Here is a 136,274-nt window from a genome sequence, read left to right on the forward strand (position 1 = left end):
AACTACCATCAGCCTTACCCACAACAACTAACGGACTACTATAGGGTGAAGTCGACGGTTCAATTATGCCCCAATTTAACATTTTACTTATTTCCGTGGCCATCCTCTCCTTCTGGGCCCATGGTATGGAATAAGCTGCCTTACAGTAAGTTTGGTGGGGGTATACTTCCATGTGATATACATAATCCTTGATAACGCCGGGCTTAACATCAAACACTTGCACAAATTCATTTAGTTCAGATTCTAATTCCCTTTTCTGTTCTTCCAGCAAATACTCAGACTCGTTAGTCTTGGTTGAAATTAATTCTCGCATCTCGGACACAGCATTACAATCTAAAGAGTACAAACAGCTATTTTGACATAAATACAAAACTTTTGCTTTCGATTTAATAAAACTTACTTTGCTATTAAGGTTCAGCTAATACTCTACCTTCCGGATTAACGGTATGGTAATTGTCTTTCCAAGATTGCTTAAGATACATTAACTGCCTGCGAAGTCGAGCATTGCGTCTTTTACCCGCAAAAAATCAATACCCCAGATACAATTATGTGACAGGTGGGGAGCTAGCGAGAAGGCACATTCTATTAGCTCTCCTTGTACTTCCACCTCCACTAGTACTCGAGACTTAATCACGATGGACTTTGTTCCCAACACTCCTGATAAAGTACAATTAGACACCGGTAAAACTGGCAATTTCTCCTTAGTTATTAAGTATTTATATAGCCCAGTACTCATAACAAAAAAGCTGCTCCTGTGTCCAACAAAATCTCAATTTCCTCGCCACAGATCCGTACATTCACTACGGCCTGCACAACATACACCAAGCTACCCTGAATTTTTCGTGGATTGTCCAATAACTCCTGGCGTACGAGGTGCGGCTGGAAAAAAACCGGACTGATGCTGGAAAAAACATTTATTTACAATTATTTACAATTTCATGTTATCTCCTTCAATGTACTCTCCTCCTCGGTCTCTACACCGCTCCATACGAATTTTCCACTGTTCAAAGCAATGCTGCAGATCATTTTCGGTAAGTCCATTCATTACTTCCGTCGCTTTTTCTTTTACTGCTTCAACAGTCTCAAATCTAGTTCCTTTCAAAGCTGACTTGACTTTAGGGAAAAGAAAAAAGTCACAGGGGGCCAAATCAGGTGAGTAGGGTGGATGATCTAAGATGGGAATATTGTGTTTTGCCAAAAACGTCTTCACTGACAACGCACTGTGAGCTGGGGCATTGTCTTGGTGAAGGATCCATGACTTTTTTCTCCACAAATCATTCCGTTTTCTCCCTACTCGCTCACGTAGGGTAGCCAGGACGCTAATGTAGTAATGCTGATTCACTGTTTGTCCCTCTGGTACCCAATCAATGTGCACAATCCCTTTGATGTCAAAAAAAACAATCATCATTGCCTTGAATTTCGATTTTGACATTCGTGCTTTTTTTTTTGTCGTGGAGAACCAGGAGTTTTCCAATGCATCGATTGGCGTTTAGTTTCGGGATCGTAAGTAAAAAACCACGATTCATCGCAAGTAATAACATTTTGTAAGAAGGTGGGATCACTTTCAATGTTTTCCAGTATGTCAGTACAAATCATTTTCGGCGTTCCTTCTGTTCAATTGTGAAACACTTTGGAACCATTTTTGAACACACTTTGTTCATGTTGAAACTTTCATGAAGAATCTGCCTAACACTTTCCTTGTCAACTCCTGTTAACTCAGACACTGCTCTGATTGTTAAACGGCGATCTTGTCGAACAAGTTTACCGATTTTTTCAATGTTTGCATCAGTTTTTGCTGACAATGGTCTGCCAGTGCGAGTGTCATCACTGGTGTCTTCGCGGCTATCTTTAAATCGTTTAAACCACTCAGACACTTGTGTTCGCGATAAACAATCATCGCCGTACACTTGTTGTAACATTACAAACGTTTCACTTGCAGATTTTCCTAGTTTTAAACAAAATTTGATGTTAACACGCTGTTCTTTCTGTACACTCAACATTTTCCGACTCACAGAGAAAACGTCAACTACTTAAAACAGACGCCACGGGCAGACTGAGTGCAGGAGGCAGATGAAACTCGAGCAGTAGGCGGAGCTAGAGTCACATGACAGGCCACGCGACTTTCAGCCTTATTGCATTCGTTTTATTGTTTCACCAGTACTAGTCCGGTTTTTTTCTAGCCACACCTCGTATATCTTCCCCTTCGTAATATCTCAAGACGCTTATTCTATTATCATTCGAGCCTCCCCAAACTTCCCCAGCCACGCCGGGAAGGCGTAGAGTAGCTGGTTTTAGTTTGTTGCATTACTACCGTTGTGTGCCGTGCCACTTTCATCAAGCACCACAACTCTTACCTTCGATCCTTGACCACGAAATTCAGAGACATTATTATCACCTCGCTCTTCCTGTCTAGACAGTACAGGAGTTGGTACATACTCTGGATTAGCAATAATTGCGTTCGTCGTTGCCCCCCAGCGGCGTGCAGTTCGTTGACTTTCCCAGTTTCTATTGCGTTCGTACGTTGTCTTGTTCCCAATATAATGTTCATGAAGCTTTCTTTTTCGATTCGCTCCTTCCATATTATTCATCTGTGTACGTGAAACATCATGACTATCTCGCTCATATTGGTAATTCCAAATGTCGTGTTTCTGCCATTACATTATTCCCATTTGGCATGTAACGTCCCTTTCCCATTGCATTATGATTATTATTACGCTCATAATAATTCTCCGTCCTGTTTCGCTTAGCATAATTTACATTACTCTTTGGATTTCCATTAGTGTTATCTCCGTTAGTATGATAATCACATCCTCTTCCATTATTGCCATAACGATTTCCCATGAGTTTAGCACTTCCATTATAACATCTAACGAATCAATAACCGCTAAAAAAATGATCTACATCATCTACGGGTACACTAATTAATTTCTCACATAAATGTATGGGCAACTTCCCCATTAATATTCTCAACACTTCACAAGGGCTCATGGGATTGTTCCAATAACGTGTTTTGTTAATATATTTATCAAAATATCTCCTAAGCGTCCCTTTTTTTCGGGTTGAAATACTCAGGCGTATAGATCTGATTTCGTAACCCATCTTGTTTACTCTTTGACCAGTACCTTGCTACAAATAATTGTTCAAATTCGTGGCATGAGCGACACTTTTCAGCGATTTCAGACGCCCACAACGCTCCTTTTCCACTGGTTTTAGACACAATAAACTGTATTTTGTCCCGTTCCCTCCAGGAACATGGAAATGCATTTTTAAAACTATTGATCAATACCATAGGGTGTACCGAGTTACGCTCATTAAAAAATATTTGAAATTGTCTTGACTTAAAAATACTTTGCTCTATTTTAGCTGATTCTACAGCCCCCCTATCTGTACAACTTCTCTCGTTATCCCATTTCTCCTTTTTATTAGTGTTCATTTCCATTCCATTCACCGTACAATTACGATTCCAGTCAGGTGATACCGGTGGACAACTACCTTCACACATTTCATCTCTATAATAAGGGTGACTTACGGGACTATTACTTGTAGTTAACTGTTTATCTACACTCTCCTGCCACATGGGTAATTCAGACATTACTTTTATCTTTAATTATATTAAATTCTTCTTTAAACTTACGTTGTACGGCAGTACTGACAGCCTTAGTAACCTCCGTTTGAATTTCCCCAGATTTTACCTCGATCCATTCAGACATTTCTTCCTCAAACTTTTTTGTTACCTTATGCAAATAATCATCTACGTAATTTTACCCCGAGATTTCCAAGTTCTTTACTTGCTCGCAAACCTGTGCCAAATGTGTGTTCAATTGATTCTGTTCATTATTAATAGCTTCTGCCTTATTCTCTAAACCGCTCACAGATGTCTCTAAGGTGTTCATTTGCTTATTATTAGTCTCAACACTTAAATCTAAGTTCCCCATTTTATCAGACAACAACTTACGACTATCCTTGCTTTCCTTTTCACATTTAGCGACCAAGTCTCGCATCTCTTTCTTGTATTCATTAAGCTGTTCATCAATTTTTGCAAACCTTAAGTCTAACTTTCTATCTACTAATTCCGCCATAGCTCGAGTTTGTTCTGCCATGGCTTGAGCTTGATCTACTTTTCCTTCTGCGAACCTTAAATCTAGGATCTTATTAAATTCTGCTCTAGCTTGAGCTTGTTCTACTTTGGATTCGTCAAACCTTTTCTTTAACAATTGTAATATTAATCCAATGTCAACTGGAGCTGAAAACTCTGTACATTCCTCAGATTGAGTATGTGTTCTAGGCACCTCTGTTACATGTAAACTATCATTATTATTAAGGACACCCGAATCATCAGTCACTGCATTATTACTAGGAATAAAACTAGTTCCAACCGATTCCATAGTATTATTACCTCCAATCTCTTGCAATCGACCAACATCAATCGATAATTCAGTGGGTTCACCCATCGACGGAGTGTCATTGGCAGATCTCAATAAGCAGTTACGCTTCATGGTTCTAACTTTAACCTCGCAATCTACCCAGACAAATGACTACTAAAATTCACTCGACACTTTACCGCAATCTCTAGTTTAACCACTATCCTATTAAGCTAAGTACAATGAGAATCAGGATCTCGAACCAACTGTACTCGATTTATAATACAAAGCCCTCACCACTAGAATAAAGTCAGTATTTCCTACCTTCTTGTCTCTGCGCATGATGTGTTGTAGCGATGTCTCGAGTGGCTGCAGCGCGTCGTCAGCTACCCCTCGCAGAGACGACAGCGCCAACTGTGATCTGCGCGCCGGACGATGTCTCCTGGCCCGCGACATGAAGTCGCCGTTGTAGAACACCGACTGATGTGATGATGACGGCACGTCTCAGCCGTCGGAGTTGCGTAGATCTCTGCTTCGATGGTTTTTTCCCAAAGTATGGCCCTTGAGTGACCACACTGACGCACACGACTTTTCTTCGTAAGACTTCACTTTCTTCCCGACTTCGCGCACTTTCTTACTTCGCCTGACTTTCTTCTGATGCACGCCCCACGTTCAGGTAACACTTTCTTTCTCCCTTCTTCGTGTTTGACTGCTCAATGTCATTCAATATGATCACGACGTCACCCCTCGATTGACGTTAGCACTCGTGGTGTCACCCGCCTTCATACATGGCAGTGGACGTTTGAAAATTCGGGACACTAGCTCAGTGGTCATCAATTGATTTAAATGTTATTCCCGGCTGACTCTTTATTCAATTACTGACACGGGGGTGAGGAGAAAGAACACATCCTGGTGATACCAGCATTATGCGTATTTAGATGTTCGATTAATCTGAATGGTTTGCAATGTTCCAGCGATTCTATTCGAACTCTATGCTGATGTACCGACAAGGACCATTTTCGCAGATAAACATGCAAGTACGTAATGGATGTTCAGTTTCTCAATATAGTTCGTCGCACTCACACATTATACATCCGCTGTAAGAACAATTTCATGCATTTACATTTTTGGTGTCCCACAATATTGGTTGGCTAAATATCATGTAGTCAAGACTACGTAATGAAGCCAAAATCGTGGATAAAACTGAAATGTAGTTTGTTTATTAACACTTTTCTTTTCACTAACTAAATATGAACCGGAATTGGAGGTGATTACACTATCCTTCTTTTCAGTATTAGAATGGTCGATATCGTGCTCTGAATATCCCGAGGACATGCAGCTCTACTGTATGATTAAATGATGATGGCGTCCTCTTGGGTAAAATATTACGGAGGTAAAATAGTCCCCCATTCGGATCTCCGGGCGGGGACTACTAAAGGGGACGTCGTTATCAGGAGAAAGAAAACTGGCGTTCTACGGATCGGAGCATGGAATGTCAGATCCCTTAATCGGGCAGGTAGTTTAGAAAATTTAAAAAGGGAAATGGATAGGTTAAAGTTAGATATAGTGGGAATTAGTGAAGTTCGGTGGCAGGAGGAACAAGACTTTTGGTCAGGTGATTGCAGGGTTATAAATACAAAATCAAATTGGAGTAATGCAGGAGTAGGTTTAATAATGAATAAAAAAATAGGAGTGCGGGTTAGCTACTACAAACAGCATAGTGAACGCATTATTGTGGCCAAGATAGACACAAAGCCCATGCCTACTACAGTAGTACAAGTTTATATGCCAACTAGCTCTGCAGATGATGAAGAAATTGATGAAATGTATGACGAGGTAAAAGAAATTATTCAGGTAGTGAAGGGAGACGAAAATTTCATAGTCATGGGTGACTGGAATTCGTCAGTAGGAAAGTGGAGAGAAGGAAACATTGTAGGTGAATATGGATTGGGGGGAAGAAATGAAAGAGGAAGCCGCCTTGTAGAATTTTGCACAGAGCATAACTTAATCATAGCTAACACTTGGTTCAAGAATCATAAAAGAAGGTTGTGTACCTGGAAGAATCCTGGAGATACTAAAAGGTATCAGATAGATTATATAATGGTAAGACAGAGATTTAGGAACCAGGTTTTAAATTGTAAGACATTTCCAGGGGCAGATCTATTGGTTATGAACTGCAGATTGAAACTGAAGAAACTGCAAAAAGGTGGGAATTTAAGGAGATGAGACCTGAATAAACTGAAAGAACCAGATGTTTTAGAGAGTCTCATGGAGAGCATAAGGGAACAATTGACAGGAATGGGGGAAAGAAATACAGTAGAAGAAGAATGGGTAGCTCTGAGGGATGAAGTAGTGAAGGCAGCAGAGGATCAAGTAGGTAAAAAGACGAGGGCTAATAAGAAATCCTTGGGTAACAGAAGAAATATTGAATTTAATTGATGAAAGGCGAAAATATAAAAATGCAGTAAATGAAGCAGGCAAAAAGGAATACAAACGTCTCAAAAATGAGATCGACAGGAAGTGCAAAATGGCTAAGCAGGGATGGCTAGAGGACAAATGTAAGGATGTAGAGACTTGTATCACTAGGGGTAAGATAGAAACTGCCTACAGGAAAATTAAAGAGACCTTTGGAGAGAAGAGAACCACTTGTATGAATATCAAGAGCTCAGATGGCAACCCAATTCTAAGCAAAGAAGGGAAGGCAGAAAGGTGGAAGGAGTATATAGAGGGTTTATACAAGGGCGATGTACTTGAGGACAATATTATGGAAATGGAAGAGGATGTAGACGAAGACGAAATGGGAGATAAGATACTGCGTGAAGAGTTTGACAGAGCACTGAAAGACCTGAGTTGAAACAAGGCCCCGGGAGTAAACAACATTCCATTAGAACTACTGAAAGCCTTGGGAGAGCCAGTCCTGACAAAACTCTACCATCTGGTGAGCAAGATGTATGAGACAGGCGAAATACCCTCAGACTTCCATAAGAATATAATAATTCCAATCCCAAAGAAAGCAGCTGTTGACAGATGTGAAAATTACCGAACTATCAGTTTAATAAGTCACAGCTGCAAAATACTAAGGCGAATTCTTTACAGACGAATGGAAAAACTAGTAGAAGCCGACCTCAGGGAAGATAAGTTTGGATTCCTTAGAAATATCGGAACACGTGAGGCAATACTGACCCTACAACTTATCTTAGAAGCTAGATTAAGGAAAGACAAACCTACGTTTCTAGCATTTGTAGACTTAGAGAAAGCTTTTGACAATGATGACTGGAATACTCTCTTTCAAATTCTGAAAGTGGCAGGGGTTAAATACAGAGACCGAAAAGCTATTTACAATTTGTACAGAAACCAGATGGCAGTTATAAGAGTCGAGGGACATGAAAGGGAAGCAGTGGTTGGGAAGGGAGTGAGACAGGGTTGTAGCTTCTCCCCAATGTTATTCAATATCTATATTGAGCAAGCAGTGGAGGAAACAAAAGAAAAATTCAGAGTAGGTATTAAAATCCATGGAGAAGAGATAAAAACTCTGAGGCTCGCCGATGACATTATAATTCTGTCAGAGACAGCTAACGACTTGCAAGAGCAGTTGAACGGAATGGACAGTGTCTTGAAATGAGGATGTAAGATGAACATCAACAAAAGCAAAACGAGGATAATGGAATTTAGTCAAATAACATCAGGTGAGGCTGAGGGAATTAGATTAGGAAATGAGACACTTAAAGTAGTAAAGAAGTTTTGCTATTTGGGGAGGAAAATAACTGATGATGGTCGAATTAGAGAGGATATAAAATGTAGACTGGCAATGGCAAGGAAAGCATTTCTGAAGAGGGAAATTTGTTAACATCGAGTATAGATTTAAGTGTCAGGAAGTCATTTCTGAAAGTATTTGTATGGAGTGTAGTCATGTATGGAAGTGAAACATGGACAATAAATAGTTTGGTCAAGAAGAGAATAGAAGCTTTCGAAATGTGGTGCTACAGAAGAATGCTGAAGATTAGATGGGTAGATCACATAACTAATGAGGAAGTATCGAATAGGATTGGGGAGAAGAGAAGTTTGTGGCACAACTTGACTAGAAGAAGGGATCGGTTGGTAGGACATGTTCTGCGGCATCAAGGGATCACCAGTTTAGTATTGGAGGGCAGCGTGGAGGGTAAAAATCGTTGAGGGAGACCAAGAGATGACTACACTAAGCAGATTCAGAAGTATGTATGTTGCAGTAGGTACTGAGAGATGAAGAAGCTTGCACAGGATAGAGTAGCGTGGAGAGCTGCATCAAACCAGTCTCAGGACTGAAGACCACAACAACAAAAACATAACACCTATCAAAATACACACTGCTGAAGGAGTTGTACTGCAGCTACTTCTGATGCCTATGTTGCAGGCTGTGGCCGGTTCTGGTAGTGGAATTACGTACACAGGGAGCTGTGTGCAGATTCTTCAGTACGGTGGTGAGTGCGGAATCAAGAATGCTTACTCAGCAGGAACATTCTCTATTATTCAATGCCTTTGGTGCAATATTTTGATGTCAGCAGGCCAGCAGCCACTCATCGCCAGTGGTCAGTGTAGTGTAACGACGTAAGTTTTTTATTATAACTGATTTTCTTTGGACATATGACCATGTGCAGACTTCGTCACCTACGTCAGTTACAACCCACTTCAAAATGATTTATATTCTTTTTAAATTGTCATAGAATGGTTCTTGAACGAAACTGTAAAACATCAGTTGAGTCGTATGCAAAGAATTACATCACTTGGACCACTTGGTTTTCATAAACTTTTTCGATTTAAATTTCGTTTGTTTCTCCTCAGAAATTATATTGACACACGTTATCTTGATCTAATCGATTTCAGAATCACACATTAAATAAACTTTTGAGATTCAAAGTTTCGATGAACGCTGTCAGAATCAATAATCTTGTCAAATATATTATTAATCCGTTCACATAATTCTTCATAAATAAATCCTCAGAACACGTGTTTCAACTTTAGTAGCATACACTATTTTATTAGCTTCCTACACATACAGATGTGAACTTGACCGTTGACAAACAATGACTGACTTTTCAATAAGATTACGCTCTATATGACGTCATTGTTGTACAAAAAGAGTACAAAAATTCATTTTTAATTTTTAGAAGCACGACGCAACAACTCGGTTCCAGGATCTTCTGTTGCTCCTTGGCTGTCGACCCGCGACGTATAGCGGCCAGTAATTTCCTCTCTGGTCGCGGCAACGTAGATGCTGTCTCCGTTCGTTGCGCCGCCCTCTCCGTACATGAAACACATAAAAAAAATACAAAACTTTTAGATAATTCACAGCTATTACAAATATTAAGAAAAATACATAAAACTAAATTAAACTTATAGTCACCTGCAAACTGGGCTGACATTGGTGGATGGGTGACGCTTAATTTCGTCCCACTACATACCCCACCCACAAGCTCAGTTTGTCAGGTTTTAACCGAAAATAAAACTTTTCAATATACAATATTTAAATGTTAATACATTTTCCTCACATTTTTCGTAATCTAGAGTCCTTGCTCTTAGATACATTTAATCCTTTTAATACGATATTGTTGTGACTATTTGTCATTTACTCTTAATTGTGCTATTATGGTAATTCATAACCGAATATATGGAGATTAGTCCTTTTCATTTAATAGTTGCTAATAAATACTAATTTTAGTACGTTCTTTAACGTTGTTACATTAGGACAGAGCGTTCAAATTGTGATAAATTAGTTTCAGTTTTATTCACTTACTAGAGTTATTCTTTCCAAAAATGTATATTACTAATAAGTTTCGCACAATAACTAATAGTACTATTCACTTTACGTCATTCTTTTCCCTAATGCCTTATTTATGCCTGAGGTCAAGAAGAAATCAAGCAAAACTTTCTTTAGAATCTCGGCACGGCTTTCTTTACCTTCGGACACCTTGTTGGGTAATGGCAATTTATTTAGGAGAAACAAGCGAGAGAGCCCCGTTTGGTGTGTTCTATATTAACACTATTACAACCCTCTATTAAAGGCACTCTGCTACGTTCTCGTGAGCCATATAGCTCTGGACGCCCATGGTCCCTAAAATCATTAACCATCCCCTTTGGTTCCTACTATCCGAGTACATTTAAAATATACAAAATTCCTTTTGACCTAACAGCAAAATTTCTTCCATATAAATCCCCCTTTTGGTTATCTTTCTCTTTTTGAAGTACCAGTAGATTATTGTACAACACTTGTTTAAGCTTTCTGTTTCATTCTTTAAAATAATACGTAACTATCACGAAAAACTTCACATGAATAAACTATGAACGCTCTTCCGTGTGTAACATATACTAAATATTAACTTATTTAGGAATGAAGGGTTTCATTTGATCAACACTATATAATCCTTTAATTACACCTGATGAAGGTTCCATAAGAAGTAACGCTTTGGGATGTACAATCTTATGTACAACGTATGGACCTTCAAAGATAAAGAAGAGTTTTCTACATTCCTTACCGATCTTATAACTTTTAGGATGAGATCGTACTAACACAAGATCTCCTACCTGAAATGAGGGTTCTATAGCATGTTGATTATAACTTTTAATTCTCCGTTCGGCATTTTTTACAATTTGTTCGCAAACTTTTTCGTCTGGGATGCATTGTTGGATCTCATTTACTGGTGGCCAAGGTAGAGCAGCTAGTAAAGGCTCACCTATAATTCGTTTGGATAGACAATTCGTAGACTAACATTTTTCTTTCCTTTATATAATACGGTAACCTACTAATTAGGACTCGTATTAAATGACTTTCAATAATTGGTTCTTCAATTAATTTAGCACGGTTTAAATGCCATTCAAAATAATTCCTATAACCTCCCCACCGTTTAGAATATGGAGGAGGGTCTAACAACTCTAAAGTTAAGTGTTGTTGTTTTCCCCTTGACCAATAGTTTTGTTTAAACTGCTTAACAAAATCATCCCAATCCCTAAATTCAGTTCTATGCACTACTGCCCATTCCGCAGCTTCTGCTTCTAAATGTCCTATTACAAATTGAATGCGTTTTTCATTACTCCATTTAGGAGATAATGATGTTTCAAAAGTTTTTATAAAGATTATAGGGTGAAGTTCGCCTCCTGGTTTGAATACAGGAAATCGACTTGCTACATTTGAATTTGTCGTTATATCATCCAAACATTCTGCGAGAGAAATAGTTGGATTTTGTTTAGATTGCAGAGACGGAGTTGCATCGGATTGGCTTGCCGTGATTTCTTTATTCGTATTGTTGTCGTCCTAGCTAGCAAATTCGATGCGACTGTTGTCTCTGATTACGTTATTGCTTCTACTACTTGAAATGTTTTCATTATTATCTAATTCCGATAACCGTTTAGTAATTTCCTGTATTCTCATTTCTGTATGGGATACGCGATTAGCTAATATCGATTCTTCACTGTGTTCACGATGTGAACGCCCTGTACCTTCGTCAATGTTATTATCTTTGGCAGTCTCAAGGTTACTGCATATTTCAGTAATTAAAAATTTCATGTTTTCGATTTCGGTATGATCTTTTTCTACTTGATGAGTTAATGTCTCTAATTCGACATTATCTATTGAAGAAATCTCTACAGGTTTGGTAGGGACCTCTTTAATAGATTTCAATAATTCTCTGCGAACAGTTTCTGTTTGCATAGAAAATTCATCTCGTAACATATCGTTATTTCTCTGTATTTCATTTACAACTAAGATATTGACACTATCTAGTCTCTCGGTTAAGTCAGTAATATCGTTTCGCATGCGAGCTTTTTCCTCACGCGATTCCTGGATATGTTCTTCTAACCTTTTACAATTATCTACAATCTTATTACTAAGTCCTACTAATTTTTCCTGCATTTCAACTTTAGAAGACTCTATTTTATCACTTAATTCTCGACTGGTTTCATTAAGATATTCCTGTAACCTGTCTGTAGATTTTCTTAGCTCCTCTTTTAATCTAGCAGTAAATTCTTCGTTAGACTGTTTTAATCTAGCTGTAGATTCTTCGTTAGACTGCTTTAATTCCTGTTTTAGTTCCTGTTTTAATCTAGTAGTAGATTCCTCGTTAGACTGTTTTAATTCCTCCTTTAATCTAGCATTAGATTCTTCGTTAGATTGTTTCAATTTAGCGATCGACCTAAATAGGGATCTCATGCTCCTATCGGACATAGACTGCTCTTCGTCTGACATTTCACTTCCCGACATTATTGTAAGATATTAACTAGTTACACACGCAGACTTGTAATCAATAATCCTGTAAAAGCACACTCCCTATGTACAACACTCCACTTCCAACTTGAAACAAACTCACCGGACACTAATATTGTAATTTGTAGTTCTCGATGATCAGTGTGCTGCTATGGGCTGCAGATGTAACAGCCGTCGATGCAGCCGCTGAGATGCTGCGACCCCGTTTCCGCAACCGGCAGGACGCTGAGTCGAACACCGAAAACGTCACTGGCTGCAACCACGCCCGGCACCGCCGTAGACAGGCGAAGCCCTCAGCAACACCTCTAATACCAGCCGGAGGAACGCCCCGCAGCTGACGTACTGGGCCTATTAGTTTAGGGAGAAAAAAGGTTGTCGGGGTTTCCAGCGTTCAGCTGCTGCCCAACAGATGCGCCTTCTCGTGGAACAACTGCGTGACCGTACTGCTTGGCTGCGCTCCGTCAGATGCCCACACCCACGAAGTCGCCGCTGGCTGGTGAAGGCTCCACGAAAACTCGCGTTGACTTCCGAAGGACTCTTGATGTTTTGTTTCGTACCTGTGTGCCTTAGTTGCACACAAGTCCTGTTTCTAAGGTCGCCACGGTGTAGTGTAACGACGTAAGTTTTTTATTATAACTGATTTTCTTGGGACATATGACCATGTGCAGACTTCGTCACCTACGTCAATTACAACCCACTTCAAAATGGTTTATATTCTTTTTAAATTGTCATAGAATAGTTCTTGAACGAAACTGTAAAACATCAGTTGAGTCGTATGCAAAGAATTACATCACTTGGACCAATTGGTTTTCATAAACTTTTTCGATTTAAATTTCGTTTGTTTCTCCTCAGAAATTATATTGACACACGTTATCTTGATCTAATCGATTTCAGAATCACACATTAAATAAACTTTTGAGATTCAAAGTTTCGATGAACACTGTCAGAATCAATAATCTTGTCAAATATATTATTAATCCGTTCACATAATTCTTCATAAATAAATCCTCAGAACACGTGTTTCAACTTTAGTAGCATACACTATTTTATTAGCTTCCTACACATACAGATGTGAACTTGACCGTTGACAAACAATGACTGACTTTTCAATAAGATTACGCTCTATATGACGTCATTGTTGTACAAAAAGAGTACAAAAATTCATTTTTAATTTTTAGAAGCACGACGCAACAACTCGGTTCCAGGATCTTCTGTTGCTCCTTGGCTGTCGACCCGCGACGTATAGCGGCCAGTAATTTCCTCTCTGGTCGCGGCAACGTAGATGCTGTCTCCGTTCGTTGCGCCGCCCTCTCCGTACATGAAACACATAAAAAAAATACAAAACTTTTAGATAATTCACAGCTATTACAAATATTAAGAAAAATACATAAAACTAAATTAAACTTATAGTCACCTGCAAACTGGGCTGACATTGGTGGATGGGTGACGCTTAATTTCGTCCCACTACAGCAGCTCATGACATCCACAACAATACGCTGAGAGAGCAGCAGATGGGCAGCGACATTGCTGATGGTAATCATGTTGTCAGCTTGGTACCTTAAGGCCAAGCCAGCTGGTACCTCTGGCGGTAAGTGCGCAGATCCCATGTCAAACGTGAGGCCCTCTGAGACTGGATGGTGTCAGGTGATGGCACCCACTGGGCAACTTTGCTTTAGAAGATACATTTCAAAGCCTGGAAGCGTCAGAGTTAGCTGACAGCTCATAGTCAGTCATTGTTTATGTTGCTCGATGGTATTAGATGTATATTTGATCGATGACTCATGTAGAAACTTCACCAGTCGAAAGCAAGACACTGAAGGGATGCTACAACCAGCTGAGCTGGCAGCATTTATGCTTCCTCTGGCCAGGTAGGTTCTCAACACGTAGTCAGCTGTGGAAACACTGCAATATGCTATGCCATGTGGCAGTTCAGTCAACTACTGATGGCAGAATGCTGCACTGGAAGTGGCTGCATCAACACCCAGCTGCAGAATTACATAAAGCAGGTGTTCTGCATATCCCTGGACTGGTAGTTTAGGCCTGCCTGAAGCTTGTGCCACAATAAAACAGAAAATTAAAAACAAAGTGCAAATGCCAAGCTCTTCACCAATGGCAACAGGGTAAAAAAGAAATGGTGGGGTGGGAGCAAGGGCTGCCCCTGCCAGGCAATAGAGTGACTGAACATTTAAGAAAGAAAGTTATAAATGAAGATAATGTATGCTTAAAACTAGGAACTTCATCACTTACTCCAACACAAACAACTGGAACATAGCATAGTGAAATAAAACACAGTGTTGGCTGCTGAGTAGTGTTGTCAGCAACCAGACACACTACCATGGCCTCGAAGTATTCAAACATATACTGATTTAGAACTGTGGAGCCCAAATGTAAAATAAAGAAAGAGATACAAAGGCAGTAATAATCATGCAGTCTAAAATCCCTAAAGACAAAAGGGATGCAATACAACGTAATCATTTAGTAGTGCTGTATTAACTTTGTAATCAATATTAATTTTTATAAAAGGGTCAATCTTTATACAAAAGTGAACTTTTATGGTAGGAAAACAATTTCCACCATTCCTTGTTTTATGTGATATTATTAACTTTGCCAATTACAGAGTGAAGCAAAATCTTATAATAACAACCAAAAGTGTCAACAGTGTAGTGCAAATCTTATTAGACTGCCAAAATTTCTATAACATGAGCTATACATTGAAAAATATGCATACTACATTGTAACCTGGCTGAGGTAGTTACACTTGAAAGGCACCACTTCCTATGTAATGGCCTGAGAGAGGTATGGGTACCATATTCCAAAATTATGAAGCTGTAAGCAGTGAGTGGAATACACTGAAGAAAGGTGGATGTTATTTGGTATAAGTAATACTGGTAAACAAGTGTTTCCAAAAGTAGGGCCTGTGGCAAGAGAAACATAAATACTATTGCATAATTGTGAAATAGCTAAGTGCTTTATCTTTCTGGACTATAAAATGGCTTTTGAGCAATTGGTATTACTCATTGCATCACCATATGACATAGGTAATGAACTTATATTCAGATTGATATTTTAATTCTCATTCACATCAATTAAAACATGCAGTACACAAAAAATAATTTAACTTGAAGTATAATTGATGTTTGGTCTTGAAAATTAAATCTAATTGACATAACGTTAGGACTATTTTTGAACAACACAAAGAGATAAAGAAGATGGATTATTGTAACTTTCCATCTGTTGCTTATGTTTTATACTATCTGAAAATTTGTAAATGGTTTAGCAACAACATTTACAGAAGCCACTTATTTTTGGAAGTCTACAAAAATGTCTTATCCTACAGTGGAAGCATGATAATAAATTGAGCAAAAAGGTCCAGGCCACCTATATTAAAAATTCCTCTTTTTTCTCTATTTTTAAAAAAGTCACTGCAGGTTAGTCTAAAACTCTATAATACTCATGTAGACATCTTTTTTCCTAAAGTATTAGAAGGAGAATTTTGAATTACTTGTTAAGGTTTTCATGCAGAAGATTTAGAAAATTTACAAAAAAATTAGCATGCAAGATGACTGAAAAATCGATGTCGGTGTCTTCAGTACTGACAAATCATTGTGAGAAACATGCAATCAAAAGATAAGGCTAACAACTATGACAAGGTTCAGAAGACATTTTTTCATGATGCAGGCTTATAGAGTTAGGTAATAAACTTCGTATTATGAATTTCTGTTTGTTTATGTATTTTTTTATGCTAGCCATGAAGTCAGCTAATATAGGTTCCTGGTGCCATGTGCTTGATTGTGTCCCACCATTTCATAACAGCACTGTGAGAGTGGTGATGGAGAAGGGGAAGGGGGGATAAAGTGGTGTAGGTACTCTGAAAATAGGTATGTAAAAGTGACAGTGCAAGGGATAGTTTGAAAGTGCCTGTGTACTATTTACATTAATGAAGTTGGATACTGTTTTCATTAACAAAGGTGGCAGCTATGTGCCATGAAATTAAAGTAGAGAATATGGAAATGCTGTGTGGGCAAAAACAGTGCATAATGCGCTATGCCATTGGCATCAGTCTGTGTTCTTATGTACCATGAAGTATAAGTAAGCTGTATACCTACTCCCACTGTCAGTATAAATTTCACTGTTGAACAGTGCATACAGAAATTAATAAAGGCATAGTAGCAAATTTAACTTACTAATTAAAAGTAAAGTGGAGTCGTGTCCCATGATCGCTACAGTAATTGTGAAGACTAAGCCTTGAAAAGTGCCAGTAAACCAGGACTCTGGTGAAGTTATGATAGACGCGGCAAATCCAGGGGATAAATAAATGAGATTTTTAAAAATTTCATCGGTACTTTATATATTAGAAAGAGAGAGGCACAATTACACAGGGTACTGCATAAGTTCCACTTAATCAATCTGGTCTTTAGAAAGACAACGCAGAAATGAACATAGTTTGCAATCTGAAAGATTCAATGTATGAACTTTGAGAGGAGAAGTGGAAGGACGTGACATTGTAGAGAGAGAAAAAGTGGATGTATTGCAGATGGCAGAAACAAGGTGGAGAGAAGAAGGATGGTGTGAATTGAGAAACAGGTTTAGGCTGTATTGGAACTGCAGTGAGGACATCAAAAATGGAGTGAGAATAGTTTAGACAAATGGACTGAAAGAGTAAGTAACTGGAATAAATGAGGGAGAATATCATCAAAAGGGAAAACAGTAATGATATCATAAGTGTACGTCCCTCAGACAAGATGTGCTTGAAGAGTTTGAAAAATAATTACAAAAGCTGATAACAGGATAGTGTGTGTCTTCAGTGTGTGCAGTGATATTGTAGAAAGCTCCAAAGAATAAGTCATACATTTTATTTTACAATATAATTGTGTAGATAAAAAATTTACTCACCAAGTGACAGCAGGAGAAAACTCGTAGAAAATTCATGGAGACGTGCAAGTTTTTGGAGCCAGAGGTTCCTCCTTACAGAAAGAAAAGGAAAAAGGATGAAGGAAAAGAACTAGCAAGGTGTTGGAAATGGGGAGCGTTACGGAAAAGTTGCCCAGAACTCTGGGTCAGGGGAAACTTACCGTACAGAACGAGAAGGAAAAACTTTCTCATCCACATTTCTTATGACCATTTAGTGAGCAAATCTTTTATCCATCCAATTATATTTTCAAAAACTGAATGATGCAGCACAACTGTTATGAGACTGACATCACATTTGGAAGAATGGAGTTTCCTTTCTCTGGTCATCTCGCTTTAGTTGTTCCATGGTTTTCCTAAATAATTCCAGGCAAATGTTGGGATAGAACCTTCAACAAGGCCATGGCAGACCACCTGGCATATCCTGGTAAAAACTTCCTTATATATTCTGTGTCTATATACTTGCAAGCTCTTCATTGTGTTTTGATGACAAATGTTACGTCACTGTGTGATGAATCCAGAATGAATATATAAATAATACATAATTGTAATGGGAGACATGAAGATATATGTTAGTGTGCAGAGACATGGGTATGAAAATGTACTTGTAGCAAATCGCTGGGGAAGCAGAAACAGTAGAGGTGAAAAATTATTATAAGATTTTTATGAAAGGAATGTACATATTGAGATTCGTGGTTTGATAAGGGAGAAAGTCATAGGGTAATGTAGTACAGCAGTGATTGTATAAAAAGCAGTAATTGATTATGTATTAGTAGACGAAATGGCAAGAAACGTAGCAGAATAAAGGCAGAGCTATCGGAGGCCGTGATAGTGATCATAATCTCTTAGCAATGAACATCAGAGAAAAGGAGCAGAAAACCAAGAAAGGCAATAAAAAAGAGTATGAAAGCTGAAAGAAGCAAAGTTGAAGCAACAAAAGCAAAGAAAAATTAAAAATAAAATCCCACTGTGTGAGATTCAGAGTGGAGAAGAGTAATGGGGAAGTTTTAAGAGCACACTGGTAGAAGCAGAAGGGGAGGTGTGTAATAACCAGCAACAGAACCTGATGCAAAGAGACACTTCAATGGAAATATGAAGTTAGGAAGCAGTTTTACAGAAGAGTAAGGTGTTTTAGATACATCTTCTGTGTTGATGGGCACTGCAGTTCCATCTATTCAATTTGATGATTGTAAATGTGCACTTACTGTTGCACTGGACCTTCCTTCTGCCATGGATTCCCCTACATTATTTTGTAGTTTATGACAAGGGTGTTTCCTGCCACTGTTTTACATGACAACAGGACCCCATACTATACGCTCTCTAACTTTGTGACATACATTATTGGAATTAATAAATACACTCCTGGAAATTGAAATAAGAACACCGTGAATTCATTGTCCCAGGAAGGGGAAACTTTATTGACACATTCCTGGGGTCAGATACATCACATGATCACACTGACAGAACCACAGGCACATAGACACAGGCAACAGAGCATGCACAATGTCGGCACTAGTACAGTGTATATCCACCTTTCGCAGCAATGCAGGCTGCTATTCTCCCATGGAGACGATCGTAGAGATGCTGGATGTAGTCCTGTGGAACGGCTTGCCATGCCATTTCCACCTGGCGCCTCAGTTGGACCAGCGTTCATGCTGGACGTGCAGACCGCGTGAGACGATGCTTCATCCAGTCCCAAACATGCTCAATGGGGGACAGATCCGGAGATCTTGCTGGCCAGGGTAGTTGACTTAGACCTTCTAGAGCACGTTGAGTGGCACGGGATACATGCGGACGTGCATTGTCCTGTTGGAACAGCAAGTTCCCTTGCCGGTCTAGGAATGGTAGAACGATGGGTTCGATGACGGTTTGGATGTACCGTGCACTATTCAGTGTCCCCTCGACGATCACCAGTGGTGTACGGCCAGTGTAGGAGATCGCTCCCCACAGCATGATGCCGGGTGTTGGCCCTGTGTGCCTCGGTTGTATGCAGTCCTGATTGTGGCGCTCACCTGCACGGCGCCAAACACGCATACGACCATCATTGGCACCAAGGCAGAAGCGACTCTCATCGCTGAAGACGACGCGTCTCCATTCGTCCCTCCATTCACGCCTGTCGCGACACCACTGGAGGCGGGCTGCACGATGTTGGGGCGTGAGCGGAAGACGGCCTAACGGTGTGCGGGACCGTAGCCCAGCTTCATGGAGACGGTTGCGAATGGTCCTCGCCGATACCCCAGGAGCAACAGTGTCCCTAATTTGCTGGGAAGTGGCGGTGCGGTCCCCTACGGCACTGCGTAGGATCCTACGGTCTTGGCGTGCATCCGTGCATCGCTGCAGTCCGGTCCCAGGTTGACGGGCACGTGCACCTTCCGCCGACCACTGGCGACAACATCAATGTACTGTGGAGACCTCACGCCCCACGTGTTGAGCAATTCGGCGGTACGTCCACCCGGCCTCCCGCATGCCCACTATACGCCCTCGCTCAAAGTCCGTCAACTGCACATACGGTTCACGTCCACGCTGTCGCGGCATGCTACCAGTGTTAAAGACTGCGATGGAGCTCCGTATGCCACAGCAAACTGGCTGACACTGACGGCGGCGGTGCACAAATGCTGCGCAGCTAGCACCATTCGACGGCCAACACCGCGGTTCCTGGTGTGTCCGCTGTGCCGTGCGTGTGATCATTGCTTGTACAGCCCTCTCGCAGTGTCCGGAGCAAGTATGGTGGGTCTGACACACCGGTGTCAATGTGTTCTTTTTTCCATTTCCAGGAGTGTAATTACATAATAGCAACAGAGACTGGGAGTTTTTACTCATTTACATCAGGAATCTGAAAGTATGTAAAAAATATGGAGGCACTACCCTTACATGCCAACATTTAAACATTTCTGAGACGGTTTTGAATAAATGAATCATAGAACAGTGGAAAAACAGCTGAAAGGAACAATGTGGCTTCAAGCCAGGAAGGTTCATAGCAGATATTTTCAGCAAGAAAGCTGCAGGAACATCACTGTGGATATGGGAAAGATGTACTGATAGTTTTCCTGGGCTTGGAGAAAGCATACAACCCAATCCAGAAGTATGGTATGGGAGTCACAGAGAAGGAAAGGGGTAGAAAAGCTGTCTGTGCTGAGGATAAAAGTGGGTAGGCGTGACAATGGGAAGAGAAATAAAATGATGGCTGACACAGAGAATAGTCTGAAAAAAAGAAGTCATTTGTTACTTTTTATAGTGGTGATGGGTGACATGACACAAGTGGCAAGAGTGACAAGATGCGAAAGATACTGTTTGCCAGTGATTGTGTGGACGAACTATAACAAGGGATTAGTGAAGTAATTAAATATTTACAAAGAAGTTTTGCAAGAGTATGGCCTAAAATTTATTGCAAAGAAGTGTAAGCTAGTGGTTACAAAAGCTTTAGTCAACACGTCACTGAGTGGGGAGCAGCTGAGAATGGTGGTAAGTTTCAAGCACTGGGTGAGCACAATATAGGAGAAATGATGAAGAGATTAGTGATTGTGCAATGCTAGGTGACAGCTTTGTGAGAGGACTGATGTAGAAGAAAGAAGTTCCCCAGAAAAGTAAGATGACATATACCAAATGTATTAGGTATCAATTCTTTTGTGCACAGTATAAATCTGGGTCATGAAGAAAAGAAAAAAAAGTGAGGTTCATTCATTTGAAATGAAATTTTATAAAAGTCAATTAAGTATAACAAGAATGTAGAAGATGAGAAATGAATGTCTTGGGGAGACAACACGTGAGGAACTTGCTAGAAGAAAAGATTCAAGAAAAAATTGAAATGGTATGGGCATATGAAGAGAATGAAGGGGGAGTAGGATGCCAAGGAAAGTGTGTGTGATAAAGATTGGGGGAGGGGCAAAAGAGCAAGGCCAAGAGATAAGTGGCTAAAAGGAGTGGAAGAAAGTATTCAGAATATTGGACCAGAGAAGTGGTGAGAAGATGGACAGCTTTTTGATCACACAGATTCTGCCAGTGGCAGGAAACTGTACAAGATGATGGTTATTTAGATATTGTCTGTACCTAGTCCATACTGCTCAGAAAAATATAAGAGTTTTTGAAACCACCACACCTAGTTTCAGATTTAAAATAAATCTAGATATGATAATATGCATAGAAGAGTATAGGTATCTTCTACTTTTCGTTAGGCAAGTATCCATGATTTGAGAGGGTGGATGATGTGCCAGCATATAATCAGGGCTTAAGTCATTCAAAGATATACAAAAATTTCTCTAAGACCAGTGGGTAATAGGTGCAATTTCACCTAGTGGAAGGTTACCCACTACACATGACACTGAACATAAATGTATATCAGGTTTCTTGTTAAATCACTACATGTGATAAATTAAGGCAACCCACCGCATTTTTCTGCCTGTATGTGAAGGCTAATGTCAGGAACTACAATACGGATTTTGATATAGTTTCCACTAATAGACAAATTCATTCCAAAGGAAGGTTTGTTTATATAATTTACTACATCAGAGGAGTCATCTGGCCATAGGTAACTAGTGCTAGTTACGTGAAGCCAGAGGGGTCACTAGTAAAATATAAAAAGTAATGCTACTAGTATTCACTGTTCTTTGCAGATTTTTGAGTGGTATGAGGATGTGGAAAATAGTGAGAATCACTTTAAGGACACAAAAAGTTTACTCATAGGATACACAGTCTTCTAAAATTTTTTCATGGTGCACAATTCCCGTCCAAAATTAAAGTAAACTAGTTCCACTGTTCAGATCTGTGGGTGCCAACTGCCTAGGAGGATACTGTCAGGAATAAGATGGATAAAGTCAACATTCTGAGTATTGAAGTACTGGAATATTCAAAGAATGAATGAATATTTTAGGGAAATTGGAGAATCTGAAAATAGTGTGAGCAGGTTAGACTTAGACATGATTGAAGTAGTGGACTGAAATGGAAAGGGACAGGGATTTCTCAACAGACGATTAACAATGGCATTAGAGAATAGTGTGACAGGTTTTGGTATAATTATAAATAGGAATATAGATAACTGCAGAATATTTATGAGTATCATAGTGACTGAATTACTATTTGCCAAGCATCATGTACCAAAAAAGAAAATGTTTAAGGCAGAGCAGGACATCATACTTACAGCAGCAACAGAGTTACAACAGCCAACAGATAACTCAAGAAGTCCTCCAACTTATCAACAAAAAAAGAAAATACAAGAATCTTCTGACTTTACTAATGAGCACCAAATCGTGCCATGCACAGAGTCAAATAACACAGCAGTTCTTTCTGTACAGATGCCACTATGACAACCTACTGGACTGGGGCTTATCTTAAGTTGTCATCTTTTTGGCCATATCAATGCAGCATGTGCTCTGTCATTATGGACAACATTTTTGCTTTGAGCGATATTATGAGTGACAGGACAAAATTTGGCACACTGATTAGTTACTTGAATGAACACACGGATACAGTCAATGATATCATACTTGCCCCACCCTCAGGCAATAAATACAAATTAACTAAAACAACACTCCTCAGCTGCCTCTCCTGCTACCCAATTATTACACCACATCATCTATGACGAAGATTTAAAGGTCAGGACTCCATTGTGACTATGGCGTTGGTTACACACTCAAATCAGATTACACTTCATGCTTGATCATTTTGTATGGACACACTAATGCAACTGGCCATGTTTGCCCACAAGCAAGAGCCATTACATGTGCAACCTAAACTTGTGGACAGGATATTTTACATAATGCAACACTGACAATTTATTAACAATGATGTCAACAATAGCGTCAAACATGACTTGCAAGTACGGGAGGAGCTGAGCCATCCCCCCACCTACCAAGAGCAGAGCCAAACTCGCTCAGCCCCTGCCAACCCTGATGTCACTGTGCCCAGCTGGAGCAAAGACCTTTGTGCCACTACAACAAACCCACTACAACCACCTGCCATGTTGTGTGTGCACAGAACATCCATGTTCATGTCATGTCCATGTCTACACAGAACTGCATCTGCTGGTACCACACACAGTTTGGTAAATCTGCACACAAGTGCAGTCTCTGTGTGACTTCCCAGATGCAGTGCACAGTTTGTGGGAGGCACATCAGACCGTGCAGGATAACTAAGTCACCCAGACACTTTGAATGGCAATGCCAGCTCTCTCCCATCTCCCTCTCATCACCAACAACAGACTCTTCATTCATGAATGCATCGGTGGTCAACAATTCCTAGTAGACTCAAGCTTCGAAGTAAGTACTTTGCCACCCTCTTCTTCATTCCTGATGCCTGCATCCTCAGCCATCCAACCTCATGCAGCAAACGACTCAACAGCCCGAGTTTGTGGATCTCAACCCTGCATTCTGGACCTCAGTTTTGATGACTTTTTGCCTGGAAATTCATTGTCTCCAATGTCGGCGAGCCAGCACTCGGCACAGACTTCCTTCAAGACTTTCATTTGCTTCTTGATCTGCATAACATCATTTTGGCTCACACTGCTAGCAGCCAACCTGTCACAGGTATCATTAACCATGCCCCCTCAGCAACTCAACACAATGGAGCCACCCACTTTGTACATCAACTTCCACCACCCATGGTAATGCTTGATGGTCATCAGTACTTTCAGGACTGCTTTCACCGTGGACCGTATCAGCAAGTACAACAGCTCTCCTGCAACACACGTGATGAATATCCACCTGCAGCATGACATCACACTATTCAGTGCAGAATTCATGACACTGAGCAATAACTCCACATGGTATCTTGAGCAGCTATGTTTGCTGCCTTTGCTCAATTCTGATGACACATTGGCCTTGATGCACCATCATAACCTTCAAGGCTCTTTTGTCAGTTGCAGCAACAACCACAACACTGATCTACTGACATAGAGGTCAGTACTGCACTTTTCACTTGCTCTCCCCCCCCCCCCCCCCCTCCCCCCCCCCTCCCTCTGCATGTCTCCATGCCCTTCCCTGCAAGACTAGTCTCTGCAGTGAACCATTAAAAATGGAACAGTTTACAAGATTATCACAACACCGCCAACCATATAGACTACAGACAGATTTACTCCAGATTGCCAAAGCAGCAGTAGATGAACTCCTACAAGTGGTCATTATACGATCTCCAACAGTTCCTGGGTTTCAACCATGAAATCAGTTTCCAAAAAAGATGGATATATGGTTGTGTGGTGACTGAAGAGTTCCCAACACTCGGACTATACTGGACAACTACCCAGTTCTGAATATCCAGGATTTCACTCATTATTTGGTAAACACCTCTGCATTTAATGTCATTGACTGCAAAACAGCATACCTGGAAATCCCTGTGTGCCCAGATAATAATCACAAAATTGCTATTATTTATTATGTCTTTTAGCTTGTTTGAGTTTATGTCATATGGACTTAAAAAAAAGTGCTCTCAAATATGGAAGCACTCTATTGATGACATGCTATCAAGTTTCTGTTCTGTTATGCCTGTCTGGAGGACATCCTAATTTTCACACCAGATGATGGCTCCCATAACTCGCATCTCACACAATTTCTCAACATGCTTCCTGTCTGCAGAGTTGTGATCAAAGAGGATAAATGTCAACTCTGACAAAAGGAAGTCATTTTCCTTGGTCATGCAGTAAGCACTCCTGGACTTCACTGTACACCACAGAACATAGACCGTACAACAACTACCATTGCCACAGGACTACAAGAACTATGCCAGTTTTTAGGCATGGTAAATTTTTGTCAGAGGCACCACTCACTCAATCCCTCACCAGCAAGAACACTACTGGGAAATGCAAACTCATGTGGATGACGGAGATGCAGTCTGCTTTCAAGCGCATTAAAGACTATATTGTCCTAGCCATTACATTGGTGCACCCCTTCTCTGACTCTCAGCTCATCACAACTGCTGACACAAGTGGTTCTGTTATTGGCACTGCCCTGCAACAAGAGGTTGAGATTTTCTTGTGCAAGTTCTCATCTTTGCTGTGCAAGTGGTAAGCATACAGTTGAGATCTACTAGCAGTCTACAAAACAGTATGTCACTTCTGGCAAGACATCAAAGAATGTCCTCTGATTTTTACACAGACCACCATCTGCTTGCTGACTTTCTGAAACATGCCAAAGGACCCTTACCCTTGACACTTTCAGCATTCGGATTACATTGTACAGTTCACCACCAACATACGTCATCTGAAAGGTGTGGTAAATGTTGTGGCAGATTACTTCTTGTGCATCAATGCCGTATCGTTCCAGTTTGACTACAAACAGTTTGCCAGAGTGCAGCACCAACATCAGCAGTTACAAGATTTTCTCCATGACCCCTCCACTAACCTACTATCAAACTTCAGCTTATCCCAGGTGACACCTGTTCAGTCCTCTGTGACATTTTGCAAAAATGGTCACAGCTTCTTATTTCCCATCTGTTCTGCCACATCATCTTTGGGTAGTTAAATAATGTGGCATATCCTGGTGTATGTCCAACTACATGCCTAGTAGTAGACCATCTCATATGGCCGAGTATGGAGAAGGACTGCAAGCTTTAGACTCATGTCTGTGCCCCATGCCAAAAGACCAAAGTGTCACATGAAGCACAACAAGCTCAGTGATGCTTTGAAAACCCAAACGGAAGTTTTCAACATGTGTATGTTGCCTTTTGGCATCCCTACCTATCTTCAATGACTATCACTACATTCTGTTGGTATCGACTACATCATGCAGTGATGAGAAGCAGTAGGACTTAAGGATACAACAGCTGAGTCCACCACCAAAGCCTTTATTGACATGTGGATTTCACACTTTGACTGTCCCATGTCTATCACAACCGAGCAGGGTCATTAGTTTGAATCCACCCTCTTCCTTTAACTGTGCAACATGGTCAGCCCCCTGCAATTTAGAATGATTGTATATCACCCACAGAGCAATGGACTCACTGAGAGGTGGCAACACACATTAAAGGCTGCTCTCATGTGCCACTGTGGACTATGGACACAGGCATTACCTTGCACACTTTTGGGAGTCCATATGGCACACAAACACCATCTGGGAGCCTCGCTTACTGAAATTCTATGCTGTGAAGCCCTACCCCTACATGCAGAATTGGGCTCAAAGAATCTGTCTGAACTAGTCTCACGAGCTAAGCAAGACACCACTCACCTTCGAATACCTCCCCCTGTTCTGAAATTAACGCATGAAGTTTTCATTCATAAAGGTCCCAAAGATTGTGATATTATGTGACAACACAGTATGAGAAGCTTTGAAACCCCCCAACTGTGACTCTCACAATGTAATTCAAAGGGACGATTGTACCTTTGAGATCCTGCTATACATGAAACCCATGATAGCATCCATTAATCATCTTAAGCTGATGCTGACACTGCAAAAAGTTTTATCGATTGAGGATTCCTGCCAAGCTCGCCTCACTACTTCATCCTACGACTCTCCCACTGCTGCTGATATACCAGATGATGAAAAAGTCAGTATAAATTTGAAAACTGAATAAATCATGGAATAATGTAGATAGAGAGGTACAAATTGACACACATGCTTGGAATGACATGGGGTTTTATTAGAACCAAAAAAATGTCCAACAGATGGCACTTCATCTGATCAGAATAGCAATAATTAGCATAAAAAAGTAAGACAAAGCAAAGATAATGTTCTTTACAGGAAATGCTCAATATGTCTACCATCATTCCTCAACAATAGCTGTAGTCGAGGAATAATGTTGTGAACAGCATTGTAAAGCATGTCCGGAGTTATGGTGAGGCAGTGGCATCAGATGTTGTCTTTCAGCATCCGTAGAGATCTCGGTCGATCACGATACACTTGTGACTTCAGGTAACCCCAAAGCCAATAATCGCACGGACTGAGGTCTGGGGACCTGGGAGGCCAAGCATGACGAAAGTGGCAGCTGAGCACATGATCATCACCAAACGATGCGCGCAAGAGTTCTTTCACGCATCTAGCAATATGGGGTGGAGCACCATCCTGCACAAACATCGTACATTCCAGCAGGTGTTTATCAGCCAAGTTGGGGATGATGCGATTCTGTAACATATCGGCATACCTCTCACCTGTCACTGTAGCAGTCACAAAAACAGAATCATGCATTTCCTCGAAGAAAAAAGGCCCAATAACGGTGGATGTGGTAAATCCAACCCATACTGTGACTTTCTCGTCATGCAATGGAGTTTCCACGACAGTTCTAGGATTTTCAGTAGCCCAAATTCTACAGTTGTGAACGTTGACAGACCCTCGGAGCGTGAAATGAGCTTCGTCGGTCCACAACACTTTACTCAACTAATCGTCATCTTCCGCCATCTTTTGAAATGCCCACACCGCAAATACCCTCCGCTTCACTAAATCGTCAGGTAACAGTTCATGATGCCGATGGATTTTGTACAGATAGCACCGGAGGATACGCCTTAGTGCCAACCAAACAGTAATGTATGGAATGCCAGTGCAACGTGCGACTGCACGAGCGCTGACTTCCCCGTGTATAGACGAACCCGCTACAGTCTTCATTTCTTCCTGAACTGTCTCAGCAGCATTAAGCCTTTTGCTCGGTCGGCCACTACAGGGTCTATCGTCTAAACAACCCATGGCTTCAAACTTCAAAATCATTCTCGCCACAGCTCTATTTGTCAACGGATCTTTACCCGTTCAAATCCCCTTCCTATGGCGATAGGATCGTAACGCTGAACTAGCACATTCCCCATTCAGATAATACAGCTTCACTAAAAGTGCCTTTTCAGGTAACGTCAACATGCTGCAACTGCTGGCGCATCTGATTCTCTCTCTCGTTACAGCTCCTATTATATATGATTGTCATGCACAGTCACTGACGTTTTGCTGTCCAGCGCCATCTGTCGGACATTTTGTGAACTTTGTTTTTTGTTTTGGTTCTAATAAAACCCCATGTCATTCCAAGCTTGTGTGTGTCAATGTTTACCTCTCTATCTACATTATTCTGTGGTTTATTAAGTTTTCAAATTTATACTGACTTTTTGATCACCCGGTACCTCCAACCTTTGAGTTGTGACTTGATGTCCACGACTTTCTCCCTGAAGACCTCAACATCAAGTTGACTGGCAATGACCTTTCCATGGAGGACAACATTCAGACCTCGGACGGCTTTACCACCCGTCATTTCCACAAAACAGTTATGTTACCACAAGGCACTGTCAGCATTGCTCTCTCCTCCTGCTTTTCTCCAGATGGTATTATCACCACCAAGGCCCGACATCTACGCCCACTAAACATGTATCGTCAATGGCACCACCCGCCTCTGGCAATGACCCAGTACAACCTCTAATGCCACCACGCATTTACACTTCAGCTGCCTCTGCCACATGCTGGCAGATCTTCATGAGTATCAGCTGCATCCCATCTCCTCTCAGTGTACATCTTCTCTCAGTGTTGAACCTGCAGCTGTCAACAACACATCTGCTGTCTTCACACAGAGGTACATGGACAACCGTACTGTCTCCACGTTACCTCCACCAATAATCTACGCACCTTCCCATGTTGCTGTCAATGGACCTAGACTACTTGCACAATCTTTCACCTTTGGATTGTCAAATGGGTTTTGAATGCAAAGATGTACTGCTATTGTAATGGCTTTGTATTAAATAAAAGTGTGCTTTCTTTGTTATGAGTATGAGAATATTTAGTGTAATGTTGTGTTAGAAATGATTAACGATAGAAGCTTTATGCAATGTTTGTTTGTTTTCCACTTTTTAGTGTAACTGAAATCTCATACAATGTACCTATAAATTACATAATTTTTAACATTTTTGTGCAGTGACAGCAACTGATATTGTTTATATAAGAATGTACAGCCTACAGTTGCAGGTTAACTTTATCGTTTACCTAGGTTTTAATGTTAGTAATAACGTCTTCTTCAGAACCTGCAAAAAGTTAATATTATAATGTGCTAGTAAATTATATTAGATACAGTCATCCTACAGGATGCAAAGTGTAGTACTTACATAAAATATTATTTAAATGTCTGCCATGTCCTAAGTCAACTTGATGCATAACCATAAGGTTTTGTCTCTTCTATTAAACAAGCTGTAGCAAATTCACTTTAAGCCCATTGTATGGGCCTCATCATGTGACTAGAGACTGTGGACTGCGAGGGCTTCGCGGTTTGCCTCACAGAGGGTGGTGTGCATGCTCGAGACGTATAGAATCAAGCTCTTATCATGCACGTGTCAGATAACATTTTTGCTATGAATTAATTTTATACTTTACTATTGTAAGTTAATTACAGTATCCAGCATGACTATGTTTTACATTCTACTACAGAGCCTTATAAACTGACCATCATATCTCGTATGAACATCTGTAGGAAAGGTTCTATTATTACAGAAACTGTAATGGTCACATGCATTATGTATTATTGTAAACCTAATATAGGGTGGAAGCCTTCGAAGTATGCCCTATTTTTTAGATACAGTTGATCGTTCAGTAAATTGCCTCTATCTGTAGTTAAGTGTGCATAAATTTGTAGTTCCTCAAGCGTGTCAAGTCTATAGCCCTTAACTTCATGATGTAGTAGCTCCATGTCACGTAAAGGTTTAGGTGTATGAGCCATTTGCACCAGATGTTCCGCAAAGGCTGACCCCCGTGTTCCTATGCCCTTTAATGGAAGATGTTCTTTAAACCTTACTGCTATAGCTCTGCCTGTTTGACGTATGTAATAACATAGGCAATCATCACAACTATAGACCTTAATAATTTTATAATTGTACTACATAGTATGAGAGGTGTTCAATAATTAATATAGCACATTTTTTTCTGAAAGCTGGTTGGTTTTGTTGAGGATTTCGATACACCATACTATTTCCCACCCATCGGAGCCAATGTGTTGGTACATCAATAACTTCCTCATCATCCGCTTACGGCTTCCCAGGGCGCGTGCCCTTCAGTGGGACAAACAGATGGAAATCAGATGGTGCAAGATCTGGCCTGGAAGGTGGATGAGGAAGTACAGCCCAGTGAAGTTTCATGAGCTCCTCTTGAGTGTGCAGACTTGCTTAAGGTCTTGCATTGTCATTGTGAAGGAGAAGTTTGTTTGCATTTTTGTAGTGATGAACACACTGAAGTCGTTTCTTTATTTCCTCAGGATAGCACAATACACTTCAGAGTCGATCATTGTACCAGGAGGAAGGAGAGTCCCAGAAGACCGCCGTTGTGCCCTCTATCAGCAGAGGGTATGGCTTTGAACATCTTCTTCAGAGGAGGGGTGGTGTGGCGCCACTCCATGGATTAACATTTTGTTTCCAGTTCAAAGTGATGAACCCGTCCGTGTTTTACAGTTTGTGATGATGTTCGACAAAAAATTGTGAAGATCAGTCTCAAAATGCACATGCAACTCCACACAGATAGTCCTTCCTTACTCTTTATGGTCTTCTGTTAGGCGGCAAGGAACCCAGTAGGCAAACACCTTTGAGTATCCCACCTGGTGGAGGAGTGTGTCAGCATTACCAACACACACTTCCATTTGAGCTGTGAAGTGTTTGACTGTGATCCATTGATCACCTCGAATGAGAGTGTTCACATGTTCCAACATTGCAGGAGTCACAACTCTGCAAATGGGAGATTGTACAGTTTTTGTGCGGCCTCGCTGCGATGATGACAGACGCCTCGTCCAATGACTCACCGTACTTCTGTTTACAATCAGGTCTCCATAGACATTCTGCAAATGCCTATGAATATCTACAACGCCCAGGTATTCTGCCAAAAGAAACTCAATGATTGCTCTCTGCTGGAATGCAATGCCATTACAGATGCCATTTTGAAGGCCACATATCACAATTTTTTTCAACCAAAATTAACTGAGAAAAAAAGGTGTTGTATTTCTTATTTGTGGCCGCGGTTTGAGGTGCTTCAGTCCAGAACTGCGCGACTCCTACGGTCGCAGGTTCGAATACTGCCTCGGGCATGGATGTGTGTGATGTCCTTACGTTATTTAGGTTTAAGTAGTTCTAAGCTCTAGTGGACTGATGACCTCAGATGTTAAGACCAATAGTGCTCAGAGCCATTTGAACCATTTCTTATTGAATATCCCTAATAATGTGAAGTGTATAGGCCAGTAAAGTTTTGACAGTTTATTTATGTACTTCTACCCATTTATATAACCGTTGGTTGCGAAAGCTTGAATTTTGTGTGTATGTTTGTGTTTGTTTGTGTGTCTATCGACCTGCCAGCACTTTCGTTTGGTAAGTCACATCATCTTTGTTTTTAGACACATTTATATAGTTTGACACATATGAACAACAAATTAGAGAAATGGTTAACACCATATCGTTTTATTTACATTTTTTCGGGATGCTTCACTCGTCGATCGTAATTTACTGAAAGCACCAGGCTTACGATTTGTATTTTAAAAAAGTAAAAATTTTATTAGAAATGTTTTACTGAATTTGTAGTTTTCCCAGTATTCGATAATTTTTGTCATAATTTTAAGTTCTTAGCCCATTGTTTGTCACTGCAGTACGGTACCACTTAGGTTGTATAGTTGTAAAGTGCCCATTATACACTGACAGTGCGTCAAAAAATTTTATTGATGAAAAAAGCTGACTAAAAACATAGTTTGGTCGACTAAGAACCCTAGTGATGACCCAAGAATCTTTGCCATGTCTTCATTACGTCATTTAAAACTACATTTACGCCTCAGATGGGATATTACGTATCTACATATTTTATGTGTGTAAGGACAGTAGCTTTGAACTTCTAGATCACAGTAACAGATTACGATATTGCAAAAAGTTTCGAGGTTCGCGGAGAACATCATCTCAAGAACATATGGTAAAAATTTCGACGATTTGCCATGAGTAGAAATGACAGAAGGGGCCATGTGCACAAAAGGTACTTTTCATAACCAAAAATCAAGAGTTTTCCGAGCAACCACCCATGAACAAAATATTATTTTATATGCCACCAAAAGCCCATCCTGGACCGCACAAAATCCAAAAGAACCAAAAGATTTGCTCAATTTTCCTGGTCTGAAGGAAATGTGTGATGTTTAAATTTTGTTACTGTAGCTACTGTAAGATAGCTACACTATGCCCCTTCTTCCGATAAGTATACAATGGGCTATCCATACACTTGACCCTTTACCTTTCTGAGTATCAGTAGAACCAGAGATATGACCGCCTGGAAAATCGTGCTTTCGTGCACGGCATATTGGAACATATTTTTACCTTGCACGATACTGGTGCCATCATGTTTCGTTGTGCACAGTACCAGTATGTTCCAAAAAGTTACTGTGCAAAAATGTGATTTTTCAGGGGTTCCTATCTTGGGTTCTATTGGAGGCCTAGACCAAACAACAGGTAGAAAATGGAGATGCTGGATGAAGAAAATCTGACTTGACCTTGTTAATAGAAAAAAATCAGGATAGCTTTATAGTACTGGTTTGTGGATCTTTTTGTAGATCTACAACAAAAGAAAATTTTGTAAGGGAATTAAAAGTGCATAGAAATAGACACCAATGTTAAGTGTAGCGGACGTCACTGCCTTATAGACGTAATTTAACGATGAGGTGGACAGTTACATGCTTTAGACAAAACACATGCTGAAATTAATCGAAGGTAATCCTGACCAGTAGAACATTAAAGCTGATAATGACAAAGAAGAAGTTAAAGAATCCTGTAATCTAAAAAGTAAAACACGTGATGATCAAAGACAGGAAGAGCTGAGGGAAACAAGGAAGCCATGTTGCATCAAATATTTATATAGAACTGAGAAACCAGTTTCTGAAAGAGTGCATTTAGAGCACAACACTGTGTGGAAGTTAAACCTGTATTGTGGAAATACAGGTGAGAAAAAATTAGAATACCTTAACTTTATTTATTTCTCTTTATTCAGCCAAGGATTATCTCACAATTTTATAGGGATTGTCAAGGTAACACAACGCTGATCAATAGCTCAAAATATAAAACACACAAAATACATTCAAGTGAAACACTTTCTGAGGATGGGACAAGTGGTCTATGAGAACAGGATAGTGGTCTATGAGAATACGACAGGTGATCGACAGTGGCCTTGATGAACGATTCATCTTGGCATTTGCCTAAGTGAGTCACAAAAATCTGAATCAGGATTGCTGGACGGAAGAATGTCGTCCCGAATATGAGGTCGGTATCGTAACAGCTGCTGTGTCTCATATGGTTGGTCGCTGTTCTACAATGTTACTTGGTTTACACACAATTTGTTCAGGTAACGTGTAATATAAAAATTAGTTTAAAATCAATGTTATCACAAGTTAAAGAGCTACTGGTCAAGTGAAGGATGAGGTGAGTAGTACTAAAAACAATAGATGAGGAAAGAAGTCTAGGGAAAATCGTTGCAAGAAGGCTAGGATAAAAGAAAACATAGTTCATCATAGCTGTAATTTGTCATTTATTTGGAGTGCTATTGGCCAGTTTCGAGTTGGGCGCCATTAAAAGCTCATTTGCAGTAACTTATGCACCCCGTTGCATGTGCTGTGACGTGCAGACCAATTTGTCTCCACACCATGTGGAGACGCAAATCAGTATTAGCATGCTCTGTGTCGAATATTATCGAAAAGATGGTAAAATATGTGGAAGATCCACGTATAGTACAACTTGAGAGCGAGGTGATATCCCTTCCCGGCAGATTCACATAATATGTGCGAAGTGTAAATAATACGTTGGTTATATCAACATACAGGTTTTAGTGGGTCTTGACATTCGAGAATAGTTAACTTCACGCTGGCTGTAACGATAACATTATTCTAAACAACTGTATTAAATAAATCGACCTTAACGGTCACTGTAACTTTGGTATTTGTTGTGTCATATCTTTGAAACTTCTTTAATACTCTCTGACAGCTAGCTACTACTTACAGCAGTGATCTCTGACTTACAGGTATACAGGTGTAGAATCTATGAGATTGTTGACAGTGAGTACTTGAGTAGTGTTGTGGGGGATATTTGTGTATTGGTCACGGAGAAAAACATGGAAACCAAACCACAGAAAATGCCCAAAGTGGCAAAAGTGAGTGTTTTCGATCTGTTTTTGAATTACTTGAAAATAAATTTGAGAAACTGAACATTTGCCGTCTGGTATTTAAGTTGTTTAACCAATGTTTACATACGTGTTTGATGTTCAGCATGCGTTTTGCTGTTTCAGGTAAAAAATAAAGCACCAGCAGAAATCCAGATTACAGCAGAACAACTTCTGCGTGAAGCGAAGGAAAGGGATCTTGAGATACTACCGCCGGTACGTCGACAGCGAAATTTGAATTATTACAAATGGTATTCTGTACTGTGTGCGTATTAATAACAAACCATTAATTTCTTTCCTTAGCCTCCAAAACAAAAAATCTCTGATCCAGAAGAATTAGCTGATTACCAGCATAGGAAGCGAAGAGGTTTTGAAGACAGCCTAAGAAAGAACAGGACAGTTATCAGCAACTGGATAAAATACGCACAATGGGAAGAAAGTCAGAAGGAAATCCAAAGGTACCAATGTCGTTATCTTCAGGAAACAACCTGTTTGTTGCATGTGTTAGGGAAATGTGACACAGGACATTCTTTACAGAGAACGATGTAAAAAAAATACCTTCTGTTTCCTGCCCTCAACAGCTTCTTTCCAACGTGCATGTTTTGTGCCTTTAAGCTAGATGCTAATTTACAGCATTCAAGTGAATTACATCATTGTTGCAAGAAATAGTTTTCATTAGTGGGCATCAATTTTTAATACCTATGAACATGTCTGTAGACATATATATTTTAATGTGAATTTTATATTAGCCTACTTTACACTTCTCTGGAGTAATTATTCTAAGACTTTGAATATACTTGTTCTCTCATATTCTGATAGGCACATAAATGTTTGTTTTCAGAGCACGCTCCATTTACGAACGTGCATTGGATGTAGATCATCGCAACATTACCCTTTGGTTGAAGTATACCGAAATGGAAATGCGGAACAGACAAGTAAACCATGCGCGCAATCTCTGGGACAGAGCAGTCACTATACTACCTCGTGCCAATCAGTTTTGGTACAAATACACATATATGGAAGAAATGCTGGGGAACATTGCGGGTACGTGTGTGTGCATGTTTTAGAAATCTATGAAAACGGCTTTTTTTTCTAGTCATGAAAAATTGGCAGTATACTACTGTCTTCATTGAATTTTGTGTTTGTTAGTTAAGAGTTCATAAAGCAATTGTTGTAGTAGGTGCAATATATGTGAAGTTGTGATGGAGTGTACTTTTCACATCAGCATGCCACCAGTGTTGTAAAGTATCATAAGTGCCTGTTCATCAGAGAAGAATGGCAAGTTCATAGTCTCATTCCTGGATAGCATTGCTGCTTTCAATTTTTGATGCAAGTAGAGAGAAATAATATGGAAAATTCCAAATAAATGCTCGATATCCAAGCAGCTCTGGGAAGGAAAAATTCAAACACCGCCTGGTTCTGGAAAAAGGATTATAATGGGCCCACATTGGGAATGAAGATCGGTTCAGGCAGCCATTCCACTCTTGAACAGTTGGTCTGTGATAATCATATCCATTTTCCGGTGCATAAGGCATTTTTTATTCCTGCCAACTAAACATTCTGGAATGATTCACACCACACCACCTTTCATCAGTGTAATACATAGACCATCCAGTGTTGTGGACATGTCTTATTTTCCACAAAAATTCTTCTCTTCTTCTTGCTACCTGATTATTTTTCATCAGCACAGTTCAACCTTCAACTTTTCCTTCACAGCTGTCACTGTTGGAAACTGCTTTTCCACATAAAAGTCATGAATTTTTCTTCTTGTGACTCCCTGTATAAACTCGTCCAAACTTCTGTCGCCTGCCAGAACTCTCTCTCTCTCTCTCTCTCTCTCTCTCTCTCTCTCTCTCTCTCTCTCTCTCTCTCCTTTTTTATTTATTTTTTTTATTAATAAGACATGAAATTTTTCTATATTCTCTTGAAATTTGCTTCACTGTAATTTTGCTTCACCCTACTTTGTACTTTCACTAATAGAGACTTCAGAAGTTCTCTTTACTGGCTGTGATACGGAACTGATTGCACCGTGTTCTTTTTTGGCCTCGAAGTAAGCATGCACACGGATCACAGTAGAGTTTTCCCAACTCTGTAAATGATGCATGGTTTCATACAAGTACAAGATGACTAATCATGTTACACAAAAACGAGCATGATTGTTTCCTGTCTGATAGGAAGCCACAATGTAAACACTGCAGCAATGAGCAGTAAAGTGGAAGCACTGTACAGAGGTCTGGCAACATAAAACATACGAGCATACAGCACAGAGAAATGCCAAAGCAAATAAATTAAAGATGTAGAGTTAAGTGCACAAAAACATAATAGCTGTGAAAGGCAGCAACAGAGCTTGCATTCGTGCTTTTTGTCTTGTAAAAAAGTATCACCATTAGGCAAATTGAAGCAATCTGCACCCACAATTATTAGGACAAAACAGCTAATTGGAAAGGAACGACAATTCGTCTCGAAGTTGAGTATGGTTTTATCTGTAAACTGTGCAAAAGAACTTTTTCTCGTAATTGTCATTGACTTCTATGAATCCTCAAATTTGACACTCACCAAAAAATGGTCAGAAAAGCACACATTCTCTTAAATATTATCGCTTATGCTGCCCCCTTTTCAACTAAAGTGTAATATTTGTATGCCAAATAGAAGTAGACATTTCCATGATTCTGGTGAGGTATAACACATTGATGTTTGTCATGCAATGTGACCAGAAATGTGCTCTAAGTCAGGGGTCAATCATTAAGAAATGGGCAATTTCCAGGAAATCCTCAGCATTTCCATCCTTTCCTAGGCCCTTTCCTTTCAGCAGAAGAATGGACAATCATATACAATGTGAAAACAGATCGAGGCGTAATCATCCTCTTTGCAGACAAAGGTTGCACCAATGTCAAGATGAGTTGTTGTGACTATCTGACATAAGGCATCTGCCACAATTTTGACTACTCCACCTACAAGCTCTGTCAAAGTAATTCTATCATGGAAGTGCAACATAACCTTCAATCCTTACAGGAATCCATAGGACCTTCCCAGAGCCTTTCATCTGAGTCCATCTCCCTCCTCACCCCGACAATGCCTTCTATGTGCTCCCCAAAAACCCACAAATGCAATAACCCTGAATGTTTCATTGTAGCTAGCTGTTGTATTCCCGCTAAAGAATTTCCTCCATTGCTGACCAACACCTCCAGTCAATAGTTCGAAATCTAACTTCCCACATCAAAGATACTAGCCACTTCCTTCACTAACTTTTCGCCATCCCCACTCCTTCGCTTCCTGGATCCCTACTTGTTATTGTACGCCAACATTGCTCATGCCCATGGGCTTGTCACTATCGAATGCCACCTTTCCCAACATCCTTCAGGCTCCAAACCCACTACCTCATCCCTTCTGCATTTTACCAACTATATCCTGACCCACTGCCAAACAGTTTATGGCCTATCTAGGGGAAACCTGCTTAGACTCCCAAAACTCCCAACTCCAGCTCTGGTTCAGGTTCATTGAAAATATCTTTGTGATCTGGACTCAGAACCAAGATGCCCTATTCCTTCACAACCTCAACACCTCATCTTCCATCATCTTCACCTGGTCCTCCGCTACCTAATGTGCCACCTTCCTTAACACTAATTTCAATCTCTTTGATAGTTCTATCCACACCTCTGACCACATTAAACCAAGTAACTACCAGCAGTACCTGCATTTCGACAGCTGCTATCCCTTCCACACCAAAAAATGCTTACCATACAGTGTAGCCACCCATGGAAGATGTATCTGCAGTGATGAGAACTCCCTTGCCCAATATGCTGAAGGCCTCACAGAGGCCTTCACAGGCAGGCAATAACCTCCAAACCTAGTCCACAAATTGATTTGCTGTGCCATATCCTCACATACCCCCCAATCCTCACGCTACCCCCAAGAATCGGCTACAAAGGAACACCCTCACGTCACCCAGTAACATCCTGGACTGGAACAACTGAATTATATCCTTTGCTGTGGATTTGATTATCTCTCTCCTGCCTCGAAATGAGGACCATCCTATCTGAGATCGTTCTCACCTGTCTGTGTTGTTCTGTTGCCCACCCAACCTCCACAATATCATAGTCCATCCGTATGTCACTCTCATTCCCACCCTGTCACTACAGGTATCACAACCCTGTGGCAGATAAAGGTGCAAGACCTGCCCACTCCATTCATCCATCACTTCGTACTCTAATTCTGTCACAGGTCTGTGAAAGCAACCATGTCATATACCAACCATATTCCAAACACTGCAATCAGCTGTCCACCTGTGGATGGGGAGCCACTGCCAGACTGTTGTTAGGAACAAAGCTGACCATCCAGTGAAACAACATGAAGCTGTACATAATTTGCTCAATGTCAAAGGCTGCTTCACATTCAGAATCTTTTAGCCAACACTAGCTTCTCTGAAGTATGCAGATTGGAGCTACCCTTTCAACACATCCTCCGCTCCCATTATCATCTCCCCCTGCGGGTCTGGGGGTTAGAATAGGCCCAAGGTATCCCTGCCTGTCATAAAAGGCAACTAAAAGGAGTTCACACTTTTCGGCCCTATAAGTTCAGATCCCATTTTCTGGTTTGACCTGCCACTTTCCAAATTCTACAGAAGTGCTGGCTATATGGGGAAGGATGCCTTACGTGGTTATCCATACTGCCCTTAAAATTGATTTGCTGAACCTCTTGTCATGGCTTCGCACCTCCACCTGAAATTCAACTATTTGGGCGAGGACACTTTTTCAGGGTATGTCATCTTGTTCCATTGTCTACTGTCCTCTTTTGCCCACATGATAGTATTGGATTTCTCTGCGGCCAATATCCAGCATGGTAGCCAGTCCGTTGTGGTGGGGCCGTCATGTACGCATTTGGTGGTAGCCCCCTGACAACACAGGGATCACACTGCTGATGCCTGAGATGTAAACTCCCCACGTATGGCAAGGAGTAGATGCCTGTCTTCCTGGGGTGTCAGGACTCCCGGCAACAGCCATCATGCCAGGTGGCCTGTGCTGTGGCTGGGAGGCGCCCATGGGGAGAGCCCCTGATCGGAGTGGTTGGCATCAGGGCAGATGACCTGCACTGAAGGGGACTAAGTCATCTCTTTTTGGTGACCGTACGGTGCCAGCAGCCTCTAAGAAGGTCAAGATTGAGTGTAGTGCTGACAGATATGACCCTAAATCGTTTCCCTCGCTCGCTATACCATGGGAGGAACGTAGGACTAAAGAAAGAAGAGAGCCATATTCGCCTCGGTATTTAGTCTGGAGCAGAATGGACGGGGACTCCTTTCTACCTGTGAAGCCTCAATTTTTTGTTGAACATCTTGAGGATAAGGTCGGAGAAGTGACAGCGCTGTCCAAGATGAGAAGTGGTGGAGTCTTGATTCAGACAGCATCTCCAGCCCAATCTCGGGTGTTACTTGCTTGTGAGCGACTGGGTGATATTCCTTTTTCTGTACTCCCCATAAAAGCCTCAACATGGTGCAGGGGATTATTTTTCATCATGACCTCCTCTTGCAGTCTGACGGCGAGCTCCACGCCAATCCAAAATTCATTTCATCCGTCGCGTTTACAGGGGACCCAAAGACAACAGGGTTGCTACCGGTGCCTTCATCATGGCCTTTAAGGGTGATTCATTGCCTGAATAAGTCAAGGTGTTGGTTTACTGCTGTGACATTAAACCATATGTCTCTCCCCGTATGTGGCGCTTTAAGTGCTGGAAAATCGGGCACGTCTTCCCGCTGCACTCCCAACGCCACATGTCAAGACTGCGGACATCCACTGCATCTAGATACTCCCTGTGCGCCTCCTCCCAATTGTATCAACTGTGGAGAGCAGCACTACCCCTGCTGACCATACTGCACAGTACTACAAGAGGAGCGGAAAATCATGGAGTACAAGACTTTGGACCGTTTGACTTAACAATAGGCTATCGTAAATTTGAATGATTACACCCTGTTCGGTTGATATCCACATACGCTACAGCTACATTACCACTGCCATCACAAGTACCGGTTGTACCACATTCTGTGCCATGAACAGTGGCCCCTCCGGGCCTCCAGAATACATCTGCCCCCTTGGTGGTAGAGCGAAAATCTCCTTCCGTAGCCTCCAAAGTACCTACTTCGGGAGCAAGCCTACCCCCCCCCCCCCCCCCCCCCCCCAAAATTGCAGAGGACATCGGTGCCCTCCCTCTAGCTGGAGAAGCAATAGCCTCCTCCGGCTCCTCTCGCCGAAGGGGTCCTTTGGGATCCTCTCTCCCAAGGTTTCCACTAATACCACAGCAGACTCTCGCCAGTGGCTAAGGAGCCAAAAGTTGCTGGACGAAGCGCTTCCCGGTCTTCCTCTGTGCCTGAAGCTACTTCAGAGAAGTCCTCCCAGTAACCCCCTAATGAGAAGTGAGAGGGCAAGCGAACAGAGAAGTCAAAAAGGACCCTCTGGTGGCCCAACACCAACACTCCCTACCGATTCTGCACCTGCGGGTGAGGTAGAGATTTCAGCGTCCCCTGAGGACCTGGATCTCACTAATGCTTCATTCCCAATAGGATGCAGTGAACCTGTGGCCCTTCAAACCCCTCTTGAAGCTGTGGCTGTCAGGATAAGGATGATGCAGGAAATAACTGTCTGCAACATATATCTTCCTGCAGATGGTGCAGTACCCCTGAACGCGTTGGCTGCACTGAATCATCATCTTCCTAAACCTTTCCTACTTTTGGGAGATTTTAACACCCATAACCCCTTGTGGGATGGCACTGTGCTTACTGGCCGAGGTAGAGATGCCGAAACATTCCTGTCTCAACTCGACCTCTGCCTGTTAAATACTGTGGCCCCCATACATTTCAGTGTGGCTCATGGCACTTACTTGGCCATTGATTTATCCCTCTGCAGCCCAGGACTTCTCCCATCTGTCCACAGGAGAGCCCAGAATGACTTGTGTGGTAGTGACCACTTTCCCATCTTCTTGTCCTCCCCCAGTGCCATTCCCCCGGATGTCTACCAAGATGGGACTGGGAAGCTTTCACCTCTGCTGTCACTGTTGAATCTTCCCCTCGTGGTAACATCAATGTGCTAGTTGAGCAGGTCCCTAGAATGATCATTTCTGCGGCAGGAAACACAATCCCTTGTTCTTTAGGGTGCTCCCGGGGGAAAGTCAGTACGTTGGTGGTTGCTGGAAATCGCTGAGGCCATTAAAGAGCATTGGCGAGCTCCACAGCGACATAAACGGCACCCTTCCCTAGAGCACCTAATAGCTTTTAAACTACTCCATGCCCACATTCGCCTGCTTATAAAAAGATGGAAACAGGCGTGTTGGAAGAGGTATGTCTTGACCAATGGGTGCCATACGTCACTTTCCCCAGTACGGATGAACATGAGATGTGTTTGTGGGTACCAGACCCCGACAGGTGTTACTGGCATTAACATCAATGGCGTGTTATCTACTGATGCAAATGCAATTGCCAAGTACTTTGCTGAGCCTCCGTGTCAGAGAATTATCCCGCAGCATTTCACACTCTCAAATGGCAGGTGGAAAGGAAAGCCCTTTTGTTCACTGAATGTCACAGTGAACCCTACAATGTTCCATTTACAGAGTGGGAGCTCCTCAGTGTCTTTCATTGCTCCAACACAGCTCCTGGGCCAGATTGGATCCACAGTCAGATAATCAAGCATTTCTCGCCCAACTACAAGTGACTTCTCCTCATCATCTTCAACCGGATTTGGTGTGATGGTGCCTTTCCATCGCAGTGGCGAGAGAGACCCTTCATTCCAGTGCTCAAACCTAGTAAAAACCTGCTTGATGTGGATAGCTGTCAACCCATCAGCCTCACCAACATTCTTTGTAAGCTATTAGAATGTATGGTAATTCACCGATTGTGTTGGGTCCTGGAGTCACGTGGCCTACTGTCTCCATGCAAGGGTGGTTTCCGCCAGGGTCACTCTACCATTGATAATCTAGTTTCTCTTGAGTCTGCCATTCAAACATGCTTTTCCAGACGCCAACATTTGGTTGCCGTCTCTTTTGATTTACGAAAAGCTTACGACACAACCTGGCGACATCATATCCTTGCCACTTTATATTATTGGAGTCTCCAGGGCCCGCTCCCAATTTTTATCCAAAATTTCCCCTCGCTCTGTACTTTCCATGTCCAAGTTGGTGCCTCTCGAGTTCACCCCATATCCAGGAGAATGGGGTCCCGCAGGGCTCTGTATTGAGTGTGTGTCTATTTTTAGTGGCCATTAATGGTCTAGCAGCAGCTGTCGGGGCCTTCGGTCTCACGTTCTCTGTATGCAGACAACTTCTGCAGTTCGTACTGCTCCTCCAGTACTGGTGTTGCCAAGTGGCACCTACAGGGAGCCATCCCCAAGGTGCAGTCGTGGGCTCTAGCCCATGGCGTCCAGTTTTCCAGTTTTCAGCTGCGAAGTCTTGGTGTCGTACCAATCATCTGGAACCAGAACTTTACCTTAATGACGATCCACTCACTGTAGTGGAGACATATCGATTCTTAGGACTGGTTTTAGATGCCCAATTGAAATGGCTTCCTAATCTTAGTCAGCTGAAGCGTAAGGGCTGGTAGCACCTCAATGTCCTCCGCTGCCTGGGCAACACCAACTGGGGTGCAGATCGCTCTACGCTGCTGCAGTTCTATACAGCCTTGACTATGGGAGTCTGGTTTATGGTTCGGCGGCGACCTCAGCATTGCTTATACAGTGCACCACTGTGGCGTTTGACTGGCAACAGGAGCTTTTAGGACGAATCTGGTAACCAGGTTCCTGATGGATACTGGAGTCCCTCCATTGAAGGTTAGGCGTGCACAACTGCCCGCCAGCTACATTGTGCCCATTCGTAGTTCTCCTGAGCATCCAAATTACCACCTCCTTTTCCCACCCATGGCTGTTCATCTCCCACATTGGAGGCCCAGTTCAGGGCTTAAGATTGTGGTTCACGCCCAATCTCTTCTGTCTGAAGTGGAGTCCTTGCCTTTACCATCTATACTCGAGTCCATTCATGTACATCTCCATGGTGTACACCTAGGCCGTAGCTCTGCTTGGACCTTTCACAGGGTCCTAAGGACTTAGTTAACCCCACAGCTCTCTGCTGTCACTTCCTCTCGATTCTTGACATGTGCCAGGACCATGAAGTGGTTTACACTGATGGCTTGACGGCTGATGGTCACATTGGCTTCACATATGTTCATGGAAGACTTATTGAACAGATGGCTGCGGTGTTTTCACTGAAGAGCTGGTGGCCATATCTCATGCTCTTGAGCGCATCTGTTCATGCCCCGGTGAGTCGTTTCTTCTCTGTACTGACTCCTTGAGCAGCCTACAAGCTATCGACCAGTGCTACCCCCGCCATCCATTGGTAGCGACCATCCAGGAGTCCATCTATGCCCTGGAATGGTCAAGTTGTTCCGTGGTGTTTGTGTGGACTCCAGGCCATGTCGGAATCTCAGGAAATGAACTTGGCGACAGGCTGGCGAAACAGGCTACACAGAAACCACTTCTGGAGATCGGCATCCCCGTAACTGACCTGCGATCATAATTACGCCGCGAGGTTTTTCAGTTTTGATAGACGAAATGGCATAATCTCAGTATGCACAACAAACTGCATGCCCTTAAGGAGACTATGAATCTGTGGAAGGCCTCCATGCGGGCCTCTTGCAGGGACTCTGTGGTTCTCTGCCAGCTCCTCATTGGCCATATTGGCTAACACATGGCTACCTCCTCCGTTGTGAGGACCCAACTTGGTGTCACTGAGGCTCACGTATGACTGTCGTTCACATCTTGCTGGACTGCCCAATTTTAGCCACTCTGCGGCGGACTTTTAACCTTTCTAGTACCCTGCCTTTGGTGTTGGGCAACAATACCTCAACAGGAGATTTAGTTTTACGTTTTGTTCATGAGGGGTGTTTTTATCATACCATCTAAGGGTGGGCATTTAGCCTTCTCTCTGAGGTTGTCACCCTCGGACCATTTTAACTTGTCGCACTTTCTTTGCATTTGTCTCTCTTGGTGGTCGTCTTTTCCCTACATGTGTCCATCTCACCTTGTCTTTTTGGGGTGCACATTTTAATGTGTTGTAGAGTGGCTCGCTCATCCTCTTTTATTATTGTGATCAGCCAGCTCAGACCATATGCTCTAAGGTTTTAATATCTTCTTCTGCTTTTTCTTGTGGTGTACGTTTTCCCCAGTTTTTGTTTGTTCCGTTTGTTTTCTTTTTAGGTGTGTTGGATGATGTTGGATGTTTTTGTACCTTCACCATTGCTTGCATTAGAAAAAAGGGACTGATGACCCTGTAGTTATGTCCCTTTACATCCCAAACCAACCCACCATGCCGCCTTCATGCCGCCTTCACTGTGCACTGCTTCCCTCTGGCCACTTCAGTCATACCATATTATGTACCTGCAACCCCTCCCTTCTGCATTCCTAGGTGGAACACTGGCCACCTCTGTCGCAGCTGCTAGCCATTCATCCACAGTCACTCTTTGTGCGTGCCACCTCCCTCTCCCTCTACCCACCCCACCTCACACTGCCCTCACCACAACCAGTCCACCTGCCACAAAATAGCATTGGCATTATTAGTTCAGCTGGCACCATGTAGGGGCAGAGGCACACACACACACTGTGTGTGTGTGTGTGTGTGTGTGTGTGTGTGTGTGTGTGTGTGTGTGTGTGTGTGTGTGTGTGTGTGCGAGTGCGAGCGCGCGCCCGCGTGTGTGTCCATGTTTGTGCTTGTTTGTTTGTTGCGCTATAGTTCATCAAAGGATAACTCTGAATGCTTTCTTTTGTGTGTGCCTATCTGATTTTTCAGTGAATGGGTCTCCTTTAATCCAAAAGGGCTTACATCACCTCCTTTAATCCAAAAGTATTTACATCACCTTCTCTGCTGACAGTCCTGGCAAGCTCGTTTTTCACTCTACATAAGATATCAGACTCACAGAATATGTGGTACCACTGAGAGTTTCTTTTGTGTGCTGGAGCTTTTATCTGGCATGGTATGAAATTGTCACTGATCTATCACAATTGATTCTCATTTAGCAAATTCGAGGACACAATATACATGCTTCACTCCATTATACACCAAGTTCTGACGGTACTGCCACCATCCTGGTGCACTCTGCTATGCCACGGTACTTATTTCGAATCAGAACTTGAAAACTTGCTCTATCCACTATGTCTTGTTGTTTTAATTTAGTCATCTTCCGAAACCCCAAAGGCAGTTATGAATAACCCATTACTATAGTTTTTGACTTCTTCAGTTCCTGTAAGTGCTTCAGTAATGAAGGATTTACACATATGACAGTGAATCAAAAAGTGAACCCAAAATAAGTGCACATGCGAATAGTACTGAAGGCACCATAAGGAGATCACTGCAAGAGCATTGTCAGTGAATGAACATTTTTGACAATTATTTATTTGAATAATTATTGTCAGACAAGATAGAGTAAGAAGAAAGATTTAGCCGTGCACTTCGTGAAATCTGCAGCAAAAATATGCAAGCCACAATGTAATCCTTTTTTTTAAAATAGAAATGTGTTAAATGATTTATTATGAATTTGTATCTGTGTTTTCTCTGGAAACGAATCCTCAAAAGTGTTACTGTGGTTATCAGTGAACAGAACAGGGAAGGGGGAAATGGTAGCATTATCGGAAATATGCCCCACCACAGGTTTTGAGGCAGTTTGAGGAGTATATAGATGTAGAATGAAATTATAGTGCCACTGAAGCGCGACTATGCCACATTCTGGAGGTGGGCTATTATTACCAGCCAGTGTTATTTACAGCAAGGTATTGAAAAGGAGTCTACCTCTCGCTGGCTGCTGTCATTTAATTGAGGTATTCATCAGTACTGGACTAGCTTTCGACATGGTGCTCTCTACAGTGAGATTTTTTTCTTAATTTCTCATGTCCTCTCACAAAATTTCTAAGAGCTTCCTGTTCTGGAAGAAAAAAAAATGCCATTATAGGAAGTCCACACAGTAATGCCAAGGAATTTAATTTGTTAAAGAAATATCTAAAATATTCATCTTTCAAACATGATACAGTTAAGAGTAATGTGAGACATGGGTTGTTTATTTTAAGTTAAAAGCCTGAGTTCTGTGTCAACTTGTGTGTGTGTGTGTGTGTGTGTGTGTGTGTGTGTGTGTGTGTGTTTTGTAATTACCTTTTTCCTTTACTTATCTTAAAATAGCTTTTGTTAATTTTAATGATGTATCTAATTGTTGGTAATAATGTCCCCTTGAGACCTCGGATCTGGGATGTTTGTATGCATATACACTGTTGAGTCCCATATTTCTGCCCATTGCTTATTTCAGTTTTATTTGATGACATTTTAACAGAAAATTTCTCATTGAAACCTTAGCAGAGACTGACTGTGCCTGCTTAAAGACCTGCATAGGAAGGTTTTTACAAAATATCAGAATACAGAGCAATTACGTACTATATTTAGTAATAGCACAGAAGGTGAGGATAATAGGTAATTTTTATACACATCTTGCGGTAGAGTTAGTTCATTCAAGTATCAACTGTATGTTGTTAAAAAGACATTAATATGACCTATAGTTTGGAATCGATTTGTAGGCATACAGTTACCTAGCAAAGCTCGGCAAGATTTTTCTAGCAGTCCAGTTTTTTAGTCATGATATTTTACTAACTAACTAGTGGTTTTTTAAAAGTAAAGGTGTACATTTTTGGAAACAGAAAAAATAGAACTATTAGAAAAAGATTTTGAAAGATTTATTTTCTAAAGTTTGAATGAGTTTTTGAGTGGTGATATTTCCTGAATCTTAAAATTTAGAAATAACATGCAAGATATTCTTTGCATTGAAAAGAATCTGGACTTTCAAATGACGTATGCCAATCCTAAAACAAATACTTATTAACAGGATTAAATTTTCAAGCACACATGATTTTCGAACATTAAAAAATTTGAATATTTCCTTAAATACATTCTTTTTACACAATCTACTAATATCATTGTCATTAGGCAAGTGTCTGTTGCATTCTGAACAATAAAAATTTTAATATTGAAGTTCATGGGAGCATTTTTTGGAATCGTGTACATGGCCGTACCTGCCTTATATACTAAATATTTGCTTGTTTCAGATTTGTAATGAAATAATTACAGTCAACAAAGATTAATCAGATCACACACATCCTATATGATGTATACAGCTTTATTTATGTATAAACCTTTTACCACTTTGATGAGAAAAACTTTATCACATTGTAACCAACATGATATAATGGATCAAACTTATGTGTATATGTGTGTGAGTAATGCAGTTTTCTTTCTGACTACAGGTGCAAGACTTGTATTCGAAAGGTGGATGGAATGGGAACCTGATGAACAGGCGTGGCTCACTTATATAAAGTTTGAACTGCGGTACAAGGAGATAGATCGTGCAAGGGGGATATATGAGCGATTTGTCTATGTGCATGCAGAAATCAGAAATTGGATTAAATATGCGAGGTAAGAAGAGACAGCTAGGCTGAATTTCTTGCAGAGTATTAAATTTTACCTCTGTGATTAACAATGGAAGCATAGCGCAGTATCTACTAGAATTCCTTAGGTGTGGCATTTCTTAAAAAGACGTTATTAGAAACTTTGAAAATTGAATAAAAGTGATTTCAGAGCAGTTGTGTCAACCCACAATTACTCAGTTAAAGACAGTGCTGCGTGTTAAATACACACTTTTCTCTTCAAGCTAGAAATACTACACAAATACGAGCTGCTCTTGTATAATTTACTGTTTGGTCACAATATTAATACCTTTTGTGTGGTGGCTGTCAGGAATGGCAGGAAGCGTGCCTTGTCCCTGCGTTAGGACTGCCACGGGGGAAGGAGTGTAAGCGGAGGGTAGCACAGACTCCTTCCCTCAGTGCTGACCCCGTCACCCGTGTTCCGTGTTTATACGAAAGCAGAGGTGACACTCATGGAAATGTTGACAGTACTGAGAGACAAATAAGTACAGTATATTTTTGTTAACAACAGTTTTCTCTGCAACTGACAGCACCAGTAAGAACAGTTTTCTTATCGTGGACAAATAGTAATTTGTCAACTGGAGTTGGAATGCATTTCTGTCCATTCTGCATGCTGGACTTGTTGACTAAAACTTACTAAAAAGTTTAGAAACTTCCAATAGTAAGAATTTATTAAGATGGCCGGCCGAAGTGGCCGTGCGGTTAAAGGCGCTGCAGTCTGGAACCGCAAGACTGCTACGGTCGCAGGTTCGAATCCTGCCTCGGGCATGGATATTTGTGATGTCCTTAGGTTAGTTAGGTTTAACTAGTTCTAAGTTCTAGGGGACTAATGACCTCAGCAGTTGAGTCCCATAGTGCTCAGAGCCATTTTTATTAAGATGAAGGTGTATCTGTTCGTCTGAAATACACTTCTTCCATATTGCAGCTTTGTTTCTGAGGCATTTAATTGGTTTATCAAGTTCTCATCATCTCTAGCTGTTTTTCCCTGAGTGAGGAAATATGCAGAATCTTTTTCTTTTCTAATAGTACCCTCATACTAAAACTGACCGAAAGAGGTGTCACTGTTGAGCACACTGGACTCGCATACCGGAGGATGACATGTCAAATACCTGTCCTGCAATCCAGATTTAGGTTTTCCGTGGTTTCCCTAAATTGCTCCAGGCAAGTGCTGTTTCTTTGAAAAGGCCACAGCTGATTTCCTTCCCAATACCTTTGTAACCCGAGCTTGTGATCCTTGTCTACTGACCGCATTGTCGACAGGATGTTAAAATCTAAAGTTATTTCCCTCCTAAAAAACTGGAAAGTAGACAAGTAATAGTAATATGACTTGCACTTCACTACTTACCATGCTGTGGATTACAGAATAAAACAAGTTTTAAAAATGTGAACTCTATCGTCAGAAAAGGCACACATTAACTATTGATTGTCATAGTAGTTGTTGATTGAGTGTGTATTTAGTACCATGAGAGAAAGTTCTTTCTATTGAACAATGCAACAGAACTCATGAGTAAAGTGTAGTATTGGATGCTTTGTTAGACGTTAAATACAAACAGACTATTTACCTGGTGTCCAAATTTACACCTTTTTTGCACATTCTCATGAAATTTAAACATTGAATATTGACACTAGTTTACTGTTCAGCTGGTTAAATAAAACATGCAGCATTCCTTCTTGATTTTGCTATAGAGACAGCTATGTACATAATAATTTTATGTTTAGGTTTGAAGAACAGCATGGATTTATTAGTGGAGCGAGAAAAGTATATGAAAGAGCAGTGGAATTCTACGGTGAAGAAATGATGGATGAGAAATTGTACATCGCGTTTGCCAAATTCGAGGAAGGCCAGAAAGAAGTAAGTATAGCTTTAACATTCAAATTTACATTTTGTCATCAGTAATTGGTACTAAGGAATGTAACACTTAGCCGTGCCTCTATAATTGCCGATATTAATATCGTTGTTACAAGTAAAGTGTGTTTCACAAAGAGCCCACTAACATTGAGATAAAAGAACTTGGCAACAGTGAATGATGTGGTGTTCCATCAAGTGGTGTTTCTGTTGAGAACACCATATGAGGTGGATACACAGTTTGCAGAGTCAGTTCCAGATATCGTCAGCAGGTGGCAACAGTTGCTGCAGTCACCATACAGTGCCTGCCACATAAAAGTCCCCACTGCATCACCAAATGAGCATCAACGGAGTTCCCTGGTGCAGTGTAACGGACAGTTTGTATCTTCCGAAAAAAGTAGATGACACAATCTGTTTCATGGAACAGTGTGTGTTACTGGTGCTTGAAAATCACTGAACAATTCTCAGTCCTATGATAACAAATCTTTGTTTCCAAGATTGCTTTCACTCTGGAAAAGACACGGACATGACTTTTTACTACAGATGTCATTGCTCTGGCAACATGGTGTAAGCATTAGTGGGGAATGTTGGATTCGCACGAGCTATATTTACACCAGACAATATCATGTCAGTTACTGCAGTTATTCCTAGTTGCCGAAAGAGGTCCATGATGAGAGCTGCAGCCGTGTCCCAGTTAACACCATTCAGTACACATTAAATTCAACAGAACACTTTACACTTGCTTCTGCACAAGATCTATGAGCACCAGACCATACCCACCAATGATACGAGGAAGGCACTGGAAATTTTTAGAATGCCATGATTCTTAAAACCAATGAAATTCATTTGTATTTCACAGCTACTGTCGAATATTTTATGAGTTGATTGCCATATAGTTTGTTCAGTAGTTCCTTAATTATCATCTTTTAAAGATTTTGTGTGTACTAAAAAATGAACATGACTGGAGAACACTTGCGGGCTATTATTTTTTACAATTTCAAATCGTGAGTAACTTGACTGCATACGTCCATTCCATACCTGACCTTAATGACAACTCTTTTGCCTCAGATAAAGGCATGTGAGCAGTAGTGGTTAGACATTGTTGAACAAAACAATAGGTCAGTGCCATCTGCCAGAAAAGACATACTTAGCTCCAAATGTTCCAGAGGACCAGTGATGCATAAGGGGAACGAGCGACCGTCTCATCGCACTATTGATAATAAGTACCCCTCACACCTATTACTGACATGACAGGTGGTATCCTTACATTATGTAAAAAAATTCAAACTGCATTATCATTGGAATACCAATAATGACCATTTGTCAGTGTCAACATGATGTAGGTCACTTGAGATCTCATACATATTTTCAAATGAAAATATGTTCATCTCGGTTTAATTGAGAATAAATTTGAATGCCTAACAGTTTCGCTTTATGTGTCAGTAATTTATGTTACAATGAGCTCTCATGTGTTACTAGCATTATAAAGAAGTTTAAGAAATTATGAGACAGAATTACTCCCCAGTACTCACTTCAGGAGGTGATGTGTTTAGTGTTGTTGAGAGACACACATACAAGGTAAAGTGTCAACACTATCCTAGATTTTGGAACTATTAGTTCTTGGTGATAGTGCTTGTTAGGAGAGAACTCACTACAGGTTGAATGGGTCCTCTCATTTTGTGTGAGAGTGAGCTGCTGGTCCTTTTCAGTCTTCTGCGACCTAATCATCTCCTCCTCAAGAAAGGCACTAATTGTTCTGAAAGCTAGAATATTGTTGCCACCATTGCTTTCGTACGTGTGTATAGGAAGATAGTAATATTTACAATTTGAAAGAACTGCCAGTTTGAATACTACTGAACCATCCGTTAATAAGTCATATTTGCAGAATACACACAGTTTATTTATTGAAGAATGGAAAATAGGTAGAAGGAGAATATCCTAGAAGATAGATTGTAGAAAGGCAAACCTATCTTGATAGCATTTGTAGGCTTAGAAAAAACTTTTGACAATGTTGACTGGAATACACTCTTTAAAGTTCTGAAGGTAGCAGGGGTAAAATACAGAGAGGGAAATGTTATTTACAGCTAGTACACAAACCAGATTGTGTTTTGTGAGACGAAGGGCATGAGAAGGAAGGTGTAGTTGAGAAGGGAGTGAGACAGGGTTATAACCCATGCCCAAAGTTATTCAGTCTGTCCATTGAGCAATCAGTAAAAGAAATCAATGAGAAATTTGGGAATGGAGTCGGAAGTTCTTGGAGAAGAAGTAAAAACTTTAAAGCTTGCCAATGACACTTTAATTCCGTTCACAGACAGCAACGAATTTAGAAGAACAGTTAAACAGAATGGATAATGTCTTGAAAGGAGGATGTAAGAAGAACATTATCAAAAGTTAAACAGTGGAGTGTAATCAAATTAAATATGGCAGTGCTGAGTAAGTTAGACAAGGAAATGAGACATTAAAAGTAATGAATGAGTTTTCCTTTTTGGGCAGTAAAATAACTGCCGAAGGCTGTAGTACAGAGGATATAATACACAGACTGGCAGTAGGAAGGAATACATTGAAGGTATACATTTCTGAAATGGGAAAATTTGTTAACCTCTAATATAAATTTAAATGTAGTGAAGTCTTTTTCTCAAGGTATTTACCTGGAGTGTAGCCTTGTATGGAAATGAAACATGGACGATAAACAATTTAGACGATAAGAGAATGTAGACAAATGCCAAAGATTATATGGGTACATTGAATAACAAATGAAGAGGTACTGTTTCAAATTGGCAGAAGAAGAAATTTATGGCCCAACTTGACTAAAAGAAGGAATCAGTGTATTGGGCGGGGGGGGGGGGGGGGGGGGGGGGGATGTAAAGGGAGACCAAAGCTTGGATACTGCTACAGGTCCAAATGTACGTAAGTTGTGGCATTTATGCAGAGATGAGGAAGCTTGCATAGCACAGACTAGTGTGGACAGCTGTGTCAAACCAGTCTTTGGAATGAAGACAAAAACAACAACAATAATATTGGGCGCTAATGACCATAGAAGTTTTGCGCCCTAAAACCACAAAAAAAAAAAAAAAAAAAAAAAAAAAAAAAAACAATAATAGGTCTCTATCAGCAGTATTAATATGGTGTACTTCTGACTGTGCATCTGAGTTGTTTTCATGGAAACGGCTTGGCTGTATGAGGAGTGGCTATAAAATAACAGGACTGATCCTGTCACAGAGTAAGGATGCATGTGCCAAAGGTGAATGAATGCCCAATAGCTGTGAACCATGAAACATTCTCAATCAAATGCAGCATCTCTTGTGTCTGTAGACAAGCCTGTAGCCATGGCCTTCATTTGTGTAAGAGCTGCTGTTTTGTTTCGCCAGAAAAATGGTAAGTGTAATAACAAAGCAAGAATTATTGTGAAGTTTCAAATGAAACTTGGAAAAGGTGCCACTGAGATCTCTCTTTTACTCAGAGAAGTGTATGGTAAAGACTGTTTATTACATAAGTGAGTTTTTGAGTGGGTCAAATGTTTCCAAGATGACCGAGAAGACCTTGAAGATGACTCACCCCCAGGATGCCCTTCAGCATCAAAAATGGAAGAAAATATCGAAGAAGTAGGTAATATGATTTGATATGACCATGGGTTGAGTATTTGATTGAATGCTGAAACTGTAGGAATAGAAAAATAATCCATAATACAGTTTTGCATAACCAGTTTAAGAAGAGAAAAGTGTGTGCAAAACTGGTGCCAAAAGTTCTCATGATCAAACAAAAAGGAGGTCATGATAATGTTTGTAGTGATATTTTCAGTATCACTGAAAATGATCCTAATTTCTAGGGAAGAGTGATAATATGTGATGAATCCTGGTTTTTAACTTGTGATCCAGAGAGTAACAGCCAGTCCATGCACTGAAAAGGTCGAACTTCACCAAGAGTGAAAAAAGCTCAAATGAACAAATAAAATATTCAAAGCAATGACTGTTTTTTTTATACACATGGAATTGTGTATTTTCGCTGGGTTCCTGAAGGTCAAACTACAAATCAACTCCGTGAGAAAATAAGAAAAAAAGACTGAAACTGTCGAAAAACAGATTATGGGCTCTGCATCAAAACTACACACCGTCTCTTAGTGCATTGTCTTTTAAGAGGTTTCTAGCGAAGTGCAGCATCACAATGTCAAATCACCCATCTTATTCACTTGACCTAGCACCTATGTTCCTTACATCTGTTCCTCAAGGTTGTATCTGCGTTAAAAGGAACAAGATTTCAGTCCCCTGAAGCAGTGAAAGAAAAAGTGACTAGCATCATCAAGGTATTCACCAAGGAAGACATCCAGCACTGTTTCCATCAGTGGATAATTTGCATGTAGCATTGTAGGGACGGAAGAGGGGAGTATATTGACGGTGATAATAACTAATGGCTATACTCGAAAGTACAGCATTAAGCAATCATGCTGAAAACAATAAACATTTCACCTTGTGAAGTTAAGTGCTATTTAGCAATTCTCTCTAATAATTTACTAGTCTTCTCATTTGCATGTTGCTCTGATGAAATTGCATAGGAGTGTGTTATTGAAAACGAGTTGAGTCACGAATCTAGTCTGTCTGCCATTACATTTTATTATGGAACAGTAATTAGTGTGTGTGTGTGTGTGTGTGTGTGTGTGTGTGTGTGTGTGTGTGTTTTTTTATGATCGTGTACTTGTCTGTCTTTTCTGTGTATGTGCTTGTTTGCTTAGGGTGGTGAATTTGTCTCTTCTTAGACTGATGCAATTGTGAACCTAGTTTCAACAGAACACGCAGTGTGGTTGATATCAGTTTTTTTTTTTTTTTTTTTTTTTTTTTTTTGTTGCCAGCATGACAGAGCTCGTGTAATCTACAAGTACGCACTGGAGCACATACCAAAAGACCGTGCTCAGGAGCTGTACAAAGCATACACCATCCACGAAAAGAAGTACGGCGACAGGACGGGCATCGAGGATGTGATTGTGAGCAAACGCAAGTTCCAGTATGAGGAGGTGAGGGCATAGTTGCGTGATCTCTTGGGTTTTGTGTGTTCCTCATGCTACATTTAAAAGCTGTACTTTTCCACTTATAGCTGCTAATTATAATCAAACTTGAATTAAATTAGCAGCTTTGAGTGGAAAATTAGGAGCTTTAAAATGTATTTTTAGGCTAATAACCATTCATATAAGAAAATAAATGTAGTAGGCAACAAAATAATACCCCTGACCGAAGGAAACCTACATCTACATGCAAACTCCACAAGGCACCACATGGTGCATGGCGGAGGATACTGCGGACTACTAATAGTCATTTCCTTTCCTGTTCCACTTGCAAACATAGCAAGGGAAAAATGACTGTCCATAAGTATGTGTACGAGCCCTAATTTGTCTTATCTTATGCAAAATGTATGTTGGTGGCAAAAGAGCTGTTTTGCAGTGAGCCTCGAATGCTGGTTCTCTAAATTTCTTCTATGGAGCAACCTCCATAGTGTGTATGTGCTGATTGAACCTGCTGATAACAAATCTAGCAGCAAACCTCTGAATCATGTCAATGTCTTCCTTTAATCCAACCTGGTGGGGATTGCAAACTCTTTACCAGTACTCAAGAATAGGTCATACTAGTGTTCTATATGGTGACTCCTTTAGAGGTGAGCCGCGAGTTACCAAAATTCTCCCAATAAAACAAAGTCAATCATTCGCCTTCCCTACTACTAACCTGATGTGCTCATTCTATTTTATATTGCTTTGCAATTTTGTGCTTCGATATTTAATCAATATGACTCTATTGTTTTTCCTACGCAACCACATTAACTTACATGTCTATACATTTAAAGCTTGCTGCCATTCACCACACCAATTAGAAATTCTGTCTTTAGTTGTCCTGCATCCTATAGTCATTAAATGATGACACCTTCTCATACACCACAGTTTCGTCAGGAGTGTCGCCAATAGCTTCCGGTTTTCTGCCGAGAAGACGGTCTGTATTAACTTCTGGTGCTACAAAGAGTTTCTTCCACCGACCTTACATCTCAGGCCCGTTGCTCTCCCATTCGTGGAAACAACAAATTTTTTAGGTCTTACATTTGACAGGAAACTTAGGTGGTCTCCACATCTGTCATATTTGGCTGCCCGTTGTACCCGTTCTCTAAATGTCCTCCGTGTTCTCGGCAGGAAGTTGTGGGGAGCAGATCGAACCGTCCTCCTTCGCCTATATCGGTCGATCGTCCGCTTAAAGCTGGATTATTGGAGCTTTGTATACTCCTCTGCACGGCCGTCCATCTTACGCCGCCTCAACTCTATACAGCATCGGGGTTACGTCTTGCGATCGGAGTCCCGTCGAGAGCCTTCATGCTGAAGCCGGTGAATTGCCACTAACCTACCGGCGCGATGTACTGCTTTGTTGGTATGCCTGTCGGCTATTGTCAATGCCCGACCACCCGTCTTATCGTTCCTTTTTTGACGACTGTCTCAACTGTCAATACGGGTTGTATGTATCTGCCCTGCTACCCCCCTGGAGTTCGCTTTCGTCGCCACCTTCAGCACCTTGATTTTTCACTCCCTGCAACCTTTCGAGTGGGCGAGAGCAAAACGCCACCTTGGCTCCAGGCTCAGGGTCGCGTTCATCTTGACCTCACCTCACTCCAAAAGGAGGTTACCCCAGCTTCGGTATACCGCTCCCGGTTTGTCGAACTTCGTTCGAAGTTCATTGATATGATCTTCATTTATACAGATGGCTCTAAGACCAATGACGGTTTCGGGTGTTCTTTTATTGTCGGGGCACACAGTTTCAAATACCGACTCCACGGCCATTGTTCGGTCTTCACAGCTGAGCTATTTTCCCTCTACCAGGCTATTCTTTACATCCGCCGCCACCGACATTCTGCTTATGTCATCTGCTCTGATTCCCTGAGCGCGATCCAGAGCCTCAGAGATCCATATCCGGTTCACCCTTTTGTGCACCGGATCCAACGCTCTCTTCAACAGCTGGCGGACGACAGTTCTCCGCTTACCTTTATGTGGGTTCCTGGCCATGTCGGTATCTCTGGGAATGAAACTGCAGATGCCGCAGCCAAGGCTGCGGTCCTCCAACCTCGGACAGCTTCTTGTTGTGTGCCTTCATCTGATTTTAGCAGGGTCATTTGTCAGCGCATTTTATCGCTGTGGCATGCCGATTGGTCTACACTTATTGAAAACGATCTTCGGGCCTTGAAACCTCTCCCCACGACTCTGACGACCTCTTCACACCCTTCTCGGCTGGAGGAGGTCATTTTGGCCCCGTTACGAATTGGACACTGCCGGTTCAGCCACCGCCATCTGCTGACGGTACACCACATTTTAACGTCCTGTCTGAATTTTAATACACTGCGCATTGATCTTGGCCTGCCGTGTACTCTGGATGCCATTTTAGCGGATGACCCAGGAGCAGCTGCTTGCATTCTTCGTTTTATCCACTTGACAAACCTGTGTAAGGACATTTGATTATGCTGTTTTCTTTTAATCCCTTGCCTGTTAATGTGCCTTTTATAGTGTTGTCCTTTGCAGTTGCTGTTTTAACCTTGTGCCTTGCAGTGCGTTCATAACTTAGTCTGGGCGCTAATGACCACCGTAGTTGTGCGCCCTAAAAAAAGAAAGAAAGAAAAAAAAGTCGTCAGCTAACATACATAAATTGCTGCTCATTCTGTCCATCAGATCATTTGTTTGTAGAGAGAATAAGAGTGGTCCTATTGCACTTCCCTGGGGCACTCCTGGTGGTACCCTTGTTTCTCATGGACATTTGCCATTGATGACAGTGTACTGTGTACTATTACTTAAGAAGTCTTTGAGCCATTTACGTATCTGGGAACCTTAAATCTACTGTATAAATTAATATCATAAAACAGTGCTAATAATTTACCTGCCTGGATAGTTGAGCTTGTTTAAAGCACAAGCTTGTGAGATAAGGGGAGGTGAACTGGCCCAGGATTGGATGTGGCCTACAAATTAACTACAGGGGCTGGTGTGCCGGCCAGAATGGATGTGGTTTTTTTTGTGGTTTTCGACATTCACCTAAATAAATGTAGGGCTAGTTCTGCATCCCACCTCAGATAGGCAATTTGCGTATGTTTTGAAAAACAATGCGACACTTACCTGTCTGATTACACCAGACACAGACGGGAGGGATACATGGATTCCTCCCTTGAGAGTTGCTGGCAGTAGCTTTAAACTGCTGATGGGAAAGGTGACTCCATTGTAATTAGAACCTGTATAAATGCTAATGAAATTAGAGAAGAACCATATACCAGTCTGAATCTGGTGTTGGCTGGATAAAGTATAATGGAAAGGAGGAGGAAAGCAGTGCTAATAATGTATGTTATCTATGAATCATTTATTTATTATACCTTTTATGAGCATCTACACTTGTAGTTCACAGAACAAGAAAGCATTGCTTCCCCCTGTGAAACTGTGCACACGTTTGTGATGAACTGGTTGGAACTGACCTAACATCTTTGAACAGCTAATTTACGTTATTGTCTTTTGATTTTAATTGAATAAATTTGATTTTTAATGCTTAAAAACTTTCATTTCATTTATTGTGCCATCAATGAAAATTTGTATTCTTTATACAGATCAGATTTATGGCCTTTTCAGTTCTGTCAGTTATGTTAAGATAGTTATTTATACCAGTGAACAGGCAGCCTATTTCTTTTTTTTTTTGATATGTAGTTAGTGAGGTTTAGTGTGGTTCAATATAAAATACATAGTTCAAGTGACAATATTATGAAAAGAATAGATTGTTACTCACCATATAGTGGAGATGTTGAGTTGCAGACAGGCACAACATTAAGACTGCTAAACAAGTGAGTTTTCTACCAAAAGGCCTTCTTTTAAAGTAGACCAAACACACACACACACACACACACACACACACACACGACTGTTGTCTCTGGCCGCAGAGACAGTCTGGCCTTGGTGGCCAGAGACAGTGGTCATATGTGTGTGAGTTGTGCTTGCATGAATGTCTGTGTGTTGTCTACTTCCCTGATAAGGGAATGTTATCCATGTGAAAATATATCCTCTATATACTGTTCAGTGAGCACTACACTTCATTTCAAACAAGACAATGTTAATAACTGCAAATCCCCATGTCCACTGGGATGACAGTATTCAAATTTAAAGGCAAGTGAACAGCGACCTGCATGAAGCTTGTACACTGTTCTGCGATGACTTTGCTGGGCTAAGAATATTTTTCATGAATGTGTGGGTATCCAGCAGTAAATAAGCCAAATTTAAGAGCTGTCAAATTGAAGTTTTATTGACTGCAGAAACTGCTGCAATACTTAGTTTCTAAATACTGTATTTACTCGAATCTAAGCCGCACTCAAATCTAAGCCACACTCGAAAAATGACACTCGAAACCAAGGGAAAAAAATTTCCCGAATCTAAGCCGCTCCTGAAATTTGAGACTCCAAATTCAAGGTGAGAGAAAAGTTTTAGACCGCCCCTCCAAATCGAAACAAAGTTGGTCCATTGTAACGTGAAACACAATTGAGGTCGAATGGATGAAGATACAGCTGCAGTAGTTTGGTTCAAATCGTAAGCTTAACAGTTAAGCTTTACCAAGTAGCCATTGCTATGTGTCAGGCGCTCCATCCGTATTTATACAGGTACTCTTCCTTTTTCGCATGCTTCATCTGGTTTGAATCGATTGCTTATTTTGCTTTGATCTGATAAGTGCCGTTCTCTTTGTTATAGGGGTTTACGTCACTCTAAACTGAAAATGCATTATTGAACTGTGTCACGCATTGTTTGTCGCATTCTGATAATGAGTGTTTATGACCTGTCGCTGCTCGCGGCATGGCTTGCTTTTGTGCGCGCTACCGCGGCTTACAATAACAACAAAAAGAGAAGAATTGTGTCATAAGCGAAACAATGGCAAGAGACTGCTATTTGTTGTTACTTACACTGCTGCTTTCTTTGATAATGATCAGCAAGAACCAAATAATAGACTGCGTATGATAGATGATGTTCTGAACGAGAGTTTAGTGAAAATTTTTCTCCGTTTGAAAGTCTTTGCAGATGCCTCTTTGGTACATTACATTCTCCCCCCTGCGGGTTCAGGGGTAAGAATAGGCCCGCAGTATTCCTGCCTGTCGTAAGAGGCGACTAAAAGGAGTCTCAACTGTTTCGCCCTTTAATGTTATGGTCCCCTGAGGGGTTTGACCACTCTATTTCTAAATTTTTCCGTTAGTGCGTACCATTTGGGGAAGGACACCTTACGTGGTGCATCTTAAATCCATCTTGCCCTACGATCTGGCACGCCTGATATTTTCATGGAGTTGGACTTACATCGAGCTTCCGGCCACATCCGCTGCAGTGTGTTCCGGATAGCATCCCTTCTCTCCATTGTGCACTTCCGTCTTTGCCCTCGTGATGTACATGGATATTTTGACACCCGACATCCAGCATGGTAGTCAGTCCGTTGTGGTGGGGTCGTCATGTACCCTCTTGGTGGTAGCCCCCTGACTACACAGGGATCACACTGCTGATGCCTGAGCTGCTACCTCCCCACGTATGCCGAGGAGTAGATGCCTATCCCTTTGGGGCATCGGGACTCCCGGCAAAGGCCATCCTGCCGGGTGGTCTTTGCTGCGGCTGGGTGGCGCCCGTGGGGAGAGCCCCTGGCCGGAGTGGGTGGCATCAGGGCGGATGATCCACAATGAAGCGTGGTACATCATCTGTCGCTGGTGGGCCTCCACCAGCAGTCTCTAAGCGATCGAGGTCTAACCTCAATGGAAAGAAATTTGATCAGAGATCATTTCCCTCCCTGGCCACTCCATGGGAGGAACATTTGTCCAAAGAAGGCAGTGGAGATTATTCACCCCGGTACCTCGTGTGAACGTGAGCAGATGGGGAATCGTTTATGTCGACCAAGCCCCATTTTTTTGTGGAGCATTTAGAGGACAAGTTCGGGGAGGTGGAGGGCTTGTCCAAAATGCGCTATGGGTCAGTTCTCATCAAAACAGCATCCTCTGCCCAGTCATGGAGGTTGCTCATTGCGACAGGTTGGGGGATGTTTCCATCACCATCACTCCCCATAAGAGTTTAAACATGGTACAGGGTATTATATTCCACAGGGATCTTCCTTTGCGGTCCGACGATGACCTACGCGCCAATCTAGAACGACGAGGTGTTCACTTCGTCCGGCGCGTCCATCAGGGTCCGAGGGATAATCAGGTAGCCACCGGTGCCTTCAACTTCGCCTTCGAAGGTGATGTTTTACCCGAAAAGGTCAAGGTGATGGTTTACCGCTGTGATGTGAAGCCATATATCCCTCCTCCGATGCGGTGTTTTAAATGCTGGAAGTTCGGGCACATGTCATCTCGCTGTACTTCCGGCATCACATGTCGAGATTGTGGATGTCCTTCGCATCCCAATACTCCATGTGCTCCGCCTCCCATCTGTGTTAACTGCGGAGAACACCATTCCCCCTGCTCACCGGACTGTAGGATATTCCAGAAGGAACGAAAGATAATGGAATATAAGAACCTGGACTGCCTGACCTACACCGAGGCTAAACGGAAGTATGAGCGTCTCCATCCTGTGGCAATGACATCGACCTACGCCGCTGCTGCAACAACGGTTCTCCCATCGTCACTTATCGTTGGCTCTAAGACCTGTCAGAATCCACCGGCCCCCTTGGTTGTGGGGGGGCCCTTCACTCCCTTTTGCTCCTGCTCCATCTTCTTCAGGAGCAACACCCCCCCCCCCCCCCCCAACCATCGGGGACATAAGTTCCCCCTTCCCAGCCGGAGAAGAGTAAGACTTCTTCGGCTACTCTCGCCAGGAGGGGGTCCCTTGGGATCTGCCTTCGCAAGTTCTGACCAGTGGAAAAGTGGACACCCGCAAGTGGCTGAAACAACCATCAGTCCCTGGTCGTAGGGCCTCACGGTCCTCGCCCGTCCCTGAGACTGACCCAGTGAAGCCCTCCAAGCCTGAACCACTGAAGGCACAGCGAGAGAAACAGAAGAAGAAGAAAGTCCCCAAGGCTAACGACATTGCGGTGGCACCCATCCCACCGCTACCTACAAGCACTGCGTCAGAGGACGAGGTGAAGATTCTGGCGTCTGCTGAGGACCTCGATCTTGCCGGTCCCTCAGACGCCATGGAAAGCACTAGCACAGGTGCTCATTCGGAGGCAGCAGGTGACCCAGTGGCGTAATCTGCCTTTCCAGTCCCGTCACGCCTTTCTCAGACATGGACAATACCATCCTCCAGTGGAACTGCAGCGGTTTCTTCCACCATCTAGCTGAGCTCCGCCAACTTATCAGCCTTCACCCTTTCTTCTGCATTGCACTTCAGGAAACTTGGTTTCCAGCAATGCGAACCCCCGCCCTCCGTGGCTATCGGGGTTATTATAAGAACCGGGCAGCTTATGAAAGCGTGTCGGGTGGCGTCTGCATATATGTCCTTAACTCTCTTCACAGCGAGTCTGTCCCTCTACATACCGCTTTAGAGGTTGTCGCTGTTCGGGTGTGGATGCCACAGGCTGTTACTGTCTGCAGTCTTTACCTTCCACCGGATGGTGATGTCGCGCAGCATGTCCTGGCTGCTCTGATAGCCCAATTGCTGCCACCTTTCTTGTTACTGGGCGACTTTAACGCCCATAACCCTCTGTGGGGTGGGTCAGTGGCAACAGGTCGAGGCGCCACCATTGAGCATTTATTGGCGCAGCTCGATCTCTCGATTTTAAATGATTGTGCCTCCACACACTTCAGTGTGGCGCATGGCACATACTCCGCCATTGACCTATCGATCTGTAGCCCTAGCCTCTTACCGTCTGTCCAATGGAGTGTGCATGACGACCTGTGTGGTAGTGACCATTTTCCAATCTTTTGTCACTGCCACGGCGTCACTCTTCTGGGCACCCCAGCAGATGGCCTATGAATAAGGCTGACAGGGACTTGTTCTCCTCCATTGCCGCTATGGAGCCTCTCTCTAGTGACGACATTGATGCGGTGGTTCACTCAGTCACCACCAGCATCGTTACTGCCGCAGAATCTGCCATTCCCAGTTCTTCTGGGTCCCCTCAGCGGCGGACTGTGCCTTGGTGGTCATCTGAGATCGCTGAGGCGATTAAAGATCGCCGGCGGGCGCTACAGCGTCACAAGCGACATCCCTGCATTGAACACCTCATCACCTTCAAACGGCTGCAAGCGCTGGCCCGCCGCCTTATCCGCCAAAGCAAGCAGGAGTGCTGGGAGCGGTATGTGTCCACCATTGGCCTCCATGTCTCTCCATCGCAGGTCTGGGCCAAGATCCGACACCTCTATGGCTATTGGACCCCTGCCAGCGTCCCTGCGCTCTCACTGAATGGAGCAGTTTGTACAGACTCCAACGAAATTGCCAACAGCTTGGCAGAGCATTTTGCTCTTAGTTCCGCTTCTTCCAATTACCCACTGGCCTTCCGCTCCATTAAAGAGCGGATGGAACGTTGGAGCCTTTCTTTTCGCACCCACCACTCTGAATCCTATAATGCTCCATTCAGTGAGTGGGAATTTCACAGCGCCCTTGCCGCTTGCCCTGATACCGCTCCTGGGCCAGATCGCATTCACAGTCAGATGCTGAAACGCCTTTCAGTGGACTGCAAGCGACGCCTCCTCGGCCTTTACAACCGTCTCTGGGTCGCGGGTGAGTTTCCGTCGCAATGGCGGGAAAGCATTGTCATCCCCGTTTTGAAACCGGGCAAAGCGCTTTGGAGGTGGACAGCTACCGCCCCATTAGCCTCACCAACATTCTTTGCAAGCTTCTCGAACGGATGGTGAGCCGGCGCTTGAATTGGGTACTGGAGTCTCGGGGCCTTCTGGCTCCGTCTCAGGGTGGATTCCGTAAAGGCCACTCTGCCACCGACAATCTGGTGAGTCTGGAGTCGGCCGTCCGTACTGCCTTTGCCCGCCGTCAGCACCTGGTTGCTGTCTTTTTCGACATGCGGAAGGCGTATGATACGACATGGCGTCATCACATACTTTCTATGCTTCATGGATGGGGTCTTCGGGGCCCTCTTACGCTCTTTATCCGAAATTTTCTGTCGTATCGTACCTTCCACATGCAAGTTGCGGCCTCTCATAGTTCCTCCCGAGTCCAGGAGAACGGGGTACCACAGGTATCTGTCCTCAGTGTCTGCCTGTTTTTAATCTCAATAAACGGGCTTGCTGCAGCGGTGGGAAATTCTGTCTCCGCTTCCCTGTATGCTGACGACTTCTGCCTTTACTACAGCTCTACTGGCATTGCAGCTGTTGAACGTCAGCTATAGGGCGCTATCCGCAAGGCGCAGTCTTGGGCTGTAGCGCATGGTTTTCAGTTTTTGGCTACCAAGACCCGCGTTATGCATTTCTGCCGGCGCCGAACGGTCCATCCTGAGCCGCGGCTTTATCTTGCCGACGAACTTCTTGCTGTCGTGGAGACCCACAGGTTTTTGGGTGTAGTTTTTGATGCCCGGCTGACTTGGCTGCCTCATATTCGGCAGGTTAAACAGGCGTGTTGGCGGCATCTAAATGCTCTGAGATGCTTGAGCCACACCCGCTGGGGCGCCGACCGATCTACCCTGTTACGGCTCTACAAGGCGTTAATCCAGTCCCGTCTGGATTATGGGAGCCTGGCTTATGGCTCAGCATCCCCATCTGCGTTGCAGGTGCTGGACCCAATCCTCCACAGCGGGATACGCCTTGCCACTGGTGCTTTCCGTACCAGCCCTGTGGACAGCATACTAGTGGAGGCAGGTGTCCCTCCACTGCGGTTACGGCACCAACGTTTGCTAGCCGCTTATGCTGTCCATGTTTTCAGCTTGCCCGGCATCCTAACTATCGGCTACTATTCCCAGAGTCGCACATCCATCTTCCAGAACGTCGACCCAGGGCTGGCAGTACGATCGCGGTCCGCGTCCGAGAGCTTCTCTCCGGGCTTGGGGCCTTACTTCTTCCGCCTCCTTTCAGGGCACCTCTGCGTACACCCCCATGGTGTGTGCCTCGCCCTCTCCTTCAGCTGGAATTGGCACAGGGCCCGAAGGACTCAGTCCCTCCGGAGGCCTTCCGCCACCGCTTTCTTTCCCTCCTCAGGGCTCTGTCATTGCGTACACTGATGGCTCGATGGTTGCTGGTCGTGCCGTTTATGCACTTACTCTAGGGGACCATTCCAAATAACATTCATTGCCGGCTGGCTGCAGCGTGTACACTGGTGAGCTGGTCGCCATCTTTCGTGCCCTAGAGTATATCCGCTCCTGCTCAGGTGAGTCCTTCGTGTTCTGTAGTGATTCCCTGAGCGGTTTACAAGCTCTCGACCAGTGTTTCCCTCGTTCTCGTCTGGTGATGGCTATCCAGGAGTCCCTGCATACTCTTGCCCGTTGCAGCCGCTCTGTGGTCTTTGTGTGGACCCCCGGTCATGTCGGTATCCCGGGCAATGAATATGTTGACCGCCTGGCGAAAGAGGCCATCAGTAAACCATCTATGGACATTGGCCTCACAGAGACTGATTTGTGAGCAGTCCTCCGCCGAAAAGTTTTTGCCCTTTGGGTCGCTGATTGGCGCGATCGGATCACGCCCAATAAACTCCGTGCCATTAAGGAGACAACTGTGTGGCGGTCATCCATGCGAGCCAACCGCAGGGACTCAGTCGTCCTTTGTCGGCTCCGCATTGGCCACTCTTGGCTGACACACAGTTACTTACTGCGTCGGGAGGACCCTCCTCTGTGTCGCTGCGGGGCGGCTTTGACACTGGCCCACATTTTGTTGGCCTGCCCCCTTTTAGCCGTGGTCAGGCAGACATTTGCGCTGCCTGATACACGCTCCCTGCCCTTTTAACTGATGACCCTGCTATGGCTGGCTTAGTTTTACGTTTTATTCAGGCAGGGGGTTTTTATCATTTAATTTGAGTGTTTGTTTTATTTTATTGTTTTGTGTTGATTCTGGCCTTTGGCCTACGGTTTTAAACTGTGTTTTTAATGTGTTCTTGGTGGTTGGCTTTTCCTTTTTTATTCTATGTTCGGCCAACCACCGCCACACTCCGTGTGATTTTAATTTGTTATGTCTGTTCTTTGTCTGAATTTTTCTTGTCCTGCGTTGTCTGTTGTCTCTATTATCTGTTTTTTTACTCTGTGTGGTAGTTTTTAAGTTTTGGAACAAGGGGCCGATGACCATTGCAGTCTGGTCCCTTTAATCCCACAAACCAACCTACATTACATTCTGCATAGAAATTAAAGTCATCTTAGAATTAGAAATCTAGTCAGTTGCCATGCTTCATTTCTGACTGTATCACTATTCAGCATAAGAATAATATGAATATAAACATGACATAATATGTATATTCTTCCGCGTTTGCTGTTGTCTCACTCTAGTTTTGTAGTTTATTAGGCAGATAGGATTTAAATGAGATAGCAGCAAACACGAAAGAATACATGGCATAATGTTTACATTTTTCTACCTTTTCTTTTAATTTATTTACTGATGCAGAGGTTTTGGCGCCAGTATTTATCTTTATGCCTGCAAAGAATACCTGTGTTGCACTACATGTATTTGACGGCAGAAGTTAGTTGTGGCGACACCCACCAGCATTTTTCAGAACTTCCGCTAGTCCTTGCTGGCTCTTTGATCATCTTGTGATAATAAAAGGGAGCTTTTACAAGACTTGTGGGTTACTTTGTTGCTTGGTACTTAGGGATGATTGTGTCTTTTCCAGGGATTTTAGTGTCTTTCATGTTTCAGTCTTTTACGATGATATCAAAAAATTATATTTTGCCATCCTTCTCAAATTTTACAATTGGTTTGATGTCTGTACAGTTGTATGCAAACAGCTCCACCACTTGTGGAAACAGAGCGTTCAGCTAATGATGATTGTGTATGTCCATGGGTTTCTCCATGCTATGCTTGCTCAGAAGAATAATTCTGGAACGTTTTCGCATTTGCTACTCAGCCTCTCTGAAATGACAAAATCCTTGCATGCATTGTTCACTGTCAAAGCAAAAATTTGCTATCTTCTTTAGTATTTTTGGTGTGTATGACTCTCAAGTCACTCGTAGACCACACACTATTTTAGCAGGTGGACTTGCTGTTATGTTCACGTAGCCAAAAGTATTGCAATAAGTGCTGTTGAAATATTATGGAGGTAAGACTGCGTTATCAAGAACTAACAGTTGTCTCACTTGCAAAACTGCACTTACACAAATTTTACAGTGTTATATAGTCTATATGATTAAATATGATTTTTTGGACTTTGTTTTTACATTTGAATAGTGTATTATTGTATTCATCTTATGTAGCAACTGAATTATAGTTTAAAAAAAAATGACTTATAGCACTTTGTCATAGTTTTATGAATAAATGCTGTAAAGGACATGTTATATTGTCGATCTCATTGCCCTGAACATTTTTGGACAGCAAGCATTCTGTAACCCTGAATAAGTGAAATGATTGTCTGATATGTTTATTTTCAGGAGGTGAAAGCCAATCCAACTAACTATGATGCATGGTTTGATTACTTGCGACTAGTTGAGAGTGAAGGAAATTTAGATGTTATTCGGGATACGTATGAGAGAGCCATAGCAAATGTTCCACCTACAAAGGTTAGTATAATGATATATTTTACTGACTGATTTCAGTTACAATTACAGTTCAGTAGAACTGATGCACCAACCCTTTGACTGCTGGAGGTGCACCATCTGCTTGGCGTGCTGAGGCACCGCGGCCTGTGGCATAATCTGACTAAATGCACTAAATGCCCGTCCTTCGGAGTCACCGCCGGGACCGGAGCAACCTATGCTGCCCAACCCACCCTATGGCTGAATACTTAGAGGGCTTATTACGATCCGCCCAAAGCCAGTTTGAATTTTTGGCAACTTTGAGCTGTAATATCTCGGGCAGTAGTTTTGCATAGAAATCAAATATAGCCAAATTTTACAACTTTATGCGTTCTCTTAAGAATAATAATGAAAAGAATTTTACTAGCTGTATTGAGTCTGAAAATTGTAGGTAAAATTGGCCATAACATAAGGACCCAAAAAAATTTCGAAGTTTGGCTTCTTGCATCCCCTGGACTAATGCTATGACGAACGTGAAACTTGACATGTAGTAATCTAACAACACAGTTTTCTTAAATATAAAGTTCATTTCTGTAGCACTTTCCAGTACTGAATGAATTAAATGCAAAATTGCAGATTTTGTAGAAACATAAAAAATGTGGCATTTTCATTCTGATTTTGCTAAAAAAAAAACTACGCTCTATAAAACTTGCCTAGCTGTACAATAGGAATGAAAGTTGGGCGCAAAAATCATGCCCAAAAACAATGTAAACTTCAGATTTGCATATCTCGAACACATGATGAAAATGAAATTTAGGTGAAATAGATTGATATCACAATGATATGGATTAAAAATTTTTATTCTCCTACTGTTTTCCAATAATCTACAAATTAGTCAAAATGATATTGCTTTTTATGAGAAGATAAAATCAGGGTATATTTGATACTACTTTTACAAGTACTATTTTCTGGCAGTGCTTCAAAGCCAGCCTCATTCGAACAAACAATTTTAATCCCCCCACCCTGTCCTGAACAGTGAGTCGAATCTCATCCATATTTGTACTACTAAGGATAAAAGAATATAACTGTCTATGTTACATGTTAATAATTTCAATGTATCGTATGTAGATTAATATATGGGGTTTGCTATACTGGTGCAACATACTCGGTGTAATTACATTTGCCACGGTACAGCTATTGTGCCATCTCAATCACCAAGACCATTCACTTGCCTGTTAACTGCTACATACGAAGCAGTCAGGCATTGTTTGAATAAATTTACACATGTTGCATCTATTTCCCATCTTTCTTTTCGATCTGGGCTTTGGACCAGCACTGGCGAAGTTAAAAATAAATTTATATATTTTTTACATTTTTGCCTTTTCTTTTATTTGTAATTCATTCAAAAGTGTCAATAAATTTTCTCAGATTTAGTTCTCAGTGATTAGTAATGCTTCTTTGTAAGATAAGTCTCAAAGCAGGGTACAACACATAATTGAACATTGCAAGTTTTGCATTGGTATCTAGTTTCCTGATGCACTTTCTGTTTCCTGCAAACCACGCATCTGCACATTAACGTACTTTTCTGCGAATGTTCACTCACGATAACAGCCAGAAAATGTCTCCCTGTGAGTATTTTTCTAGTCTCCCTTATGAGAGAAAGATGAAACTCTGTGAGTGCCATTTTTCGCCGTGTTACCAAACGGTGGAGAGCATGAACATTATAATGTACAAATCCAGAATGTGAAAAAAAAAATTTCGTGTACCATTTCACAGTATTACACACTGATCCCACTGAGCTCAGTAACATGTCACAATGGTCAATTGCACCCATACTCGAAATGCAATCTACAATACATTGTGTTTTCTTTTATTTTTTCGCCAGTATTTCTGGCAGTCTTCTCTGTTTGTGTTGTGTGACTTGTGGTCAACATGGACACCTGTCTCATATCGCACCACTTGATAGCAAGGGTCATGTCATTGGACTTAAACTCAGTTTCTCCTCATTTAAATTTCTTCTGCAGTTTTGGTATGTTGCGCCTGTTCTTACGAACAGTGTCACATGCAGCTGTTCCATGGTTGTGCAGCAAGAGGAACAGGTCTGGGCTGGAGTAGCAATTATCAATATATAGAATATTATCCTATTCCAAATACAGTCCCATAAGAGTTGCCACTACTTCGCCACTTTTTCCTAAATTGTGGAACTCAATTTCTGTTGTGCCTGTACGTACAATAAAATCCAAAATATACCCACTCTTACAGTCACACAGAACAAATGTCTTTATTCCAAATCTACTTCGCTAGGTTGGGTAAAGTGCTTAAAAGATAATCATCCTTTGAACAGCAAGAGACTTTCATCTATACAAAGCTTATGATGTGGATGAAATGAATTACGAAATGTCTTATGAGCCTTGTCAACAATCGTCCTAATTTTAAATAGACTGTTGCCTCCAGTGCTCACACAGTTATCACTGAAGTGTAACATTCTCAGAAGTAGACAAAAACGGTCTCGGGACATAATTTCCCTGAAAACGGGTGTGTTCAAAAGTGTCTCTCTGGACCAATAATCACTTAATTTTAACTTCTTAACTTGCACCATTAGAAGGCAAATAGCAACAAAACAATACATTTCCTCAAATCCAGTGTCTTTCCACTTTGACAGTCGAGAATTCAAAGATTCTGTAGTATTTTGTCTGGTGTAAACGTAAAAATGATTTGTTTTGTCTGCAATAAATTGCAACTGTTCTTCAGACTAAATATTGCAAAAAATGAAAGAATGCTTGGGTCAGTATCTAATTTGCATTTGTGTCCTGAACTCGAGTCAGCAGAGTAATGATTTAAAGGTGAAATCGGTTTCTTTCCAGTCAAATGTGTCACTTAAGCGCACTATTTTCTGAACCGTTTCACTTTCACTTTTTGATTTCTCGGATTCAGAAGAACTGCTGACTGTAATTCTTGCTCTCCCCTCTGATATAAAAGGCTGAAGATTAAAGCTTTGAGATTCTGTTGAAGACTCATAACTGCTAGCAACATCAGATAATTCACACTCACTGTCACTCCTAGTGAGCATATCCAGGATCTATTAATCTGTGCAACAACAGTGATGTGACATCTCTCCTTTAGAACACAAGAAAATTGATGAAAACACGGGAAGCGAAGTCGAATTCTGCAAAGAGGCAATAGAGCATCAGACATACATGCACTCTCGAACAATACAGTCAGACCACTGAACAGCTACTAGAAGAGCAAGGCAAAAAGACAGTTCTGCATGTTTACACATCTGTCGTTCTCAGATAGCTGTGACTCAGCACACTTAAACTCGTCCCTAGCAATGGAAAGGCCGGTGGTACGGTACGCGTCAACGTGTCCTTAGCGCTGTAGGGAAGACCAAGGGCTGCACTTAAACATATTGGGTGCGCCAGGGGAACGGCGAGGCATGACGAGTCAACATATCCCCAGCAGTCAAAGGGTTAATGCATGTATTTCTTGGTTTTAATTGACTTCTGTTCTTCCAGTCCATGGTTTAGAACTGTTAACCATTTAACATCATTATAGTCACTAGAGTGTAATTTGGGCTAGCAGTTAATGATAGACATAAGAATTAAAAAGTGTAAATTGCATATTTTCACATGGAATAGGTTCTCTAACATTCCTTGATTAGCCTTCATGGTCTTGCATTGTGGTATATTCCAGGAGAAGCAATTTTGGCGGAGATATATTTATCTCTGGATCAACTACGCCCTGTTTGAAGAGCTGGAAGCAGAAGATGAAGAACGGACGAGGCAGGTCTACAGGGCATGTCTTCAGTTGCTGCCTCATAAGATATTTACCTTTTCGAAGATATGGTTGCTTTATGCCCAGTTTGAAGTTAGGTGCAAGAATCTGCGGGTGGCGAGGAAAACATTGGTGAGTTCTGACATATTCTCCAGTCACACATTTAAATAACTGGTATGTGATGTATAATGATTATTAAATTTTAATATAGCTTTCAAGCTGTTATCCCAGTTTCTGTTTTTAAAAATATTGAGGATTTATTGAATTTGTGCATTGAATGACTTCGGTGCATAAATTCACACAAGTCCGAAAACTGTGGCAAGTCATTGATACATGAGAAAAATTAAAAAAATAACTAGAATTTTTGTGTTTTGGAAAAGAATTTCAGTTATTCACATGTATCAATGTTAACTTCTTGAAAATAATACCCTTTACCTGTTGTACACATTATTTATTTCAAGTTTCTCCTACCAGTCACTTTTATTTTATTTTATGCTTAATCTAACATAATGCAATGCATTTCGAACATATTCTGTTCATTTTCAAGCGCTAATACATACATACATACATACATACATAGAGAAATGTTACTTAAAAATAAACAGTCTTAAACTAGAATACTTTGTCCATTGTTTTTTAATTTTTTAATGTAGCTGCTGGTGTGGCATTTGGGGGGAAGGAGGGGGCAGTGTATATCTAGAAATCAAAATCAGTGATGTCTTGCTGGTTTTCTTCTTTGTTGTTGACTATGTATATTACAGCCTGTATCGGATGTAGATAGATTTGCTTCAGTTATGTGTTACGAAAATAGTGTGAAAGGTTTTTATATGACAGTTGATCACTTACAATTTCACCCTCTTGCTTCTTCACTTGCATCATTGGTGTAATGGCGGAGCTGTTGTTTGTTATTACACTATTGCACATTATATTTTGTCACTGATTGCCACTGCACAAATTGCTTTGATGTTATACACACAACACAAGATGGCGGACTGTAACATGTGAGTCTGTATCGATTATCAAGGTTTTGTATCGATATTCTTGGTTCTAGTCAATTATTTACGTTGACATTTCTTGAATCTATTGAGTTAGAACTGGCTGAAGACTGTTGAAGAATTTTGAGTTTTTGAATACGGTTATTTCATTAAGAATGTTATCTCCATTCTTTGTGTTATGTATGAAAATTTTCATTTCTTCCGTGATATCCATTCTTTTACTTTTTCCTATTTTGTGTAAAATTTTGAGGTTGTCTTCGATTTTCAAAGGGTGGCCTGTGTCTTTAATGTGTGTTGCTACTGCTGATTTGTTACATATATCAAGGCTGTAGCAGTCTAAATGTTCTTTGAATCCGGTTCTGAAATTTCTGCCTGTTTGGCGAATATAATATTTATTACATTGGCTGCAGGTAATTTTGTAACTGCCATATGCATCAATACATGTATCTGGTGGTTTTATATTGTGAATAAGCTTCCTACTTAGGTTGTTGTTGGTGCTGAAGCTAATTTTTACTTCTGTATTTTTGAATGGTCTCGCTAATTTGTCAGATACTATTCCAAGGTATGGCATTTTTACATATTTGACTGCTGGAGCACTGTCAGTTGTTAGTGTAGTTTGATGTTGTTTGTTCAGTCTATTTTTTATCTGTTGTGACATGGTATTAATTAGAGAAGGGTCATATCCATTGTTTATTGCAGTATATGTTATGGTTTCTATTTCTTGTTGGAGTTATGTATGTTGAAGTGGAAATTTGTGTGCTCTGTACAGCACTGATCTATAAGCAGCTTTTTTGTGGGAGGAGGGATATGTTGAGGAGTTTGGTATAGTGGTGTCATTGCCAGTAGGTTTTCTGTAAACATTGAAAGCTACCTTTTGGTTCTGTTTTGATATTTTTATGTCAAGAAAAGGTATCGTGTTGTCTTCTTCCTGTTCAAGGGTGAATTGAATATTTTTATGTAGTCTATTGAATTTATGAAAGAGGTTTGTCACTTCATCTTCTGTACCATCAAATAGAATGAGGGTGTCATCTACATATCTCTTATGGAATTTAACTTTGCTTGTGATGTTATCATTTAGGGTTAGAATTTAATTTTCTATATGGTTGATAAATATTTCAGCTAATAGGCCACTGAGAGGGCTTCCCATTACCAGTCCTTGGCCCTGCTTGTAAATTTTATTGTTAAAAGAGAAGTCATTATGTGAGAGCACTAGATTAAGTACATCTACAAGTTCTATGATTTCTGGTTTGCTCATTGTCTTGTTTCTCAATAGGTTCATTCTTATTATCTCAACTGTTTCATCTACAGTTATACTGCTGTGAAGGTTGACAATATCTAGGGATAGAAGCTTGGCTTGAGATGGTACCGTCAAATCTTTCAAACTGTTGATAAGTTCATAACTGTTCTTTATGGAATATGATTTTTCAAATGTGTATTTTTTTACAAGTATGTCATTTAGTTCTCTCATTAATTTGTAGGCTGGGCTATTAATTGAGTTCACAATAGGCCTGATAGGTGTGTTGGTTTTATGTACTTTTGGTTGTGCTCTGAGTTTGGGGGCTGTTGGGTTCATCACAATAAGGTCTCATACTTCATTCTTTGTGAAAAGGAAGTTACTGTTGCTGAGGCATTTTCTTATTTTAGCTTGAAACTTTGGTGTGGGGTCAACTTGGACTTCCAGTATATGGTTGTTTGCAAAGAATTTGAGTGTTTTGTGTATATAATCATCCTTAAACATAACAGAAAATAAAGATGATGTGACTTACTGAACGAAAGCTCTGGCAGGTCGATAGACACATAAACAAACACAAACACACACACACAAAATTCAAGCTTTCGCAACAAACTGTTGCCTCATCAGGAAAGAGGGAAGGAGAGGGAAAGACGAGAGGATGTGGGTTTTAAGGGAGAGGGTAAGGAGTCATTCCAATCCCGGGAGCAGAAAGACTTACCTTAGGGGGAAAAAAGGACAGGTATACACTCGCACACACACACATTTCCATCCACACATATGCAGACACAAGCAGACATATTTAAAGACAAAGAGTTTGGGCAGAGATGTCAGTCGAGGCAGAAGTGAAGAGGCAAAGATGATGTTGAATGACAGGTGAGGTATGAGTGGCGGCAACTTGAAATTAGCGGAGATTGAGGCCTGGTGGGTAACGGGAAGAGAGGATATATTGAAAAGCAAGTTCCCATCTCCGGAGTTCGGATAGGTTGGTGTTGGTGGGAAGTATCCAGATGACCCGGACGGTGTAACACTGTGCCAAGATGTGCTGGCCGTGCACCAAGGCATGTTGAGCCACAGGGTGATCCTCATTACCAACAAACACTGTCTGCCTGTGTCCATTCATGCAAATGGACAGTTTGTTGCTGGTCATTCCCACATAGAATGCATCACAGTGTAGGCAGGTCAGTTGGTAAATCACGTGGGTGCTTTCACATGTGGCTCTGCCTTTGATCGTGTACACCTTCCGGGTTACAGGACTGGAGTAGGTGGTGGTGGGAGGGTGCATGGGACAGGTTTTACACCGGGGGCGGTTACAAGGATAGGAGCCAGAGGGTAGGGAAGGTGGTTTGGGGATTTCATAGGGATGAACTAACAGGTTACGAAGGTTAGGTGGACGGCGGAAAGACACTCTTGGTGGAGTGGGGAGGATTTCATGAAGGATGGATCTCATTTCAGGGCAGGATTTGAGGAAGTCTTATCCCTGCTGGAGAGCCACATTCAGAGTCTGGTCCAGTCCCCGAAAGTATCCTGTCACAAGTGGGGCACTTTTGTGGTTCTTCTGTGGGGGGATTCTGGGTTCGAGGGGATGAGGAAGTGGCTCTGGTTATTTGCTTCTGTACCAGGTCGGGAGGGTAGTTGCGAGATGCGAAAGCTGTTGTCAGGTTGTTGGTGTAATGGTTCAGGGTTCCGGACTGGAGCAGATTCGTTTGCCACAAAGACCTAGGCTGTAGGGAAGGGACCGTTTGATGTGGAATGGGTGGCAGCTGTCATAATGGAGGTACTGTTGCTTGTGTGGGGTTTGATGTGGACGAACGTGTGAAGCTGGCCATTGGACAGGTGGAGGTCAACATCAAGGAAAGTGGCATGGGATTTGGAGTAGGACCAGGTGAATCTGATGGAACCAAAGGAGTTGAGGTTGGAGAGGAAAATCTGGAGTTCTTCTTCACTGTGAGTCCAGATCGTGAAGATGTCATCAATAAATCTGTACCAAACTTTGGGTTGGCAGGCTTGGGTAACCAAGAAGGCTTCCTCTAAGCGACCCATGAATAGGTTGGTGTATGAGGGGGCCATCCTGGTACCCATGGCTGTTCCCTTTAATTGTTGGTATGTCTGGCCTTCAAAAGTGAAGAAATTGTGGGTCAGGATGAAGCTGGCTAAGGTGATGAGGAAAGAGGTTTTAGGTAGGGTGGCAGGTGATCGGCGTGAAAGGAAATGCTCCATCGCAGCGAGGCCCTGGACGTGCGGAATATTTGTGTATAAGGTCCACTTGTGTATAAGGTCTACTTGTGCAAATTTAATGGTGCCTTGTTTCTGGAATGCCACTAAATAATATGAAGGTCTTTTCTGATTTCGTACTTTCTTGTGTTGCATCTCTATGCATTGAGTCTGTGAGATCATAACCATAATCTTTGTAACTGATGAAGGCCAGTCCTCTTTGCTGATACACTACTCGTGCTCAATTTGTAATCTGTAAGTTTTGTAACTTAACAAAGCAGTAATTAAGAATGCAACATTTTTTATGATCCCAATCATGCAGCCAAAGCAAATATCTCTGTAATCATCTGCAGCAATTATGTGTGCAGGTATCTGTAACAAATGACTCTAGCCACAGTACCTGTGTTATGTAGATTCTGTCATGGCAGCTGTCTCTTTTTAAATTATCTGTTTGTACCATTCACTATAAAGGTTCCATATCCAAAAACCAATGTGATTACTGAATATGTAATAGTCAGCTCAATCACGGCAAAGTCTCTGGAGTTATGGCAAGACAACTTGTTGCTGTGGTTAGGGAATCGATTCGTTTTAGGCCACGATATGCCAGCATCAAGCATGCACTAGTACATTGCTTACCGTAATCCAAAGCTAAGCATCTCGACAAGTTGTGTACCGAAAAGCACCTTGTGGTATCTGGGGTGGGGCGTTGAATAGACCCAAGGTGTAGCTCCATAAGACACAATGGAAAGGAGTCATATCAGTCAAAGTTTCACATTGAGGACTAGGGTATTATCAGCACAACTGTCAGTTTTAGCTTACATCACTTGTTGGGTGTAGTGACCTCCACATTTCTGAAATTCACAGAAGTGTGAGGCATTTTGGGGAGAAAGCTGTATGTCATGCACAATCTATCGACCGCACATTGTGATTCTCTGCACATAATATTTGAGTGGATTTATGTTCACTTCTGAAATAGTATGCAGTAGCTAATCCATTGTGGGAAAGTGGGCCATCATGTTTCTTAATGGTGGTTTGAGCCCTCTGACAGCACAGGTATCACGCTGCCGATGCCTGGCTGAGCTTCGAACTCCTCATGTATCCAGGATGCCAGGAATTGCTAATATGGTGCGCTTCCATGGATGGACAGAGCCTCTTATTGGAGCGAGTGGCATGAAGGTGAACGATCCCCAATGAAAGGATCAAACTTGCCCATACAGATAGTCATGTCAACACAATCATGTCAGCAGATAGAAAACAAGATATCTACACAGAGACTTAAAATGCCACAGTGTTCCCATCAATGACCATGCCATGGGATGAGAGTCGGGTAGGGAAAATTGAAAGTAGACAGTTCACCCAGTTCATGGTATGCTCCAGAATGGATGGAGAATCTTTTGCAACAATGAAGCTACCGTTTTCCTCGCAATGCCTTGAAAATATTGAGGATAGGTTTGGAGACATTGCTGAAATAGAGAAAATGAGAACTGGATCTCTGCTGATGAAAATTTGAAATTCTAACCAAACGCAGGCACTTCACACCTGTAAAGAACTTGTTGGTATACTCTTCTTATAAAAGACTTAACAGGATTCACAGTGTCATCTTCCATTGGGACCTAATGCCACAAAGAAATGAAGAAACGTGCGCTAATTTAGAGCAGCATGGAGCACTTTCTGTTCATTGGATTCTGAGAGGACTGAAGAATAATAGGGTAGGCACCAGAGCTTTCAACATAGTCTTCGATTGAGTTGTTTTAACTGAGAAAGTTAAGATTATGGTGTATAAGTGTGGTGTGAAGCTGTATTTTCGTCCACCTGTGACACGCATTAGGTGCCAGAGGTTTGACCGCATGTTCTGTCTCTGTACTAATGAGTCTGCTTGTGGGGCATGTGATTAGGATAACACCTGAAGGCAGACCTTGCGTACATCCCCTGACTGGGTAAACTGCCCAGAACACCACCCCCTCATTTGCTGGCAGGTTTTCTTTTCAAAAGGGAGAATAAAATCCAGGAATATAAAATGTTTGACAGTTTCTCATATCAAAATGCTAATAAGAAGTTTGAATGGCTGCAGCCAATCAACATATCGTCAGCTGTTACAAACATTGTGATAAAATCGGCACCTAGCCTAATGATGACAAAGTCTCAGACACCAACTGCTGGCACTACCTATGTCAAAGCCTGTTTTTCATTCAAAGGACAGGACATCAGCCCCCTGGACCCTCAAATCCACAGCACCGGTAGTAACCACCCCACCAGTGCAGCCGGAGATGCCTTGTTCTTCTTTGGCATTGTTTTCCCAATTAATGTTCTTTTAATGGAATTGTAATGGCTTTCATTGCCACCCGACCAAACTCCATTAGCTGATTGCTACTTACTCTGTAGTTGGTGTGGCAATTCTTGATACATGGTTCTACCTCCTTATGCTAAAAATTATGAATCCTACTGTAAAAACTGCATTAACATTCACAGGGCATTTGGAAGAGTCTGTCCACTTGTACATTTGAGTACTTTCATTGTGCAGGTGTGTCTAAACTTCAGATTAAGAGCTGGGGCAGTCAGAGTCTGCATATCTGCTAAGTAACAATACGTAATTTCTGTGAACGCCCCCACTCCCCCCCCCCCCCCCCCAATAAAGATCTATGCCATAACACAAGCTCATGAGCTGGTGGAGCTAGTGGAACAGCTGCCTGCACCATTTCCCCTACTGTGCAACAGCTGTTCACAGTAGTTCCTGGCTGCTTCCTCACTGGTGACATCTGTACTGATCCCATGGTCATTTCTGAATGTTTCAGAAATTTGTCTGTGTGCAGTAACTACTACCCTAATTCTCTGATCTAGAAATGCCTGGCGAGTGAAACTACTTATCCTTCCATGCACAAGGCTTTGAATTATACAGTGTTCCATTTAGTGAAAGGGACTTTCACTCAGACTTTCATATCCCTTCGACAGTTCCAGGTTTTGGTAAGTTCAGCCCTTAGGAACCAATATGTACATGGCAATAGGACCTCTCAGGGATCAGTTTTGAGCATAATCCCCTTTGTCATTGCAGTCAGTGGTTGTCCACACACGTGACAGTATTGCAGGACTCGTGGCCTCACTGCCACTGTATGTGGACGACCTTTGCCTGTGTTATTGTTCTCCATCATTGTGCACGAAGAGCACCAGCTTCAGGGAGCCATAAACAAATACAAAACTGGGCACCGTCATACTTCCCCCCCTCCCCCCCCACCCCCCCATCCTCACACGGAACTTTACTTGAGGTAACTAATTACTTGAAGTTTCTAAAAAATTTTAAATTTTTAGGCCTTTTGTTTGGCAATAAGTATCGGCTAAAGGGAAATTTTATGAGGAAAGTTAATACCCTCAGATTCCTCACACATTTCTACTGTGATTCTACAAATCTTTGATTTCATTCTTCTAGAACAATGGATTTGTTGCTTACTTATCGAAACCACTGTCAGTACTGAGCTTACTAGACTCCGTCCACCACAATGGTGTGTGGTTGGCAACTGGAGCCCTCTGTACAAGCCTCATAGACAGCCTCCTGCTGGAAGCCCGTGTACCACCACTGAGCGTTAGACACCAGCAACTCCTGGCAAACTATGCAATGACAGCCTGACTGGTCCCTAACCATCCTTGTGAATCAACTGTGTTTCACAGCGAACAGTGTAAACTTCATGAATCACCAAAAACTAGATAGACCAGTACAATTGGAGGCTCTGCGCAAGGACCTCCCAACTGTCCTTTTTTGCCTGTGTACATGACATTCCCCCTCTGTGTCCCCTGTGATGTATACCTTGTCTTGTGATTCATAGGGACCGCTTCTGTGGTCCTAAGGAAAATGCAGAACCCACACACTACGAGATGTGTATTCCATTAAGTTTTCCACAACTACTCCAATTTGAAATACTACATCCACATGAATAGATCGAAAGCCAATGACAGAGTTGGTTATGCTTTTGCATACAAAGGGGGACACGAGAAGCATTCTCTGTCAAGTACTTGCAATGTATACACTGCAGAATTTTTTGCCATATCCTGAGCATAGTAATACATCAAAACTCTAAGAACTTTGTGGTTTGTTGTGACTCCATGACAATCTTACAAGAAACATCTTAGTGTTACCCCAGAAGCCTTTCAGTAGCTACCATTTAAGGCCTCTTAGTTGACCTCCACTACTCTGGAACCACTCTGACAGTCACCTGGATATCAAACCATGTGGGTGTACCAGAAAATGAACTCACTGAAAAATTAGCTGAAAAAGCAGCCTCGAGGGAGACACTTGAAATCAGAGTACTAGGCACAGACTTACAATTGAAACTGAGATGTCAAATTTTGGAAACCTGGAATATGGCATGGGAGGCTACAACAATCAATGCTGAATAAGCTGAGGACCGTCTAAGAGACCACCAAGGCATTTTGCACTTCGCTTCAAAATTCTTGGAAAGATGCAGTCATACTGTGCTGACTACACAGTGTCCACACCCGCCTTAATCACAAGTTCCTTTTCATCAGGAGGACTCACCCTCCCATCCCCTCCCCCAAGGCAATTGTGGTAGTCCTCTCATGGTAGCCCTACTTCCAGTGTGTGCTCTGCTCATTGATTTGAGACAAGCTTTGAACTTGTCTTACCTCTCTACCTTCAATATTTGTGAACCTTGGGATAGCAACTAATGAGGTCATATGTTTCCTGAGGGTCTTGACCCCCCTGTATAAGTCCTCATTTTCTACCTAATTTTATTCATTCTGATTCTGATGATCCTTCTAGGTGTATCAGTGATGTTGTATGGGACAAGTGTGGATGGTACACTTCCTGCCAAAGATACCTGCCATGGGGAGCCTTCAGCTGAGGCTGCTTCCCTACCGACATCCATTCCCTATGGCCGGCTACTGTTTCTCGCTGCCTGGGTCTTAGGTCACTTCAACTGATGCTGTAACACAAGCTTGCACACCGTCATGCTTCCTGCATAGTTTATGACCTGTGGCAGGCAGAGCAGTAAGTGATGACACCTTCTGAAACCATTGGGCACTGTGCTTGCCTCAGAGTGGCAACTTGTCTTGAAAACCTGACAAAGGAAACTGAATTTGATGGAAAAGTCAGGAGAACCTAAGATGATTGTGAAAGACTTGGAAAATTCCGAGAGAGACTGGCCAAAGCACGAATGCAAGTATGGGCACTCACTGTGACTTGGAACAGTTGCCAGCAACTCCCTCCCCTCCCCCCACCCCCTCCCCATGCTACTATCCCACTTCCCGACCCCCCCATCCCCCACCCCAACCCAGCCCACTCCACTCTGCCAGTTATTGAGTTCCTCCTCCACCTGCCTAACCCTTCTAGTACAGTAATATGTCCATCTAAATGTTTGTTCAAAGTCCCTTCTTCCAGATTTTTCCAGTTATAATCAGACTAAAATTTGGAAAGTTCACACTTGGACTTCCTGAAGTTGTTTAGCCGCAACAATTATTTTCTCTTAAAACCAAAAACATAACTTGGTAATTTTACTTGTAATTGGGAGTGATTTGAAAATTACATGAAATGCTATAAATATGCTTGACAACGATGCTTGGTTGAAATTACCCAATCTTATGTTTAAATAAACATTATTACAGTGTACTATGGACCATGTTTACTTTATTAGGCCTGGAGGCTGTGGATCCCCACAAATACGAAATTTTTGTTAAGTATGTTTGCCCTGCAAAGATGTTTTGTGAGATATAGGTGTTTTGTTAGGTCAGTTAGGATGGCAAAACCTAATATCCACTGAGTCGTCAAACTGTTGTACTGGGTTTCCTTTCATATTCCCAAACAGCAGTATGTCTTTAAGCAAACTGAAAAAAACATCCAAAAACATCTCTACTCAACCATTGTACTTAAAAAAAAAATAAACAAGGCACATTGCCACATACACAGTGGACTTGTGCTTGAAAAGATGTGAACTATCAATGCCCCAAATCGTGCAATCTGAATGTTTTAATTGTCTTTACAATTACACCCACAACACAATGTGTTTTAATGCATTTTTCCAACAGATGAATGTGATGACACTTTACTGTTGCTATTTCCTGGTGGATTTTTTTCTCACCAAAATAAGATACAGATCTAGCTCATGTTTCTGAATTTCTTTTCTAAGCAAGAATATATATTGTCCGCTGTAGTTACAAAATGAATTGGGACAAAATGAAGGCATTCCTCCATGATGTTGAATGCAACAGCAAGTTGAGCATGTCAGTTGCATCAGTGGTTTCATTCAAAGACAAGAAAACAAATCTTTATTCCCATCTTGCAACTGTGCTGCTACATTGTGTCTCCATTTCCTCAATATAACTGAAAACTGTTCTCCATAAAAGTCAGTCTTTTTTGAGAAGAGGAACGTCACCCAGACAGAAAATGCTCCATGACTTCAAGGACACACTTTTTTCTTTGTTTTAAAAGCTGTGTGACAGCTGAGTTTCATAGCAGCATGATTAAGAATAGTGTGATTTTCTTCCTGTAAATATCGTACAAGGACAGAGTAAAATCAAATGCAAAATCACACAAATCATTATCAATATTAGTAACAATTTAAAAAAATGACATATTTTGATGCACAAGAATACTTGCATCTTTCTCTCAGTTCTGTCTCAGCTCAAGGTGGTCGGTTTGCTTCCTTCAGTATTCTAACTGATGACTAATTTCTCCTGAAATGGTTGTAAATGTCACTTCAGATTACATTTCTTTGCCTCCAATAATTTTATATTACAAAACACACACAGTGGGCTCCTTTGTGTTCCAATAAACAAGTAAATTTCTTCCCACTGTGGATTGAATGGCAAAGATTCATTAGATTTTTGTTTTTCAGACCATGAATCCTCCTCAGCTGTTTCATTCTCAAAAATATGGCTTTTTAGCAAAAATGTAACCTTGACTTGGACAATGCTAACGGCACAAGGTCAACAGATCATTATGCCCTTGAAACTACTGTTCATGTAAGTGCTTTCCAAACGTTCCTGATTATAATGAAAAAATCTAGAAGAAGGGAGAACTTTGAACAAACATTTAAATGTACATATTACTGTATTACAAACTTACAGGCTCTGAGAGAGAGCTTTGACAATATATTTAGTAATTTACATAAATTTTAATTGGATTTTGATATTTTAGCAACTCTTTTTGCAGTGTACATTGAAGAGTTGCTTCCTGAAATACTACTTGACCTCCAGCATAACTGTATGGAAAGAGAGAGATTTTACAATGCAGAATATTTAGCAATAAGTTTCCTCGTGAACAGTACCTTCAGTTGTTTAAAATAGCTGCTCAAGTCTGCAGTATGTTCAGAACCATATACTTGTGTGAAAGTGCTTTTTCAGTAATTAAATCAAGACATAGGAGTAGCTGATGGTCACTTGACTGGAGCCAGTCATATAATGAGCATATGTTTCACTCCAAACATTGAGGCATTAACTTTAATATATGCACAAGTGTGACAACACCACTAAACAACAACTGTAAGCACAAGGCACTGTATGGGCCGATGGTGGTCCCACAGGAGGAAATGAAAACTCATAATGCGTTTCAATCTTAAGCGGAAGCGGAAAGTCCTAAACGGCATAGAGACATACATGGGGGTGAATGTGACACACGACAGGTGAGGGTGCCTGGTGCCCAAGCACACGGAAATAGGAAACCCAAAGGTAAACTGTTCCGTCAGTAGGCCTGCCCATAGCAGTTGTCTGCACTGGTCCACTGTGCTACCGACACAACCTCTATCATGATGTCTGCTGGCAGGGATTCTAATTAACCAAAAGACATTTCAAGAAATTGTTAAGCCTTTTTCAGAAACTGTAGGCCTGCTGTGATCTTCAGGTTCAGTATAAGATTAAATAAAATATGTTAATAGATGCTTAAGAAGTAGCATGTGATCTTACCATGTGCTTTGTGTATGTGTTCAGTTCATCACCATGAAATTAAAAATGTATTTTAACATTTTGAAAGTGAGCGGACTAAAACTAGGAGCTGAAATAGGTATGTGTTTTGTAGTTCTGAAGAGCAGGACAGCCTTAGCTGTTACAAAACCGTTCCCATAAGCAAAATGTGTGTGTGTGTGTGTGTGTGTGTGTGTGTGTGTCGTGTTCTCATGCCAGCTTGCCTATTCCAAGTGCCTGCAAGCCACCAGGTGAACATCTCTCATGCCCATTCCTGTTCTTGGGGTAACTGAACTGTTTGTTGGCAGAAAGAAATGTTTTGAGTACTTCTGTCTGAAGTCACCTGGAGATTCTGTTTTTGAAACAATTGGTTGTGAAATAGTTTAAGGAAACTGTTTACTGCTTGATTACAGCTGCCTCCATCACACTTGCTGGCCTTGGGAAAATTCATTATTGCCCGTGGGTTCACGGTCTAGTTCCCTGACCCGTTTCACTATTGTGTGATGGAGTCTAACCCGTGTGTGACACTATGTCGTGTAGTTGTTAATTTGTCATCAACACAAAAGCAGAGGTCGGTGTTTAATACTATTAAAAAAATAATGTTCCATATTTGAATATGCTTGTTTTGTAGATGAGCATTAGTTCCTTTCTTACCTATTTCAGTGCAAAGTAGCACTGTGCCAACTGTGAAGCTTACAATGACCAAAGTGTGGAGGAAGTTTGGTTTGGAATGTGATCCATTGTTGCTGTCTGTGGATATTATATTGCAGTAAAAGCAAATTATAAGCATATTCTTAAATAGATGAGAAATAGTTTGTAGGAAAAAAGTCTCACACTGACAGGTAGTAGTGAATACCATTATCTCTGATGACTGTTTTATTAAACATGACTTCATTTAGACTATAGTGTAAATATTGTGGTTACATGAAGAATTACGCATAAAGTTAATCAAAGGAAACATTATTGCCTTGTCTCTAGTGAGATACACATGGTCTCAGGTTACTTCTCTTTTCTTTTCTTAATTCCAGTGATTACAGAAAAAGTAATTAAAGCATTTACATTATATCTTTTTAATTACAGGGCATGGCTCTTGGAATGTGTCCCAAGGACAAGCTCTTCCGCGGCTACATCGATCTCGAAATCCAGCTCCGAGAATTTGACCGTTGTCGCATTTTGTACCAGAAGTTCTTAGAATTTGGACCTGAAAACTGTGTCACGTGGATGAAGGTAAAGATTTATATCTATAAAAAATGATTGTTAAACAATGGAAAATCCAGGATGATATTAATAACATAATGAAAAAAATAGTTGCTTCTCATCATATAGCAGAGATGCTGAGTCGCAGAAAGGCACAACAGTGAATGGCCACCGACAAACTGTGGCCAAGAAACAACGGGACCACCCTTTTGCTGAGCAGGCCTCCCAACATTATGTCCTTCATTTCAATGACTGTTTGACAGCCGGTGCCATCTGGATGCCTCCCATCAACATCAGCTTTTCTGTATTGTGCAGGTGGGAACTCTTCCTGAAATGTATCCTATGTTCCCATAACCCTCCTAATCTCAACCTTCATTAGTCATTGTCCTTACCCAACTAGCCCCTTCCCTGTTCCCATTCCAGCACTACACAGCCCTCTATTCCACCAATGCACCCAGTCTTTTACTTCTCTCCTTATCCGCTAACACCCCTCTCCCCTCCCCTCCCCTCCCCTCCCCTCCCCTCCCCTCCCCTCTGTCTAAACTCCTGACTGCACATAGCTGTCCCGCTCTCCACAGTGTCCCTGTGTTCTCCCAGGAGCACTTTACCATCTCCCACCCCTATCCTGCTATCCCTCTCCCTTCTCACCCCGGTCTCCTCCTTACCCCCACCCAGTTGCCTCTCACATAATGCCCTGCTGTGGTCTTGTGTGTGAGTTGTGTTTGTGTGAATGTGGCATATGTGTATGTTGTCCAATTTTGACAAAGGCCTTATTGGCCGACAGCTAAGCTTTTTGTTATGCCTTTCTGCGACTCAGCATCTCTGCTATATAGTGAGTAACAACTATCCTTTTCATTAGATAACTACTGATTTTTGTTTGATAACATTTTGTTTGAAAACTGACAATCCAGAACTGGGTTGGGGTACCTGGATAAATGCATTATTTATGGTAATGGCTTTTCTAGGATGGGGACAACGTGCAAAACAAAATGTCGGGCAATTTATCACCTGTTGATGAATCGTGACTGACACCAAGGTACACTTAAAAGACCAGGTGATCACAGTAGCTTCATAGTTTGCTCATGTATGAACAAAAGATAGACATAGAACAGCCAAAGTTACTGTCGGTACCCAATCTGTAAGTGGGCCTAGTCAATAGCTATCGTTTGACTGCAGGGGATTGACAGCTATAATAAATTTTTGTAGATGTTTGATTATAGTTCCTCACATTCAACAACCATTCCTAAAGATAGTTGTGCCATTGATTTGAGGAACTATTTGTGGACATGAATTAAGTTTTCTTCTTTTGTTCAATTATAGCTTGTCTTTCTCTTGCTGATTTCCTATCCCTCTCTGCTCTACGAGTAATTCCAGCTTTCCATTTATTTAATTTTTTTGCTGTCAACTTTCTCTTATTCTTGGTATATTATGTGTTTCATCTTCCACCATTCAACACTAGCAGACTGTAATAACTTCTTGGAGACACTTAGATTCATTTTTAGAAATAGCTACTTGGGGTCATAACCATCATTGAGAATAGACTGACGAAGGAAGTATAATACTAATATTAACAAATTAAATCTCAGGTGTAGTGTATGTTGTAGGTGACCAAGTGGTGCAGTATTTCAGTGATTAGTTGTGTCAGAACTATCAAGTGTGTGGATGAAGTGACAGTCTGGTGCCTAAGGGACTGCTTGTACCTCCTCACCCCCCCCCCCACCCCCCTCCCTCCCGCCCCTTCTTCCCAGCCAGTGTTCCATATGATCCTAATTACATCAGATGTGGGGTTCCAAGCTTTGCTGAGGTTGTAGCCAGCATTGCAGTTAATTACTTGATCCTTGGTCAACTCTCAATAGGTTTCTTGGTGATGCTGTCTCAGGAATGTGGTGTCAGAGCCAGGACTCTAGTGTTTTCACACTGCATACTATGTGTTTCCAAAAGGCAGTGTTCCGTAGCAGCTGACTTGGACTGCATTAAACAAGTATAATGTTGATGTTTTTGGTAGCAGTTTTCGACTGGGAGTATAGACCATATTGACAAAGGATTTTAGGTAACGTACTTCAACCTTGCAAAATATAAGGTTATCGTTTGCACTTCCCAGTAACACTTGTGGCGTAGGGGTTGTGCAGAACAAAATCTTAAAGTTGTGTTTTGGGATGATGATTCCTATTTTCCCCAAAAACAGCCTTAGTGTATGATAAAAATGCAGTGGCAGTGCTCTGTTCCTGTTCCTCCATTCTTTTTAAGAAGAATGCTTTAGATGTAGTTTGTAGTGCCCATCAGGTTCCACCCCTCTGTTGAATCATACTGGAGAGTGTCAAGAACAGTCTGACACTTCACAAGGCTAGTGTGTACCGTATCTCCTCCAATTATGCCAAATCATACATCAAACAAACTGTATGAGATGGTACTTGAAAGAAACTGAACTTTTTTTTTTTTTTTTTTTTAGCACAAACCTTCAATCCCCTTCAACGTACTATCCACTTGCACTAATACACTTGTGTAATCTTTTAGTCAATTTTTTCAAAACTTTGTTTGTGATATTTGACAGCACCTCCAATGTTTTTTTCTTCACATGAGCAACATCCGCTAAACAGTTTTCTTTCACATCTCTTTTCATTCTAGGAAACAAAAAAAAGTCACACAGGGCAAGGTCGATGAGTATGGGGGGGTTGAGGAACAGGGGTCATACCATTTTTGGATAAGAATTGTACAGGCAGGGCCGTGTGAGCAGGAACATCGTCATAATGGAAAAGTCATCCAACTGCCACAAATCAGGCCATTTCTGCTGCACACTGTTGTGCAATCTTTTGAAAACTTCCAAGTAGAAAGTCTGGTTAACTGTCTGACCCTGGAGAACAAACTCTGAATGGACGGCTGCTCTCAAATTAATTGAGAATCAGAATTGTTTTAATGTTTCATTTAACCTGATGAGCTTTCGTGAGGTGAGGTGAACTTGAAGTCTTCCACTGGCTTGATTGTTGCTTTGATTCAGGATTGTATGCGTAGCACCAAATTTTGTAACCTGTGATAATTTTTGAAAAAAAAGTTTGGATCATTTTGGGACTATTCTTTCAAAGGACAGCATGCTTCCATGCGACCTTGTTTTTCTTCAGCAGTCAGCAGTTGAGGCATGACTTTGGCAGCCACCCTTTTCATTCCCAAATCTTCTGTCACAATTCGCTGCACTGAACTCGAAGTCACTCACGACAGCTCTCCAGTGTCTTCAGTAGTCTGTTGTAGATTTTCATTGATGATTGCATGAATGTTTTCAACATTTTTGTGTGTCTGAGTTGTGGAAGGATGATGAGTATTGGGTTTGTCATCAAGGACAGTCCCAAGGAACCATTCACAGAGTTTATATTGGACAGATGTATTACAAATAAAGGAAAGTCCAGGTTGGAAGAACAATAATAATATGAAAATGATAAGATTGCTGCTCACCACATACAAGAGGGTGAGTTGCGGACAGGTACAATGAAAAAGCTTTCAGTCAAAAGGCCTTCTTTTGAAATAGAAAGTGCAAGTTCGCACACACCAACACACACGCGTACACACACATTTGTCTGCAGCTCAATGCCCGCTCTATATGGTGAGCAGCAGTCTATTCTTTTCATAGGAAATTTCTTGTAGAATGTGAATACTCTGTATTGAAGAACACGGTCCTTTTCATATCACAGATGTATTGCAGCTATAAAGAAAATGTTGAAATATAATTACTTACTAAAGTTAAACAAATTATTTGTTTAAGTCCAGAATAAAATGGTTCCGACATTAGCTTACAGTTAATTTGCTTTATTTCATTGAGTTACTGAGGGATAGGTTTCTTTCGTAACTATGTATTACTCAGTCATAATTACTTAAATTCACATCTGACATGTACTATTTTAACTTGCTCATTAATCCATTAAATACCTCTGTTTTGTAAGCACATCACAGTCACTGTGGATTGCGGGGTCCCAGGTTCGATTCCCAGCCTGGTTGGGGATTTTCCTCTGCCCGTGGACTGGGTGTTAGTGTTGTCCTCATCATTTCACCACCACCACCATTATCATCACATCATCGTCATCATTTGTGACAGTGCCTAGATTGGTCTGTGAAAAAAAATTGGACTATGTAAAAATTGGGACGTTGTACGGGCACTGATAAGTGCGCATTTGAGCGCCCCACAAACCAGTCATAATCATCATCATCATCATCATCATCATCATCATCATATCACATCACAGTCATTGCAGTTGGAAACACAAATAGATAGTATGGCTTACATGTGTGGATCAGCAGTAAGAAAGAAATTTAGAAAGTTGCCTGTACGTTATATGTATGTTTTAAAACCCAAATTTTGGTTTCATTTTAATGTTGCATTCTTTGGGCTCTACTGTGATATCATGTTCAATTTTATGCTTCAGTTGTGTTAGTTCAGGCATATTTCTCTCTATTTTCATGTCTGTACTTTTGGTATCTTCCACTTCTGGCTCTATTCCTGTAGTTATGATCCAAGAAGTTCTACTCTCTATTATTTGAGTAGTAAAAAGTTTCCCATTTGGTTTTATGATGTCATTAATTCGTGTGGGAAACTATAACCACAATTTATTTCCCAATACATGTGTACTGTAGGGTACAAATAACACATCTGTTATTTGTTTATCCTTTAATCTCATGTGCCCCCCCCCCCCTCCCCCCCCCCCCAAAAAAAAAAAAACTAAATGTCATATTGCTTCTTCAGAATGTGAAGTATTAATAGTATGATGGCTATTTTTTTTTCCAAGGTTCACTCAGTTACAAAATTATAACCACAGGGAAAATCTGATGAAGCTTTGCACAGCATCTCTAGTACTCCTGTCGATCACATTGCATCACATAACATTTTTCAGTTCTGATGCATAGTGAGTGTATAAAGTTGTTTAGGACAATAGTGTTTCCAACCAAGTATGAAGTGCTTGCTGTCATTCAGTTTCTTCATGCTGAGGGGTACCACCTGTTATAATGCAGCCCCCATAACATAACTGTCATACATGACAGCAAAATGCTTCAGTGGTGCCAGGAACTTTAAAGCAGGATGTACAGATGTTCATGATGCAGGCGGTCAGGGAAGAAAGTAACTGACAACTAATGATCTTGTTCAGTGAGTGGATCTGGCAATTTTATAAAATTGTCTGTGAAGAGCATTTCATAACAAGCGAAGATTAATGTTGTCATCTGGCATTGTTGTTCTTCATGACCTGCTTGGCCGCACGCTGCAGCTGCAACAAAAAGATCCTAGTGATTTTGGTGAGAAGTGTTTGATCACCTACCATACAGCCAGGACTTGGCAGCACCTCTGATTTTCATCGATTTGCTAACATGAACCACTGGCTGTGAGGACAAGATTTTGGCACACACAATGAGCTACAGACCAGCATAGAGAATTGCACGAAAGAGAGGCAGCTGCCTTTTACAATGATGGTATTGGAAAGTTAGTTGCATTGGCAGCTATGTAAAGAAGTACTTGCAAGTTGTAGCTAAATGTTGCAAATAAAACAGTTTTGATCATCACTGTAGTTTCCATTTTGCGACTGATCACATTTTGGAAAACAAATAGCCCTCGCATATTTCAGTTACTGCATACATTCCACACCCCACCACCCCTCTCCCTCCATCTCTCTCTCTCTCTCTCTCTCTCTCTCTCTCTCTCTCTCTCTCTCTCTCTCTCTCTCTCTCTCTCTGTGTGTGTGTGTGTGTGTGTGTGTGTGTGTGTGTGTGTGTGTGTGTGTGTGTGTTGGAAGAGAAAGAGTGGGCATTATAGCCTTGTATAAGATACTGCCTTACATATGTATATGTGACTAGTGTGTAGTAATTGTCAGTTTGCAGAGCTGGAAACACTCCTCGGTGACATTGACCGTGCGCGGGCTATCTACGAGCTGGCCGTAAATCAGCCCCGTCTGGACATGCCTGAGATTCTGTGGAAGGCATACATTGACTTTGAGGTAGGCCAGGAGGAGATGGGCCGAGCTCGTGAACTGTACGAGCGCCTTCTGGAGAGGACGCTGCATGTGAAGGTCAGTCCAAAATGCTACCCATTAACTTGCAAGCATCCAGCTAGTGCACTTGCAAATCTTATATACTGGACATGGAAATTTGGTAAATCTTTAAGAAGGGCCATCTACACTCTTACTTGAAAGTGAATGTTTGTAACACCTGTCACGCAGTATCGAGGATAGTTAAGCTGATGGAACAGTTGACTTGTTTAGCCAAGGATGTAACTTCAGGCATGCTCCAGGGGAGTGTTCTAGGACCACTACTTTTTACAGTGTATGTTAATTACACAACAGATAACATCAGAAGTTCCCTAAGGCTTTTCGCAGAGACCATTGGTTTTCATAATACGTACAAATGACATAATAAATAATATCAGAAGTCCCGTGAGGCTTTTCGCAGATTATGCTGCTGTATACAGAGATGTCATAACACTGGAAAGTCATAGCAAAATGTGAAAAGACTTGCTGAGGATTCACACAGGGTGCAGAGAGTGGCAGTTGACCGTCAACGTAAACAGTGTAACATATTGGCAATACAGAAACTTTATTGAACTTTATTGTATGGTTACGCAATTGCATAACAATCACTGGAAGTAGTTACTTCTGTAAATATGTGTACAAGATGGTTTAAAGTGGAACAACCACATAAAATGAATCGTGGGTAAGGCAGATGCCATACCAAGATTCATTGGAAGAATCCTCAAGAAATGTAGTCTGTCAACAGTGGAAGTAGTTTACAAAATACTTGTTTGAGCAACAATTGAATATTGCTCATCAGTCTGGGATCCGTACCAGATAGGACTGATAGAGGAAATAGAGAAAATCCAAAGAAGAGCAGCAGGTTTCATTACAGGTTCCTTTCGTAAATGTGCAAATGCATCACATAGGTGCTCAGCAAGTTTCAGTAGCAGTCTCTGCAACAGAGGCATTCTGCATCACAGTATGGTTTACTGTTCAAGTTACATGTGCATATGTTCGGAGAAGAGTCAGCCGATATATTGCTTCTTCCTATATAAATTTTGCAAAAAGACCATGAAGATCAAATTAGAGAGATTTGAGCACACACACAGGCTTACCAGCAATCATACCGAGCGAGGTGGCGCAGTGGTTAGCACACTGGACTCGCATTCGGGAGGATGACGGTTCAATCCCGTCTCCGGCCATCCTGATTTAGGTTTTCCGTGATTTCCCTAAATCTTTTCAGGCAAATGCCGGGATGGTTCCCTTGAAAGGGCACGGCCGATTTCTTTCCCCTTCCTTCCCTCACCCGAGCTTGCGCTCCGTCTCTAATGACCTCGTTGTCGACGGGACATTAAACATTAATCTCCTCCTCCTCCTCCCACCAGCAATCATTCTTTCAGTGAACCATTTGCAACTGGAACAGGAAAAGGGGGAAGTGATACTAGTACACAAAGTACCCTCTGCCACACACTGTAAAGTGGCTTGAGGCGTGAAGAGGAGCTATGTTTTTGTTTCAGCTATCGTCAAATAAATAATAGTTTTTTTACATGACAATAATCTTAATGTTGTAGGTACAAGACTGCAATCAGAGTTTTCCCAGAAAAGAAACACATATCAAATGCTGTAATAGTTAAGTTTTCATTAAAAGCAATGACATCTGGAACAAAAAATCAATTTTATTGAGGCATATAAATGGTAGGTGCAGATTTCATTGAAGCTGCAGATTTCATTGAATTTAAAAACAATCAAGTCTAATATTCCTTCTCAATTCTTTATTGACATTCAAGGGCTTCATCAGCTGCCAACTGAAAAGTAAACTGTCACCTTCCAATCTAGCCTAGTCCTTGTGCAAACCAGACACAACAGATCGGTCTGTCACCCATAATGAGATTCCATATTTGAGACGGATTTATTAATAACTGTTTCAGTATAAAGAATGCGTGAGTGCTGTATGTATCAGTGTGTGGCAAAAGCAGATTGTGGGGGCAGGACCATGCACACAGTGCAAATAATTCACAATTTCTGGCATAAAGATGGTTAACAGCTGATCATTGGCTGCCCCATACGATCCTGACATCTGTTAACTGTGTCAAACTGACCCGGTGATGTGTTGGTAACATCTGCTGTATGCCACACATGAAAGCACAACCAGCACAATTAAGACTCTCAAGTAATGTTGTTATGTTTCACGTTTCCTAATGTGCAGCTGAACTGTTACAGTATGAATATAGTGTACATGAATCAATAGCTTTGGTTCGAAAGAAATCCCTTTGACCAGCAGTGAAAGATTACTGTGATTGAATTCCAGTAATTACTGAATGTGATCAATAACACAGGTCTACTTATTTATACAGTGCAATTATTTCTTAATAACTGTAGGTGATTCTGATATGTTAAGGTATGAAGTGCTAACAGGGTTGCCACAAGTTCTGGAAATGAGGGAATTCCAAAGATGTCAGGAAAATTTAGGAAAAGAAAAGAAAAAAAAACCACAGGAGAAATCTCGTTTTTGTCTCAGTAGATGAAATGGTTTGTTTCCTGGTCACCGGCTGGGTGCAGCTGAGTACGTGCGGCGCTTCCCTACTCCCTCGATCTTACTGCTCCTCCACTTCCTGCCGTTCCCCTCAGCTTGCAGTCAGGGCTGCCACCACTTCTTGCCACTGGCCTAGCAGCTGCTGACAAGAGGTAGGGAGGTGTTAGGAGTGGTTTGTTTGCATCTGATTCTCAGAGATTGTTGATGCAGCAGCCAGAGATGGTGGTCATGTGGGCGTAGTTGTGCCTGAGTGACTGAATGTGTGTATGCTCTTGTTTTCTGACAAAGGCTGTGGCCAAAAATTTAGTTGTGAGAATGTGACTGTCTTTTCTACATGCCTGTCCGCGGCTTAGCGATCATCTTTACGGTGAATTGCTACCTATCCTCATCAGTATTGATTCTCAGAGTATTTTCACAAGTTATCTGTTACATGGATTGATCACCTGGGTCTCATTTCATCAACATGGTGTGTGTGACACATGAATACCTGGCCACATGAGTGGACTCCCATGATGTGTCAAGACTGCAGGCCATTTCTACAGATGTCTATAACGAATCGGGCTTGCCAATCTGAAGCCCGCCATCATTTCCCACTAATGTGCAAGCTCTTCCCATTGGGTCTAGTCCCACTGACCTGTGTACAGAAGTGGTCTGTTTGTGTGTGACACAATGCGGCGGATTTTCGTGGTGTATCGCAGGACCCAGGACTGCAGAGCTCCTCGGCAGGCCAGAGGCCACAGGCAGTGGATTTCAGGAATTGCGACTGCCTCACCAGAAGTACATTGTAGAGTGTGGTGTTTTATAGACATTTTATTTATTCTATCACAGTTTGGCACTTCAAAAATAATTTATATATGAGAAATTATGGATGATAAGAAGAAGAAAATTGTGGTAGTCACTGGCCGTTTGTACGCTATGTACTCATATATTTCTCAAAAGAAAAATCACGCAATACCTGTAAAATAATAGTCATAACACAGTGACTAAGAATCGACAATAACGAACATAGTAGAACCAACATTTTATTGGTGGTCACCTATAGTGTTGGTTTATGCAACTCTTCCCTGCCTTATACACTTCTTTCAAGAGGCCTACTTTTGTCTGAGGTTATTTCTAAGATCAGTGAAGGTATTTTAAATCTGTCTTGCAATTCCAAGGAAATGTGTACTTTTGTCACCAAATGTGTATTGTTTTATTGAAATAAAATAACAACAGTGGTCTGAATGAAACCCATATACCATTTGGCGTGCTTTCTCCGCCTAACAACAGTTCATTACAAAAGATGTCGTTAAGATTTTTGCTCACATGGGGAGACATGCGGTAGTCCTTACATTTTTTATTTATTTATTTATTTATTTTTTCAGTTTATGTCTTTACTTACCCTTGAGATCTCAAAATTTGTTAGGGAAAAATTCTAAAACTTACCTGGAATTCAGGGAACTTCACTTTGGGAAACTTGTGGCAACCATGGCTAAGGGTTTCCCTCTATCACATCAGATATAAAATAATGATGAAGATCCAGAAAATTCATACGAAACACATTCAGCCGAAATAGATCCTAACAGCTGTGGTAACTTAGTGGCCACGTACTTGAAAGTGTTACTGTCTTTTGGTAAGTCTTTAATAAAATGTTTCATAATGCAAAGTTTTATGTGAAGTGGAGGCAGAAGCTTTCCCTGGATACCCTATAGTATTGATTACTACATTTTTCTAATGAGCCAAATTTTCTGAGACCATTGCCTCTTTTTTTGACTGCCCTATTTGCACAGGGAGCATGGGTTCTTGGTGTAGCCACCCTATTGACCAAGGTCATGGAGAGTACCTTCAAATCCTCACATATGTCCCCCTGTATTCTTTGTAATTAGGCTTGTTCACAATAAAGGCTAAAGAATCATTCTTCTCTTTCAAATCTATTGAATATCTAACAGGTATGGAAACACATTTGTTCCCATAGTGGAGGAGGACAGCTGTGAGACTTCTATTTGGAGAATTAATTCTACCATTCTGCATTTTGCTAAGTTCCAAACACATGTATCAGATCAGGAACATCAGAGCAGTATAAAAGGTCATTGTGATGAGAAAAGAAAGGGAAGAATATTTTATTCTGTTTCTTATAACCAAGGGAGAGAAATTCCAGAGCCCAACAAGTTATTTTCATGCAGCCTAGAGATTAACAGCTGTGCAGCATCTTTTAGGAATGACAGGTCTTTAGTCAGATGTACAAACAATTGTGGCCAATGGCAGTCTTGACTTGCATAATCTTCATCAGAAAAGTGACATGTCATGTTCCCTAAAACTGTCAGGTGACAGAGGTACAGGCATCAAATCCATGAGACACAGGACACAATGAAGATCCGGTGTTTGGATAACAGATTTCCTTTTAAAGTTTTCTTTGTCTGTTACAAGAATGAAAGTATTTCATGATTAAACAATGGAAAATCCAGGATGGAATGTAACATCATTATCAAAAGGATAGTTGCTACTCACCATATAGCGAAGATGCTGAGTTGCAGGTAGGCACAACGAAAAGACTGTCACAAAATAAACTTTCTGTCAATAAGGCCTTTGTCAAAAACAGACGACACACACACACACACACACACACACACACACACACACACACACACACACACACGACTGCAGTCTGGCAGCTGAAGCCACACTTTGTGTGTGTGTGTGTGTGTGTGTGTGTGTGTGTGTGTGTGTGTGTGTGTGTGTGTGTGTGCACGCGCGCGCGTGCGTTTGGGTGCGCGCGCACATGCGCGAGTGAATGTTTTGTCTATTTTTGACAAAGGCCTTGCTGGCTGAAAGCTTATTTTGTGGCAGCCTCTTTGCTGCGCCTATCTGCGACTCAGCATCTCCGCTATATGCTGAGTGGCATCTAGCATTTTCATAATATTGTTAATAATTCATGTTTGTGATTTCAAGATTTCCACCGTACCATTGGCACCTCAAAGTACAAAAATTTCAGCCGTTGCTTAGAGCACATGCACAGTCCTTCATCACAACTTGAAGACACTCGATGTTTGGCCCATGACGTGTTGTGATGACTAGTCTTTATGCCAAACTACACAAAACACACTTCAACAAAGTTTGAGATTGTCTGCTGCTGCTTTTTCACTGCAATTTTACTGCAGATGTAGCAGAAGTGGTCACGAGCATTAATATCATCTCTTGAAGCCTTGAAATTTGCAAAAGCCGGTACCAGTCAGTTTATCATCAGTTGTTAAGATTTGCATGAGAAGTGGCCTGCAAAACAAATGTAAGGCTTTGAGATTACTATCTAATATAATTACAGTGTATCCCTTTCAAATCCCTCACATTTCAAAGGCCCAGAAAAAAACCTACACTATTTATGATAATGCAATTGCATCATGTTTCAGCATCTCGGAAGAGTTCATTTAGTAACCATGTGTACACCTCTACATGTGAACCATATGTAATATGAAGCAGCATGGATTCAATTTGTTTCGTAGTTCATTATAGCATGTCCTCAGTCATTGTTGCAATCGCCTCAGTGATGCAACATTTTAACATAAGAATATCATTTGCTCTGGTCACATACACACGGTCTGTCACGAATGTCAGAAGAAATCCAGTGGGTAATGTTTGGTGTAATGTGGTAGCCATGCATTGCATCACCTGCGTCTGATCCAGCAATTGGGAAATTTAATATCTGGGAACTTGCAAACAGCCATCAACCAGTGTGGTGGAGCTTTGTCTTGTTGAAAGATAATGATGATGGTTTGCAAGTCTTGTATCTGAGGGAATATAAGCTGCTCCAACATGTCCAGATGCACTGACCCATTAACTGTGTTTTCTATTAAGATGAACAGTCCAACAATCCTGTCATGTGTTCCTTATCCCACACACCAGATGTTCAGTTTAGGCCTATTACAAACATGTTTAATGACAGCATCCGGGTGCAGTGAGCCCCAAATCCAAATATTATGCTGACCATTCCTGATACATGAAAAAAAGCATCTTTCCAGGAAGCTGGTATTTGTGTCAGTATTCGGCGGCATATCCATAGCAAATTGTTGTTGGCATGGTTTGTTGTTCGACATCAGATATTGCAGAATTTGCACTTTGTAGACATATATAAAGATGTTGATATACTACATAAAACAATGTTGCTCGGGATACCTTAAATTGCGGAGATACCTAAACAGTTGACTTGCATGAACTTCTGAGAAATTGTTGTCTGATGTCCTCCACTGTCCCTTCCTAAACACTATGACATGCACTTAACTGTTTCCACATCAGCTGAATGACATCCATACAACCTACAATGATTTCTTTGCATAGTAATTGGTTATTTTGTTTCTGCTAACAATGCTACTGCGTGTACATGCTGCTGTGGAGTTGCCATTTTCCCTTCATGTGATCATGCTGTGCTCTGGTGACAATAATTAGCACATCTGACAAGGGAGTATAAATTCTTTGAGATCCTCTAGCAATAGTGCATGCAGTGTCATTATCATATCTGTTGCAGTTTGTTCCCCTGGGACTTTGAAATGTGAGAGGTTTGAAGGCACATCCTGTATATGGGTGGCTCTGTAGTAGACTAGAAAATTATATATATATATATATATATATATATATATATATATATATATATATATATATATATACATATATATATATATATATAATGGAAGGAAACATTCCACGTGGGAAAAATTATATATAAAAAAACAAAGATGAGGTGACTTACCGAACAAAAGCGCTGCCAGGTCGATAGACACACAAACAAACACAAACATACACACAAAATTCAAGCTTTCGCAACAAACTGTTGCCTCATCAGGAAAGAGGGAAGGAGAGGGGAAGACGAAAGGAAGTGGGTTTTAAGGGAGAGGGTAAGGAGTCATTCCAATCCCGGGAGCGGAAAGACTTACCTTAGGGGGAAAAAAGGACAGGTATACACTCGCACACACACACGCACACATCCATCCACACATACAGACACAAGCAGACATATATATATATATAGCAAGTTACATTGCAAATGTTCATGAAACAATAATGGCTTTATTATAAAGATTAAATACCTACGTTTTGCACACTTCAAAGAACTTTTCAATTTATATAAATCTCCATGTGATTGAATTGGCACCCAAAAATACAGAAGGTAAACTCCTTACCTTTAAGAAAAGCGATTCATTGTCAACCACTATAAGTGTTGGAGTTAGCTTACATGCAACTGAATGTCAGTGTCAGATATTGTGTAGTCAAAATGACACTGCTCACTGACATTGACAACGCAAAACACATTGAGCAACCTCACTGAAAATACATTTACATCAATGTTGCTTGTTACATGACTCTTTCACTCACATGAACTTGTTCTCAGCTACGCTAATTTAGTTATTCATTTGTTGAGATCACAATCCTACCACGATTTCTTGTGTGTGTGACCTCAACATCCTTACTTTTTTGTGAAACTTTGTTTCTTGTTACCTTTCTTGTCTCTTATTTATAGAAAAACAAATAGAAATAAAGGAAAATTGGCTGTATAAAAGTAAAAACACAGTTGGGAATAAATAATACTAAAATCCAAAAAATATCACTGAAAGTGGTCATAAAATAAAACAATTTATTCCTGTCTCTTCATGTGCATAACGTGTCCTAGTTTTTGTTACATGTTTTGGCACACAGTTATCAGTAATCCACTAGCTTTTAACTGAAATATTATTTTTTATCATGTATGAGACCTTCTGCATCACACAGTCTGCTTCCGGCCGTTATAGGTATGGATGAGCTATGCCCAATTTGAGATGTCGGCTGTCGGAGGTGAAGATCCAGAGGCAGCTGTAGCCCTTGCCCGCCGCGTGTTCGAGAGAGCAAACCAGGCACTGCGGAGTGCCCAGGACAAGGAGGAGAGGGTGATGTTGCTGGAGGCGTGGCGCGACTTTGAGAAGCGTCATGGTGATGCAGACTCTGTAGCTGGGGTGCAGGCGCGCATGCCACGCAGGGTCAAGAAACGGCAGCGTGTGCAGGCTGATGATGGGGTGAGCAGCGTCCTGTTCTTGTAGATACTTTGCTTTTTCATAATTGCATTAAGACCTGTCACACAAATCAATTTCTCTCTCTCTCTCTCTCTCTCTCTCTCTCTCTCTCTCTCTCACACACACACACACACACACACACACACACACACAGAGAGAGAGAGAGAGAGAGAGAGAGAGAGAGAGAGAGAGAGAGAGATGTTCAAAGTACAGGGAGTGGTGAAAATATACTGTTGTGCAACTTTTCATAGTGTGGCTTGGTGGCTTAGTGCTTAAGTTTCTGATTATATACCCACAGGTAGCATTGAATCTCCCATCAGTTCTAGGACACTTTCTGTCACATATTACTTCTGGAGTTTGGAGTCCACATTAAACTGGCATGTTATTTTGTATATTCCAGAATTTGAATATGATTCATTGTTACTCTTTATTTTATGTTAGGTTGTGTTGTAGTTTATTAGATGTAGAAAATCCCATTATTTCTTTGTGGTATTTGTGGACATTTTAAACCTTTTGTAATATATTGCCAGTGTACAGTATGTATGTACATTAATGTTTTGTTTTTATCTTCTTCTGTGGAGTGGTTGTGTGAGGGTCTTGTGTTTACTGTGCCTAGTAGTAAGTCAACCATGAAAGCTGTGTAGTCATTGGCAACTGTAATATTTCCACTTTTTTTATTTCCTGTTGCATGGTCATGTAAAAGATATTTTATTTACCCTGTGCAGCACTGACCTGTGTGCCACTTTTTTTATGAATATTCAGATGACATAAAGTTCCAGGGATTGTGGTGTTAGCCAGGAAAATGTATCTAAATACAAAGATGATGTAACTTACCAAACGAAAGCGTTGGTATGTTGATAGACACACAAATAAACACAAACACACACACAAAATTCAAGCTTTCCCAACAAACTGTTGCCTCATCAGGAAAGAGGGAAGGAGAGGGAAAGACGAAAGTATGTGGGTTTTAAGGGAGAGGGTAAGGAGTCATTCCAATCCCGGGACTGGAAAGACTTACCTTAGGGGGAAAAAAGGACGGGTATACACACACACACACACACACACACACACACACACACACACACACACACACATATATCCATCCACACATATACAGACACAAGCAGACATATTTAAAGACAAAGAGTTTGGGCAGAGATGTCAGTCGAGGCAGAAGTGAAGAGGCAAAGATGATGTTGAATGACAGGTGAGGTATGAGTGGCGGCAACTTGAAATTAGCGGAGATTGAGGCCTGGTGGGTAACGGGAAGAGAGGATATATTGAAGAGCAAGTTCCCATCTCCGGAGTTCGGATAGGTTGGTGTTGGTGGGAAGTATCCAGATGACCCGGACGGTGTAACACTGTGCCAAGATGTGCTGGCCGTGCACCAAGGCATGTTTAGCCACAGGGTGATCCTCATTACCAACAAACACTGTCTGCCTGTGTCCATTCATGCGAATGGACAGTTTGTTGCTGGTCATTCCCACATAGAATGCATCACAGTGTAGGCAGGTCAGTTGGTAAATCACGTGGGTGCTTTCACACGTGGCTCTGCCTTTGATCGTGTACACCTTCCAGGTTACAGGACTGGAGTAGGTGGTGGTGGGAGGGTGCATGGGACAGGTTTTACACCAGGGGCAGTTACAAGGGTAGGAGCCAGAGGGTAGGGAAGATGGTTTGGGGATTTCATAGGGATGAACTAACAGGTTACGAAGGTTAGGTGGCCGGCAGAAAGACACTCTTGGTGGAGTGGGGAGGATTTCATGAAGGATGGATCTCATTTCAGGGCAGGATTTGAGGAAGTCTTATCCCTGCTGGAGAGCCACATTCAGAGTCTGATCCAGTCCCGGAAAGTATCCTGTCACAAGTGGGGCACTTTTGTGGTTCTTCTGTGAGAGGTTCTGGGTTTGAGAGGATGAGGAAGTGGCTCTGGTTATTTGCTTCTGTACCAGGTCGGGAGGGTAGTTGCGGGATGTGAAAGCTGTTGTCAGGTTGTTGGTGTAATGGTTCAGGGTTCCGGACTGGAGCAGATTCGTTTGCCACGAAGACCTAGGGAAGGGACCGTTTGATGTGGAATGGGTGGCAGCTGTCATAATGGAGGTACTGTTGCTTGTTGGTGGGTTTGATGTGGACGGGCGTGTGAAGCTGGCCATTGGACAGGTGGAGATCAACATCAAGGAAAGTGGCATGGGATTTGGAGTAGGACCAGGTGAATCTGATGGAACCAAAGGAGTTGAGGTTGGAGAGGAAAATCTGGAGTTCTTCTTCACTGTGAGTCCAGATCATGAAGATGTCATCAATAAATCTGTACCAAACTTTGGGTTGGCAGGCCTGGGTAACCAAGAAGGCTTCCTCTAAGTGACCCATGAATAGGTTGGCGTACGAAGGGGCCATCCTGGTACCCATGGCTGTTCTCTTTAATTGTTGGTATGTCTGGTCTTCAAAAGTGAAGAAATTGTAGGTCAGGATGAAGCTGGCTAAGGTAATGAAGAAAGAGGTTTTAGGTAGGGTGGCAGGTGATCGGCGTGAAAGGAAGGGCTCCATCACAACGAGGCCCTGGACGTGCGGGATATTTGTGTATAAGGAAGTGGCATCAATGGTTACAAGGATGGTTTCCGGGGGTAACGGATTGGGTAAGGATTCCAGGCGTTCGAGAAAGTGGTTGGTGTCTTTGATGAAGGATGGGAGACTGCATGTAATGGGTTGAAGGTGTTGCTCTACGTAGGCAGAGATACGTTCTGTGGGGGGCTTGGTAACCAGCTACAATGGGGCGGCTGGGATGATTGGGTTTGTGAATTTTAGGAAGAAGGTAGAAGGTAGGGGTGCGGGGTGTCGGTGGGGTCAGGAGGTTGATGGAGTCAGGTGAAAGGTTTTGTAGGGGGCCTAAGGTTCTGAGGATTCCTTGAAGCTCAGCCTGGACATCAGGAATGGGATTACCTAGGCAAACTTTGTATGTGGTGTTGTCTGAAAGCTGACGCAGTCCCTCAGCCACACACTCCCGACGATCAAGTACCACGGTCGTGGAACCCTTGTCCGCCGGAAGAATGACGATGGACCGGTCAGCCTTCAGACCACGGATAGCCTGGGCTTCAGCAGTGGTGATGTTGGGAGTAGGATTAAAGTTTTTTAAGAAGGATTGAGAGGCAAGGCTGGAAGTCAGAAATTCCTGGAAGGTTTGGAGAGGGTGATTTTGAGGAAGAGGAGGTGGGTCCCGCTGTGACAGAGGACGGAACTGTTCCAGGCAGGGTTCAATTTGGATAGTGTCTTGGGGAGTTGGATCATTAGGGGTAGGATTAGGATCATTTTTCTTTGTGGCAAAGTGATACTTCCAGCAGAGAGTACGAGTGTAGGACAGTAAATCTTTGACGAGGGCTGTTTGGTTGAATCTGGGAGTGGGGCTGAAGGTGAGGCCTTTGGATAGGACAGAGGTTTCGGATTGGGAGAGAGGTTTGGAGGAAAGGTTAACTACTGAATTAGGGTGTTGTGGTACCAGATTGTGTTGATTGGAATTTTGAGGTTTTGGAGGGAGTGGAGCTGGAAGTGGGAGATTGAGTAGATGGGAGAGACTGGGTTTGTGTGCAATGAGAGGAGGTTGAGGTTTGCTGGAAAGGTTGTGAAGGGTGAGTGAGTTGCCTTTCCGGAGGTGGGAAACCAGGAGATTGGATAGTTTTTTGAGGTGAAGGGTGGCATGCTGTTCTAATTTGTGGTTGGCCTGTAGGAGGATGCTCTGAATAGCAGGTGTGGATGTGGGAGAGGAAAGATTGAGGACTTTTATTAAGGATAGGAGTTGACGGGTGTGTTCATTGGCTGAGTTGATGTGTAGGTGAAGGATTAGGTGGGTGAAGGCAATGGATTGTTCAGTTTGGAACTGGTATAGGGACTGATGGAAAGAAGGGTTGCAGCCAGAGATGGGAACTTTAAGTGTGAGGCCTTTTGGGGTAATGCCATATGTCAGACAAGCATGAGAAAATAAAATATGCGAGCGTAATCTGGCTAGGGTGAAGGCATGTTTGCGGAGGGAATGTAAATAAAACTTAATGGGGTCGTTGTGGGGGTGTTGTGAGGGTGACATGGTATTAGAAGGTGGAAAGTGTAACATGAGGTTGAAATTAAAATGAAAATAACTGGAGAAAGTAACTGGAGATCTGTTGTGAAGAAAGGGGAAAAAGTGTTGGTTAAAGCTGGGCTATGTTGATCCTGTGGTGAACTTGGGTTGGTAGTCAACGATGTGCACAAAGGTTAGGTGGTTGTGTTGCCGCCAAAACACGTTAAAGGATGGAGAAAATCGGGAAAATTTCGAAAAAACTGCGTGTAAATGTATTAAAAGGAGTGGTTTTGTGGTGTCAGATTATGAAAATGAGGCTAACAATTGTCTGGCGAAGAAATAATGACGTTAAAACCCGTGGGAAGTGGCTAAAAATTATCAGTGATGTGCGAAAAACGGAAATGGAAATAAAGCGAAAGTTATCAGAACTAGATGAAATGGTTGTTTAATAGGTGAAAGGAACTGTCTGTGGACTAGAAACTGTGGATTTTATAGCAGCGGTAGTCTTGAAAGCGGAAAAAAAATTTTTTTGGTTATGGTTTGGAGGTGGGTGACGTATTGTTGAGTATATATAGGCGGGATAAAATTGTATAGTAGATTACAGTAAAAAGGAGAAGGTGAATACAAATTGAAACTACTGGCAAAAACAAAAAGAGAAAATAAGACGACAGAAAAGATTTCGAAATGCAACAGTGACAATAACAAACGTAATTCTTGGGTTCAAATTAATGATATGAATATAATAGAAGGAAACATTCCACGTGGGAAAAAATATATCTAAAAACAAAGATGATGTGACTTACCAAATGAAAGCGCTGGCACATCGATAGACACACAGACAAACACATACATACACACAAAATTCTAGCTTTCGCAACCAACGGTTGCCCAAACTCTTTGCCTCTGTATATGTCTGCTTGTGTCTATATATGTGTGGATGGATATGTGTGTGTGTGTGTGTGCGAGTGTATACCCGTCCTTTTTTCCCTCTCCCTTAAAACCCAAATCCTTTCGTCTTTCCCTCTTCTTCCCTCTTTCCTGACGAGGCAACCGTTGGTTGCGAAAGCTAGAATTTTGTGTGTATGTTTGTGTGTCTATCGACGTGCCAGCGCTTTCGTTTGGTAAGTCACATCATCTTTGTTCTTAGATATATTTTTTCCCACATGGAATGTTTCCTTCTATATATATATATATATATATATATATATATATATATATATATACACCTGCCAGCGCTTTTGTTCGGTAAGCCCCCTTGTATGCCAACCTATTCATGGGTCGCTTAGAGGAAGCCTTCCTGGTTACCCAGGCCTGCCAACCCGAAGTTTGGTACAGATTTATTGATGACATTTTCGTGATCTGGACTCACAGTGAAGAAGAACTCCAGAATTTCCTCTCCAACCTTAACTCCTTTGGTTCCATCAGATTCACCTGGTCCTACTCCAAATCCCATGCCACTTTCCTTGACGTTGACCTCCACCTGTCCAATGGCCAGCTTCACACGTCCGTCCACATTAAACCCACCAACAAGCAACAGTACCTCCATTATGACAGCTGCCACCCATTCCACATCAAACGGTCCCTTCCCTACAGCCTTGGTCTTCGTGGCAAACGAATCTGCTCCAGTCCGGAATCCTTGAACCATTACACCAACAACCTGAAAACAGCTTTTGCATCCCGTAACTACCCTCTCGACCTGGTACAGAAGCAAATAACCAGAGCCACATCCTCATCTCCTCAAACCCGGAACCTTCCACAGAAGAACCCCAAAAGTGCCCCACTTGTGACGGGATACTTTCCGGGACTGGATCAGATTCTGAATGTGGCTCTCCAGCAGGGATACGACTTCCTCAAATCCTGCCCTGAAATGAGATCCATCCTTCATGAAATCCTCCCCACTCCACCAAGAGTGTCTTTCCGCCGTCCACCTAACCTTCGCAACCTCTTAGTTCATCCCTATGAAATCCCCAAACCACCTTCCCTACCCTCTGGCTCCTACCCCTGTAACCGCCCCCGGTGTAAAACCTGTCCCATGCACCCTCCCACCACCACCTATTCCAGTCCTGTAACCCGGAAGGTGTACACGATCAAAGGCAGAGCCACGTGTGAAAGCACCCACGTGATTTACCAACTGACCTGCCTACACTGTGAAGCGTTCTATGTGGGAATGACCAGCAACAAACTGTCCATTCGCATGAATGGACACAGGCAGACAGTGTTTGTTGGTAATGAGGATCACCCTGTGGCTAAACATGCCTTGGTGCACGGCCAGCACATCTTGGCACAGTGTTACACCATCCGGGTTATCTGGATACTTCCCACTAACACCAACCTGTCAGAACTCCGGAGATGGGAACTTGCCCTTCAGCATATCCTTTCTTCTCGCTATCCGCCAGGCCTCAATCTCCGCTAATTTCTAATTTCAATTTGCCGCCGCTCATACCTCACCTGTCTTTCAACTTCATCTTTGCCTCTGTACATCTGCCCCGACTGACATCTCTGCCCAAACTCTTTGCCTTTACAAATGTCTGCTTGTGTCTGTGTATGTGTGGATGGATATGTGTGTGTGTGCGAGTGTATACCTGTCCTTTTTTCCCCCTAAGGTAAGTCTTTCCGCTCCCGGGATTGGAATGACTCCTTACCCTCTCCCTTAGAACCCATATCCTTTTGTCTTTCCTTCTCCTTCCCTCTTTCCTGACGAGGCAACCATTGGTTGCGAAAGCTAGAATTTTGTGTGTATGTTTGTGTGTCTATCGACCTGCCAGCGCTTTTGTTTGGTAAGTTTCATCATCTTTCTTTTTAGATATATTTTTCCCACGTGGAATGTTTCCCTCTATTATATTCATATCATTAATTTGAAGCCAACAATCACGTTTGTTATTGTTATCGTTATTGTTATTGTCACTGTTACATTTCGAAGTCTTTTCTGTCGTCTTATTTCCTCCTTCTGTTTTTGCCAGCAGTTTCACTTTCTATTCACCTTCTCCCTTTTTACCGTAATCCAGTATACAATTTTATCCCGTCGATATACACTCAATAATACGTAAATCACTTCGAAACCATAACCAAAAATATTTTTTTTTTTTTTTCCCGCTTTGCTGCTATAAAATCCACCGTTTCCAGTCCACAAACAGTTCCTTTTAGCTATTAAACAACCCTTTCGGCAGTTTTAATAACTTTTGCTTTATTTCCATTTCCGTTTTTCTCACATCACCGATCATTTTTAGCCGCTTCCCACAGGTTTTAACGTCATTATTTCTTCATCAAACAATTGTTAGCTTCATTTCCATAATCTGCCACCACCAAACCACTCCTTTTAATACATCCTCACGTAGTTTTTTCGAAATTTTCCCGAATTTCTCCACCCTTTAACGTGTTTTGGCGGCAACACAACCACCTAACCTTTATGCACATCATTATCTACCTACACAAGTTCACCACAGGATCAACATAGCCCAGCCCTAACCAACCCTTTTTCGCCTTTTTTCACACCAGATCTCCATTTGCTTTCTAATTTTACCTTCATCTCTCCCCATATTTTTTCATATTTATTTTCATTTTCATTTCAGCCTCGTGTTCCACTTTCCACCTTCTAGTACCATGTCACCCTCACAACACCTTCACAACGACCCCATTAAGTTTTATTTACATTCCCTCCGCAAACATGCCTTCGCCCTAGCCAGATTACACTCCCATATTTTATTTTCTCAGGCTTGTCTGACATTTGGCATCACCCCCAAAGGCCTCACACTTAAAGTTCCCATCTCTGGCTGCAACCCTTCTTTCCATCAGTCCCTATACCAGTTCCAAACCAAACAATCCATTGCCCTCACCCACCTAATCCTTCACCTACACATCCACTCAGCCAATCAACACGCCCATCAACTCCTATCCTTTATAAAAATCCTCAATCTTTCCTCTCCCACATCCACACCTGTTGTTCAGAGCATCCTCCTACAGGCCAACCGCAAATTAGAACAGCATGCCACCCTCCACCTTAAAAAACTATCCAATCTCCTGGTTTCCCACCTCCGGAAAGGCAACTCACTCACCCTTCACAACCTTTCCAGCAAACCTCAACCTCCTCTCATTGCACACAAACCCAGTCTCTCCCATCTACTCAATCTCCCACTTCCAGCTCCACTCCCTCCAAAACCTCTAAATTCCAATCAACGCAATCTGGAACCACAACACCCCAATTCAGTAGTTAACCTTTCCTCCAAACCTCTCTCCCAATCCGAAACCTCTGTCCTATCCAAAGGCCTCACCTTCAGCCCCACTCCCAGATTTAACCAAACAGCCCTCGTCAAAGATTTACTGTCCTACACCCGTACTCTCTGCTGGAAATATCACTTTGCCACGAAGAAAAATGATCCTAATCCTACTCCTAATGATCCAATTCCCCAAGACACTATCCAAATTGAACCATGCCTGGAACAGTTCCGTCCTCCGTCACAGCGGGACCCACCTCCTCTTCCTCAAAATCACCCTCTCCTAACCTTCCAGGAATTTCTGACTTCCAGCCTTGCCTCTCAATCCTTCTTAAAAAACCTTAATCCTACTCCCAACATCACCACTGCTGAAGCCCAGGCTATCCGTGATCTGAAGGCTGACCGATCCATCGTCATTCTTCCGGCGGACAAGGGTTCCACAACTGTGGTACTTGATCGTCGGGAGTATGTGGCTGAGGGACTGCGTCAGCTTACAGACAACACTACTTACAAAGTTTGCCAAGGCAATCCCATTCCTTATGTCCAGGCGGAGCTTCAAGGAATCCTCAGAACCTTAGGCCCCCTACAAAACCTTTCACCCGACTCCATCAACCTCCTGACCCCACCAACACCCCGCACCCCTACCTTCTACCTTCTTCCCAAAATTCACAAACCCAATCATCCCGGCCGTCCCATTGTAGCTGGTTACCAAGCCCCCACCGAACGCATCTCTGCCTACGTAGATCAACACCTTCAACCCATTACATGCAGTCTCCCATCCTTCATCAAAGACACCAACCACTTTCTCAAACGCCTGGAATCCCTACCCAGTCTGTTACCCCCGGAAACCATCCTTGTAACCATTGATGCCACTTCCTTATACACAAATATTCCGCATGTCCAGGGCCTCGCTGCGATGGAGCACTTCCTTTCACGCCGATCACCTGCCGCCCTACCTAAAACCTCTTTCCTCATTACCTTAGCCAGCTTCATCCTGACCCACAACTTCTTCACTTTTGAAGGCCAGACATACCAACAATTAAAGGGAACAGCCATGGGTACCAGGATGGCCCCCTCGTATGCCAACCTATTCATGGGTCGCTTAGAGGAAGCCTTCCTGGTTACCCAGGCCTGCCAACCCGAAGTTTGGTACAGATTTATTGATGACATTTTCGTGATCTGGACTCACAGTGAAGAAGAACTCCAGAATTTCCTCTCCAACCTTAACTCCTTTGGTTCCATCAGATTCACCTGGTCCTACTCCAAATCCCATGCCACTTTCCTTGACGTTGACCTCCACCTGTCCAATGGCCAGCTTCACACGTCCGTCCACATTAAACCCACCAACAAGCAACAGTACCTCCATTGTGACAGCTGCCACCCATTCCACATCAAACGGTCCCTTCCCTACAGCCTTGGTCTTCGTGGCAAACGAATCTGCTCCAGTCCGGAATCCTTGAACCATTACACCAACAACCTGAAAACAGCTTTTGCATCCCGTAACTACCCTCTCAACCTGGTACAGAAGCAAATAACCAGAGCCACATCCTCATCTCCTCAAACCCGGAACCTTCCACAGAAGAACCCCAAAAGTGCCCCACTTGTGACGGGATACTTTCCGGGACTGGATCAGATTCTGAATGTGGCTCTCCAGCAGGGATACGACTTCCTCAAATCCTGCCCTGAAATGAGATCCATCCTTCATGAAATCCTCCCCACTCCACCAAGAGTGTCTTTCCGCCGTCCACCTAACCTTCGCAACCTCTTAGTTCATCCCTATGAAATCCCCAAACCACCTTCCCTACCCTCTGGCTCCTACCCCTGTAACCGCCCCCGGTGTAAAACCTGTCCCATGCACCCTCCCACCACCACCTATTCCAGTCCTGTAACCCGGAAGGTGTACACGATCAAAGGCAGAGCCACGTGTGAAAGCACCCACGTGATTTACCAACTGACCTGCCTACACTGTGAAGCGTTCTATGTGGGAATGACCAGCAACAAACTGTCCATTCGCATGAATGGACACAGGCAGACAGTGTTTGTTGGTAATGAGGATCACCCTGTGGCTAAACATGCCTTGGTGCACGGCCAGCACATCTTGGCACAGTGTTACACCATCCGGGTTATCTGGATACTTCCCACTAACACCAACCTGTCAGAACTCCGGAGATGGGAACTTGCCCTTCAGCATATCCTTTCTTCTCGCTATCCGCCAGGCCTCAATCTCCGCTAATTTCTAATTTCAATTTGCCGCCGCTCATACCTCACCTGTCTTTCAACTTCATCTTTGCCTCTGTACATCTGCCCCGACTGACATCTCTGCCCAAACTCTTTGCCTTTACAAATGTCTGCTTGTGTCTGTGTATGTGTGGATGGATATGTGTGTGTGTGCGAGTGTATACCTGTCCTTTTTTCCCCCTAAGGTAAGTCTTTCCGCTCCCGGGATTGGAATGACTCCTTACCCTCTCCCTTAGAACCCATATCCTTTTGTCTTTCCTTCTCCTTCCCTCTTTCCTGACGAGGCAACCATTGGTTGCGAAAGCTAGAATTTTGTGTGTATGTTTGTGTTTGTTTGTGTGTCTATCGACCTGCCAGCGCTTTTGTTTGGTAAGTTTCATCACCTTTCTTTTTTTTATATATATATATATATATATCTCTTCATGAAACGAGCAGACCATATTGATAGTGTGCTGTGATCCACTGCACTATTCCCACACACCTCACTTAAAGTTTTGTAAATCTCTTGTGGGTTATTTCCATGTAGGGATTTGATTTTCATATAGGAATGCTGGTCACTATGTGTAAGCAGTCTGACTCATTTCAGCTTGCATTTTAAAACTGAATTACTCATGATACAGCCACATGAACGAGCAAACACATATACAACCATCACACACAAACTCTCGTTCACAACTCAACATAAATTTCAGCTTTATCATGGCACTGTAACATTCGCATATGTGCAATGTGCAGGACTTTTGAAATGACCCTATTATGATACCATTGTTAGAACATTTGACTGCTTATAAATGTTACCATTAAATGTAAAATAGTTGCAACTTATGGTTGGCTGGAAGAGTTTCATGAATTCATCAGTCTGTGTGTATGTGAGTTCCACATGTTTCTTTTGGATTACTGCTAGGATTTTCTATATCTTGTCAGTCAAAATGCTTTTGGGACTGGATAAAAAAAAAAAAAGAGAAAAGGTGAGGTGATGGTTTTAATGCCATGTTCTACATGGTCTTCTCCCACGTGAGCAATGCACAGAGCATTCATACACCAATGAGCAACTCTCAAGAAAGTGCTTCATGTTAATCTTGCACATCACATTCGCAACTTCTTTGGTCTTGGCGAACCATCAGGGACCCGTTCTGCTCTTTTCCGTTTTGTGGTAGACTTGTATTGATATTAACTTTTGTCACCTGTGGTGACATTTATCAGAAAAGAATTTTCCATATTTTTTAATTCAAGCAAGTTGTGACAAGTGTCTATATCCAATTGTTCGAGAGTTGAGGGTGTGTAGCATAAACCTCTCTCACAGTTTTCTCTTCTTTAAAATGTTCTGGAGAATGTCTTCAACACTTTATTTAGAGATGTTCAATTCATTGCTGATGTTCAATTCATTGCTCCATTGTGTTTTATGACAGTGTTGACACACTGTGGCTGCATGTCCAGTGCTAGGTGTCCACAACTGACTCATTGAATGCATATCTGTTGTCTATGGTTGTTACAGTTGGAACAATTCTAGAAACATGTAACAGACTACCGAGAACAGAAGAGTACTTAGAATAGTTTTCATTTCCACTCTTCAATTAATTCGCAGGTCTGCTTTCAAACAGTACCGTTTAAGGTTGCCCATTTGTTGTTGAAGTTTATCTTTGCATCAAAAGTGCCAATGTCAGCAACTAAATGAAATGGTTCTTTTTCTGATTTAAGGATCTGAAAACTTCCTCTAAGGCTGCTGAGAATATTTGGTGGCATAGAATGGCTGACCCCTCTTTTAAGGCTGAAATCTTCAGAATCTGAATGAAGTCAAATGGTAGCTGTAACAGTGATTAATATATTCTCCAGTATGCTAACATTGGATCAATCAAGCCTCATTTTTCTGTGGCTGTTAGGATGCATTTTGTGAAACAAAATGTGCCCAAAAATGTTGACATATTACATTGAAAGGGACCATTTTTATCTTGTTTGTAGCAGTTTTGGAGAGGAAGATCTGATTTTCCCTTTTTTTCAGTCTGAGGAAGGTTGGGAGGAGTTCTTCGACTACATCTTCCCCGAAGATGAGGCGACGAAACCGAACCTTAAGCTGCTGGAGATGGCAAAGGCCTGGAAGAGGAAACAAGAACAGCAGCAGCAACAGGAGGAGGCCGAATCGGGAGCAGGGGAAGCAGGGCTTGATGATCCTAACCTGGATGCTGATGACAGCATCAGTGACAGTGACAGTGAAGAAGAGGAGGAACAGGAAGGCGACCAGGACAGCGATGGGCCACGAAATGAATCGTGAAAGTGTTTGCAGGTATGCAGCCATTGACACCTCACAGTGAATGTGAACTTTGCTAGATGATGATGAACATATGCTAATTCGTTATACCTTTCCTTCTTTTTAATTTTGTCTGCCACATTTACTTTGTAAGTGTTCTCTTTGTAGGTGCCACTGAAGGCACTTCTTGGTCTTAGTTTCCCAGAATATTGCCTAGTCATAAGATGTTGAACAAACAATGGTTTAGCTTCATCTGTGTTTATGTGAAACTACCGAAAAGAGTTTTGGGGCGACCTCTTGGCTTGCATAGTTTGCAATGTTTTGATAAAGTACAAAACTACACTGGCTGAAAATGACTTACAAGTTCGTGGTGCCCTCCATCGGTAATGCTAGAATTCAGTATGGTGTCGGTCCACCCTTAGCCTTGATGACAGCTTCCACTCCCACAGGCATACCTTCAGTCATGTGTTCGAAGGTTTCTTGGGGAATGGCAGCCCATTCTTCAAGGAGTGCTGCACTGAGGAGAGGTATCAATGTCGGTCAGTGAGGCCTGGCACGAAGTCAGCGTTCTAAAACATCCCACAGGTGTTCTGTAGGATTCAGGTCAGGACTCTGAGCAGGCCAGCCCATTACAGGGATGTCATTGTCGTGTAACCACTCCGCCACAGGTTGTGCACTATGAACAGGTGCTCGATTGTGTTGAAAGATGCAATTGCCATCCCTGAATTGCTCTTCAACAGTGGGAAGCAAGAAGGTGCGTAAAACATCAATCTAAGCCTGTGCTATGAAAGTGCCATGCAAAATAAGGGGTGCAAGCCCCCTCCATGAAAAACACCACCACACCATAACACCACTGCCTCCAAATTTTACTGTTGGTACTACACCCACTGGCAGATGACGTTCACCAGGCTTTCGCCATACGTACATGCTGCCATCGGATCGCCACATTGTGTACCGTGATTCGTCACTCCATACAATGTTTTTCCACTGTTCAATTGTGCAATGTTTACGTTCCTTACACCAAGTGTGGCTTCGTTTGGCATTTACTGGCATGATGTGTGGCTTATGAGCAGCTGCTCAACCATGAAATCCAAATTTTCTTACCTCCCACCTAACTGTCGTAGTACTTGCGTTGAATCCTGGTGCAGTTTGGAATTCCTGTTTGATGGTCTGGATAGATGTGTACCTATTACACAACAGTCGGCGGCCTCTGTCAGTCAACAGACGAGGTCGCCCTGTACGCTTTTGTGCTGTATGTATCCCTTCATGTTTCCACTTCACTATCAGATTGGAAACAGTGGAGATGGAGATTTAGGAGTGTGGAAATCTCGCATACAGACATAAGAGACAGGTGACTCTCAATCACCTGACCACGTTCGAAGTCCGTGAGTTCCACAGAGTACCCCATTTTGCTCTTTCACTATGTCTATGACTACTGAGATTGCTGATATGGAGTACCTGGCAGTTGGTGGCTGGCAGCACAATGCACCTAATATGAAAAATGTATGTTTTTGGGGGTGTCCGGATACTTTTGTTGATCACGTAGTGTATTTCCTTCTTGCTGTGTTACAGTGTGATTGGTAAACACACACCACTGAATTATGTACTAGGGAAAGTATAATGAAATATAAGACCTAATGATAATTTTTTATTAAAGATGCTGGTATATTGACATGTTCCTTGATAAACCACTTTCAGTGATTACTTTCTCACAGTGGCAGCAGATATTGCACGCTCTAATAAGCAATCCAATTCAGATGAATCTGATTTACTTGTGCAGATACTGCAAGCATCACCAACAGACACTGGTTTCAAAACTACAACCCCTAAGGGGATTCAGAATCCACCATATCATGGAACTCTAGCAATTCTGATTGCTACAATGGTGTTTCTAAAGAGTATTAAAAGATTGTGCGGACTAGATATGATTACCCTTAAGCTACCAAACATGACAGAAAGCACAGGACATCATTGACAACCTGTGTCACAGACATAAAACTAACCTCACAATGGAGAAATGTAAAATGTGGGGATTCCATAAGGATCAGTATGTGCCCCCTTTTGTCTGTAATGTACACAAATGATATTCAAGAAATTTTGAAGGTTGTTTAAAAAACTAATGTTTTCCTTGTACCAATCAAGGATCCAAACTCAACCTTAGCAGACATAGCTCAGATAATGGCTGAAAAGGGGTATAAGTGGATCACAGCTAACAGTTAAAGGATTAATCTCGCAAAGACTCGGTTCTAAACAGGTAATTCTGACCTTTTAGAACAAGAAGTTTAGTCGTACACGAAAAGAAACATTGTGCGTAAAATTCATTAGTGTCCAGCTGGATAACAAGCTAGAGTGGAGTCAACACATGGACAAACTAATCAAGATGCTAAAGTTAATTGTGTTTTCCCCTTACAAGCATTTCTCATTGTGTGGACTTAAAGGCAAGAATTTTACATATTTCCACTCCCTGGTGTTGTATAGAATTATCTTGCGGAGCAGTGCACCTAAAGAAAAGTGTTCATTCTGCAGAAGAGAGCAGCAGTGTGTAAAGTAGATAATACCACATCTTGCAGAAGCCTTTTTAAGGATTCTGGAATTATTGCAGCCACTCCTGAATGGGTTTTGTTGCTGACACAATTAGTTTAATTTGAAATGTAATGTACACAATCAAAATACAAGACACAAAAGTAATTCTCATGTAGTCTTTGCCTCTTTGTCTAGGGTTCAGAGTGGAGTTATGTGCTCTAATGAGAAGATATTCAGCAAGTTTCTGTTTAACACAGAGCAGGACATTGCGAAGCCACACCAACTGAAAAGATGTTATAAACATCCCTCATAAGCCAGTCTGTCTACAAATTATAGATTGAGGCCAAGTTAGTGACATGGCAAGTAGCAGTGTTTGTTCCAAAGCTGCATGAAAATTAGGAATGCGCTGTAAATAGAATTCAGTATTATTTACAGTTATTAAATAGCCGATTTGAAAAATACCATTGTAATCAAGTAACTATTAAGCTACCAACAGTAACTATCTAGTATAAGTGAAAAATAAAAAGGTTGCTGCCTCCTCAAAGTAGCAGCCTCTTTTCTGATTTACTTGATTAAATTGAACTGAAATAAACATGAACCTTGACTCAGTCTGCACCCCTGAAGTTTCTTCTTTTTCTTGATGGGATTGATGGAATGTATGAAAAAGTGTATGCACTGTCTTTAACAGATTTGTTCCATCTTCCCCACAACCTTTTCTATTTGATGCATCCAATTTCAGTTGTTCATAATTTTAGCCGCTAGGTATTTAGTTGAACTAACAACGTTTTTTTTTTTTTAATCGATATATTTTGCATTTCTTTTTGGTGGATTTAGATGTTACAGTATTCAGGATTGTTTGCCACTAAAAGGTCTAGCATATTATCACAAGCATTTACACTTTGTGTGGAGTCCTGAACTAACTCCTCAATAATTCTGGAGAAAACATTTTGTAAAATTTTAAATGATGTTTTATGCCTACCATCGACTTAGAACTTGTATTCTCACCCACTGTGAGGTTAGATTGAAGTCACCACCAACTATTTTTATATGAGATGGCTACATAGTTGAAATGAGTTTTAAATTTTCCTGGAACCTTTCTGCAACTATATCACCCGAGTCAGGGGTCAGTAAAAGAAATCAGTTGATAATTTTTTCCAGTTGTCAAGTACAACCTCTGTACATACTAACCCACACAACTCTCTGTGTACTTCAGTTTCACCAGTAGCAAAAAAGTGCCACAACCAGTTGAAATTAAATCGTCAAATAGAACTGGTTGCTTACGGCCTAATCATGTCAGCTTTGTTTCACTTTGCTGTATGTATTTTTCAGTTAACTGTCATACACATCCAGTTTCAGTCTTGCATTCTCTTTTACTTATAATCTGAGGCTGTGTGTTGTCCTGATTTTGCATCAGCAGCACAATTTTTTTTTTTCCGAAATAGTGGTGAGAAGTAATATGTCATAGATCACCAGGCAACAGTGCTTCTCAGATTTGCTTAGTGATATGAGTTTGTTTCTGTCAACTATATATGGGAGCATTGTCACGGCATTCAATTTGTCACAGTTACCAGTCTCTTCAAATTGCATACTGATATCTTCTGCCAGAATATGAGAACTTTACATTTTTGACTTGAAGATTTCTTCAGTAACCAGCATTCCACACATCCAGATGCTTCATGGTTCTTTTCCTCTTATGATTCACACATTGGTCTTAGTTTATCCCTTTTGTGTAGTTCCTTCCCCCCTCCCCCTCTCCTATATTTAAAACATAGTGTTCACATTCAGCATGACTGTTTTGGCCACGTTGGGTAAAGTAACATTTTGTGACTCAGAGTAAAACATTCTCCATCTTGCACTTGGTAAATAAATCTGAGAGTAACCTAAGTACACCTCTCACAATAACAAATAATACTCAAGAATTTGTAGAACCAATGTTTTTAAGTGACCACCTTCATGAATAATTTACCCATCCTTAGAACTTTATCAATAAATCTCAGTATGGATCATCCTTCCACATTACTAAATTTATGAGATCATTCCACTTCACATCATCTGATCATCTCTTAGAAAGTTGATGATTATGATTAGAAATTGTGTGTCTCTACTTCACAAAAACTGATCCTTTACCATTATATGCAGTCTCACAACTTATGCCAAACTAAATAAATATTTATGACAGAAGCATGCCTGCCTCACAGATGGTTAAAAGGAAAAAATGTGGATATAAATTAAAGAGGACTGAATCTCCAATTTAAAGAATTTTGTCAGATTCTCATGGATAAATAGAATTGTCCAATTTGACATCACTTTTTCCTCTCCCAATAGAGGAATGTAAGAGAAGAAATTGGAACACCACCCCCCCCCCCCCCTTATTTTCTAAATATGTATCAATCTGCATTATTAGTTCAGAATTCAAGATTTTTATTTTTATTTTTCTAGGCACTGAAGAATCGAAGAAAAACTCAACTATAAAGAAAGGCCATGCTGACCTCTTCGGCAGAGTCTTCATGTAATGGAGACCATTGTGCACTGATTGCACGAATTGATGTACAAATTTTATAATGCAGTAAATTTAATGTTATTTATGAACTGAAAAGAAAAGTGTACTGTAAATAAAATTTTATATTTATAGAGTGAAGTGAGACCACATTCATGTAAGGGGCAGCGATAATCCTATTTGTAGTACCTCAAAATCAAAATTTGTCCTAATACCAAAAAAAAGAAAGTGTATGTACAAGGTATGATTCCGAAGTTTCAAGACTGATTCGTTTCGGAGTAGGGGAGCACATGCGGACTGGTTCCGATGGGTGGGGGAAGTAGTGGGGGGTCTCAGGGAATGAACTGACGCTGCGGCAGTTGCCCCCGGAACCCTGGAGAGTGTGCATCGCTTGCAGCGTGAGTGCGTTTCATTGACCTCAGTCGAAAAGTGGGAGAGGCGGAAATGGAGCAGCGTTATGTGATTTAGTTTTGTGTGCAAGTGAACAAAACTGCCACAGAGACACTCTGTATGATTCAAGAGGCCTTTAAGGCAGAAGTCATGTCCCATGCAATGGTTTTCATGTGGCACAAATGTTTCAAAGATCGCCATGGAAATGTTGAAGACGACGACCGCTCTAGGGGGCAATCATCAAGCCGAACGGATCAAAATGTGGAGAAAGTCAGGAACTTTTAAACAATGACTATCGTCTTAGTATGAGTGCTCTGCTGCTTGAGGGATAGAGTTCGCTGTGTACACCTGGCGATCGAGGGCGATTGGATTCTCTGCCACGACAATGCGCCCATTCACATGTCGCGCGCCACCGCCGAAGTTTTGGTAAGGTTAACGTGACAACACGGCCGCGGCCACCCTACAGCCCTGACTTGGCTCCAAGTGACTTTTCCCTCTTCCCCCAAATCAAGACAGGCCTAAAAGGGAAGCTATTTGACTCCATCGACACCATCCAGCAGGCTTCGATGAGAGCTCTTGACAGCATGACAGCATGACACCCGAGGCTTTCCGGAAGGGCTACCAACAGTTGAAGGCGCGCTGGCAGCGCCATGTTGATGCTAAAGGATTATATTTTGAAGAATTTTAGTCCACTGTACTTAAATGTCCAATAAATTTCTAGTTCTGAGTTAACCCTATCCACACTTTAGCGATACAAATGCAATGTGATGTAACACTTTTCCACTCTATAAACAATTGGTGTTTCTCAGTATCTAATATTAAATTGCCAAAAATATGTAATTTTGGAGTATAAAATCCAAGTTTTATTGTTACCAATATTGGCGAAGTTACTAGCATGTCTGTTTGGTCTCTCAGAACAAGCATAATTGGTCCAAGGACATATGTATAAATCAGTTAATCTTAGGTTAGCAAAAAAAAATTAACTCTTGAGTTGAATTCGTAATCTTTCATTCACCTCATTGTTTCACAGGGCAAGTTCAGTTGCAGTTGTCATTTTACATCCTAGTGACACCACAAAAGAATGGATTTTGTTTTGCACAAAATCAAATTAAAAGAGAAATAATAAAGACATTAATGCTCCCATTCAGCTTATGTTCAAAATAAATCTTTTATCTGTAAAGTTAGATTAATGTCAAAAATGTAAATAATCAGTGCAGGTAACTGCTCCATTAAGAATTCTTGGAGGCAGTCAGAAAGTTCAGACAAACACCTAGCAGCAGATCAAGAAAGAGAACTTTAAACTATCTGTAGTTAACAGTTTGGTATATCTTCTTCAACAACCAAAAATAATTGAACATGTCTCATTAAAATACTCTCTGGCCTTTTATAAAATTAACCACACGGCTAGTATTAAATTTTTAACTACCCAATATGTGCCTAACCTGTAGTGTCCATAGGTATTATATAATAATACCTCCAGTTTATATTTTATTTATTTTTGCGTTTTCTGAATGCTGGAGGCATCAGAGTAGACATTTGGTGCATTCTGTTTTGTCACTTGTTCAGACTTCTCTGTGATATCCCTAGGTGGCAGGAGCAGCTTGAAACTGAATGTTAGAAAGGCATGCAGCATGTCAGGACACAAGAAAGATAAATATTCACACATTTAGATTAGAAGCAAATTTATATTTGCAAATGTTTAATTTACCATGTAAAGGTATCTCTACATAGGAACTGCCTTTATTGATCAAAATGATCACCTGGAGATGATATTCCTGATATCTCAAGACCATTACTACAAATGTGTTATTGTTTACTTGGTTATAGTGGTGAGTTCTTCCCTCTTTGCTAAATGTTCTTTTGTGAGCTTTCATTTTTCTGTGTTACATTACATCGTTTCTTTACACATAAATGAATTAGGCATTTATTTTATTACAATAACGAAAAAAATTAACGCATAGTGCACTGTTATTGAATTCCATGTTAAAGAGGGAAAATCTGCTGCTGAAATTCACCTCAGACTTCAACTTGTCTATGGGGATGTCTGTCTGGATGTTAGCAGTTAGGAGATGGGAAAATGAATATCCTTGATGAGCCTCATAGTTATTGCCAGCTAACTGTGTCCACAGAATGCAACAAGGAAAGAGTTGGTGAGCTCATTAGAGAAGATAAGAATGTCACAGTGAATGAAATCGCTGCTAAGCTTCCAGTAGGACACATTGCGGTGCAAGTAATGACTCAAAGTGGAAGTTATTGGAAAGTTTGTGCTCTTTAGGTCTCACATTTATTGACCGAGGACCACAAACTTCAGAGAAGAACCATTTGGCAAAATCTTCTTCAGAAATATCAAAATGAAGTTGATGATTTCTTGACAAGTAATGCGACAGATGATGGAAGCTGTAAATTAACCAGTGTGATGCCAACACTATGAGATGGTGGAGGATATTCAGATAGCAATGTGTCAGTGTTTATGTGCAGCTGGAATGAAGTTCCACTGTGAGTGTATTTTCATAGTTACAGAACAATGGGAAAATAAGTGCAAAGAAATGGAGATTACTTTGAAAAGTGAGAAAGTTTGGATTACAATGACTTACTTGATTTCTCTAAAAAATAAATATGAAGAGATTTAAAAATTATTGTTCACTACTTTCAAAGGTGACCCATGCAAGAGATTGTATAACACTTGTTTCTTATAACAATATGGGGATATAATGTCCAGCTATAAATATGAGGTTTTGAGTTAGAATGAGTACATGGGTGTTGCACGAGGTAGCCACAAAATAAAGTAAGAAAAGTGAGTGGTCAGAGGAAGAGAAATATTATGAGAACATCATCGAACAATGTCAGATAACACACTGTGAGACACACTTGGCACGTGGTGGTAGACAGCACCCAAACACAAAACTAGCAACCATGGTATTACAAGGGAAAGTGAAGCAATCTAGTGGTGAATAGTGTAAGAGTTGCCTGACCATTTGAACATTAACAAATGGTGAATACAGATGAAAATTATGTATTTGAAGCCATTTTGACTATTTTTCGACCATGATTGTCCCAAGAAATATGTAAAGGTTTTTAAAAATTACTGCTACCAGTCACAAACTTTGTTAACTATTGTATTACGTATTTATTTAGCGACATGTTTTGAGGGAATACATCATCTTCAGACTAAATGGCATTACAAAAGCAATTTTACAATAAGGTCATACTGATGTTACATTGTCTTTTCATAAATTTACGAAAAGACAATGTCGCGTATGGGTCACGGATGTGAGTCGATATGCATAAGATGAACATGTAGGAAAGCAACCTAACGTCAGCCAGGGCACTGGGAAGCAGGAGAGGTTTCGTTTTTGTGGCAAGGCGTGCTGGAGCTACATGACCAGCTATGACAGAATGTTCTGGAAGGACGACAGAAAACGGGAGACGTGTGTGATCATGGGGGATTGCATCAGACGAGCCTATATAAGCAGGGCCGCTGGTGCTGCTGGGAGATTCCTTTGACAGTTCCTTCAGATGCTGGGACTTGGTTTCTCATGGCACTTACCTGCACAGGATACATGCAGGATTGCACAACTTATATTGAATGTGTTTGTGCTTCTTAGGGTCCGACAGTGGTCTTATCCTACCTTGTGTTTCGTCTCAGTTTTTTCATCAGAAGTATATGTCTCTTATCCCACCAAGTTCCCTTATCTGCAAAGAATTTCCAGCACCAGTATTTCGAGTTGGACGAGCCACCTCATTACTGGAATTAACATCTAGCTTCCATCCTGATCCGCTTTTGCAGGAAACTATAGACACGACAGACGATCCACACTTTTCGGTGCCAGGTGTGGGGTTGGCACAAATTGGGCATCCCTTCTAATGGGTGTTGACTTTTTGTGGAAGCCTTAGCCTTGCTGTTCTTACACACAGTACTGGGATTAACCAGGCCACGGATTTGAGGAACAGGTGTAGGACGATTTTAACTTTTGACAGTACTCAGCCCGAAGTCAAGAAAAGACTAATGGCTTTGAGCAATCAAACTGAGACGAGGTGCGTACTGAGGCGAAGAAAGAGGAAGACAACTTTGACAGGCTGGGAAGGTCCGTCACGGCACTGGTTCGACATGCGGGAAGCTGTCAACAGCGAGGCGTGAACAAGAGGCAGCTCTAGAGAGGGAGATGGGGTTATCGATCCTCGGGAGGGCTGCTGGAAGTAGATAATGAGGTGCGTGGCTGCCGAGCCAACGCAAGCAACAAGAAGTGGTGCACAGATCAGCACAGACTACAAAGACACTTAATAATGTAAGACAAACCTTGTTTGTACAAAATGCCGCAGTCAGGGCAGGCAAAATCAACCAGTAATAATATTGCACAATCATTACCAATCAGGCAACACGTTAGTTTTGAGTGATGCGTTAAAGTTGTTGCCTCAGCTTTTTGATGGTAATAAATTTCAGCTGAACGAATTTCTAGGCAACTGTGATAGTGCATTAGAGTTAGTGGCCCCTGAACAGCACGGTGTGTAACTGAAGTTTGTCAAGGCGCGCATAGTGGGTGCGGCTAGAAGTAAGTTATTAGTTAGAGACTTGACAACCACTTGGTCCAATGTATGTGCTATACTTGTTGAAAATTATGCTTGTAAACACACCGATTACTTTGCATGTAAACTGTTTGCAAGTCATCAGGAAAGAGGTGAAAGCATTGCACAGTGGGGTTCACGTATTGACGCATTACAGCGTCTGTTTAGAGAAGCCATCTGAGGTGTGATGGCAGAAGCTGAATTAGCTGGGAGTATTGTGCTAGTGTTGAAATTAGGAAGAGCCGTGTTCATACAGGGACTCTATGACGACAGAATCAAAACAATAGTGAGGGCTAGAGGAGAGTCCATGACACACTCTGAAGCCATTGACATTGCTGCTATGGAGGGAAGTGCGATAGCATTGGCTAAAGAGAAGCCGACCGTGAGAAATATGGTTAGAACACCAAAGATGGACAGGACTAAAAGTCCATTGTGTTATAATTGTGGAAAGGGGCACATGGCAAAAGACTGTCGTGTGCACAGATGTGTACGAGTTTTCGAAAAAGACGCGGATAGAAAGCTTCGGGTAGAGAAAGAAAATACAGACAGGAAAGCGAACTTGGAACGGGAAAGGGCGGACAGGCTAGCAGAGATAAATAGAGAATTTAAGGGCCACTGTAGACAAATACAAAGTTTGATACTGGTTAAGTGTACTCGGTATAATTTGTCAGGTCAGAAAGCACCATGTACAGATTCAAGTGATGTAATATGTTTTAAATGCAGCCAGAGAGGCCATTACGCGAGACAGTGTAATGAATGCCCATGGTTGGTGAAACAAAAGAATAAGAGGCCGGTAAACTACAAGGAGGCGCAATAAGGCAGTCGCATTGCGCCACTTCCAGTAAGGTGTTTACAGTCGACTGCACAAATAGAAACAATTTTATAGAGTTAGGGTGCACAAAATGAAAAAGAAATTCAATGAAGTTTTTAATAGATAGTGGGGCACAAATAAGTTTAGTAAAAAAGGGAAGTTTATGGAACACTGTGAAATGTAACCCAAGAGACACTATTAGGATAAGGGGAATCGCTAATACTGTAGCAAAGACTGAAGGTTCAGTAGAGTTGGCATTGGAGATTGCAAGGGATCTGCCTGTAAAACATGCAGTTCAAGTTATAGGGACAGAGGTAGATCTGCCGCTTGAAGGTTTGCTAGGGAAAGATTTCCTAACAAGACAGGATTCCGTGATAGATTATGGAGCAAAACGTGTATGGATTAGTGGGAGGCGGAGTTAAGAACGGCATGGGAACGTCAGTCTACAGGGAGGGAATCCTGTAGAAACAGTTATAATGGTAGCACGGTAGGAGCTGCAGAAAAAGAGATGTACGTGTTCGGTTGCGGTTGGAGCCGCGAAACCGAGACGTCAGATTGAACACGGTCAGAGCCAGTTCTATGGCGACGGTAGCCGTGAGAGATAGCTATTAAGTGAGAAGGCGGTTGGAGCCACCAAGCAAAAGTGTAAATGTTCATTCGTGGAAGTAAACATCTAACGAATGTAGTTGGAGCTGGTTCGATAGCAATTGGAGCCGCAATAGAAATAAAAGACACATCGAACACAGTTGGGGCCGGTCCAATGGCAGTAGAATCTGCGAAATGGAGAGTCAACAGTTCAGATGCATTGGGAGCCACAAGAGAAGAAAAAGATAGGTCGAACGTGGGTGGTGCCGGTTCGATGGCAGATGGAACTGCGAAACAGTGCGCAAATACAGTTACCGTTGGTGCCGTGACACAGACGTTAAGTCAGTGCGGACGAGAAACCACAAGAGTGAAACAAAAGGGGCAAAGAATAGTAATGGGTCGTTGAGAAGAGAGAATTCTTAGAATCAAAGTCAATGCAAGAAATGAATCAGGGGTGATTAATCCTAAACAGGAAGAAAATCCTGGTGTTTATGTACCAGAAGCGCTGGTACGAGTTAAGGAGGGCACTTGTATAAGTGTACTAAACAAAACGCATGAGAGACTATCTATGAAGTGTCTGGTATTAGTGACAAAGAAAGTGCCACCTGAGGTGGTGTATAAGGTACGGCAAGTGGAGAGAGAGAAACCTGAGAGTTGAACATTTAAATAGTGAAGAAAGGAATACCATTTCAGAAATATGCATGGCATATAATGATATCTTCCACTTGCCAGGAGATAATTTAACGCATACAGATGTTACAAAACATGAAATTAAATTAATACCAGAAGCAGAAGGGTGAATAGTATGTTCAAGGCCCACCAGAATACCGTACGGGCAAAAAGAGGTCTTGCAAGAGGAAATTGATAAAATGTTACAAGACGATGATATAGTTCCAAGCAAGAATGCATGGAATTTCTCATTATTGATGATTCCTCAGAAAATGGATGCTAGTGGGAAACAGAAATGGCAAATTTTAGCCGATTATAGGCGCCTGAATGAGATCTCAATTAATAATGTGTATCCTCTTCCAATAATAGAGATCTTAGACGGACTAGGAAAGGCAAAATACTTCTCGGCACTTGATTTAGCTAAAGGATCTATCAAATGCGATTAGATGAGCAAGATCAAGAGAAAACGGCGTTTAGTATGTCCCATGGTCATTATGAGTATAAAAGGATGCCAGTGGGTCTAAAGACAGCTCTCCAAATAAGTTACAAAAACTAATGAATTCAGTGTTAATGGGACTGCAGGGAGAAAAGGTGTTTATATACCTAGATGATGTAGTAATATTTGGATCCTCACTGGTAGAACACAATAGTCGACTTGAAGAAACATCTGAAAGACTCAGTAAATATAATTTAAAATTACAGGTCAACAAGTGTGAGATCACACACATTTGGGACACATTTTTACAGCAGGAGGATTAAGGCTAGATCCAAAAAAGGTCGAAGCAGTGAGACAATATCCGCAGCCAAAGACTTCTACACAGTTAAAAGGTTTTCCCGGACTCAGCAGGTATTATAGGTGTTTTATAAGCGATTATAGTAAAATTGCAAAACCCCTTTATGAACTGCTAAAGAAAGGATTCGTATATAATTGGAGAATGGAACACGAGGAAGCATTTCATCAGTTGAAGGAAAACCTGATAAATCCCCCAATATTGCAGCATCCAGATTTTGGACAGGACTTTATAGTAACCACAGATGCTAGCCAAACTTCCATTGGAGCCATTTTGAGTCAAGGCACAATGGGTAATGATTTACCTGTAGCATATATTTCAAGAACACTGAGTAAAGCTGAGCGATCATATAGCACTAGAGAGAGAAATGTTAGCTGTATGTTGGGCAGTGAAATATTTTCGACCGTACTTGTTTGGTCGAAAATTCTCAATTTGCACAGACCATAAGCCATTAACGTGGGTAAGCAGTGTTACCATCCGTCGTCAAGGTTAATGAAATTCAGACTGAAACTAGAAGAATATGATTACCAAATTCTGTATAAAAGTGGTAAAGGAAACCAAATATCATATGCCCTATCCAGAATACGAAACTTGAGGGCAACGACCCAGGTAGATGATGACAGGTATGCAACCGAAAGGGGTCAGGAACAGCTGAAACAGCTGGGGTGAGCAGTAATTTAGAAGTGGTCTCTGAGGTCGCACGTGGTGACGTAAAAGAGCCAGCTGCAGGAGGGGAGATAAGCAGGGCCAAACACTCAGGCCATGTGGAAGACAAAGACACACGGGCTGTTACAAAAAAAGGCGGCTGTGCAGGAATCGGCTGCTAATTTGAGTTTAGAGGAGAAGAATACAATTCTCAAACAGTTTCATGATTCACCAATTGGTGGTCATCAGGGGATAGGAAGAACTTATGAAAGAATAAAAGAATATTGTACATGGCTAATATAGAGCAGTGTGTTCGCAAATGCGAAAGCTGCCAAAGGAATAAAATTACACAGAACAAAACTAAAATGCCCATGGAAATTACGACTACCCCTGAGCTTGTATTTGAAAAGCGTGACATTGATATTGTTGGTCCAATGACCCGCACAGACAAGGGCAATAAGTACATCCTTACTTTTCAAGATGCACTAACAAAATTTCTGGTCGCAGAACCTATGGAGAAACAAGATTTCAAAACGGTAGCAAGAGTGCTAATAGAAAAGATCAGTTTGAAGTTTGGCATACAATCCATATTACTAAGTGATATAGCCAGCTACTTTGTTAGTGAAACAATGTGGAGAGTTTGCAAATTGTTGCGCACAGATAAAATTCAAACCACTTGCTACTGTCCGAAGACTAATGGAGCGCTAAGAAGAACACACACAACCTTAACTGAAATGCTCCACCATTACATAGTTTGGGCACAAACTGATTGGGATACAGGGATCCCATATGCGTTCTTTGTATCTAACACAACACCGCATAGTGCAGCTGGGTACACACTGCACGAGTTGTTCTTCGTGAGGTTGTGTAATGTACTGGGAGTACTACAAAAGAACCCAGCAGAAGTAACAAATAATTATGACAATTACTTACTTGAACTAAAAGAGGGAATGCAAGGTATGCACCAGTGTGTGTGAAGCTATAATGCCCAAATTAGATTAAAGAACAAGGAATATTGTGACAAAAACCAGCATCCAATTCAGAGACAAAGTCCTCCTATATAATGAAAGTGTCAGAAGAGGAAGGGGTCAAGGAAATTAGATAGTCAATGGCGAGGCCCATACATAGTAAAAGAAACTAAAGGACCAAATGTGGTCATACAGATAAGAAAGAATAAGTACCTTATGGTACATGCCAATCGCCGGAAAGAATTTTTCTAATAACAGGATGGCAATGACACAGCTGATAATTGGAATGGCCATATTAGCCTTCGGGATTACTTCGGTCCAAACAGTGGCACTTCATCTGGATCTTCACCTTACAAAATACCAACCATCACCAGGATTGTCAGTCTCCGTAGTGTGACATGGAGAATTGTAAGTTATTTTAACTTGCTAAAGTTACAAAAGAAATTTGAAAACACCGAAGTATTAGCTACCAGAGCTGTGACATTATGTGAGAGAAGATTCGTTTTACTTAATATGAGTGCCTCAGAATGTGCCAGTGCGAAACATGCATTAGAATGGCGCATCGGAAAAATAGAAAAATCTCAGTCTAATTGGACAGTTAGCTCACCATGAAGTGAAGAATACGAAAACGGGGAGTACTAAAGTTTGTTGGAGAAATAAGTAAAGTTTTATTTGGAACTCTAGATGAAGATGACACATCATATTTCAAGTCAAAAATTGATGTGTTAGAGGGAGAACAGAAACAGCTGTTAAAATTAAGTCGAGAACAAGTCACACTAGTAAAGGCCATGTTAACAAGTTTTAATCAAACTGTAAGCTCAATAGCCAGAAATGAAAGGTAATTACTCAAGGAATGAAAAGGCTCAGTCAGAACATTGTACAGTTTGAAAATAGCACTGATATGCAGCTACAGAGAGCAGTTATTTTGATAACAATTAATAAACAGCTGATTCAGTTATTGTCTACTTTCAATGAGCTAGAATGGGAATATGATTTGTTAATCGCAGCAATTGTAAACACACAGGAAGGTATTTTAGAACCGCATTTGATTAATCCTGTGCAAGTAGTTAGATATTTGGAGTTAATAAAAGATGATATAAAAGACGAAAGATTCCCAATAGCACTTACAGGGAACAACGGTTATCAGTTACTTAAGGTAATTGACCTTGATGTTTTTATAGCTGGTAACATATTAAGTTATGTATTAAACATTCCCCTGATAGCAGTATATTTGATATGTATAAAATATGGCCCCTACCAGTTGAAGTAGACGCCAAGAAATAGTTGTTAACATATACGAGGGCTATCCACAAAGTACATTACGTTTTTGAATTAAAAATAAATAAAGTATTGGAAATTTTTTTTATTATATGCAGAATTTTACGCCAAAGGAATTTCCAAGCTCATCCATCGCTACAATACATGCCTTAATTTAAATGGCAACTATGTAGAAAAGTAGTATTTAAGTGTGGCTTTCATCTGTATATAATAATAAAAATTTCCAATACTTTATTTATTTTTAATACCAAAACGTAATGTACTTTGTGGATAGCCCTCGTATATCTCCAGAGAAAGAGGTTCTGTTAATAGATGATGTGAAAAGACAATATGTAAAGTTAAACTATGAGCAATTGTTACGTAAAAAAGTAGACCAAAGTCACATGTAAGCAAACATTTGTTCTTTTGTCTACTTATGATCATGAGATGTGTGAGGCTAGAATGCTACAACCAGTTACCAAGATTGTATACAAAGGTATATAGTATTAAATGAAAGCATATGGACACAAATCATAGCGGACACTTGGTTCAAGAATCATGGAAGAACCCTGGAGGTACTAAAAGGTTTCAGATAGGTTATATAACGGTAAGACAGAGATTTAGGAACCAGATTTTAAATTGTAAGACATTTACAGGGGCAGATGTGGACTCTGACCACAATCTGTTGGTTATGAATTGTAGATTAAAACTGAAGAAACTGCAAAAAGGTGGGAATTTAAGGAGATGGGACCTGGATAAACTGAAAGAACCAGAGGTTGTACAGAATTTCAGGGAGAGCATAAGGGAACAATTGACAGGAATGGGGGAAAGAAATACAGTAGAAGAAGAATGAGTAGCTTTGAGGAATGAAATAGTGAAGGCAGCAGAGGATCAAGTAGGTAAAAAGACGAGGGCTAGTAGAAATCGGCCGAGCGGTTCTAGGCGCTTCAGTCTGGAACCGCACTGCTGCTACGGTCGCAGGTTCAAGTCCTGCCTCAGGCATGGATGTGTGTGATGTCCTTAGGTTTAAGTAGTTCTAAGTCTAGGGGACTGATGACCTCAGATGTTAAGTCCCATAGTGCTCAGAGCCATTTGAACCAGTAGAAATCCTTGGGTAACAGAAGAGATACTGAATTTAATTGATGAAAGGAGAAAATGCAGCAAGTGAAGAAGGCAAAAAGGAATACAAACGTCTCAAAAATGAGATCGACAGGAAGTGCAAAATGGCTAAGCAGGGATGGCTAGAGGGCAAATGTAAGGATGTAGAGGCTTATCTCATGAGGGGTAAGATATATACTGCCTACAGGAAAATTAAAGAGACCTTTGGAGAAAAGAGAACCCCTTGCATGAATATCAAGAGCTCAGATGGAAACCCAGTTCTAAGCAAAGAAGGGAAAGCAGAAAGGTGGAAGGAGTATATAGAGGGTCTATACAGGGGCGATGTTCAAGAGGACAATATTATTGAAATAGAAGAGGAGGTAGATGAAGATGAAATGGGAGATATGATACTGTGTGAAGAGTTTGACAGAGCACTGAAAGACCTAAGCCGAAACAAGGGGCCCCGGGAGTAGACTACATTCCATTAGAACTACTGACAGCCTTGGGAGAGCCAGTCCTGACAAAACTCTACCATCTGGTGAGCAAGATGCATGAGACAGGCAAAATACCCTCAGATTCAAGAAGAATATAATAATTCAAATCCCAAAGAAAGCAGGTGTTGACAGATGTGAAAATTACCGAACTATCAGTTTAATAAGTCACAGCTGCAAAATACTAACGTAATTCTTTACAGATGAATGGAAAAACTGGTAGAAGCCGACCTCGGGGAAGATCAATTTGGATTCCGTCGAAATATCGGAACACGTGAGGCAATACTGACCCTACGACTTACCTTAGAAGAAAGATTAAGGAAAGGCAAACCTATGTTTCTAGCATTTGTAGACTTAGAGAAAGCTTTTGACAGTGTTGACTGGAATACTCTCTTTCAAATTCTGAAGGTGGCAGGGGTAAAATACAGGGAGTGAAAGGCTATTTACAATTTGTACAGAAAGCACATGGCAGTTATAAGAGTCAAGGGACATGAAAGGGAAGCAGTGGTTGGGGAGGGAGTGAGACAGGGTTGTAGCCTCTCCCTGATGCTATTCAATCTGTATATTGAGCAAGCAGTAAAGGAAACGAAAGAAAAGTTCGGAGTAGGTATTAAAATCCATGGAGAAGAAATAAAAACTTTGAGGTTCGCCGATGACATTGTAATTCTGTCAGAGATAGCAAAGGACTTGGAAGAGCAGTTGAACGGAATGGACAAAGTCTTGAAAGGAGGGTATAAGATGAACATCAACAAAAGCAAAAAGAGGATAATGGAATGTAGTCGAATTAAGTCGGGTGATGCTGTGGGAATTAGATTAGGAAATGAGACGCTTAAAGTAGTACAGGAGTTTTGCTATTTGGGGAGCAAAATAACTGATGATGGTTGAAGTAGAGAGGATATAAAATGTAGAGAGGATATAAAATGTAGACTGGCAATGGCAAGGAAAGCGTTTCGGAAGGAGAGAAATTTGTTAACATCGAGTATAGATTTAAGTGTCAGGAAGTCATTTCTGAAAGTATTTGTATGGAGTGTAGCCATGTATGGAAGTGAAACATGGACGATAAATAGTTTGGACAAGAAGAGAATAGAAGCTTTCAAAATGCGGTGCTACAGAAGAAAGCTGAAGATTAGATGGGTAGATCACATAACTAATGAGGAGGTATTGAATAGAATTGGGGAGAAGAGGAGTTTGTGGCACAACTTGACTAGAAGAAGGGATCGGTTGATAGGACATGTTCTGAGGCATCAAGGGATCACCAATTTAGTACTGGAGGGCAGCATGGAGGGTAAAAATCGTAGAGGGAGACCAAGAGATGAATACACTAAGAAGATTCAGAAGGATGTAGGCTGCAGTAGGTACTGGGAGATGATGAGGCTTGCACAGGATAGAGTAGCATGGAGAGCTGCATCAAACCAGCCTCAGGACTGAAGACCACAACCACAACCACAACAACAACAACGGACACAAATCAGAGGTAACGAATGGTTATTTGTAGCACCTAAAGGTGAAGGTCTTACAGTGTCATGTAGTGATATGAGCCCAGGGATGTAGTTGTTCATGGCAAGTTAAAATTTCTTGGAAAATGTAAAGGTTATGGTGCTCAAATATTAATACAATCTGAGCACATAATTAGAACAAATGATGATATTGTTCCAAATCTGAATACAGAGATAGATTGTTGCATTGTTAACGAAGAAAAGCAAAATATAACAGAGCTTACCTTAAATTTGCCAGTCAAACATGTTGTAAGACAGTTAGATGACTCAAATGCCACTAGACATAAGTTAGATGAATTGGAGAATGAAATTTTATATCAGCAAAAGACCACCTTTAGCAGATTTTCACTAAGCAGTATGTCCATGTGGAGTTATATGGGTTCAAGTATCGTAATTGTAATAATCCTTTTATGTATTTGCAGATACTGTGAATGTTGTAGAGAATGCTATAAATTTATGTTTAAGAGTATGAGAGATGATTGTTGGAAAATCTGTGTAAGAAATAAAATTATAAAATCAGCATCCAAGTACAGAAATGGTTAGATACCAACCTGCTCATAGGGAAGTAGGAGAGAATGAGGAAATCATTTTAGAAAGAATGCCTATCAGATATGAGGCAAGAGAGAGTGTCCATAGGAGTTATGGAAGAAGGATAGTAGCAACAAGATATTTGGAAGAGATCAAAAGTAATGTTAATGTCAAGATCAGACAAGAGATAAAAGAATAAGATTGTATTAATATAATAATGGAGATGATATTGTGTGTGTGCCTCAAGATGTAATCATTCGTGTGCCCTTGAAGACAAAGAAACTAAGATGTGCCCATGATTTGTATAGATCCCTTGAGAAAATATTGTTTGTGTGGCCCTTGTAAACAAAGAAATTATGATGTGCCCATGATTGTACAGAAAGTAGAAATTTCTAGTGTGTTATGACTAGATAATATGTTATGTCCTTAAATAATTGTGATGTGGAGGATGAATAACTATATGTAAACTTTAAGATGATTTTAAATGCTACTGAAAAGAATTACTGAGTTAATGAATTTGTATATTCATAATAGGATTTTCTGAAATACCATTGAAATGTAAAAGTATCGGGTGCCTTTTGATAAACAAATGGTTTTAAAAGACATGAATACACTTTAAAGAAAAACAAGTAAATGTATAAAGAAAATGTAAATTTACAATTTAATAAAAAGTTGAATGCTAGAGGCATAAGCTAACACATTGATAGCACAAATTTGCAGTCTCTGAGGAGAGACTACAAAATTTTCCTCTCGTGGTGAGAGGTGTCGCGAATGTGAGTAGAAATGCATAATAATGCACAAGATGAAAATGTAGGAAAGCAACCTAGTCATCCAGGGCACTGGGAAGCAGGAGGGGTTGCGTTTTTGAGGCAAGGGACACTGGAGCTACGTGGCTAGCTATGACAGACTGTTCTGGAAGGTTGACAGGACACGGGAGATGCGCATGATCATGGGGGATTGCATCAGACGAGCCTATATAAGCAGCTTTGACGCCTGCCTCAGATGCTGGACCTGAGTTACTCTGCCCTCAGGACGGGACTTCGTTTCTCGTGACACTTAGCTGCATAGGGCATATGCAGGATTGCACAACTTACATTCAATTTGTTGGTGCCGCTTAGGGTTCAACAGTGGTCTTATCCTACCTCGTGTTTTGTCTCAGTTATTTCGTCAGAAGTATATGTCCCTTATCCCACCAAGTTCCCTTATCTGCAAAGAATTTCCAGCACCAGGATTTCGAGTTGGGCAAGCCGCCTCATTACTGGGATTAGCATCTAGCTCCCATTCTGATCTGCTCGTAGGAAACTACGGATGCGACAACAATGTACCATCGGTATGACCTAATAGTAAAATTGTTTTTGTAGTGCCATTTAGCCTGAAGATGAGGTATTCCCTCTAAACATATCGCTAAATAAATAAGTAATGCAATAGTTAACAAAGTTCGTGACTGGTAGCAGTAATTTATAAAACCTTTACTAAAATCATGTACTTGGGCATAAATTTTCAGTTCCCAACGATCTGTTAAAACTGACATAGAAGATAACATTTAAAAAATATATTAAAGTCACAAAAGAGCCAATAGTAGCAAGTGGGAGATAATGTTTAAGTATCCACACAGGAAGATTAGTATCAATCAGATGACTAAAATGAAAGGGATAAAAATAAAATAAAACTCCTTTGAGAGGAAAGTGAGGGGAATATTGCTGACGTTTGGGTACTGTTTCAAAAAGGAATAATTCTTTAGAAGATACACAGGCTTCAGAGTGGTTTGTAATGTGACCTTTATGGTGCCTAAGGATACTTGAACTGGTATTTATGTCACCAATAGAGTGCTCCTTGGCTTTCATGCGAGTAGATAACGTGGTCTCAGAATTATTAAGGTCCTGATCTTTCTTGAATCTGATGTTAAAAGTGCGCACTGACTGATGTTTTTTTGTGGAGGTAAGTGTAATGATTTCCAATGCCTCTACATCAGTCAGATGGGACATACTATTAACATCAGATTCAAAGAACATGGACCTTAATAATTCTAAGTCCATTTTATGTAGTTATTTGAAAGGTAATGGGCATTAGTCATCATAAATGTTGCATCCTTAATTTCTTATTAGAGGAAATTTGTTTACACTGTGCCTAATTTCTGACAACTTCAGCTACCATTAACAAGCAAACAGTGTTGAAGAATATGTATCTTCTAAACAATTATTCCTTTTTGAAATAGTATGCAAACCTCATCAATATTCCTCACAAAGTAATTTTCTTTTTTTCTTTTCATCTCTTTTAGTTACCAAATTGACACTGTATTTTCTTTATGGATATTTAATGTCATAATGCTAATTTTATTTATATGCAGCTCAACACTACTGATTCATTTGTGGCTATTTATATTTTTTAAATTATCTTTTATATAATTTTTAATAGATGGTTTGGCACTCATTGTATGCCCAAGTACACAATTTTCCACTTTATTTTTTATATTTCGATGAAGTACATTTAATTATATTCAGTTATGTATTACCCATTTGTTAACATTCCGACTAGTGAGTCACCTCTGATGCTATTTGGCACGAGATGGCATCACTTTATCTTATAATATTATTATCACTAGTTTTTGTGTGCAGCTGCCTTCTATCACTGCCTCATTCCGTATGTCACCTGTTCAGTGCGTGGATGCCATATGCCTCACACTGTTCGGCGATGTTCTCTCCCTTTTTGCTTTCTTTGACTGTTCACTTCTCCTACGTTACTTTGTGGCCGGTGTGACACCCACATTTTCATTCTTACTAATCGATTCATATCAACTTCATATTTATAGTTGAACAGTGAATCCCCACTGTTATAACAAACAAGAGTACACAATCTCTTATTATAGTTTCTTCTTTTCCCGTTTTGCAGTCTTGTACACCTGAGTACGGGATTGTAATTGCCTGAAACAGGTTGTGAATATGAACCAATAAAACTGTCCCCAAATGTGGTTAATTATTTGACTCTGCATATGAGTGGTGTGGATCTCTTGTATAGAGTAGTGGGAAAATATGCTATGAGAGGCAGAACCAGCCCATGGACAGTATAAGTGATCCACCACTTCTTCAGATTTTGCTGTTGCTGAAGTGTTGCATTGCTTACATGTAGTCTAGCCACATAAAAAATTTATGAGGAAGATGTCATGCAAATGATGGTGGTGGTCCACCAGTAAAATGGATAAGAGCACCAAAGGAGTTCAGGGTGTTAGATGCTAAGCACATGCCAGTACAGTAGGTCAAAATGCAGGTTAGTGCATGTAAAATATTCCTGTGATTCACATCACGAAGGAATTATTTTGCCATTTTTATAGGAAGTGAATTTAAATTTACAATTTTGCTGTCTAGGTAGACCACAAGTATGATTCTGTGTGTTAAAATTGGATGTCAGACCTACTGAAATTGCTGTGACAACTACACAAGCCTTGATGAACAGAAGTAGTAAATCAATGTGTATTGGGTTATGAAGTTGGTCTGTAGTTCATATCCAGCTCAATCAATTTCACCTCTGGAGTTGCTTCAGAGTCCACATTAAATTGAATTTTCATGATATCTTACCTGAGAACATATTCACAGCTGGGAAAACTGAAGCAAAATGGTAAACTGTGACACTTGCTTTCTGTTCTGCTAACAGGATCACAGGTAAATAAATTCTTCAGAGAGACCTAATCAAAAGAAGCTTTTACTGCATAGCAACAATTTAAATCTTGGTGATAATGCTATACACTGTTAGGGGCTCAAAAAAATTCTGTTAGCAACTCAAAGTAACAATGTCTCTACTCATACACATACACAGCAGTATGTAATGAATGTGTGCAAAAGCAAAAGCATGGAATTAATTTGATATTACTGGAAATATGTAGTTAATGGTTACACCTAAAGTAGGGCTTCCCCCCCCCCCCCCCCCTCATATGGTTAAGTTTTGGATATGGAAAAGCAACATGCTTTTTGTTGTCTCTATGGAAACAACAGTAATCTTTGCAATTCTTGCAGGAAGACATCCCTTAAGAAGTTTAATGATTTTGCTAAATGTCAATTAAATAACATTTCTCTCATATAGTCAAGGAAATCACAGTTTAAGACCCCCCCCCCCCCCCTCGAATACAATGTGCAACGTTCGGAACAGGTTGGATCTCCTCACTACTGAATAATATTAAAAATACATGTTTCCATATTAAGCCATCAGAGCCATAGGCTTTCCAGAGCACTCAACAAAATATTGATATTCCTTACATGTCACCCTTCCCCCAAAGCTTTGAGCATGAATGTTCTGTGGGTCTATTAGTAGTATACCCAAATACTGCAGTTACCTGAAACCACTATTGCACGTCAGTAATTTGTTAAACAAGTATACAAAAAAGACGAAAAATGTGACATGTCAGAGAGCTGTTAGCAAACTTCCAGTTTCATACTTGATAGGAACCCTAATGTTCCACTGGCTGGTGCAATTGGGTGGCAGGAAAATTACTTCCACATTTCTCAGAAAGGATGTCTGGTTGATGTGCCACATATCTATCCACAAACAGCAGCACTCCCCATTTTGGCATCAAATTTTCTGAGACATGTTTGCTGAAACCAAGTTAATAAAACTTCCTCCATTTCATCGTAAGTCAATGGTTTCAAATGCACACATTTTGAATTTCCACAATTCTCAAACCCTTCCACTATCGATGATCTGTTTCTCATAATAGTGTTGAGTGGGCCAGTTCAAATTGCTTTGCTAGCTCCACGCAACTCACACCAGGAGATGCCTCCACTTTTTTAATAACAGAAACCTTCTCTTCCAGAGAAATGTTCTTTCGCTTTTCACTCATGTCCACTGATGAAAGCTTAAAAAAAAATTATCAAAGACACACTCACTAGACACACGAACTGTTTGCTGCTCAGCTCGCACAACACGCTACGAATACAAAACATCAACTGAAATGGCGCCAAAAGGATCACAAGCAGAATGTGTGTCACATGACCG

At 41.4% G+C, this 136,274-nt stretch overlaps 1 protein-coding gene across 2 annotated transcripts; it reads left to right on the top strand.

Moving 5' to 3' along the window:
- Nucleotides 1-34,405: 34,405 nt before the first annotated feature.
- LOC124717107 (protein crooked neck) lies at nt 34,406-117,136 on the top strand. 2 transcript variants are annotated; one of them, XM_047243818.1, is made up of 14 exons: nt 34,406-34,526; nt 34,662-34,751; nt 34,839-34,993; nt 35,377-35,579; nt 47,843-48,011; nt 49,742-49,874; nt 54,712-54,873; nt 67,322-67,450; nt 71,099-71,311; nt 84,602-84,748; nt 90,562-90,756; nt 98,983-99,243; nt 111,734-112,015; nt 116,942-117,136. In XM_047243818.1, the coding sequence occupies exons 1-13, from the start codon at nt 34,488-34,490 to the stop codon at nt 112,001-112,003; spliced, it is 2,166 nt and encodes a 721-aa protein (XP_047099774.1). In that variant the 5' UTR covers nt 34,406-34,487; the 3' UTR covers nt 112,004-112,015; nt 116,942-117,136. The 2 variants fall into 2 exon arrangements, with proteins under 2 accessions (XP_047099774.1, XP_047099775.1); XM_047243819.1 differs by lacking the exon at nt 84,602-84,748.
- Nucleotides 117,137-136,274: the final 19,138 nt, after the last annotated feature.

Source organism: Schistocerca piceifrons, chromosome 9, assembly GCF_021461385.2.
Source record: "Schistocerca piceifrons isolate TAMUIC-IGC-003096 chromosome 9, iqSchPice1.1, whole genome shotgun sequence".
In the NCBI taxonomy this organism is placed as follows: domain Eukaryota; kingdom Metazoa; phylum Arthropoda; class Insecta; order Orthoptera; family Acrididae; genus Schistocerca; species Schistocerca piceifrons.

Bases quoted from the DNA above. Each gene is read 5' to 3' on its own strand.
- LOC124717107 (XM_047243818.1), top strand. From the start codon at position 34,488: ATGGAAACCAAACCACAGAAAATGCCCAAAGTGGCAAAA. The intron at 34,994-35,376 runs GTACCAATGTCG...GTTTGTTTTCAG, and splicing joins AGTCAGAAGGAAATCCAAAG to AGCACGCTCCATTTACGAAC. The intron at 84,749-90,561 runs GTAAAGATTTAT...AGTAATTGTCAG, and splicing joins ACTGTGTCACGTGGATGAAG to TTTGCAGAGCTGGAAACACT.